We start from the raw sequence: 144,179 nt of genomic DNA on the forward strand, positions 1-144,179 counted from the left end.
AAAACTGTTTTGTCATTGACAACTATTTTTACTTGACTTTTTGGTTGTTTTAGATGAGAGAATAAATCCAGTCTCTGGGACTGCATTTCAGAAGCTTTGAACATTAATCCTCTGTCCTTTTCTTTACTTTTTTACTCTCCATAAAAGGGGGGGAGGGGGAGGAGACTGATTTTTGCAATCCAAAAGATAGAAATGTGCCTTAAGAATTAAATACTTGGCTTGAGGAATCCCTGTAAAATTTCTGTTATTAGTTTTCCATCATCCTGAAATTCTCTAGATAACTTGCCTTTTAATATTTTCACTTTTAGTTTTAAAATCCAGGATTTCACATTATTTCATTTGATACAACTTTAAAAAATTTTAATTCCAGCATAGTGAATACACACTGTTATGTTAGTTTCAAGTGGACAATACAGTGATTCAACAATTCTATACCCTACTTAGTGCACCCATTTGATACTTTCATATTTCTTTTTTTAAGTTTATTTATTTTGAGAGGGAGTGCGCACACACACACGAGTTGGGGAGGGGCAGAGAGAGAGAGAGGGAGAGAGGGAATCCAGAGCAGGCTCCATGCTGTCAGCACAGAGCCCGATGAGGAGCTTGAACTCACAAACCATGAGGTCATGACCCGAGCTGAAATCGAGAGTCAGACACTTAACCACCTGAGCCACCCAGGTGTCACCATAAAACTTTTAAGATGTAATTTTGGGCTGCCAGATCCTGTTCATAATGAATGTTATGTGCATTGTCTAACAGAAATTATTCTTTGTTAGAGCAACTAACACCAACTAAATAACACCACTTAGAAACTACTTAACTGATTCTTTCTGACCTTTTACTTGTTGGTTTTGAATCAAGAGCATTTGGAGTCCCTTGCAATATTCAGTTAAAGAGAAGCTTATTGCTGAGGAAATATACAATTTTTGTAAGGTTGTCTTTGGAGAGGTAACAGATCTTGAAGTATCTGAATGTTAAATACAAGAAAAAAATTATTTTCTTGTCCTTCCTCTTTTGACTCTTTTGCCAAATTATTGAAGTGTAGAAAACCTTAGAAATTTGGGATTGAGGGCATAGATAGGTGAGTACTTCCTGCTTTGCTAACACAATGTCAGCCATGCATAAAGTTTTCAACCATTAGAGAGAGAATGTGTACATTCCCTAAGTACTCTATATACATTTCATTATTTCACATGAAGCCTTTGAATGACATGGGCTGTAATTATTACTCCACTGTAGAGATGTAGAAATTTAGACCCGGAGAAGTTTAAACACTTTCCCAAGATGATATACCTTAGTTAGTGGTAGAGCCAGATCTTAAACCCAGGTCTGCTGACTCCTGACCTAATGCTAGATCTTTAAAGGATGCATTGTTAACTCCTGACTGGAATGCTAAATGCCTTAAAACCATGCCCTTTTGAAAAGAAAGTAAATCTCAGCAAAAAAGGTCTTAGAGTAAGTAAAACACGATTAGTAGCTATATTCTTAGAGGCAACACTCAATCATGAAAAATTATGGTAAAGTCTTCCATAGAAGTCTCTAAAAATAAGATATAAAATAAATCTATCTATTTTGTAATGAATATACTTTATAGTCACTAGAAGTCTAGAAAATAATTCTATAATAAGTCCCGCATGAAAGAATTTGATGCTTATACCTTATAAGCATAGACTAAAATGGTGAACAGAATGTCCCCAATAAATGGTAGAAATCAGATTTTTCTTTGAAAGTAAAAATGTATTATCAGTTGTTAAGTGAGTATCAAATGAAGGATCCTTTATTTTTATCACATTTTTGGTGAGTTAATCAGAACTAAACTCCGTGTACCTTTACTTTGCATTGGGATAAACAATGGTATAGAATTAACTTCTGATCACTTGTGCTAATATAAGGGATTAGGGGCACAAGTATTTTAAAAACATCATCATCCAAGAAATCTTTTTTTTTTTTTTTTGCCTTAAAAATATATGATGAGAGGCACCTGGGTGGCTCAGTTGGTTAAGCGTCTGACTTCAACTCAGGTCATGATCTTAGAGTTTGTGAGTTTTAGCCCTACGTTGGGCTCCATGATGACAGCTCAGAGCCTGGAGCCTGCTTCAGGTTCTGTGTCTCCCTCTCTCTTTGCCCCTCCTCCGCTTGTGCTCGCTCTCTCTCTCTCTCTCTCTTTCAAAAATAAATAAACATAAAAAAATTAAAAACTATATATGGTAAGACTGCAGACTGTGAGGTGTTTTACTCCCCCCTCCCCTTCCAAGGGGAATGAAATCATAGGAAGCTTGTGTTTTACCCAATTATATATTGTAAATCCTTTGTCATTTCTTAACTTATAGCAGCCAGTGCTGGAAGGGATTGGCAGCAGTTGGGTGCCAGGCAGCAGCAAAAAAAGAGTATGGAATGTTAATTTCTTACAGAAGATCCTGCAAAGTACAAATCTACATGCAGATTACACCCAAGTGTTATTTGTGAAATTAGGTCAAATTCCTTCTGAGGATTTGTAACTATTGAAGGTGAATGCCAGGGCTCAAGGATTTGACAGCAAAAAGAGGAAAGGTAGGCCTGTGTTTCGCTTTCTATTTCAAGTAAAATTTACTCTTTCCTCATCTGTTGTTCATTCCCACTTGAAATCCTGGCCTTAGCACTTCTTTGGGTCACACTTTCCTTTCTGGTTTCTTCAAATTAAAAAAGATATTTTTAATGTTTATTCATTTTTGAGAGAGAGAGGGAGAGAGAGAGAGAGAGAGAGAGCGAGAGCACACACATCTGGGGGAGGGGCAGAGAGAAAGGGAGACAGAATTCGAAGTAGGCTCCAGGCTCTGAGCTGTTAGCACGGAGCTCGACACAGGGCTCAAACCCACGAACCCAGATCATGACCTGAGCCAAAGTCAGACACTCAACCGACTGAGCCACCCAGGTGCCCCCTTTCTAGTTTCTTTGGACATGGTTCTTTAAAAATATTGTACAAACTTGTGAGTGTACGCCCTCAACTTTGTGAGCAAATAAAATAATTGTAGGATGCTTTTTGGGTTTAAATCTTGCAGTGCTTAAGAACTGGCTCCATGTATCTTCTGTTTCTCAGAGGCATGTGACAGTTTCTCTTAGGAAGTAGCTTCCTCCGTTCAAAACAGGGGTTCAGTAATTAGATAAAACAACTGCTTTGGTTTTGCTTCTGCATTTTTTGTGAAATAAATGTAAGTGACTATTCCGGTTTAACTTCATAATGGAGCTCAATGGATACTGAAACATATGATTAGTTTTACATGATAGAATTAACTCATTGATTCAATATTGTTTCCATGGTTCAAGTGACAAATAGTAGTTGAGATGACGTTTGAAGTCATGTACAATTGTTGACCTAATCAAACAGTTTTCTACGCTTAGACTTAATATGTCCTAAATTCATGTATCTTTCACGTGGTCCTATAATTACTATGTAAATATATAATATATAATAAAACCTATTTGTGCTTGTTAAAATCATAAGGATGAGCAAACACTGATTAATGTGAAGGTGGGCATGCCGTATGTTAGAAAAGTGGAATGGGATAGAGGAAATTGCTTGCACCAAGCAGATGTGTGTGAAGCCAAGCCTCACCACGTATAAGCTACATAATCTTGGTCAAGTTCTTTCATTTCTCTGGGCCTCGGTTTTCCCCTTTGATGAACAGGGAGTAGTAACTACCTTACAGGTGATCTTGAAGATTTGAGAAAACATTTGCAAAGTGTCTAGCTCAGTATCCAACCCGTGATAGGGATTCGCCCAAATGGAAGCTGCTATCCCTAATCTTGTGAATGAACACATACACTATGCTTCTAAACATACTTCACTTTCATTTATTACTATTAATTTTTAAAAAAAATTTTTTAACGTTTATTTATTTTTGAGACAGAGAGAGACAGAGCATGAACAGGGGAGGGTCAGAGAGAGGGAGACACAGAATCTGAAACAGGCTCCAGGCTCTGAGCTGTCAGCACAGAGCCCAACGCGGGGCTCGAACTCACTGACCGCGAGATCATGACCTGAGCCAAAGTCGGCCGCTTAACCGACTGAGCCACCCAGGCGCCCCTATTACTATTAATTTTTAATGTTTCTTTATTTTGAGAGAGCGAGAGAGTGCGAGAATGCATGCACACAAGTAGAGGGAGGGGCAGAGAGAGAAGAGAGAGAATCCCAAGCAGGCTCTGTACTGTCCGCACAGAGCCCAATGGAGGGGTCGATCCCACGAACATGAGATCATGACCTGAGCCAAAACTAACAGTCAGACACTTAACTGATTAAACCCCCAAGGCACCCTCAAACTCCACTTTTATAGAAGGTAGAAAATTTTGTTTTAAATCTTCAGGGTAGCTATGAATGCAAAGAAATATTAGTATTTTTGTTTTGTTTTGTTTTGTTTTGTTTTTATATATGAAATTTATTGTCAAATTGGTTTCCATACAACACCCAGTGCTCATCCCAAAAGGTGCCCTCCTCAATACCCATCACCCACCCTCTCCTCCCTCCCACCCCCATCAACCCTCAGTTTGTTCTCAGTTTTTGAGTCTCTTATGCTTTGGCTGTTTCCCACTCACACCTCTTTTTTTTTTTTTTTCCTTCCCCTCCCCCATGGGTTCCTGTTAAGTTTCTCAGGATCCACATAAGAGTGAAACCATATGGTTTATCTGTCTTTTTCTGTATGGCTTATTTCACTTAGCATCACACTCTCCAGTTCCATCCACGTTGCTACAAAAGGCCATATTTCATTTTTTCTCATTGCCACGTAGTACTCCATTGTGTATATAAACCACAATTTCTTTATCCATTCATCAATTGATGGACATTTAGGCTCTTTCCATAATTTGGCTATTGTTGAGAGTGCTGCTATGAACATTGGGGTACAAGTGCCCCTATGCATCAGTACTTTTGTATCCCTTGGATAAATTCCTAGCAGTGCTATTGCTGGGTCATAGGGTAGGTCTATTTTTAATTTTCTGAGGAACCTCCACACTGCTTTCCAGAGTGGCTGCACCAATTTGCATTCCCACCAACAGTACAAGAGGGTTCCCGTTTCTCCACATCCTCTCCAGCATCTATAGTCTCCTGATTTGTTCATTTTGGCCACTCTGACTGGCGTGAGGTGATACCTGAGTGTGGTTTTGATTTGTATTTCCCTGATAAGGAGCGACGCTGAACATCTTTTCATGTGCCTGTTGGCCTTCCGGATGTCTTCTTTAGAGAAGTGTCTTTTCATGTTTTCTGCCCATTTCTTCACTGGGTTATTTGTTTTTCGGGTGTGGAGTTTGGTGAGCTCTTTATAGATTTTGGATACTAGCCCTTTGTCCGATATGTCATTTGCAAATATCTTTTCCCATTCCGTTGGTTGCCTTTTAGTTTTGTTGGTTGTTTCCTTTGCTGTGCAGAAGCTTTTTATCTTCATAAGGTCCCAGTAATTCACTTTTGCTTTTAATTCCCTTGCCTTTGGGGATGTGTCGAGTAAGAGATTGCTACGGCTGAGGTCAGAGAGGTCTTTTCCTGCTTTCTCCTCTAAGGTTTTGATGGTTTCCTGTCTCACATTCAGGTCCTTTATCCATTTTGAGTTTATTTTTGTGAATGGTGTGAGGAAGTGGTCTAGTTTCAACCTTCTGCATGTTGCTGTCCAGTTCTCCCAGCACCATTTGTTAAAGAGACTGTCTTTTTTCCATTGGATGTTCTTTCCTGCTTTGTCAAAGATGAGTTGGCCATCCGTTTGTGGGTCTAGTTCTGGGGTTTCTATTCTATTCCATTGGTCTATGTGTCTGTTTTTGTGCCAATACCATGCTGTCTTGATGATGACAGCTTTGTAGTAGAGGCTAAAGTCTGGGATTGTGATGCCTCCTGCTTTGGTCTTCTTCTTCAAAATTACTTTGGCTATTCGGGGCCTTTTGTGGTTCCATATGAATTTTAGGATTGCTGGTTCTAGTTTCGAGAAGAATGCTGGTGCAATTTTGATTGGGATTGCATTGAATGTGTAGATAGCTTTGGGTAGTATTGACAAGAAATATTAGTATTGGGGGAAAGTCTGGTTATAAGCATAAAACTAGAGCCAGTATTAGCAGAATAGGGCAAGAATTTGAAAGGTGGCAGTATTAAGGTCGAGGCAGAAAATAGAACAAGGGTATTTTACTTTTTTTAATTTTTTAAAATTTTATTTTACTTATTTTAAGAGAGAGAGATCAAGTGCAAATGGGGGAGTGGCAGAGGGAGAGAGAGAATCCCAAGCAGGCTCCCTTCTGTCAGCACAGAGTCCAATGTGGGGTTTAATCTTATGAACCATGAGATCATGACTTGAGCAGAAATCCGGAGTCAGGCACTGAATTGACTAAGCCACCCAGGTGCCCCAAGAACCAAGGTATTTTAATAGAGAAAATTTAATGTGGGGAACAAGTCATGAAAGTGATGGGAGAGCTGAGAAGGCAATCAGAAGTCAGCGAGGCAACACATTGGAGTTTACCAATAGCAGGAACTGCTCTTGCTTCAACAGCCAGAGGGACAGAAGGAGAAGGAGGTGGAACCAGGGCTTAGGAATCCTGGAGAGAGATGGAACCATGGTGGGGATGGAGCCCTGCCTGAGATGTTACACAAAGCAAAGAGAGAAAGGAGAAATGCCTTGGTTTTCCCACTTCTCATCCTCCAAGCTCCAGTCACTGTCTTCTCAGTGGTCCATCTTAACTAGGAACCAGTTGTCAAAGAGCCTGGGAAATGCACTTGGCAGGTGTCAGGGTGCTGCAACACACAGTGGAATGGAGGAAGGACAGGGAATAAATCTGAAGACAAATAGACAAATGACCAGCACAGTGACAGTCATGGTTATTTTCTGAGGAACTGTTGGCATGGCCTGGGACAGAATTACAGGGCAGATAGTTTATTGCTTTTGCTCTTCTCCCTTCCTCACCAGCAGAGCCCTCACTCCCTAGATTTGGTGTACGGGAGGCCTAAATTAGTGGGTTCCAAAACTACGATTTGACTGGAAGGAGTCTCACAGGTACCACAAATCAGAGTATCAGTGGTCAGGTCCAGAGCAGAAAGCTATGGCATGAAAAAAACACAGGCAAGTGGAGCATATTAGCATATTGGTCCAAGTAAATAACATATAGATTCTTTGTTGGCGACAGAGCAGGAATAAATGTTAGTAGAGCGATCTGCCATAGACTAGAGATGGTGGTGGTTTGCAGCAGATGGTGAGAAGTGGCTATATTGTGAGGGCGGAGCCAAAGTGATTAACAGATGTAAATGTGAGGGAAAAGGGAAAAAAAGAGACAAGTGAACGATGATGCCCAAGTTTACTCTGAGCAACCAAGAGTATAAAGTCACCAGTTATCAAAATGGGAAAACTGTGAGAAGAGAAGATTCGGGAAGAATAGCCAGAATTTGGTTTTTAATGTGCTGAATTTTAGAACTTTTTGTTTTCAAAGGTCCTTTTAAAAAACCACTCTTTTTGTAACTTTTTACATAATTCAGGAGGCTCAGGACTGAAAACCAGGAAAATTACTAACTGAAAGTCTGCACAGCTAATAGCGAAACCCCATCTTTCTTCCCTTCTTTGATTCTGAGAAAGCTCTTAACTGAGATTTACCCACTTCCTTTCCCCCAACCTTCTCCCCAACCCCCCTAAATTAGTATGTTACTCTTTTTGATAGTTACTTTGTGTATGTTGCTCTTTGACTAGATGAAAAGAAAATCTTGGCAGATACAAATAATTAGAGATTTCCCACAGAAATATCTGAGTCCATAATTATTCCAAATTACTCATAAATTACTCCAAATTACTCATAAATCCAAAACTCTGATGTACATTTCCATCATATTTTTAATTTCACACATTACATATGTGCGAACAAAGATCACAGACTTCCCTAGGCACAGTGTGAGGCCCTGAGAGGGACTGGGGGTCAGGAGACCGTATCTGCTCTTCAGTCTAAGAATTTAGGCAAGAATTATTCTGGGATTGCCCCTGGCACTTGATAAGCATTCCTTCAAAACACTTGATGTTCACACACAAGCAGTATGAACATGTTCACAGCAGCAGTATTCACAATAGCCAAAACATGGAAGCAACCCTGTGTCCACTGATGGATGAATGGATAAGCAAAATGTGGTACATATATACAATGGAATATTATTCAACCATAAAAAGGAAGGAAATGTTGACATATACTACAATCTAGATGAAACTTGAGGACAATATGCCAAGTGAAATGAACCAGTCATAAGTAGACAGATACCGTATGATTCTATCTAAATGAAGTGCTCAGAATAGTTAAACTTGCAAAGACAGAAAGCATAATGTTGGTTGCCAGGGGCTGGGATATCCCTTAAACCTTAGCTCCTTCTGATCCTCTGAGATATGGAGTTTCAGTTTTACAAGATGAAAAGAATTCTGGTGATGGATGGTAGTGATGGGTTGCACAACAATGCGAATGTACTTAGTACCATTGAACTGAACACTTAGTTATGGTTATGATGGTAGAAAAAATATTGGGAAAAGTAAAATACTCTGCAGAAGAGGAAAGAGGAATTAATATAATGGCAGATATTCCCCAAATTGCCTTTGAGCAACAATTCATCAAGAAAAAGAAGTAGGGCCGTGTTTGGCGGCTCAGTCCTTATAGCATCAGACAATCTAGGGGTTGTAAGTTCCAGCCCTATGTTGGGTGTAGAGATTACCTACAAATAATTTTTTTTACATGTTTATTTTATTTTTGAAAGAGAGAGAGAGTGTGAAAGTGGGGGAGAGGCAGAGAAGAGGAAGACAGGATCAGAAGCAGACTCCTTGCTGGCAGCAGAGAACCTGGTGTGGGACTCAAACCCACGAACCATGAGATGACCTAAGCTGAAGTCAGACATTTAACCAGCTAAGCCACCCAGGTGTCCAAAAATAAAATCTTAAAGGAAAAAAAAAAAAAAAAACAACTAGGCACTAAAATTGGCACAAATGGATGAAATGTACAGAAAGAATATCAGAACAGATAAATTAGAGGCACCTTAAAGAGGATGTTTAAAATATTATTCTAATAACAGTGATCAAGTATAATTTTTATATTTTTTTATAAACATAGGTATATTTACTTCAGTGTGTCCAGTTTAAGCAATACTGTAATTGTAATGTTTCACTTACCCTTGTGATATGCATTTAATTAATTAATTAATGCATTAATTAATAATATGCATGTAGCATCTATGAATAGAATAACAAAGGAGGTCATTGGAAGTCACAGCTGCCAATGACTTATTGTAATAATGAAATCATCCTTTTGTTTTTTTTAGATTTGCTGGAGGCTTCTAAAGAAAGAAGCTTCCTCATTTTTTTTAATGTTTATTTATTTTTGAGAAAGAGAAAGTGTGCATGAATGAGCAGGGGAGGGGAAGAAGAGAGGGGGACAGAGGATCAGGAGCTGGCTCTGTGCTGACAGCAGAGAGCCGGATGTGAGGCTCGAACTCACAAACTGCAAGATCATGACCTGAGCTGAAGTCAGATGCTTAACTGACTGAGCCACCCAGGTGCCCCCTCATTAAAAAAAAAGTTTATTTATTTTTTTGGGGGGGAGGTGACCCCCCTAGGTATCCATTGGCTTAAACTTTTTTTAACTGTTCTTACTAAAAATGAAATATTGCTGTGGGTGAGAGAAAAGGGAATATATAGGAATGCTGTACTTTTTGCTATTTTTTTCTGTAAATCTAAAAACTGCTTTAAAATATAAAGTCTAATAGGGTGCCTGGATGGCTCAGTTGATTAAGTGTCTGACTTTAGCTCAGGTCATGATCTCACAATTCCTGACTTTGAGCCCCACATCAATCTCTACACTGACAGATCAGAGCCTGGAGCCTGCTTCAGATTCTGTGTCTCCCTCTCTCTCTCTGCCCCTCCCCAGGTCATGCTCTGCCTCTTTCTCTCTCTCAAGAATAAACATTAAAAAATAAAAATAATTTTTTTTTTAAATATAGAGTCTAAATGGGACACCTGGGTGGCTCAATTGGTTAAGCCTCCGAATCTTGATTTCATCTCAGGTCATGATCTCTCGATTTGTGAGTTTGAGCCCCACACTGGGCTCTCTGCTGTCAGCTCAGAGCCTACTTTGGATCCTCTGTCTCCCTCTCTCTCTGCTCCTCCCCCACTTATGTGTGTGCCCTCACTCTCTGTCTCAATAATATGAAGTAAAAAAACTTCATAAAAATAATTTTAAAAATCTAATATTAAGTTTAATTAAAGAAATTTTTGGGGCACCCAGGTGGCTCAGTTGGTTGAGCGTCCGACTTTGGCTCAGGTCATGATCTCGCAGTCTGTGAGTTCGAGCCCCGCATCGGGCTCTGTGCTGATGGCGCAGAGCCTGGAGCCTGCTTTGGATTCTGTATCTCCCTCTCTCTCTGACCCTCCCCTGCTCATGCTCTGTCTCTCTCTCTCTGTCAAAAATAAATAAAACATTAAAAAAAATTTTTTAAAGAAATTTTTAATGAAATAACCCTTTAATATTTTTAGCTTTATAACCCTATGAAAATTTTATGGCAATTTAAGCCTTGTTGCATTGCCTTTCCTAAGAAAAATATAAAACTGCATGGGAGAAGATTATAATTGAAGAGATCTTGCAATTTAATGAAAGCAGTTCATATTCGTTAGAGACTGTGTTCTTGCTAAATCTTCAATATGCAAAAGCATTCTAATTTACTTTATTCAATAGAATTCATGATGTGTAAATTAGTAATGCAAATCAAATCATGATTTAAATCTATTTGTTGATTATTTCAAAAAAGATTAAATTGAAATTTAGAATACATTTAAATATTTGTCACTGCAGTATTGAAATCCCAAGAAGATAATTCTAAATATTTTATTAAATTTCTTAAACCTTTAATCCTCACTCCAATATTTCTTATGTATTTACAATGACTCTCTGAAATGATCATTTTCCATTAACAATAGAAGAAAAGAAAATCTTTCCTTAACATATTTTATGTGGCTTATCCTAAGGGAGATCTGTCTATCTGTTATCTATCCATCTATCTATCTACCTACCTACCTATCTACCCATCCTATCTATCATCTACCTGTTTATACACAATAAAATGGAAATATAGAATCAATCATGAAAGAAGGTAAAAAGTGATCATAATAGTGATGGACTTAGTGTGATTGATCATTTGATTTGCCTTTTAACTTCCTGGAAGCCAGTAGCAAACCAAAACAGGACCAAACTAAGTCAGGTTTCATAACTTTTAGATAGGAAGAAGCATACCTGTTCCTTAAGACATACACATCGTTCTTTCAGGTTTTAAATTCTTATAGCAATTTCTGACAATAGACACAAAGATAAAACGAACTCACTGAGCAATGAAATGGTCTGGTTTTGCTTAATAACAAACAAGACCAAATTTTACATCACTATGTGTTATAATAATTTTGGTAAAAGCTGGGAATATAATATTAAAACTCAAATTAGCATTGGTGATTTTACAAGGGGCTAAGTAATTTAGTTCAAGTGTTGCTTCTCAGGATGTTATTTAATCCAAGGAAAAAACACTACCATAGATGATTTCTCAAGAACTATTCTCTCAACTAAGCTTTCGATATGAGTTCACCAGCAGAAAATTCAAATATAAAATCTGAGGAGCCCCCAGGAATGCAGGTATTCTGCAGCTGATGATGGGTTCTAATTGCAAGTGGGCATGGTAGAATAGAAGGCCTTCAAATCTGCATATAAGTAGGTCATATGACTAAGTATCAGAAGACAAAACCAGTGATTTTCCTTTTCCTTAAAAAGTACATTTGAACAGCTCTAACACTTGAATAGCTAGTCACCTGCTATCTCAATGTTCCACACCAGAACACCCACAACGATCATTTTGGTCTGAAAAAAACTTCAAAACAACTATAGACAACCTTCAATAACATCTCATGGAGGGGCTTCTGGGTGGCTCAGTTGGTTAAGCCTCTGACTTCAGCTCAGGTCATGATCTTGAAGTTCACAGGTTTGAGCCCTGTGCTGACACCCTGGTGCCTGGAGCCTGCTTTGGATTCTGTGTCTCCCTCTCTGTCTGCCCCTCCCCTGCTCATGCTCCGTCTCTGTCTTTTTCCTCTCTATCTCAAAAAGTGAATAAAACATTAAAAAAATTTAATAATGTCTCGTGGAGAACAAAACTATGAGAGGTAGAGCTCAAAAATATCTCAGTTTTATTAGGCATCTGTGTTACGTGGAATTCTTCTTGTAACTTTTGAGACACTCCTATGTAGATCAGTCATTTAATCTCTACAACAATCTTGTGTTATTGTTATCTTTATTTTATAAATAACTGAACTAAGGCACAGACCCATTATATAAACTAATACTTATCCCTAGAAGGGCTTAACATTGCTCTTTGTGTACATATAATTATGTATATGTTGCAAATATCTGTGTATATTTGTATATTTAAGGCATATCTTCATTCTCAATTATTTTTTGAAGTTTATTTATTTTTGAGAGAGAGAGAGAGGGAGAGTGCGAGCGAACATGAGTAGGGGAGGGGCAGAGAGAGAGAGGGAGAGAGAGAATCCCAAGTGGGGCTCAGACCATGAACCATGAGGTCATAATCCAAGCTGAAATGAAGAGTCAGACGCTTAACCAACTGAGCCACCTAGGTGACCCTCAATTATATTTCTAAATTCCCAATAAAGAGACATTTTCTTTCATTTCTCTTTTTAATCCTCAATAACATATAGAGAATGTTTCTGTGAAACAGCAGATATCTAATTATTTAAGTCAGTTGACAGTTTGAGGAATAAGAGATTAATCATTATGGTGATAAGCTAGTTATAATATTTCTCTTTTTTTTTTTTTAAACATTTATTTATTTTTGAGACAGAGAGAGACAGAGCATGAACGGGGGAGGGGCAGAGAGAGAGGGAGACACAGAATCGGAAACAGGCTCCAGGCTCCGAGCCATCAGCACAGAGCCCGACGCGGGGCTCGAACTCATGGACCGCGAGATCGTGACCTGGCTGAAGTCGGACGCTAAACCGACTGCGCCACCCAGGCGCCCCATATAATATTTTTCTCTTAATGTGACTATAGAGTTTATGGTTTACTAACAAGCTCATACATTTTTAAAAATTTCTGTGCATTCAGATGGATAATAAAGAAGCAGCTTTGGCTAATCAAAGACAAATTAGTCACTTACTTGCTCAGACATTGAAAGTAAAAGAGATACTGCAAAACAGAATAAAGGTCAAGCTATAAGCATAGTTTAGTGAATCCTCAACGCACAATGATAAGTGAAGCCTGCAGTGGATGAATTCATCTATGTGTAATGGCAGAGAACAGAAGAACTTAGAACTGGACTTAGGAGATCCATCATTTTGTGTTCTGGTCAAGGAGAAGTTCCACAAAGAAGACTTACAAGGAGCCTCTGGAAGAATGTTGTGTTGTGGAATCCAACGGAAGAGGTTTCAAAAAAGAGGAAGTGCCAGCTTTGCCCGATGCTGAGAAGCCAAGAAAGATGACAGAAAAACAGCTGACTAATTTAGTTTTATGGGTTAACTCTTGGCCTTAGCAAGAATAGTGGAGTAATTTGGGAGAATCCATTCTGAAGAAGGTTGAAGATAAACAAAGGAGGTGAGGAAGTGAGTCAGCAAGAACAGATATTCCTAAAGATGTGATGAGGAAAAGAAAGGGAGGGGTAGAGAGAAGATTTTGTATTTGACTTTGCAGGTGAAGATTAAACACTGACAACGTAATCCTCAATAGGGTGCTCCAGTATGACTGAAAAGTCAGCCTTTATTCTAGAGTTACAGTAATCATGCAGAGCTTGCTCAGATCCTTGCTGCTTGATAAAATATTATTGTGTTCTTGCAACAAGGGAGTTCTCAAAGGTACCATGGTTCAAACAGAGGGTAGCAGAAACTGCTATTTCCTCCCAATATCCATTCTTCCATTAGAATTTCCAGCTGGGCACAGGGCTCCCAAAATGAAGACAATTCCCCATTCTTCCTTGCAATTGTATGTGGCCAGGAGAGTAAGTTCTAATCAATGGATACAAATAACAGTATCCTGTAACAGCTTCAGAGACCCTTCCTTAAGAAATGTCTTATATGCCTTTTGACCCACTGTGTCTTTTTCCTTCTTCTTGCTGGAGCTAAAGAGCCATCTTGGACCATCAGGATAGAGGCCTCAGATGATAGAGTAAAAAACTAGAAGAATCCAAAGTCTGCACTCACTTCACAGAAGAGAGTTCCATGACATTCCTACACTACTTGTATCTGGATGTTAAAGCAAAAGAAAAATAAGCATCTAGTTCAAGCCTCTGATATTTTGAAGGCTACTAACATCCTTAGTCAAATCTAAATCTAACTATATATAGAAGGACAGCAAGAAAAGCCCAGACTGTAACAGAAATGACAAACCATCATTGAGATGAAAATAGGAGTCATTTAAGAAGATTCTATTTGGGAGAAATAATAGTGTTTATTTGAGACCAGGCATCCTGTCCAGGAGTTCTTGATGTTAAGAAGGAAATGGGCATGGAAATGACTGTAACAGAGAGAAATCCCACATGAGGAAATGTGGTCCTATATTATCCAGTCTCCTTGTATATCACTGGTCAATCACAGCAGACAATTTTGCAAAACCTTACTTCAAGAGGAAAAATGAGGCAGATGATGATTCCCTTTTCCTATTTAATGCATACTTTCATACTTTGTTAAAACCTATTTAACTGTGTATATATATATATTTTTTTTTTTTTTTTAAATTTTTTTTCAACGTTTATTTATTTTTGGGACAGAGAGAGACAGAGCATGAACGGGGGAGGGGCAGAGAGAGAGGGAGACACAGAATCGGAAACAGGCTCCAGGCTCTGAGCCATCAGCCCAGAGCCCGACGCGGGGCTCGAACCCACGGACCGCGAGATCGTGACCTGGCTGAAGTCGGACGCTTAACCGACTGCGCCACCCAGGCGCCCCCTGTGTATATATATTTTAACCTGTTTAACTGTACATATATATCTCTAATCTGCTTAACTATATATATATATACACACACATTATATGTATGTATGTATGTGTATATATATATATATATGCATAGAGTTTAATTTGTGTTGTAAGTCTGAGTCCATAATTCTACTGTTTACAAAAAACTTTTTTAATGTTTATTTATTTTTGAGAGAGAGAGGGCGAGAGAGACAGAGAGCAAGTGGGGGAGGGGCAGACAGAGAGGGAAACACAGAATCCAAAGTAGGCTCCAGGCTCTGAGCTGTCAGCACAGAGCCGGATGCAGGGCTCAAACCCACGAACTGCGAGATCATGACCTGAACCAAAGACGCAAGCCTAACTGACTGAGCTACCCAGGCACCCCAGCATTTTTTTTTTAAATAGTAAGACACATTGCAAAGTGTGCAGAAAAGATTCTTCTGGTTATTACTATTTCTTTTTCTTGATTTGAAGAAGTCAAAGAAATTTTATATAAAAAATTCACTTTTGAACTAACTACTCAATCTGTTACCAAAAAAAAAAAAAAAGCCTGACAGAAACATCGTTATCTCTCATCATAAAGGACAGGATTTCCGTTCCATTTATGTGCTTTTTTTTTTTATCAAGGAATCACTATTATAAAATTACATACAATGGGCATGAATTTTATTCTACAACGCCAGGATAAAAGAAATATCACATTCCCATATTTCTTAAAGAAAATGTAATCTGTTCTGAGGTTGGAGGGAAAATTCAACCAATCATTTTTGAAACTCCCTTTCCTGTTTTGGGGAGGTCCTGCACTAATCCTGGACTTCAGTATTGTCAAAACAGTGTGGTTGTGCTATTCTCGGTTCTCCATTGCTTAGCCCTCTTTGCCATTGCTCTCTTGCTTGCAAGATGCTGCTATACAGCCCTGGAGCCTGACTCTTGGGCATGAGATGTCAGGCAGGCTCAGAGATGCATCTCACAGGAAATTTCCCACTGACTTCAGGGTGTGCTTCTCATTGCCACATTCTGAGAGGGTCACTACAGGCCCTCAGGACGTGGTCTCTGCCACCACGTGGTGGGTTACTTGTCTTATTTCCCACTGAAGAAAGCTCGAGTTTTCCCAATGTTTGCAAATGTGATCTCTTTTCTCAAATGTACATAGAGAAGATGATAACCCTAGTTCAATTTTTCTCCTAATTATGGCACAGGATTAAACTTATGTAACTCAGAAAGCACATTAACATTTCTTTTGAGCTTATTCTCAAAAAAATATTATTCAAGCAACTGACAAGGAGAATAATTAATTTCACTTCTCTGATTTGAATTTCAGTTCTCTTTCTGTCTCCAGTTTACATGCTAAGTGGTAGTGGAATTGGATCATCAACAGTTGTTTCTTCTCTCTTTCGATTGCCTGAAATTGTTAATTCAATCTGAACACATTTTAGCTCTGGTGAGTTTCCTTATGCCAGCTTCTAAATATAAAATTAGTGTGTGTACTAATATGATATGCCTATGTCTTCAAAATTTTTGCAGATGAATTCAGATGTGACTATCCTTATTTATATAAAAGCAACTAATAGTTTTAAAAATCTTTTCTTATTGATTTGTTTTTTGACTTAATAGAAAAAAGTAGAAATCTAACATTAGAATTAAAAAAAATCCTAATCTGATTTAAATTTAATTATGATTCCTTTGACCATTTTAATATTTTTTTTGTATTATGATTAAGGCAATAAGTATGACATGTGTTCATTATAGCATTAAATATTGGGATGAACAATGGTGAAATGCTTAAGTTTGCTTACACAAAAAATCTAGAGAACTGGTGTAGTATCATACACACACATATACATACATATACATATATTTAACTTACATATATTAACCCCCCTCCCCCCACCATTAGTCTCCTTTAGAGGATACAAGGGAGGCAACTCATTTTTCTGAAAACAGTAAAGTAAAAGGTCAAATATTTAACTTTCCTTTCTATATGAACTATATCCTGGGAAAACTAAATAGCTGTTGAGGGAATTTTTATCTATTGGAATTTAGTTCCAATAATGAATAGAAAAGAAAAAATAGGCTGTCACCATTTTGCAAACCCAAATGAAAGAGTGAATCCAAGTGGTGACTATCAATGGTTGCTAACATCATGGAAAGAGGCCAATAAGATATTATGTATCTGTTGAAAGTATATAAAACCACTTATGGGACGGCATTGGGAAAAAATTAAACCTGTACCAAACCAAACTTCCAGATGTAGCTCTGAGCTTACAAGAAACACACAGGCAAGAGGAACATGTTAAAAGACACTGTGGGGAGGGCGCCTGGGTGGCGCAGTCGGTTAAGCGTCCGACTTCAACCAGGTCACGATCTCGTGGTCCGTGAGTTCGAGCCCCGCTTCAGGCTCTGGGCTGATGGCTCAGAGCCTGGAGCCTGTTTCTGATTCTGTGTCTCCCTCTCTCTCTGCCTCTCCCCCGTTCATGCTTTGTCTCTCTCTGTCCCAAAAATAAATAAACGTTGAAAAAAAAAATTAAAAGACACTGTGGGGAAAGACAAAGTCCAAATCCTGATAATTCCACAGGCCAAAAAACATGGTTTTTTCAAAAAATAAGGTGTAAGGAACAAACAAGAGAGAACATTATTAGAAATCAATGTCAAAATGTTGACTTTAATTGGATTTTGATTCACACAATTTAAAAATTATAAAATTTATGAAATAATTAGAAATATGAACACCAGTGCCTAAATATTTGGCATTATTAGAGAATTATTGTTAAATCCTCAGGTGTGAAAATAATATTATTATGTTTTTGCAAAGAGCAATTTTATTGTAGAAATACATATTGAAATATTTATGGATGAAATGATATGACATATTATATATGCTTCAAAATAATATGCATGGGTAAAGGTATACATGAAACAAGTTTGTCTACATTGAAGTTAGATGGTGGTATTGGATATGAGGGAATTCATTGCATTATTATTTCTACTTTGTAAAGTACTCATCTTTTAAATACACAGGCAGAAAAATTTAGAGATGAAAAGATATGATAAATGAGTTTGCCTCCAAATTATCCAGCTGTGGGGGGAAGGGTAGGGTGGGTGAATGTACATCTTACGAAATAAGATGTGACCATGAGTTGTTGATACTGAAGCTGAGAGGGTTATTGTACTATTCTACTTTTACATGTGATTGACATTTTCCAGAATAAAAAAAATTAAAAGCAAAAAAAAATTCACTGTTACTCTGAGAAGCAATAGAGGTAAGTATTCATTTACAATGAAATGTATTTACCTGGCATATCATAATAATTATGAGTACTGAGTAATTCAGGTGTGAAGGAAAAACACTTTAGGAAGCAATGCTGCCATAGATAGGCTCACTGAGGCACGCAGTATATCATTCAGAATAGCCACCTCCAAATGTGAGGCTTAAGCAAAGTTTATTTACCATGTCAGGCTAAGCTATGCTGCAGTAACAAATCACCCCCAAAATCTCAGTGGTGTATAATTACAAAGTCTATTTCTTATTCTAGAAGTGTTCTGTTCACTGGAATCTCTCAAGCACTCAGACTGATAGAGTAGCCACAGTATCAAGTCTTGCCTGTTGCTGTGCCTGAGGGACAGCAGGCTCTGGAATATCTTACATTGGTGAGTAAAAAAAATCCAGTGTGCAAAGACACGTGTTACTTCTCATAGTTCACTTGTCTGAACCAGTCACACGGCCCTATTCAACCACAAGGGGGCCCGGAAGTACAATGCCATCGTATGGCCAGAAGAGAGAATTGGAATTATTTGGCAAAGAATTCTGACTTCCTTGCTAAGAGCTCCTGGTCATTGTGTTGAAGCTGTATCATATGAGCCCTGCAAATAACTGTACCTTGTTGCCACCCCTAAGACAGTCTCCAGACAGAAGTGCTTATCCATCCTTTTGGGTTATTTCACTGTTAATGACCATAGTCATGGAATATATTGTATGCAGTATGCAATGTATTGATTACATAAGGACTATAAAGTAACTGGTTGACTCAATTATGAATTTAGCAATACTTCTTAAAAGTGTTCTATTTTCCTTTTGGATTATTAAAGCAATACATTCTCATTGTAAAACACAGAAAACATAAAAAACTAGAAAGAGGGAAATCACCCATAATTTCACCTTCCAAAGATAATCACAGTTAATATTTTAGTGGATTTCCTTCCAAACTTTTTCTGTGCATTTTAAAAATTAGTTCTCATGGTCACCAAAACTATAGCCATTTCTTCATTAGTGGCATTGCTTCAGGTAGCTGATCTAAGTGGCCCTAAAGTAGATAATTTAAAACAAAATTAGCTGTTTTCCTTGTAACATGGGTGTTCTAACATGGTTAGATAGCATTAAATACTAATGATTAACAGTTCCATGTCACTTTCTGTGTTTGGGAGCAATGAAATCCTAGTTCTAAAATTGCTTGTTAGTATAACACCAGCCATGAAACAAATGAATAATTGTAATTGTTATCTTCATTTGCTTCTGGTATTTTCTCCACCCAGACTACTAATGAAAAGGGAACAGCTTTGCAAGTTCATGTTACTGTGGAATTTAAGCCTCTTAAGATAATCAAGATTCTGACAACCTTCAAAATAATGAAAACTGTTTATGGTCCAAGTAAGAACTAGTTCAAGTCTAAAGAATAAGTTGGCCACATATGTTACAATTGGGACGATTTCCTCAAGTCATAACTATTTAGTAATAAATTGGGATCTTTAGAGGTTAAATAATACATGGGAGTTTTTCAATAATTATTACTCAAACTTTGCAAGGTCTCTTTTTCATTAATATTTTATTTGACATTGCATTCAATGTGCAGATTTCTTCTTCATTTCTATCAGCAAAGGAAATCATAGGAAATTTAATTGACAGGCTCCACAAACATCTTGTTATTTTATGATATTGCAGCAACCTCTCAACTATTAATGTTTGTAAGTAAAAGAATGACACAGTGGATTGTGAACTTCTTAGGGCAAATTTCATGAATTCCCCATCTTTGTAATCCTTACAACTCCAAACCAAGTATAACGAACCACACAGAGGAAATGCCCATAAACAAATAAATGTGATACAAAGTACAATTGCATTTGTATGAGAAAGGTATTCCAGTTTGGGGAGCTTTTTCACTTTCCTTATTGTTATTTCATATAAATGTTTGTATTCTGGAATATCTCCTTATAATTTCCAGAAAGGAGATTATTAATTTAGGTCATGCGAAAATTTCTTGTTATGATTTGACAAATAACTTTCCAAAATCTTTGTCCTAATTTAAATCCCCAACAGGATGAGTGTTCATTTCACTCTACCCTCACCAATGGAGTTAATTCGCATTTTAAACAAATTGGCTAATTAGATCCACTGGAAATAATATCTCATTTGTCTTCATTTCATTATTAATGAGTTTGAATATTAGTAAAACATGTACTAGGCACTTATGAATTTATTTTGTGAATTGACCATTCATGTATACAGTTTTCCTATTTATCTGTAAGGTCTTAGTGTTTCTATTTGTATTCTTTGTCCTCACACTATATAGATATAGATATAGAGATAGAGATATATAGATATGTTATACTATATGAATATTTCTATATAAATATTTCTATCTCAAACACTTGTATCCACGAGTCTCTGCTATTAGATGGTGGTTCCATAAGGGCAATGACCCTTTTATCTGTAAACATTTAACGCATAGTAGAGAAATATGCATACAGTACTTTGTAGAACTACTTAGGATTAAGTGAGATAATGTAAGCAAAGCATTTAATGCAACGTTTGTCACATGGTAGATGCTCAATAAATTATCAAAATTATCAAGTATCAAAAAAAGTTTTACTGTTGGACTAAAACAACACAATTTTATTTCAGGTTTAGTAAAATCAGAGAAAGAAAATAGAGATTCAGTACTTTTGAAAGAGCACAACCTATTGTTTGTTGCAAACTGCAGATTTAGAATTTGAACCGATTCTCAAATCTTTCACCATAAATCACATCTGATTGAAATACCCCTAACGTACTACATACAACTCTTGAAATTTTTGAAAGATCAGTATGAATTACCGGTAAAACTTTTTGGCAACAGATGGGATTCTTCTCCCCATACCCATGATCTCCTTTTCCCTCACTTAAATTTATAGGACACTTGTGGTAAAAATAGTAAAGCTCAACAAGCACAAACATACATCACATGAGGAGCATTTATTTCTCCAGTTGGTTAGCTTTTGTTCTTAGACGCGGGGAGGCAGCTGTTCTCGTGATCACTGTTAGAAAAGCAGAACTAAAGCAATGAGAGGGAAGGCCAGCAGCCTTGGGAGCAGGCAGTCAGCTGGAGGGCTTGAAGCTGGGGGATAGGTGGGAGCTTTTCTGTTGCCGCCGAGAGAAAAACGGGGTGGACAACACCAGCGTTAAGTAACAAGGCTTTCCGGGAGGAGAGCGGAGCGGGGAGCAGGACTGGTTAGCTGCCTGGCAGGCGGGCGTGTCCAGTACAGGCCGGTGCGCCGCGCCGGCTCCGCTGAGGCTGTAGGGTGGGGGCGGGGGAAGCTGCGTATAGGTCAACCAAGGGCAAAGGAAGCCGGACACTGACGCAGGTGGCCTCCCGATTCCGGCTCCCAGGCGTCTAGGGGGAAACTCAGTCCCCGTTTAATGCGGGTCTTCAAGCTGCCTCATCACCGCACAACCTTCTCAGGCACTTCCGGTAAGAATCCCGGCACCCTCGGCTGAGACCCCGCAGAGCCTCGCGCAGGCGCCTTGGGACCTGGCGGAGGCCGCGGACTCGGAGGGAGGGAGTGTGTGTGTGTGTGTGTGTTTGTGTGTGTGTGTGTGTGCGCGGACTCGGAGGAAGGGAGTGTGTGTGTGCGTGCGTGTGTGCGTACGTGTGTGTGCGTGTGTGTGTGTCGACGGAAAACCTCTTCTGCGCCTGCGCTGTCTGCTCCTCCCCGCCCACCCCCTCCCGCCCCCAAACAGGTCCGGGGGAAAACAAACCCTGAGCCGACGTAGCTCACCCCCGGGACTCCCGGCCGGGGTCGCTCTTCACTCCTCTGCGCCTCGTCGCATCGAGTCCTCAGAGAGCTCCTCAGGGTTGTGGGGGAGGTAAGAGCCCCCCAGTAACTGGCCTCTTGGCCCTCCCCTCACCCCTGCTGCACTCGCGGAGGGGGCGGGGTGGCCGCTGGATCGGCCGACCTGAGTGCCGGGTCTGGCCCTCCTTTTCCTCCAAGGGTCGCGTCTAGGCCCCCGGCTTGTTCTCTTTCCGAGCTCCTTGAGTTGGCCAGGGAATCACGACCCTCAAACCTCGTGTCCCTTCGGTAGAGCCTGGCCGGCTGGACCAGGCAGGGAGGGCAATCTCGGCGGCTTTTTGCCGGGTCCCACCCACCCGGGCCGTCCGGAGTGCTCGGGGCTGCGGTGGGAGCGGCCCGGGGGGCCGCGGCGGGGGCTGGGAGAAGTGCCCCCGGGGCTGCCTGGCCCACCATGGGAGGGGCTGTGCCTGCTAGAGGGGACTGTGGTTCCCGCGGAGAGGTAGCCTGTGCGCTAGGAGGACTCCAGCAGAAGAATCTGTCATCGCCGCCTGTGCTCTTTCGCAAACCCCATTCTCGCACCGATGCATTTTCTCATCATTTTAGATCTGAAGGATGCGGTAGTGTTCCTTTCCTCTACCTTTTCTTTGGTACCTCTGAAAACTCCTAAAAGATGGCCTAACTTTGAAACTATTAACTTACTTGTTCTACCGTGATTACAAATTATTCCAGACTGAGTGTTCTTACTAGCTTGACTCGTGTGGAAACCATCCCATATATTTGATAAATTCATCTTTTTCATTTAACAAAATAAGGCAATTTGTTGGTTGAATTAGGTTCCTGAATTTATTAGAACTTGTTCCTTCTGAATTGGCAAGAGTGCAATGGTTTGATCCAGTAAAACTGTAATTTTTCACCCACTTTCTCCCCTTTTTTTCTCCCATGGATGTTAAACTGCACACTAAGTGTCACAAAAAATCTTAACTATAATAAAGATAAGAAAAAATAAGCCATAATTCAGCCATTTAAAGTGAATCAACCGCAGTTAATATTTTGACTTTTAATCTCCCAGGGTTTTTTCTCATGGCAGTTTCTTAATTAAGATGATGAGATGTTATATACAGTTGGATTGCCTGCTTTTTTTTGCTTAAAAATTTTAAAGTATTTCCTCCAGTTTTTAAAAAGCTTCATGAGTATCTTTATGATGTTTGATTACACAAGTAATACATGAGTGAACTATCTTTTGGAATATTGCAGTTAAAGCTCAGTTCCCATTTAATTATCACCCAAATTGTAATATTGTTAGGTAATATGATGGTATCACAGTTTTTTTTAACCCAGTGGGTTTCAGGATCCCTTTACAAACTTAAAGGTGACTGAGGACTAAAAGATTTTTTGTTCTTTAATGCAGTATTTTGCTATTTTAGAAATTAAAATTCAGAAAATATTTAAAAATTGTGCATTAAAAACCCTTTATATATTGAATTAAAGAGTATTTTTGAAAAATATATTTTTCTTAAAAAATGTAGTGGGAAGGGTGGCATTGTTTTATATTTTTGTAGATCACTAATGTCTGGCTTTATAGAAGACAGCTGGATTTTCAGATTTGCTTGTCTCTTCACTCTTACGTGCTATCTTGTACACTAAAGCATATTAAGAAAGTCCAGACTTGCATACATAGGTGTTTGGAAAAGGAAGGATCTCACAGATCCCCTGAAAAGTTCTAGAGTTTTCCAGGGGTCCTTAGACCAGTTTGAGAAAGGTGATTTGACTATTCTTATGTTGATGAGCTGTTAGGTTCTTTGAAATTTTGCACTATTACAAACATTGCAGCATTCAAATTTCTTTGTGATGTGTTCCTGCACACAAGTGCTAATGTTTTTCTAGAAGTAGAATTACTTTTGATGCCTGCATAATTTTCTAATGTTGGTGTTTAGATGGTTTCAATTAATGATTTGGTAGAATATCTTCGCATATTTTCAGTTGCTTTGGATTATTTTAAATTTTTAAAAAGAATTGTTACATCAAATGTTAGGAAACTTTTTGAGGCTATTGATACATATTATCACATTGTTTTTCTGAGAGGGTATTCTGGTTTACTTCTTGTCATCGGTATTGGAGATGCTTGTTTTGTCACACCCTTACCAACACTTTTATCATTATTATTATTTTAATAAGTTTTTTAAGTTTATTTTTTTTAGAGAGAGAGAGAGGGTGTGAGCAAGCAAGGTGGAAGGGCAGAGAGAGAGAGAGAGAGAGAGAGAGAGGGAGAGGAAGAATCCCAAGCAAGCTCTGCACCATTAGCACAGAGCCTGACATAGAGCTGAGACTCACGAACTGCAAGAGCATGACCTAAGCTGAAATCAAGAGTGGGATGCTTAACCAACTGAACCACCCAGGCACCCCCGATCCATTATATTATTAAAAGAAATTATGAGGCTCTGGATCTTGGGGTCGTGAGTTGGAGCCTCATGTTGGGTGTAGAGATCACTAAGAAAAAATTGTGTTCTGATTTAGTAGGCAACAAATGATATATGTTATAATTTAGATTATTTTGATAGTACAGATTGTGCTTTGAATATTTTTTCATAATCTTACTAGGTCATATTATTTGCCCATTTATAATCCAGTGTCAATGTGTTGTTTTCTAAAGGGTTTTTTAAAAAGTTTATTTATTTATTTTGAGAGAGAGAGCTGGGGAGGAGCAGAAAGAGAGGGAGAGAGAATCCCAAGCAGGCTCTGCACTGCCAGTGTGACCCTGACCAGGGACTTGAACCCATGAACCTTGATATCATGATCTGAGCCAAAATCAAGAGTTGATGCTCAACTGATAGAGCCACCACATGCCCCCAAAAAGATTTTTGGAAATATATTTATTTATTTTTTCAGAGAGCGCAAGTGGGGGAGGGGCAGAGAGCGAAGGACAGAGGATCTGAAGCAGGCTCTGCGCTGACAAGCTGATAGCAACAAGCCCGATGTGGGGCTCCCAACTCACAAACTGTGTGTGAGATAATGACCTGAGCTGAAGTTGGACCCTCAACTGACTGAACCACCCAGGTGCCCCGCCCCCTACCAGATTTTTATTATCTTTTTCTTTTTTAATTTTTAAAAATGTTTATTTAGTTTTGAGAGAGAGAGCATGAACAGGGAAGGGGCAGAGAGAGAGGAAGGCACAGAAACCGAAGCAGGCTCCAGGGCACAGAGCCAGATGCAGGGCTTGACCTCACGAACTGCAAGATCATGACCTGAGCTAAAGTTGGATACTTAACTAACTGAACTACCCAGGCACCCCTTTATTATCTATTTTGTATTGTAAGGATATGCACTATAAGTTTCTAGGAAAGGAAGAAAATTATCTTTTTTGTTATTTACAAAAGTAGTACATTTTTGTAAACAAAAAGTAAAATACAGATATGTATTATGCATTATCTATAGAATTACATAATGTAGATGTGAAAGGCATGCATTATCACAGATACCATTATTACCAGTTTGGTATTTGCCTCTCTATATTTTTTTCCTGTGCCTTTGCTAATACTTTTTTTTTTTTTTTAACAACTTACTTGTAAAAATGAGTTTGTACTGTACATGACATTTTGCTATTTGATTTTTAGTCATTTAGTACTCTATACTGGATATTTTCCTATCAAAGTGCATATAACTCTGGGCAAAGTTTTATCCAGAGTGGCTTTAGAAACACTAATTGTGATCTGTAGTTATCTGATGTCAGGCTCCTGTCCTCTTCTATATTCTCTTCCTAGGTGATCTCATCCATTAACAGTTATGTGCTGCCAGTTTCCAAATCTTTTATCTATCTCAGACTTCTCTCCTGCATTCCAGATCCTTATATTCAACTGCCTATTGGACATCTCCCCAGGATGTTCTCAAGGTACTTCAAACAACAGTCCAAGCGTGAACTTATTTTTTCCCTTAGTCCTGCTCTTCTTTGTATTGCCTGTCATAGTCAGTGGTACCACTGTCTGCTCAGTCACCCATGATGGAAACCTGGCAGTGATCCTAGCTTTCTCCCTTGTTTCACTCTCCAGAATTTCCCGTTCTTTAGTCACTTTTCTATTGATCCCTTTTCCATCTGCTCCGCATTATGTCAGTTCAGGCCCTCATCATGTCTCATCTTAACCGTTTAGGAGTCTCCTTACTATTGGTTTTGTGGGTTTTCTGATTAATTTTCCATGTTGTTGCCAATTTTTTTTAAATCATGAAGACATTTTTAAAAACCATTTTTGTAAAGGAAATATTGTAAATATTTTATTGTAAATCTGAGACTATATAAATGGTCAGGTAAGTAAAGATATTACCTAAAACAGGGGCGCCTGGGTGGCTCAGTCGGTTAAGCGTCCGACTTCAGCTCAGGTCATGATGTCACGGTCCATGAGTTCGAGCCCCATGTCGGGCTCTATGCTGACAGCTCAGAGCCTGGAGCCTGCTTCTGATTCTGTGTTTGCCTCTCTCTCTGATCTGTCTCAAAAATAAATAAACATTAAAAAAATTTTTTTTAAAAAAGATACTACCTAAAACAGGTTGCTATATGTACACACAAATAAACTTCTTTAGAATAGGGAGTATATCTTATATTCCATTTGTGTCTTTTACTGTACATCATAGATTTTTGGCACAGTAAGTACATCTTAGTTGATTGAAATGGGAATTATGTGCAGCTTCAAATGTCATGTTAAAAGGTTTCATTTACGTGGGGCGCCTGGGTGGCTCAGTCGGTTAAGCGGACAACTTCGGCTCAGGTCATGATCTCGCGGTCTGTGAGCTCGAGCCCTGCGTCGGGCTCTGTGCTGACAGCTCAGAGCCTGGAGCCTGTTTAGGATTCTGTGTCTCCCTCTCTCTGACCCTCCCCCGTTCATGCTCTGTCTCTCTCTGTCTCAAAAATAAATAAACGTTAAAAAAAAAAAAAAGGTTTCATGTACAGTATTTGCATTATATCTTTTATAAATTATTGGATTCTATTATTATTTAATTATCTTTCCTTTTTTTCACGTTTGTAGGCACCTCAAATGACATAATGCTTAGTAGTACACTGGTATACATAGAGATACTCTGTAAACATTTAATGAATTCCATAATTTTTTAGAAAAATGCTGTTTTTTTTCCTAATGAGAGACTATTTCTAGGCCTTCTAGTTCCTGTGCTTTAGTTTTTTAATATTTCTATATTCAGAATTCCTTCACTACTTAAAAAAATTTTTTTTAATGTTTATTTACTTTTGAGAGAGAGAGAGAGAGAGAGAGAGAGACTGAGGTGTGAGTGGGGGAGGGGCAGAGAGAGGGAGACCCAGAATCTGAAGCAGACTTCAGGCCCTGAACTGTCAGCACAGAGCCCAGTGAGGGGTTTGAACTCATGGACTGAGATCATGACCTGAGCTGAAGTCGGATGTTCAACTGACTGAGCCAACCAGGCACCGCCCCTCCCCCCCGCCAAATTTTTTTTTTAATGTTTATTTTTGAGGGGGAGAGAGAGAGTGGGAGGCAGGGGCAGAGAGAGAGAGAGAGACAGAGAATCTGAAACAGACTCCAGGCTATGATCTCTCAGCACAGAGCCTGATGTAGGGCTCGAACTCAAACGGTGAGATCATGACCTGAGCTGAAGTCCGATGCTTAACCAACTGAGCCACCCAAGCGCTCCTTAAATTTTTTTTTTAATGTTTGTTTATTTTTGAGAGAGAGAGAGAGACAGAGCATGAGTGGGGAGGGGCAGAGAGAGGGAGACACAGAATCTGAAGCAGGCTCCAGGCTCTGAGCTGTCAGCACAGAGCCCGACATGGGGCTCGAACCCACGTACCATGAGATCATGACCTGAGCTGAAGTTAGACACTTAACTGACTGAGCCACCAAGGCACCCGATCACCTGACCTTCTAAATAATTTTAAAAAATTTGGAAATACTGAGGTTTATTCTTTGTGTCATAAAGTTCTGTAGATACTGACAAATGCTTAATGTCTTATATTCACCACTATAGTATCATATAAAATAGTTTCACCACCCTAAAAAATCCACAGTGCTTTACTTTCAAGTTCAACTGCCCCCCACCCAAACTACTAGCAATCACTGATGTGTTTATTCTCTTTGTAGTTTTACCTTTTCCAAAATGTCAATTAGAATCATACAGTATGTAGACTTTTTAAGACTGTCTTTCACATACAGTACATATTTAAGGTACATCCCATGTCTTTTTGTGGCTTGTTAGCTTATTTCTTTGTATCATTGAATACTATTCCATTGCATGGATGTATCACAGTTTATTTATCTGTTCATTTACTGAAGGTCATTTTGGATGTTTCCAAATTTTGTCAGTTGTAAAAGAAGCTGTTATAAATTTCACATCTAAATTCTTGTGTGGACATAAATCTTTAAGTCAATTGGGTAAAATACCTAATAGTATGATTGCTGGATCATACGGTAAGACTATGTTTAATTTTATAAGAGGCAAACTATTTTTCAGAGTGGCTGTACCATTTTGTATTCCCATCAGGAATAAATGAGAGTTCCTGCTGAATAGCATCCTTGCAGCATTTGGTATTGTCGGTTTTTTGGATTTTAGCCATTGTAATTGATGTAAAATGGTATCTCATTGTTTTAATCTGTAGTCCCTAAAAACAAATGACGTTGAGCATTTTATCATACATTTATTTGCTAACTGTGTGTCTTCTTTGGTGAGGTGTCTCTTTGTGGAACTTTTGCCCATTTAATTGGATTGTTTGTTTTCTAATTATTTAATTTTAGGAGTTTTTTGGAGATTTAGATGCAAGTCCTTTATCAGATATGTGTTTTGCAAATGTTATCTCCCAGGATATGGCTTGTCCTCTTATTCTCTTAAGTGTCTTTTTCAGAGCATATGTTTTTTTAATTTTAAAGTCTAACTTCATCAATTTTTTTAATGGATCATTCTGTTGTTATGATCATAATCAAACTCATAACCAAACCCAAGGTTATGTAGATTTTTCTGTAATGTTTTCTTCAAGAAATATTATAATATATTTTACATTTAGTTCTTTATCCTTTTTAAGTACGTTCCTGTGTAAGGTGTAAGGTCCATATCTAGGTTCGTATTTTTGGCATGGGATGTCCCATTTTTGGGATGTCCAGTTTTCTCAGCACCAGTTGTTGAAAAGACTAGCCTTTCTCCTTTGAATTGCCTTTGCGCCTTTGTCAAAGATAATTTGACTGTATTTATTTGTGTGGGTCTATTTCTAGGATCTCTATTCTTTTTATTTATTTTTTTATCATTGTTTTTAATGTTTATTTATTTTTGAGACAGATGGAAACAAAGCGTGAGCAGGGGAGGGGCAGAGAGAGAGGGAGACACAGAATCTGAAACAGGCTCCAGGCTCTGGGCTGTCAGCACAGAACCCGATGTGGGGCTCAAGCCCATGAACCATGAGATCATGACCTGAGCTGAAGTCAGATGCTCAACTGACTGAGCCACCCAGGAGCCCCGCAGGCTCTCTATTCTTTTGCACTGGTTTATGTGTCTTTTTTTTTTTTTTTTTTGCCAGTACTACATTGCTTTAATTATTATAGCTTTATGAGTCTTAAAATTAGAGTGAGTTGTCCAAATTTGTTCTTCTTTTTCAGCGTTATGTTGGCTATTCTAGGTCCTCTTCCTTTCTGTATACACTTTAGAATTCTGAGTTTCCTGAGTCCTACAAAAAAGCTTGCTGGGATCTTGATTGGGATTGCATTGAATCCAGAGATCAAGTTGAGAGGAACTGACATCTTATCAAGTTGAGAGGAACTGACATCTTAATATGGAGTGTACCTATCCTTGAACGTGGAATATATCTTCATTTAATTAGGTCTTCTTTGATTTTTTTCATTCGTATTTTGTAGTTTTCCACATATGGGTCCAGTATGTATTTTGTTAAATTTATACCTAAGTATTTACTCTTTTGATGTGCTATCGTAAATGGTATTTTTTAAAATTCCAAATTCCAGTTGTTCCTTGCTCATGTATAGGAATGCATTTGATTTTTGTATGTTAACCCTGTATCCAACATCCTTGCTATATTCACTACTCTATTTTGGGGGGCCCGTTTTTGGGGATTTTCTACATTGAAAATCATGTCATTACAAATAAAGACAGTTGTAGTTCTTCCTTTCCAAATGGTGTATCTTTTATTTCCTTTCTTACTGCAGTTTCAGTACTGTGTTGAATAGGAGTTGTGAAAGAAGATATCCTTTCCTTGATCCCAATCTTTGATTGGAAAGCATCCAGTTTCTCATCATAATGTATATAATATTAGCTGTAGGCATTTTGTAGCTATTCTTCATCAAATTGAAGAAGTTTCTCTCTGCTCATAACTTGCTGAGGGTTTTTATCATAGGTAAGTGTTGAGTTTTGTCAAATGCTTTTTTTTTTGCATCCATTGATATGATTATATGATAATTCTTTAATCTGTTAATGTGATATTTTCAGAGGTTGAACCAGCCTTGCATACCTGGATAGATTTCACTTGGTTGTTGTGTTAATTTTTTTTATACATTGTTGGATTCTACTTGCTAATATTTTGTTGAGGATTTTTATGTCTGTGTTCATGAGCAATATTGGTGTGTAGTTTTCTTCTTGTAATGTCTGTATTTGGTTTTGGTATTAGATTAATACTGGTCTAATACAGATGAATTAGGAAGGATTCCCTCTGCTTCCTTTTTTCTGAAAGAGATTGTGGAGAATTGGTATTATTTCTTCCTTAAATATTTGGTAAAATTCACCAATGAAGCCATCTGGATCTGGTGATTTGTGGAAGGTTACTAATTATTGATTCAGTTTCATTAATAGATACAGGGCTGTTTGGGTTATCTGTTTCTCTTTGTGTGAGGTTTGGTAGCTTGTGTCTTCCAAGGAAATGGTTTATTTCATCTAAATTATCAAGTTTGGAGGCATAGAGTTGTTCATATTTCCTCATTTTCCTTTAAGCTCATATTATCAGTAATTTTGTTCCCTCTTTCATTTCTGATATGGTAATTTGTGTTTCTCTCTCTTTTTTTTCTTTTTTCTTTTTTTAATTTGAGACACAGAGAGCATGTGTGAGCAGGGGAGAGGGGCAGAGGGAGAGAGAGAGAATTTTAAGCTGGCTCCATGCTCAGCATGAAGCGTGATGTAGGGCTCGATCCCATGACCCTGGGACCATGACCTGAGCCAAATCAAGAGTCGGATGCTCAAGCTACTGAGGTACCCAGGTGCTTTGCTCTTTTCTTGATTAGCCTAATTTATCAGTTTTACTGATTTTTTTTTCAAAGAAAGGAGTTGTTGGTTTCAGTGAGTTTTTTTTTCCTATTTCTCTGTTGCTTTCCTGCTTTTAATCTCATTGTTTTCTGTTCTAATCTTTGTTATCTTTGTTTCTACTTGTTTTGCTCTTCTTACTCTCCTTTTTCTAGTTTCCCAAGGTGGAAGCTTAGATGATTGATTTTTTAGATCTTTTTTTAAACATATGCACTTAAGTTATAAATGCCTCTCTATGCACTGCTTTAATTGCATCCAACAAGCTTCACTTGAATTTTTAAGATTTTTGCCATCAATTTTCATGATCGCTCCCTGCCCCCCCCAACATATGTTCCTTATTTATGGCTTCCTGTTCCTGTGTCATATATGCATTGCTGTTTTTTCTGAGAATATTAGTTTCTTTGAAGTTTTCTTCTGTTTCCTGCATTTTTCTCTTATTCCAAGTTCCTTTTGTTTGTTTTGGTGTGTATGTTTTTGTGTACTATTGTATATGTATGATATAACCACAATTTAAAAATGGAAAATGGGTTGACTGGGTGGCCCAGTTGGTTAAGCATCCGACTTTGGCCCAGGTGATGATCTCATGGCTCATGCATTTGAGCCCCGTGTCAGGCTCTCTGCTGACAACTTGGAGCCTGGAGTGTGTTTCGGATTCTGTCTGCTCATCCCTTGCTCCCTCCCTCTCTCTCTCTTTCTCTGAAAAGTAAAATAAAATATTAAAAAAATTTAAAAATGGAAATAAAAGAAGTAATGTGCTGTGTTAAATTAGGATGACATGCCATTATTATTGAAAATTGTTCTGAAGTTTACCTGTTTCCAGAATAATTATTGTTCTTTTAAAAAAAATTTTTTTTAATGTTTTTATTTATTTTTGAGACAGAGAGAGACAGAGCATGAGCAGGGGAGGGGCAGAGAGAGAGGGAGACACAGAATCCGAAGCAGGCTCCAGGCTCTGAGCTGTCAGCACAGAGCCTGATGCAGGGCTCAAACCCATGGACTATGAGATCATGACCTGAGCTGAAGTCGGATGCTTAACCGACTGAGCCACCCAGGCGCCCCTAATTATTGTTCTTTTTTTTTTTTTTTAACGTTTATTTATTTTTGAGACAGAGACAAAGCATGAACAGGGGAGGGGCAGAGAGAGAGGGAGACACAGAATCTGAAACAGGCTCCAGGCTCTGAGCTGTCAGTACAGAGCCCGACGTGGGACTCGAACTCACGGACCGTGAGATCATGACCTGAGCCGAAGTCGGACGCTTAACCGACCAAGCCACCCAGGCGCCCCTAATTATTGTTCTTTTAAGGTGACCTGTTCTGAAGGGTCCTCTACCTTTGGAGTATAAAAGTTTAACTATAGAGTGGCCACCTGTGCATTTCTCTTTATTGAAATTGCTTGGTATAGGGGTTACCTGTATCTGTTGAGTTGTATTTTTCATCAATTCTAGAAAAATTCCTACCATTATCTTTTTAACCATCCTTGTTTCATGCTGTCTATCTTCCTTAGAGGTCTCCATTCTTATGATAGATGACTTCTGCCATCCATGTCTCTTACCCTGTCATATGTCCCTCTTGTCTTTCTGGGCTGCCTTTTAGGTGGTTTTTCAGGTAGGTTTTCTAGTTCATTCATTTTTCTCTTAAGCTGTGTCTAAGCTTTTTAACTCTTTTTTAAAGTGTCCTTATTTTTTTCTGGACCTCAAGTGTTCATTTCATGGCACTATCATAAATGGTTCTTGTAAAAAACTGTCTCATTTTTGTCTTTTATCCCTCATTTCCCACTCTTATTCTTCACCCCAGGGAACTTTTCAGATGTGCTTAATAATGTATATCTTTTTGTTATGTATTATTGCAAAATTTATATTGTTGATTATGTTTTACAAAAGCAGTATGGAACAGATTGGAAGTTTTTTTTAGAAAAGGTCATTTACCAAAGACAGTGTGAGGAACGTTGCTGTAGAGTGTTCCACCTTCTGGATTTAGTTGATTGCTTTGTTTTGATATCATCTAACTTGTCTCTCTATGCTTGGATTTCCTGTAAATACGTGGTTAGTTCTAAAAGCTTGATTAGATTGAGGTTCAGTTTTTTTGGGTAAGAATACATTATATGGGATACTGTATCTTCCACATGAGGCACATAATTGGTTCTTCCACATTTATTTATTTTTTTAATGTTTATTTATTTTTGAGAAACAGAGACAGAGTGCGAGCAGGGGAGGGGCAGAGAGAGGGAGACACAGAATCTGAAACAGGCTCCAGGCTCTGAGCTGTCAGCATAGAGTCCAACACGGGGCTCGAACTCACGAACTGCGAGATCATGACCTGAGCTGAAGTCAGACGCTTAACCGACTGAGCCACCCAGGCACTCCCTTCCATATTTATTGATAGTGAAATTGATCACTGGAAGTCAGATGTGTTTGCCTGTTCCCACCATTATAAAGTTCTCCTCCAATCTTTCGTCTAACCCTTTAATTAACATCCATTGATAGCCATTGCCTAGTCTATTATTTGCATTAAGGATTGCCAAGAGATGATTTAAAAAATTTTAATATACATCTGCATTTATTACCTGAGATTCTTACCTAAAGAACTTTCCCTCAGCAACTACTTAAAGTACATTTTGTTAATAGAGGGAAGGATAAGTTATTGGCTCTTTTCCCTTAATGTATCACTTTCAGAGCAATGGATTTATGCCCTGGCAACCCTCTAATGAGTGGTGGTATTTGTTTTTGTTTTTAGTATCATTAAGATCTCTTTGTTTTTTATCTATTTGATTTGTGTTCAGTCCTTTGCAGGCTTAGTTAATTTGATGTTTGGTTGTCCTATTTAAGACAGTAGGAACCCCTTCAACTAGGTTCCTGTGTCGTTTTGATTTTATCCCATTAGCCACTGATAGATTTCTTTAAGGTGTCTCCAGACTTATAGGGAGAAGTTCTTGACATAGATCAGAGGTTTATCTGCTTTATTCATAGAGCTAACTTTTAGTTTTTTTATATTTCTCTTAATATGTTCATTTTCTATTTCTTTAACTCCTGTTCTTAGCTTACTAATCTTCAGTCTTTCTCTTATTCTAACATAAGGATCTAAAGCTGTATTTGAAGTACTGCTTTTGCTGAATCCCATAAGTTTTTATATGCAGTATTTTTATTCGTAAGTGGTATATTTTATATTACCATCTCATATATATTATTTGATATAAAGTTCTTATAACTATTTTTAGCATTTACTTATGAATTCTTTGATTATGTACCTTAAGTAACTCATGTCACTTAGATAAGTGTTTTAAAATTTACAATAGTATGTTATGTTGTTAGAGTTTTCTTGTCATTTTGTATATAGAGAGGCAATTGCTTCAACTAAATTGTAGATTCCTCAAAGGAATTTATTTGTGTCTATTTCTCGACTATGTTTCTTGGTATGCAGTAGATGGCATAATATTTATATGTTAGAGAATTAAATGAACTCTCATGACTTTTTATTTTCTAGGCATAGAGAATTAAATTCTGAATAAGTCTTTAAGTAGGATGGACAGTTATTTTAAAGCAGCAATCAGTGACTTGGACAGACTCCTAGATGATTTTGAACAGAATCCAGGTGTGTTGGTTTTTAATTTTTGTTACTAATGGAATTTCTAAATGTCTGTGCATCAGTTATCTAAGATATAGAGTACTGTTAGCAAATTTGGTTTTAGTTCTGGTCACAAGGTTATATTCTGTAAGGAGTTCATGTTTTATTATAACATGTTAGTTTATTCTTATACAGAATAGAACCAATAGCCAGAAATAGAAGTAAGGAAGCTAGTTTTCTCTACAGATACAAATTTAACTAAAAGACCTTTAAAATCAACATATGAGCCAGCTGAAAGCAACTTGAAAACTTTACATGAATTGGTATTTCATTACTATGAGAGATAGTGTTTTACTCACTTTATTATTTTTTTATAATGATATTTTATAAAGACCAACCCCATTTTTTTGAGTTTATTTGTTTGAGAGAGAGAGCACAAGTAGGGGAGGGACAGAGAGAGAGAGAAAGAAGGAACCCAGAGCAGGCTTTGCACTGTCAGTGTGGAGGCTGATGCAGGGCTTGAACACAAGAACCTTGAGATCATGACCTGAGCTGAGGTCAGACACTTAACTCACTGGGCCACTCAGGCACCCCTGTTTTACTCATTTTAGAATGAAGACTAGGGAACTGGAGAGAGAACCAGGAAGTTAAATTGTTTTTCAGCTCTTCCTCAGTCTGGTTTTTATAGTGCAGCTGAGTTATTTTGGGGTGTGTGTGTGTGTGTGTGTGTGTGTGTGTGTGTGTGTTTCTTTAAAGTTTACTTATTTCTTTTGAGAGAGAGCGTGCAAGTGTAGAGGGATGAGTGGGGGAGGGGCAGAGAGAAAGGAAGACACAGAATCCGAAGCAGGCTCCAGGTTCCGAGCCGTCAGCACAGAGCCTGATGTAGGGCTTGAACTCTTGAACTGTGAGATCATGACCTAAGCTGAAGTCCAATGCTTAACTGACAGAGCCACTTAGTCGCCCCTATTTCAAATGCAACTTTTATCACATTGTGACATTTACATTGAATAGTAAAAACTCCCAAGTAGTTTAAATAAAAATAATGGGGGGTGGAACGCCTGGCTGGCTCAATCAGAGCGTGTTACTCTTAATCTCAGGGTTTGAGCCCCACATTGGGTATAGAGACTACTCAAAAATAAAAAAATCTTAAAAAATTTTTTTGGAGGTTGTTACCGTTTGTAAGAAAGTAGTCTACCTCTGGTCTAAATAGAAGTTCAGTTTAGAAGTCTTAGAAAATGTAACATCTTTGTGATAATTTTAATTTGGCTCTCCTGAATAACATTGTATCTCTCTTTTAATTAGATGAACAAGATTACCTCCGAGATGTGCAAAATGTATATGATTCTAACCACTGTTCAGTTTCTTCAGCGTTGGCTTCCTCGTTACTACCAAAGGATCAACAATGCATTAATTGTTGTGCCTCATCAGAAACATGCTATGAAACAAATCAGATTTCTCTAAACAAAACACTTGAGGGACTAACTTCTATACAAAATGAAAAAAATGTAACAGGACTTGATCTGCTTTCTTCTGTGGATGGTGGCACTTCAGATGAAATCCAGCCTCTGTATATGGGACGATGTAGTAAACCTGTCTGTGACCTGATAAGTGACATGGGTAACTTAGTTCATGTAACAAATAGTGAAGAAGATATTAAACGATTATTGCCAGATGATTTTAAGTCTAGTGCAGATTCTTTGATTGGATTGGATTTATCTTCAGTGTCAGAAACTCTTCATGCCTCTTCAACAGACCATGATAATAATACTGTCAGAGAGGAACAGAATGATGTCCACTCTGAATTACAAAATAGAGAAATTAGTGGAGCTGAAGAGTTGGGTATGAAAGTAGATACAACACCTTCAGATTCATGTAATTACAGCGTAAAAGAGAATTTAAAGGATAAAAAGATCTCTAATCAGTTAGAACCAGTTGTTGATGGTTTTAACATGCCATCTGCTTTGACTCAACAAAGTTCTAAAATGTTTGATACCAAAGACAACCTACAACGCAAGAACCAGCCATGTGAATTACTAAAAGCTGATAGCTGTTTGGTGGAAGATGAAGTAGATGTGGCAGTCATAGCTGCCACAGAATGTTTAAAAGAAGGAGACTGCACAAGTGCTGTGCCCTGCAGTGTTCCAAAAAATGAAGATTTATACTTACATGACTCAAATTCAAAAGATGAAAATTTCAAATTACCTGACTTTTCCTTTCAGGAAGATAGGACTCCTGTATTTGTAAAACAATCTGCAAAAGAAGACTCAAGAAATATAGGTCTTAAAGATAATCAAGATACAATCCAAGATTCCTCTCCAGCTTTACAGGTTTCAGATGAAGAGATCTATTCCTCATTGACCTGTCTTCCAGTACCTGGGTCTTTGTGTGGATCATTAATTGAAAGTAAAGCACATGGTGATTGTTTATCACAGAATGAACATAAAGATAACATACAAGACACAGTGACAGTCCATGAAGAAATACAGAAGAGTGTTATTCTGGGTGGGGAACCGTTGAAGGAGACTGATCATTTGAAACAGGAAAAATGTGAAAACGTAATTGAAAAGGTGGGAGATAGAAAGGAAGAGTCCAACCAGATGGTAATCAGAGTTGAATCTTTGGATTACCCTGGTAACACAAATTCTTCTACAGCTACAGAATCTCAATTGGAGCTTTCTGGTGCTGATGCCCCAGAGTTTCCTGATGGTTGTGAAGGTCTCCCTTTTTTAAGCACTGATATCAATGGGCAAGACTTAGATTACTTTAATATTGATGAAGGTATGAAAAGTGGAACACTAATTAGTGATGCTGAACTTGATGCCTTTCTAACTGAACAGTATCTTCAGACTAGTAACATAAAAGCCTTTGAAGAAAATGTGAATGACTCAAAATCTGAAATGAATCAGATAGATGTAAAAGGCCTAGATGATGGAAATGTCAGTAATACATATTTCAATGCTGAAACAGGAGCTACTGGGGAAAGTCTTGGTATTAATATGATTTGTGAAACAGTTGATAAACAAAATACAACAGAAAATGGTGGCCTTTCTTTAGGGGAAAAAAGTACAATTGCAAATGAACAAGGGTTACCTAACAATAAATCTGAGATTATGAATGAATTATCAGTCTCTGATATTAATAGTCAATCTGTTCATGTTGGAGGGGCTAGACCTAAGCAATTGTTTAGCATTCCATCAAGACCAGGGAGTTCAAAGGAACCAGGTAAACCAGATGTTCCAAATATCCCTGAAAGCGAACCCAGCACAACAAATACCATTATTGTTCCAACCACTTGTACTACTGATTCTACAGCTGATCCTCAGCTTAGCTTCAACTCTAATTACATTGATATAGAAAGTAATTTTGAAGGTGGATCCACTTTTATAACTGTGAGTCAAGAATCTCTACCTGTAAACACTTGCAAAGAAGGCCTGGTTTTGGGCCTAAAACAACCTACTTGGGTTCCTGATTCAGAAGCTCCAAACTGTATGAACTGCCAGGTCAAATTTACTTTTACGAAAAGGCGACACCACTGCCGAGCATGTGGGAAAGTAAGTTATAAAAATCTTTGTTTTTTATTCTTTTGAAACATTTATTTTTTTTAACATTTATTTATCTTGAGAGAGAGTGTGTGCACATGTATGAGTGAGTGGGTGGAGGGGCAGAGAGAGAGGAGAGAGAGAAAATCCCAACCAGGCTCTGTGCTGACAGCACAGAGCCCGACTTGGGGCTCAATCCCACAAACTGGGAGATCATGACCTGAGCTAAAACCAAGAATCGGACACATAATGGACTGAGGTGTTCCTATTCTTTTGAGACATTTAAAATGAAATTTAATGTTATAAAACGGATTGATAGATGATTTAAAGTTTTAGTTTAAAATCACTATTTTTCACCTATGTGGAAATAAATAAAACACTTTCATTTTATAGATTGCTTGAGAATGAATAAATGTCACATTGTCATTAGTATTACATACTGGGAAATAAGGAATACTAATTACTAGTTTTTATGAAATCTAAAGAATATGTGTCTTTATCTCTCTAACATTTACACTTGAGATGTCCCAAATTCATTATATCCCCCTGGGTCCTTGAAGTCTTAATTTCAAGACCATTTTGCAGTTAGTGTTAGAGAGTCTATCTAGGGAAACACTGGGAGAAAGAAAAACAGATTGGTTGCCACAAGGTTCAGAATGCTGAAGCTGGCGTTGTTTGCATTCTGACTGCATTGACTATAAACTCTAAGGGTTTCCTATAAAAATAACATTTAATTCTTTCAATTTTTTAATTTATATTCATTTATTTTCATTTTATTTATTTTAAAGAGAAAGAGAGTGAGTAGGGGAGGGGGCAGAGGGAGAGAGAGAGAGAGAGAGAGAGAACCCCAAACAGCTCCATGCTCAGCACAGACCCCAATGTGACCTGAGCTGAAATCAAAAGTTGGATGCTCAACCGACTAAGCCACCCAGGCACCCCAACATTGCATTTTTTATTCAGCACTGATTTTCAGTATTGGGTTGGTCTCAGATCACTTTTCTTTTAGAAAAAAATGACATTCTACCTTTAAAAGTTGTAAATAAAGGACCACAGAAAACTTTAAATTGTAAAGTTACTCATTAAAGAAAAATTTTGTTCCTTTCCAATGAACAGAATTGACTTAAAGGAATTCCCCTTGTAAGAGATACAATTTTATTTTTATTTTTTTATTATTAAAAAAAATTTTTTTAAGTTTTATTTATTTTTGAGAGAGAGTGAGAGAGCAAGAGCCAGGGAGGAGCAGAGAGAGAGAGAGAGAGAGAGAGAGAGAGAGAGAGAGAATCCAAAGCAGACTCTAGGCTTTGAGCTGTCAGCCCAGAGCCTGATGTGGGGCTCAAACTCATGAACCACAAGATCGTGACATGAGCTGAATTCAATGCTTAACCAACTGAGCCACCTAGCCACTCCAGAGATATGATTTTAAGTTGCAGAAACCTCATTGAAGTAAAACAAAAAATAATTATTTTAATAACTATGATTATGGTGATTAGAAAAATTATTTATGTCATCAAAAAAATGGTGTTTGGTTAATTAGATTTTGGGCCTCCTCTCTCCCTGCCTCCTGTAGGTATAAACATGCTTGACACAAAACCAAATTCGATATTTTATTCTTTATAGGTCTTTTGTGGTGTCTGTTGTAATAGGAAGTGTAAACTGCAATATCTAGAAAAGGAAGCAAGAGTATGTGTAGTCTGCTTTGAGTCTATAAGTAAAGGTGAGTATTAACTTGACATATTTTCTTCCAGTAATTGAATATATCTTAAAAACAATTGGATTGTGACAAAGAAAAACTTCTTTATTTTCTTAAGGCGAGGACCTAGTGTTGACTTATCTGGCTTAGGTGGGCCATCCCACGGCTTGGTTTCTCTTCTTTTTGTTCTACTCTCACAATTAATACTACCAATCCGGAAAGGAAGCAGTTTCTGGAGTGGCAGTTCATTAACTTTTAACAGGTACCAAGTCCCTAAATGCTGCATTTCATCTGCCTATTTGTTTTGTCAACATCATTGTCATCCTTATCATCTTAATATAAACTTTTATAGAATAGTTACTGTTGAATAGTATTTAGTGTTACACACTAATAGCATAAGGCAAGATAATTGTTCCCACCCTTTGGAAAATTATAATCTAAGATGGGAATAAAAAGGTAGTAATATTTATGATTTTATATATAAATTCATAGAACTGTCACAGTATTAGCACATTTTTGCCTCATATTTTTTTCCCTTCTCAATTTTAGAATTTTGTTTGTATGAATTTCCCATTGTTTCTGGCTCCCTAGCTTAGCTACCATTATCAGCAAGTCTTGGCAGTCTTATTTGTGTTCTCACAGTGTGTGTGTGTGTGTGTGTTTGTGTGTGTGTGTGTGTGTGTGTGTGTGTGTGTTGTATTGTGCTTTTCCCCTCAAATACACATTTGCTCTTTTGAGTACTTCATGGCATTTTGAAAGATTTGTTGACAGTTTAATTCCCAGCAAATATGACTTGGGACTTTTCAATACCAGGCCTGTGCTTTTAGCTCAGGTACTGCTTCCCCTGTTAGCCAGGAGAATAAATACCTGATAATAATTTGTTTTTCTCTTTTGAATGAAGATAAAATTTTTCATCAGTTTTCCAAAAAGCTCTGATGGGAGTCTATTAGCCTGAGGTAAGCTACTTTACTCCCTGTTGTTGCCCCTTGCTCTGGAAGATAACAGAGTGTGAACTTTTTATATTTCCATATTACCAACATTGTTTATGAAGAGGTTAGTTTAAGACTTTATAGTTGTTTTGGTTTTTTTCCCATGCTGTTTCAGTAGCCCCAGAAGACTGCTGGTGCTGGTGGCCAGACAGCCTGCTAGAATTCAGGAATAGAATTCAGGCTCCCACATAATTCTCTCTCCCTACTTGAAAAAAAATAAAATAGTCACTAATATTTGAAACATTATTTGAGTTGACACGTCAGAGTTTTAAGTGAACATTCAAACATTTTGACTGTAAGGTACCAGGAGAAAAGACGCAGTCATTAAAGAGACTCAGTAGGATTTTGGGATCATGCTTTGGTTTCTCAAAGAAAATATCTTGGAATGAATTTGGTTATTTAGTTATCTGTTTTATTTATTCTGTATGATACCTTCTAGAATATATTCTCACAGTTCTATTTAACATTAATTTATACACCACAAGAAAACAAACACAAGTTATTTTAATAATCAACTTTAGGGTTGAAGATGGTAGAAGTGACCATTTAAAATAATGTTATTAAATAAGATGAGAAAGATGGCTCAAGAAGGGTTGTTAGATTCCATAAAGGATTAAGAAGAAAAGATAGTTTAAATAGAGATTATGGATAATGAGGAAGCTGTGCTGAGACTGTGTAAGTTTCAAGGAAGCCCACATGTGAGTGCCATTAGGTAGATTTGGGGCAAGTTGGACATTACTCAAAACTCAGAGTAAGATGTTTGGATTTTATTTGGTGAGGGGAAGCTGATTCATGAGAGTGCTGTCATTCAGTGGCCTTTGAGGAAGATGACTGTAGCAGTGGCAACATATCTAGCAGATTGGTTTGGAGAAATGCTGAAGGGAGAGCTCTCAGTGCCTGTTCTATGTTATTTGGATAAAAAATCATTCACCAACATTCAAGCAACATTTTGCATTTTGGAGCTCTAGCTGTGAAAGAATATATTTCCTGTTCTCATGGAACTTATGACCTCATGGAGCTTAGGAATGTGGGGAGAGATGGATAGTTAGGAAAGAGAATATCAGATGGCGATAATATCCTAAATGAAAATAAAAGATTATGAGAGGGAAGGATAGTACCGGATTGGTAACAATGAAAATAAAAGATTATAAGAGGGATGGATAGTACCGGATTGGTAACAAAAAGTAGTGTTTTTTAATGTTGGGCAGAATAAGGCTTTATGATATGACATGAGAGCAGAGACTTAAAGTGGGAGAATAAAGCTGAGAATAAAGTGAGTATTTGTGGAAGAACATTCCAGGCAGAGACAATAAGAGCCAAGACTCTAAGCTAGGAGAGTGCTTATTTGACTTGTTGAAGAACAAGGAGGCCTGGTGGCTGGATCCTAATGAGCAAGTGGGATCGTAGTGAGAGATGAGGTCAGAGAGCTAAGTGGGAAGACAGAGGAGGTAGGGATGTAGACTGTGTAGGGTCTTGTGAGCCACTGTAACAACTGGGATTTTCACTCCAGTTGGGAACCAATTAAAGTATTTTAAACAGGAATGATGTGATAGGATTTATGTCTTAAAAGAATCACACTGAACTGTGTCAAAAACAGACTGTAGGGGTAACAAGGACAAAAACCAAGACAGTCATATTAAATAGCAGTTATTTCCTTTAGTAGATATCAAACATATGCTAAATAGAATATTGAGACAATTGGTAACTTATAGTGAAGTAGGGTGCTGCCAGCTGGAGTAAGGTCATTGTCTTTGCCAAGTGCCACTTCTTTTTCTTGCTTAGCCATTGAGTTCTTTCTCCTCACAACTTGAAAAAATAGATAATTTATCATAATTTACTTTGAAGTTCAAAAATATTTTAATATTTTAATATTTTTCCCCTTTATAGCTCAGGCATTCGAAAGGATGATGAGTCCAACTGGTTCTAATCTTAAATCTAATCATTCTGATGAATGTGCCAACATCCAGCCTCTTCAGGAGAGTCAAACATCCAGTATACCTTCACCTACAACTTTACCGATCTCAGCCCTTAAACAACCAAGTGTTGAAGGTAATTAGAAGAAAATGCTGTGTCTTAGACTAAAGATAATTTTTAATGGAATTTTTCTAGTTTGATAGAGTCTAGCGAGGACTAGACTAGATATCAGAAGAAATTTAGTACAGGGAACTGGTAGGTATATGTGTTAGAAGGCTGGAAGAGCAAAAATGGCATGCTCAAGTGACTCAGAGATTGTTAACTGCAGGAAACAACCACTACCCATAGGGTTGGGGTAATGAACGGTGAAAGGCAGTATTCTAGAACTCAGTGCAGGAGTACCAGGAGGTGTTTGGTTCTCAGAACTGGGATTCAGGGCTTGGGGTACTATGTGGCTGGTATTGTGATTTCTGGGGGAGCACCACGTGGCAAATCCTGGAACCATCAAGGGCTCTCATACAATTGGTGTTCAGTTGAGCAAAGGAGTGATCCAGGCTTGATATTAGGAGTACTGAAAATTGCATGGCATGCACGTGTATCTGGTGGTACTGCTGCTGTAAGGATCCTGGAAGGAATTGGAAACAGAATTCCTTCTCTTCCCACCTTCCAGTCTCCCACCAACACTATTGGCAGAACATGGTCAGAGCCAACCAGCAAGGGGGTCTGGGAGTTGCACTTTCCAGACTTTAGCCTGGCATCAAAGAGCACCTTATATAGAAGGGTGGGCTTAGGTTTGAGAGACAAGTAACATCTCCCTTTCTTCAAAAATCTGTTTTTAAATGTATATTTTACTACAATAAAAATGTTTTTAAAACCTATTTAAAAATCTTTGGGTTCTCTGGTCTTTTTTTTACAGCTGTTGTAGTTTAGGGTCTTCAGTAAAGCCTGTGTACATTTTTAAAAAATGTTTATGAGAGAGAGAGAGAGAATGAGAGAGAATGAGTGGGGTAGGGGCAGAAAGAGAGGGAGACACAGAATCCGAAGCACCTCCAGGCTCTGAGCTGTCAGCACAGAGCCCAAAGCGGGGCTCAGACTCATGAACTGTGAGATCATGACCTGAGCCGAAGTTGGACGCTCAACGACTGAGCCACCCAGGTGACCCAGTCTGTGTACATTTTTAAACGTAAACTGTTAGCCTCTAACTTGCTAGAAGATAAGTGTAAATGTCAGTTAAAGGCAGATTCAGATACTTCTGATAATTATTTTGGATTTCAGTTTATCTTTTTAATTTTAAGTATACTTTTTAAAAAAATTTTTTTAAATGTCTTTACTTTGGAGAGAGAGAGAGAGAGGGACAGAGCGTGAGGAGGGGAGGGACAGAGAGAGAGAGGGAGGTACAGAATCTGAAGCAGGCGCCAGGCTCTGAGCTGTCAGCACAGAGCCCAATGCAGGGCTTGAACTCACTATGAGATCATGACCTGAGCCGTTGGATGCTTAGTTGGAGGTTTGGATGCTTAACCGACTGAGCCATCCAGGCGCCCCTCAGTTTATCTCTTAATACAGCTGTTTTCCATTTGTCATTATAATTTAAATAAGATTCAGAATATATGTTTGTATGTTATAGCTCTAAAATGAATAAATATACTTTATTTTTTTTTTCAACGTTTATTTATTTTTGGGACAGAGAGAGACAGAGCATGAACGGGGGAGGGGCAGAGAGAGAGGGAGACACAGAATCGGAAACAGGCTCCAGGCTCTGAGCCATCAGCCCAGAGCCCGACGCGGGGCTCGAACTCGCGGACCACGAGATCGTGACCTGGCTGAAGTCGGACGCTTAACCGACTGCGCCACCCAGGCGCCCCAGAATAAATATACTTTAAAAATATTTACATATTCTAGGGGCGCCTGGGTGGCTCAGTCGGTTAAGTGTCTGACTTTGGCTCAGGTCATGATCCCATGGTTCATGAGTTCGAGCCCCGCATCGGGCTCTGTGCTGACAGAGCCTGGAGCCTGCTTCAGATTCTGTGTCTCCCTCTCTCTCTGCCCCTCCCCCGCTCACACTCTCTCTCTCTCTCTCTCTCTCTCTCTCTCTCTCACAAATAAACATTAAAAAATTTTTTTTTAAAATATTTACATATTGTCTTATCTTGACATCCTAAATTATTAAATTATAAAAGTATTGCAGATACATGAAAGATACCGTATTTAAATTTTTTTAAACATTTATTTATTTCTGAGACAGAGACAGAGTGCAAGTGGGGAAAGGGCAAAGAGAGAGGGAGACAGAATCTGAAGCAGGCTTCAGGTTTTGAGCTGTCAGCACAGAGCCTGGTGTGAGGCTCAAACTCACAAATCCTGAGATCATGACCTGAGCCGAAGTCAGATGCTTAACTGACTGAGCCCCCAGGCGCCCCCGAAAGATACCTTATTTAGAATGTCTATCCATAATGCAAAAGTTATGTGTGATGCCAGTTTTCTCAGTGTTATCTGTATTATGTTCTAGAAGGTAGATGTCAATCTTTTGATTTTTATATTCTAAAACCATCTGGCAGCTTTTTTCATAACCTCCATCTGTGGATGCTTTGTAATCAAAGAGAACATATATTTATGCTGATAGCTAATTATTTTCTCCAAATTTGGGAGGGAAATATTAATAAAATCCAATATCCACATTGTAAGAACAAAAATTATTATGCTTTTGTTAAGTAAATTAAAAATAAGAAATGACCTCTGATGCACAAGTGATCTTGTTGCCCTTTTTAGACTTTTTATACTTCTTTCTGTTTTTCCATGTTTTTCTTTGCTTATCTACCATCCTCCAGTCTACTCCGTTTTTCCACCTTGTGCCGTGGTCTTTAAATTTTATTCAGTTTTCGCTCACTCCTCAGAAACGTATGCTTAGTAATACAGGCTTTAAATCTGCCCCCAGTGTCCTAAAGATATAACCTCTCCTGTCCACTTATTCTGAGTATGTAATTCCCAGTGTTACTCCTTCCTTTTTTATGAATTAGGAAAAGACTTCCATTCTGGGTAGATGAATCATAAAAGGTCATTTCTCTAGGCCTTTGCAATCCTGAGAAGGCAGGTCTTGCCAATGGGTAGCAAGAAGCTTTTGAAATCACTTCCCAACCGATTTAGTATTAAATCATTGTAATATTACCAAATTCAAGTACTTTACTTTATAAACTGATCCTAGGATTATGCTCCAAAGAACAGAAGAGAGTATGGTTCGCAGATGGTATACTGCCCAATGGTGAGGTTGCAGATACAACAAAATTATCATCTGGAAGTAAAAGATGTCCTGAAGACGTTAGTCCTCTCTTGCCTGATACGCCCTTGGTAAGGAATCTAAAGAATGACTTGTTGATTTAATAAGATTTTATTTTAAGTATATTCTGTAGCATGATTATTATAGTACTTATTTTTTTAATACTGTGAGCTTCCTAAAGTGAGAAATATGTGATGTAGTGAATATATTTTAGATTTTACCTTTTTTAAAAACATTTATTTTGAGAGAGAGAAAGAGAACATGCATGTGAGAGGGAAGGGCAGAGAGAGAGGGAGAGAGAGAACCCTCAGCAAGTTCCACCCTGTCAGGGCAGAGCCCAACATGGGGCTCAGTCTCACAAGCTGTGAGATCATGACCTGAGCAGAAATCAAGAGCCAGGTGCTTAACTGACTCAGCCACCCAGCCACCCCAGATTTTACCTTTTTTAATGTCAGTTTAAGGTAATGATTCTCAGACTTTTTGCTCTCAGGATGCCTTTATGCTCTTAAAACTTACTTAGACCTTCAAAGAGCTACTATAGGTTATGTGGGTTATACCTAGTGATAATTCCTGTATTAAAATTGTGAAAAATATAAAAGTTAATTTAAAAATAAATTTGTCATATTAATAGAAGTAGTATTTTTATAGACATTTCAAAATAAAAGTTGAGTGAGAGGAATGACACTTTCATATTTTTGCAAAATTCTTTGATGTCTGTCTTAATACAAGATTCTCACATCTGCTTCCATATTCAGTCTGTTGTGTTATGTTGCTTTTGGTTAAATTATATGAAGAAAATCCTAGGACCTCACTGACTCCCTGAAAGGATCTTGAGGATCTCAGAGATCTCTGACTCACATTAAAAAAAATTTTTTTCCTAATCTTTATTTATTTTTGAGAGCTAGAGAGACAGAGTGCAAGCAGGGGAGGAACAGAGAGAGGGTGGGGGACACAGAATCCAAAGCAGGCTCCAGGCTCTGAGCTGTCAGCAAAGAGCCTGACGCGGGGCTCGAACCCACAAACCATGAGATCATGACCTGAGCTGATGTCGGACGCTTAACCGACTGAGCCACCCAGGCGCCCCCCTGACTTACGTTTTAAGAACCACTAGTGTAGCAAAATAGAACTGAGATTTAGTAATTCAGTAATAAAACTGAGATTTAATTTAGACTAATATGTGTTTAGTGATTTTCATACATTCAATAAAGTATCTGATAGTGGTATTTATGTTTGCATTTAAACAAATATGCTAGGTGTTAAATAAAAGATAAGTAAGACGGAATCCCAGCCTACTAAGAACTCCTATTGTAAAGTAGCAAAATATTAATAGAAGTGAGTATTAATACGTGAAATTGGAATGCTTTTACTCAGTAAACAAATTTATTGAGCATCTACTCTGTGCCAGTTACCTGATTTATCCTGGGTATAGACAAGATTGTCATGTATCCTACTCTGTTTAAATTCACATAGCATATAAACCTATGCTTTTTTGTCGGGGTTCATGAGCTAGAATTTACAAATAGCCATAATTACCCAAAGTATGTTTCTTAGCTAACACCTACCCTCAATTGATATTTTAACAAAATAAAAGTTCTAAACAGGCTAGTAAGTTTTACTTGAGTTCAAACTGGTTCTCATTTAATAATGACTCAGCTTTGGCCAGTTCAAAAAGAAAGGGGCTTTACTGAAGCCAGCTTGAAATGTTGTTTATTGGTGGTTACTATTGAGGAATATACCTACCACTCTGCTTCCTAACCACTCCCCTCCCTGCTTTACCTGCTGATCTCTCCCTTGGTCCCCTCCCCACACCCAAGGCTTTTTGGCTATTGTCAGGAGAGTTTAGTTGAACTAAAATTTGCTTAGTGTGTGATATGGTACAGGATCCTGAAGTTCTTCTTGCCTCCTTTTTCTAGTCTATAAAATTAAAGTCATTAACACCTACTGAGTATATGATATAGTAAAGTTAAGTCTTACTCTTCAGAATTTAAAGAAGCAAAATGGTACTGTTTCTTGGCAAATTTGGCTTCTGAAGAATTTCCGAGCCCATTTTCGTTTTATTTATTCTTGTTAAAAAGGTATCTTTGGTTATAGTGATTAACATTTCACAGTTGAACAGAGAATATGAACTGATGTGTTTTGTTTTTTTTTCAATTCCATATTTTACAGACAGTAAACACAGTGGATCATGCCCATTCTACTGCAGTGGAGAAAGCAAACAATGAGATAGCAGAGATTACAAGTGACATAATTCGGAGTCCTATTTCTCAGGTTCCATCTGTGGAAAAACTGCCTATAAACACAGGAACTGAGGGGTTACCTACTTCTTGTTCTTTTACACTAAATGATGATGTTTTTGCAGAAATTGAGGGACCACCTACTCCTACTGATGTCTTAGTTCACAGCAATTTACCTGTTGCTAGTACTTCGGATTATAGGTTACTGTGTGATATTGACAAGAATGTTTGCAATAAGATTAGTCTTCTACCTAATGATGAGGACAGTTTGCCCCCTCTTATGGTTGCATCTGGAGAAAAGGGATCAGGTAGGATAGCAGTTATTTAAATTTTAAAAGAGGGTTTTTTTGAAAGAATGTACTGGTGAATTTTGTGATGTATGAAATGTACTTTTTAGGCTTAGACAATTTGGTTGAAATATGTACTGAAATATGGCTTGGTATCTTAAGTTTACAAAAAGTCTTGTTATGTGAAAACAAATTCTAAAAAGATCTGAACTTTTGAGTTGAATGGATATGATTCATTTATGACATCTTGAGTCCCTAATTTAGAATGAGGCAAAAGTTTAGTTCAGCAGGGAAACTCATTGATTTTTAGTCCTGAAAATATTTCCATTGTGTTAAGGTTTTGTTATTTTTTCCCCTGCCCCCCTCCCCCCATATCATTTTTCTTTAAAGGAGCATAGCACCCAAAGAAGAGAGTATTGGATTGGACAACAAACTAGGAACTTTAGTTCCTCATTTGCTACTTAATACATCTATGACTTGAAGCATGTTATTTAATCTCTATGGGCTTCAGTTTCCTGTGTAAAAGAAGAGAACCTGTACGATCTCTAAGGTCTTTTTCAAGCTGGAGTTTCTGTGGCTAGCTCCCAACTCAGAGTAGTTCCCTAGGATACATCCTTGTCACTCCAGGCATTATGCTGCATCCTGCAACATGAAATGATTATGTTCTGTGCATCATAATATAGGGGAATAAAGCTTAGGATCTCTGTTCTGTCAGTAGGAGCTATTTCATGAATCTGCCTGTAGTGGCAGAAATACCTTAAGTCCTATACTTTGCTTGTTTTCCTGTTGATGGTATCAAGATGTTTTTTGACACTTGGTCACTGACATAGGGCATATGGCAGCAAGCAGTATGTACAATTTGAGAGTTATAAAGTTGTACTTTCAAGAGTTGTAAATTTCAGAATTTATAAATAGAGTGGCTGGCAGTCCGGAATCCACTTTACAAAAATGTGTGTTTTAAAATTTCATATGCTGTGTAATCAATGTATTTGCATATATACTACATATATAATATACTGTGTCAGGGCTTATATGTATTATAGCATTAATATCTTTATGTAAATAGAAAAGAATGAGTACATAATAGTTGTCCAGGGCATTGACTGATTTTTATGAAATGGGTTTGCTTTTGTTACTAAGTTTGATCAAGCTATTGAAGGATTTCTAAATGTGTTTTTTTGTTTTTATTGCAAGCATATTTAACAGGAAGTTATATTCTAACGAATATGTTACTTTCACGATTTAGTGCCTGTAATAGAAGAACACCCGTCTCATGAGCAAATCATTTTGCTTCTTGAAAGCAAAAGTTTTCGTCCTGTTACATTTGTCTTAAATGCTAATCTACTCGTGAATGTCAAGTTAGTATTTTGTAAGTAATGATTAATCTTTCTTTGCCTAATTGGTATGCAGAATTTCTGAAGTTAATTAATTGAATTTTGACTGGCAACTATAGAAAGTAAGCATTGGGTATTGAATTTTTAGCCACAAAGGAATATAGATTTTTTAGATTTATATTCAGTGGAACTTGAAATGAAAGCTTAAAGATTTCTACTAGTGTCTTTCAGTCAGTCCTAGGTTAAGCTTATGGGCTCCTAGCTGAGCTATATTTTGATATTAATGATATAATTGACTGTGTTTCATATAGCTTTTAGATGAATTGAAATTTGGTAATTAAATAAGAATCTTGATTTAGTAGCAATAAAGACAGTTTTAAAGTAAGTGACATGTGACCTAATTAAAAGTAAGGAAGTAAATAATCCTCAGTACTTAATGCATCTCTCAGCTTTTCATTCTCTGAAACAAACTTGCTTGATTCTTACCCACTATATTTCAGCATATTAGTACATCTTTTATTTTATTTTTTATTTTAGTGTTATTTATTAATTGACTCTATAAGATAATCTTTCATCCTTTCTTTTACATTAATCTTATATAATTTAAAGTGTTTTTTTGTGAGGAGAACTTTGGGAAAATAAGGAATTTGAAAAGTTGTGCTTCATGCAAAGGACAACTACATTAGTTTCTGTGGTTAAAAGAAGTTGACATTTATAGTTGTATGCTTTTGTCACTTAAGATTCCTCAGACAAATATTGGTACTTCTCAACCAATGGATTGCATGGCTTGGGACAGGCAGAAATAATTATTCTATTATTATGTTTGCCAAATGAAGATGCTATTCCGACCGACATCTTCAAACTATTTATCACCATCTATAAGGATGCTCTAAAAGGTATAGCATTTTATTTTGAACTGTTCAGACCAGGGGATGGATAAATTAATTAAAGGCATTTATGCTTTTGGCTATGCTAACGGTGCTAAAGATTTATTTTGTGAAGAGATTGCTTTCAGTCATTTTCAGTCATTTTCAATTTTCATCATTTTCAGTCACCTTAAATCTAGCATTTTATGTAATTAGTGTCTTTAAACAGTTTTTTAAAATTTTAAAAATGGAAATATACTTGCCTTCTTCATTTTTTTATATATGTCTATATTGTTTTCTTACTATCTGTGTAGGATTGGGGGAGATAAGAATTTTCACTTGGTCATGCAGTGCAGAGAAAAATTTTAAACCACCTGTGGTTAGAAACATTTTCAAAATTTTGTTCACAATTCTCAGTCTCCAGGAATAACTGAGCTTTGTACACATAAGTTACTCAATTGATGATGCTTCAAGAGTGGAAATAAGAAAAAAAAACTACATTGCTTTTATTTAAGAAAGTTTATACTGCAACATTCAAACTTAGAATGCCTCTCAGAACAATTTAAAAATCTTCTTATTAATGATTTTATTTCTAGGAAAATACATAGAAAACTTGGACAGTATTACTTTTACTGAGAGTTTTCTCAGTAGCAAGGATCATGGAGGATTTCTGTTTATTACACCTACTTTTCAGAAACTTGATGATCTCCTATTACCAAGTAATCCTTTTCTTTGTGGAATTCTTATCCAGAAGCTAGAGATTCCCTGGGCAAAGGTTTTTCCTATGCGTTTAATGTTGAGACTGGGTGCAGAATATAAAGGTAAGTTTTAGAATAATAAGTTAAATCACATAGGTTCATATGTACTAAATGTAAAATAAGAATTTCAGTGATATCATTAAAATCAATTTTTTAATGGATTTAAGGGGACTACTTTTGTTTTGATATATTTTTAAAATTCCAAAACAGCCTTTCTCTACTACCAAATGAACTGTCTAGACAACCTTGGTATATCATGAAGTTTTAGATGTTGAAAGCTATATTAACTTACCTTAAAAAAATTTGTTTTTAAATTTTAGAACAAAACATAGAAAACATTGAAAAGTTTTCTTAAAAGCATATACCGTAGGGAGTACATTTTGTTACGTTTCCTACATTTTAAGAAGGTAAATGATTTCCCCTCTAAATTTGTGTACATCATAAAACCAAACATGAAAGATTATGAAATAATGGTCTGGGTTTATGTATATGGTTATTTCTAAGTTGAAATAATTTCTGGTGTTAAACTTTTTGAATTCCCACCCTTCATCCCTGACTTTTTTCAAGAAATTATTTATTGCATGTAAAGTGTATCTAATGAAATTTTAGGTATTTGATTCTAATTTAATTAAAATAGGTATTTTCTTGGAGGAAAATTAAATGTAGGGGTTTATAAAATTTATAAAATATTTCAATATGGGCAAATTCAGTGAGATATAAATCTCCCTCTTTGGCAAATTTATTATGCTGTTTGATTTTAGGGGGAGGTCTTTACCATTTAGGATTTAAACATGTGATGCTATTATGTAAAAAGTAACTACATTTTATTTCAGGTTTTTTATTGTATAAACTACAGAGCTTAAGAAATTTAATTCTGTGTCAGTTATTTCATACATTCAGCCTGATATTTTGTCTCTGATATAAATATTTGAATGCTATTTTTATGAGAAGTTAGGTCAATATATAACCTTAAGTCGTTATGGAACATATAATATATAACTTTGGCCAGTGTTTTGGTTAGTATCACTTATAGATACTAAATCTGTTTTTCTCATGCTCAAAGAAGCAAAATCATGGAGCACCTTTGGGACTTATCAAAAGATCACAGGGGTTGGAGCCCTAAAGCTATGATAGCTGTTTAGTGATGATGAGGATAAAAATCATGAGTTATACAGGTTTTTCCTGCTACCTGAAAGTAGAACATTCCTATAAAACCTTTCTAAAGCCAAAATGGCATAAAGGAAAGAAGCTATCACCATTTCATAAGCACAAAAATCTGTTTCATAGTGAAAACAGGAAGTCACATAGGTCTTTTGTAAAAGCAAAGTGGTATTAAAGCAAACTTGGATGAGGGAGAAACCTGTACATACATAGAAGTTAATTAGTTTTAGTTGTTTTCTGAGTTCTTTATGTATTGCTGGATTTTAGATATAAAGAGGCATGGTATCCATGGACACCATGCCTCTTTAGGCATGAACTTGGAAGTACTGTGTGTGTGTGTGTGTTAGAGAAAATGGATGTATGGAAAATTTAATGACAAAAGTAAGAGTTCCAAGATTAAAGGATAGAAATAATGGTCTGAAAGCAGTAATTATTAGAAATAGTAGTAGAAAGTGGGGATTATCTACACATTTGCATTGAGACCGTTTGTTTGGATTACCATTCAGTGTTGGATTAGATGATTTATGAGATCCCTTTGTAACTCTGACAGAACGTTGTCTTTCTAAATAAACCATAACCTTTGAAAATACTGTTTCAAATAAAAATACTTCAAGTTGTAGGGGTGCCTGGGTGGCTCAGTCGGTTGAGCGTCCGACTTCAGCTCAGGTCATGATCTCACAGTTCATGGGTTCGAGCCCTGCATCAGGGTCTGTGCTGACCGCTTGCTCAGAGCCTGGAGCCTGCTTCAGATTCTGTGTCTCCTACTGTCTCTGCCTCTCCCCCGTTCACGCTTTGTCTCACTCTGTTTCTCAAAAATAAATAAATGTAAAAAAAAATTTTTTTTAATTACTTCAAGTTGTAAAGGATGCTCCCTCATTCATAAAAGATGGAATGAAAAGTCATCATTTATCTTAATCAGATCACTTATCATTTTAATGTCTTTTACCACTAACGTCTGTGTCTTTTTCCATTCTGCACCCTCTGCCCTCTAAATAACATAGTTGTCCTTTTAAAAACTAAAAAATATGTTTGTAATAGCAAAGATGTGAGTTGCTCTGACTTAAATTTTAAAAATAGATAATGTCAGGTAACATGTGTTTTCTTAGAATATTAAGAAAGAATATTTGTATGACAGGTATGAGAGAGGTTTGTTTAAGAACTAGGCTGAGAACTGAAAGTTAAAATGTTTTCTGCTTTTTATTATTATAGAAATGTCTTGCCTTCCTTTTCTTCCAGAAGCGTGCTGCACTGCTAACCAAATACCTTTTCCTTTTGGTGAATAATATTTATAGTGCCTTAAAGAAAGAGGAAAGTAGTTAGGTGATAGACTCCACCTTTCTTCTGTTTCTCTGCATTGATTTTTTTGACTCTGTGTACCCCTTTTATCATGCTGACCCAAGAACTATAAAAGTTTACTACCATCTGTAAATTAGCACAATTGAATATTAATTTTAAATGTCTTAAAAATCCTGAATTATTCATTTCTGTTTAAATTGTCAGAACTTTATAGGGGTATATCAGATCACTAATTTTCCAGCCATTATCGTTTTGTGAAATCAACATGTATAATGAAAAGATTAAATACTTTGGAATGAAGCAAGCCTAATTTCAAATCTGTTTCACTGGTGATTAACTTAGTCACCACAAACAATTTTATTAATTTCTGTGTCTCTCCTCTCCCATTTGTAAAGTATGGGTAGACATATTTGCCCACTGGGTTGTTTTTAGGGCTTAAATAAGATAATGTATATAAAGTTTGCAGTTCAGTGTAGCCTCCAGTAAATACACACTATGGGTTAATGTATCTCTCACTTTCCCCAGAGAACTGATTGGGTGGTATCTATCCATAATCTTTGAAAAATGAGAATTAGAAGTAATAAATTCAAGACTTTTTTGGGGTTTTATTGATGGTAACCAGTTTTCCTTTCTTATGTATAGTATATCCTGCTCCTCTAACAAGTATCAGAGGCCGAAAACCTCTTTTTGGAGAAATAGGACATACTATTATGAACTTACTTGTTGTGAGTAATCAAACAATTAAGTGTTCTTACATTGTTAACTTTAATATTTTATTTAGCATATTTTATATGTTTGTATTTTCCTCTATTAATTTGGCATATTTGGTATAATGAGAGTTTGTTTATAATATATCTTTATTTAGATAAATGGGCTCTGTTTCTAATGGATTGCTTTTTAGAATACATCTCTTAATTTATGTGTACCTGATTCTGATTGCCTTTTGATTCATTCTGCTGCATTGCTAACACATTTCGGTAATGTGAGATCTACACAGTTATTGAAGTGTTAGTAAAAGTAATTAGTAACAATGTTAGTAAAGTCAGTCAGTTTGGTGATTTTGAGCAAATTGTGACCTGAGTTTCCTCATTTGTAATAGGAAGGATTGGATTAGATAATCTCAGGTTCCCTTCTACCTTTACTTTAAATAATTGTTTTATTTGTAACCATAAAAAAGTATTTGAGTGGACTTATTTTTAATTTATACATGTTTACTTTGAAGACTTATTTTGGAAGATTTGTAATTAGAAAGAGGACATCACCCCTAAATACTACAGAATTTTTCCTGAGAATGATATTCTTTATTACTATTGTGGAGTAGCTGGGAGAATTAGTTGGTTTTTCAAGTTGGTACTACTTTCTGTATGGCATTTTGATAGTTACATATCACAAGTCTTAAAATGATGGACATTCTTAAAAAAGTACTTAATGAATGGGTAAAATGCTCATGGATAGTTTAAGGTTTATGGAAATGTCATTATTTTATATGTAGGACCTTCGAAATTACCAGTATACCTTGCATAACATAGACCAGCTATTGATTCATATGGAAATGGGGAAGAGCTGCATAAAAATACCTCGGAAAAAATACAATGATGTAAGTTTAATTTCTTCATGCAGATTTTGAAGATAATTATTGAACATTAGATTTCTTTAAAGGTGTGTTAAATTTGTTTTGAATCAGACTGTCTAATACATAATGGCAAAAAATAATATTTTTGAAATTAAAAAAAAATTTTTTAACATTTATTTATTTTTGAGAAACAGAGAGAGGCAGAGTATGAGCAGGGGAGGGGCAGAGAGGGAGACAGAGAATTCGAAGCAGGCTGCAGGCTCCAAGCTGTCAGCACACAGCCTGCAGCGGGGGCCGAACTCACAAATTGCGAGATCATGACCTGAGCCGAAGTCGGACGCTCAACCAACTGAGCACCCAGGCACCCCAGTATTTTTGAAATTTTAGATTTGTTTCCTAATAAGGGATTTGTTTTTCCTTTACTGTTTTTTTTTAATGTTTATTTTGAGACAGAGAAAGAGAGTGCACACAAGCAGGGGAGGGGTACAGAGAGAGGGAGAGAGAGAATCCCAAGCAGGGTGCATGCTTTCAGGGCAGAGCCCAATTTGGGGCTCAGTCTCACAGACAGTAGGATCATGACCTGAGCCAAAATCAAGAGTCAGAGGCTTAACTGACTAAGCCACCCAGGTGCCGCTTTACTGTTTTATCTGTGAATTGAGGTGATTTTATGTTAAAACATTGGTTTCTATCACATTCTCAGGGAGTTGTCTAGACCAAAGCTTGATAATAAAGAAGAAGCTTAGAAGCTGGTCGGAAATGTGGCCCTTTGAATGATTGTAACTAATAAGAACATAGCATGTTAATAGTGTTTCTAAATGGTGGTGTTTTTTTTTCCCCAGGTGATGAAAGTTATAAATTCTTCTAATGAGCATGTCATTAGCATTGGAGCTAGTTTTAGTACTGAAGCAGATTCTCACCTAGTCTGTATACAGAATGATGGCATTTATCAAACACAGGCCAACAGTGCCACTGGCCATCCTAGAAAAGGTAAGTGTTGGTTCCTAGTATTGATCTATAAAAGGACCTCAATAAATGGAATTCCATCCAAAGGGGAAATATATATATTTTACTTATTTGCTGAATTGATGGTGATAATACAGTCTGCTTTAAAATTTTAGCTACACAGGGGCATCTGGGTGGCTCAGTCGGTTGAGTGTCTCAGTTCGGCTCAGGTCATGATCTAGCGGTTGACGAGTTCGAGCCCCACCTTGGGTTCTGTGCTGACAGCTCAGAGTCTGGAGCCTGCTTCGGAATCTGTCTCCCTCTGTCCCTCCCCTGCTCACACTCTCTCTCTGTCTCAAAAATTAAAAAAACATAAAATAAAATAAAAAATAAAATTTTAGCTACACAGATTAAAAATTGCTTCTAATTTGTGTTTTTTTCTTGGGCTGCATTAGGTTTAAAGACTTAAACATTATATTTATTTTGATATCTTCAGGTTTAATTTATCCCATGTGGTATGAATCTTATTTTCAGTAATTTCTCTCTGGAATGAGGTGTTTGTCACCTTTGTTTGCTCTTTGCTTCCACTCTTCTTAGGGGAGTACAGGGTGGATAAAGAATGAAGAATGATTTATAATTTTTTTTAATGTTTATTTATTTTTGAGAGAGAGACACACAGAGCGTGAGTTGGGGAGGGGCAGAGAGAGAGGGAGACACAGAATCCAAAGCAGGCACCAGGCTCTGAACTGTCAGCACAGAGCCTGATGCAGGGCTTGAACCCACGAACCATGAGGTCATAACCTGAACTGAAGTCGGAAGGTTAACTGACCACACCACCCAGGCGCCCCAAGAATGATTTATAAAACTATAAGTGGCTGGGGATATAAAAATGGTAAAGGTGGTAGAGTAGCTTATGTGAGTGTCATTACTCTCACTTCTGGCTGAATGGCCTCAATGACTAGTGATTGCCAAATCCTTGCAGTAGAGGGCCTAATAAATTGAAAGTTAAGTGAAAGTATTTCATAAAAGTAATACATTTTTATAAAATACATATTTTTTAAAAAGTACTTTTAAAAAAGGGGGCACCAGGTGGCTCATCAGGTAACTGTCTGACTCTTGATTTTGGCTCAGGTCATGATCTCACAGTTTGTAAGGTAGAGCCCCGTGTTGGACTCTACACTGACACTGCAGAACCTGCTTTGGATTCTCTCTCACCCTCTCTCTCTGCCCCTCCCTTGCTCTCTTGCTGTCTCTCAAAATAAGTAAATAAACTTAAAAAAATTTTTAAGTATTTTAAATAAAAAATAAACAGTTTTTAAAAGTCTGATATTCTAGCTGCTAATAAAATTTTTGCCTCTGATTATAAAGGTAATATATATTTACAGTAAGTTTAGAGAATATGTTTTAAAAAATAGTAAAAGAAAAAATAGTGCCAAGGTATGGCCATTGTTGACATTAACATATTTCCTTCTTATATTAGTAGATATCTATTAAGTAGAAGATTTTACTGGATATTTATATTTTTAATTTAACATGTCATTAACACTTTTGTTATTGAAACTCAACAACTATTTAATATTTGTTTGAATAGGTATATATTTTATAAAATTTTAAAGGTATAAATATCTACAGTGTAAAACCTCCTTTCTTCCCTTGACCGTGAAGCTCATCTCTTTTCCTCCCCACAGGCAACCAAACCAATGTTATCAATTTTTTGTACATCCTTTCAGAAAAATTTTTGCTTGCATGTATATTTAAGCAAATACACACACATCATCCTTACACTTAAAAATTTTTCTTTAATTTTTTATTTAGTTTTGAGAGACAGAGCGCAAGTGGGGAAGGGGCAGAGAGAGGGAGACAAAGAATCTGAAGCAGGCTCCAGGCTCTGAGCTGTCAGCACAGAGCCCGACGCAGGGCTCAAACTCACAAACTGTGAGATCGTGACCTGAGCTGAAGTCGGACGCTTAACCAACTGAGCCACCCAGGCTCCCCACTCCACTTTTTTAAACAAGTCATAAAATGTATTCCATTCTACACCTTGCTTTGTCTTTTAGCACATCTTGGAGATGATTCTGTGTTAGTATAAAAAGAACTTTTGTATTCTACGTAACTTTACACTTTTTATGTGTTCATCATTCATTTATTTGTTCCTTATTAATGTACATAGTGAGTACCAATTCTTGGTTATTTATAAAAATGTACTATGAATAACCTTGTATACGTATATATTCCTGGTAGTGGAATTGCAATTTTAATAGGTAATTATCAAGTTGTCTTCCATAGAGGTTGCTCTGATTTATGGTCTTACCATTAGTGGATGTTTGATTTCCCATTCTCTGACATAGACACAAACATTTTAAGTAGTACAGTAGCCGTCAATTATTAGATACAAACATTACCTAACTTTTATGCAGTATTTTTTATCTTAATTTGGTCTAGTTTTTTTTTTTATTAGCTTTCTAATATAAGTGGTATGGTATGGGCATGGCATTTATCGAGTACTTAAATATGCCATGCTCCACATTATACATTTAACAAATATATAGTATTTCAAAAAAAGGTAACATTAGGGGCACCTACCTATTTGGCTTAGTTGGTTGAGTGTCAGACTCTTGATTTCGCTCAGGTCATGAACTCAGGGTTGTGGGATCGAGCCCTTTGGTGGGCTCTGTGTTGAATGTGGAGCCTGCTTGGGATTCTGTCTCTCTCTCCATCTGTCTCACTGTGTTCCTGGCCCCGCTCACACTCCTGCTCTCTCTCTAAAAAAAAAAAAAAAAAAAAAAAAAAAAAAAAAAGGCAATATGAAGACTTTTTTTTTTTTTATCAGTGACAGGTGCAAGTTTTGTGGTATTCAATGGAGCTCTCAAAACATCTTCAGGATTTCTTGCTAAGTCCAGCATAGTTGAAGGTATGAATTTCATTTTTAAGATTGTTTTAACGTAAAGATGTTTTCCATTTCCTTTTAAAATGTATTTGACACAAAAGAACATATTAGTTAGAACTGCCTGTACTCTGTACTGCCTGTACAGAGCCTAACGGTCAGTCTGAGATGAGAACTTAGGGTGTTTCCTTAGCATGCACACACCCTGATCATGCACATAGTATTGTACATGTGTGTGGCCTTCTAAATTCCCAGAAATATGTTAGAGCTTTTCAAAACCTTACGGCCATCGTGTTCTCCAGCTTTTCCTTTTAAGTGTTTGGTTGGCCTATTGTTTGCCTCTTCTGTTCATCTGCTGCATAGGTGGCTCCACTGTTAATCATTGGCCTCTAATTGTTTTTGACAAATGCTCCCTGAGAAAGGCCTTTTTGTACTGGGCAAAATACCCAAGTCAAAATTATCAGTTCTCTGGTAATGAGACTTTGAAGGAGCTCTGATCTCCTTTTGCCCTTTCCTGTGGCTACCAGGCTTTTGGTTTTTACCATGATTGTAGGCTATTGGTTTTTAAGGCTTCCACTCAGCTAGAGAGGAGAGGATGGGAATAGGAAAGTTAAAATGACAGAAAGCCCAAAGCTTGCTGTTTTTATGAAGATCCAGCCATTTTTCTTGAATAAATATCCCCCAGATTGCTGCAAGACTTTAGTTAATTTCCAGAGTTCTGAAAAAGTTTCTTGTGACATTTTATTAGTTCCCTTGTTCTTTTTATGGAGGAGAGTATTTTGGGAGATTCTTAAGTCTGCTTTTTCACTAATGTCCTCCCTCCGATCTCAAACATAGGTTTATAGGAAATTCTCCTATCTTTGGTGCCATGCACATACTTTATTCTTTTTTTTAGTAGTGCCTTGGCCACTTTAAGCCTTTCAGTTTTCCACATTAAATTTAGGACCAACTTGTCAGGTCCTAATGGTCCATTGGAATTTTTATTGGAATTGCATTAAATCAATTAGTTTAATTTTGAGAAAAACTGACTTATTTCCATTCTCAGTGTTCCTATCCATAAAAATGGGCTATCCTTAATTTAGGTAATGTTCAATGTCTTTTAGTGAAATTTTATAGGGGCACCTGGGTGGCTCAGTCAGAAGACCATGCAACTCTTGATCTCAGGGTTGGGGGTTTGAGCCCCATATTGGGTGTAGAGATTATTTAAAAATAAAATCTTTTAAAAAATTAAAAACTTAAATTTTATAGTTTTTGTATAGGTCTTGCATGTCTTCTTTTGATTTATTTCTGTAACAGATTTTATTGCTGATGTAAATGTATCTTTTTAAAGTTTTTGTTTTGATGTATAGAAATTCATTTATTTCTGTATTTTTATCTTATAACCAGTAACACTGCTGAATTCTCATTGTTTACAATAATTTACCTATAGATCTTTTTAGAGTTTTCTGTATAGCTCAGTATATCATATTTTAATAATGGTAATTTTGCTTATTTCTTTACAGTCCATCTGGCTTTTATTTTTCTTGATTATTGGCTAGGTCTACCAGTTGAAGCAGTGAATGTAAATACTCTTGTCTAGATCCATGTTTGTCAAATAATACCTTTTAAAAATAAGTGAGCTTTTATGATTCAATTTTGTGTGCCATCTCTGTCATTCTGATAATGGATGTGAGGTATCCAATTATATTTTTTCTTATTTCTTATCACATATCTTTAGGCTTTTTAAATGTTTTGGGGTTTTTTGTTTGTTTCATCATGATAAGTGTACTGCTTAATCCCTGTCACCTATTACACCCATCCACCTCCTCTGTGGTAACTATCAGTTTGTTCTCTACACTTAAGAGTCTGTTTCTTGGTTTGTCTCTTTTTTTTCTTTATTTGTTTTGTTTCTTTAATTCCACATATGAGTGAAATCATGTCATATTTGTCTTTCTCTGATTGACTTACTTTGCGTAGCATTATACTCTCTACCTCTATCCACATTGTTGCAGAGGGCAAGATTTCATTTTTTTATGGCTGAGTAATATTCTGTGTGTGTGTGTTTGTGTGTGTGTGTGTGTGTGTGTATCACATCTTTATCTGTTTATCTGTCAGTGGACCCTTGAGCTGCTTCCATAGTTTGGCTATTGTAAATAATGCTGCCTTAAACAAAGGGGTGCATGTATCCCTTGAATTAGTGTTTTTTATTTATTTTTTGGGTAAATATCCATTAGTGAGATTATTAGATTATAGGGTAGTTCTATTTTTAATTTTTTGAGGAACCACCCTGCTACCTTCCACAGTGGCTGCACCACTTTGCCTTACTACCAGCAGTACACAGGGATTCCTTTTTCTCCACATCTTCACCAACCCCTCTTGTTACTTGTGTTATGGATTTTAGCCATTCTCACAGGTATGAGGTGATATCTCATTGTGGTTTTCATTTGCATTTGCCTGATGATGAGTGATGTTGAGCATCTTTTCATGTGTCTGTTGGCCATCTGGATGTCTTCTTCAGAGAAATGTCTGCCCATGTCTTCTGCCCATTTTTAAATTGGAATATTTGTTTTTTGGGGTGTTGAGCTGTATATGTTCTTTATATATTTTGGATACTAACCCTTTATCAGATATATCATTTGCAAATACATTCGGCCATTCAGGATGTTGCCTTTTAATTTCATTGTGTTTACTGTGCAGAAACTTTTTGTTTTGATGCAGTCTCAATAGTTTATTTTTACTTAGATTTCTCTTGACTCAGGAGACATATCTAGAAAAATGTTGCTGTTGCCTGTGTCAGAGAAATTACTGTCTGTGCTCTCTTCAAGGATTTTTATGGTTTCAGGTCTCACATTTAGGTCTTTAATCTGTTTTGAGTTTATTTTTGTGTATGGTATAAGAAAGTGGTCCAGTTTCATTCCTTTTTTTTTTTTTTTAAAGACAGAGCATGTGCATGCATGAGCAGGGAAGGGGGAGAGGGAGAGGGAGGGAGAGAATCATAAAGCAGGCTCCATACCTAGCATGAAGCCCAAAGTGGGGCTTGATTATGCAACCGTAGATCATGACCTGAGCCAAAATCAAGAGTTGGATGCTTAACCAGCTGAGTCACCCGGGCACCGCCCCAGTTTCATTCTTTTGCATGTCGCTGTCCAGTTTCCCCAGTATCATTTATTGAAGAGACTGTCATTTTCGTTATTTATTCATCCCTCCTTTGTCAAGGATTAATTGACCATATAATTGTGGGCTTATTTCTGGGTTTTCTCTTCTAGTCCACTGATCTATGTGTATATTTTTATGCTAGTACCATTCTGTTTTAATTACTACTGCTTTGTAATATAATTTGAAGTCTGAAATTGTGATACCTCCAGTTTTGTTTGTCTTCTTCAAGATTGCTTTGGCTACTCAGGGTCATTTCTGGTTCCATACAAATTATAGAATTGTTTGTTCTAGTTATGTGAAAAATGCTGTAGGTATCTTGATAGGGATTACATGAAATCTGTAGATTGCTTTGGGTAGTATAGACCTTTAAACAATGTTTGTTCTTCCACCCCATGGGCATGGAATGTCTTTCCATTTCTTTGTACCATCTTGAATTTCTTTTGTCAGTGTTTTATAGTTTTGAGAGTACAGATCTTTCACTTCTTTGGTTAAGTTTATTCCTAGATATTTTATTGTTCTTGGTGCAATTGCCTTGTTTTCCTTTTTTTTAAAATTTTTTTTGTTTATTTTTGAGAGAGAGCGAGCGAGCAGTAGCGGGGGAGGGGCAGAGAGGGAGACAGAATCCAAAAGCAGGCTTCAGTCCCTGAGCGGTCAGCACAGAGCCTGACACAGGGATTGAACTCACAAGCCGTGAGATCATGACCTGAGCTGAAGTCAGACACTTAATTGACTGAGCCACCCAGGTGCCCCTGTTTTTTGGTGCAGTTGTAAATGGGATTGTTTCCTTAATTTTACTCTGTGTTTATTAGTGTATAGGAACACGACCAATTTCTGTACATTGGTTTTGTATCCTGAGACTTCACTGAAGTTACTTATCAGTTCTAGTTAAGTTTTTGGTGGAGTCTTTTAAGATTTAAAAAAAATTTTTTAATGTGTATTTATTTTTGAGAGAGGGAGAGAGACAGAGCATGAGTAGGGGAGGGGCAGCAGGAGAGGGAGACACAGAATCTGAAGCAGGCTCCAGGCTCTGAGTTGTCAGCACAGAGTCTGACATGGGACTTGAATTCAGGAACGAGATCATGACCTGAGGCAAAGTTGGACACTTAACCGACTGAGCCACCCAGGCACCCCTAAGATTTTTAATATATAGTATTATGTCATCTGCAAATAGAGTTTTACTTCTTCCTTACCAGTTTGGATGCCTTTAATTTCTTCATGTTCTTTAATTGCTGTGGCTAGGACTTCCATTACTATGTTGAATAAAAGTGGGGAGAATGAACATCCTTGTCTTATTCCTGACCTTAGGGGTAAAGCTCTCAGTTTTTCACCATGGAGTATGATACTGGCCTTTATTTCATATAAGGCCTTTATTAAGTTGAGGGATGTTCCCTCTAGACTTCCTTTAGAGAAGGTTTTTTATCATAAATAGATGTTGTACTTTGCTGAGTGCTTTTTCTGAATCTATTGAAATTGTAGGCTTTTTCATGTTTTACTTTTTTGTGGTGGGTTTTGATTTTGCTCCATTTTTCAGGGCAGCATTTTGTCCTATGACCTCAGTCCTCTGACCTAAGAGTTGTTCATTTTCAGTTTGTTCAGTATTTTTCTTCTTGTAAGAATGGGAGTGACAACTTCAAGCTCTTTATATGTTGGAGTAGACACTAGATGTCAGTATCATTTTTTGTAATACCAGTTGGCTGGCTTTTGTTGATCTGAAGCTGTATTTATTTCTTATTTTTGAAGGATATTTTTGTTAGATTTAGAATTCTTTGAAAGTTTTAATCTTCATTAAAGATGTCATCTTGTCTATTGGCCTCCATTGCTTCTAATGAAAAGTCAGCATAATTTTTTACATTTGTTTCCCCATATTTAATGTGCCCTTTTCTCCAGATGTTTTCAAGATATCCTTTTTATCTTTGGTTTTCACCAGTTTTACTGTGATGTGCCTTTATGTGGTTTTCTTTATATTTTTCCTGCTTGGCATTTATGGAGCTTCTTGAATATGGGTCAATGTTTGTCATCAAATCTTGGGAATTTCCTACCATTTTTTTTTTAATATTCCTATCTTTTCCTCCTGGGAGATATCTATATATTTTTATCTGTATATATGTATATGTATATTTATATCTATATCTCTTTTATACCATCCCTTGGGTCCTTGATGTTCTGTTTGTTTTTCTTTAATCATTTTTCTCTGGGTTCTTTGGATTGGATAATTTTCATTGACCTTTCTTCATGTTCTCTGAGTCTTTTTTTTTTTTTCTTTTTTTTTGCCATCTTCAATCTACTATTCAGCTTATCCATTGAGGTTTCAGTTTCAAGTTACACTTTTCAGTTCTAGAATTTCCCTTTGGTTTTTTTTAGTCTCTATTTCTGTTAATATTTTTTTTAATGTTTATTCATTTAGCCCATATTTGCTTTTCATTCTTTGAAAGTTTTGCTTTAGGTCTTTAAATATATTTTAGAATAGATGTTTTCAAGTGTGTGTTTAATACAGCATCTTGGCTATCTATCTCATGGTTGGTTTCAGTTGTTTAGAGGCTCACATTTTCTTGTAGTTCTCTCTGGTAATTTTTGATTATATACTTGTCACTGTTAATATGCTTAGAGACTTTAGATTCTATAAACTTTTTCTGAAGAAGGTTTATATTTAAGCAGGCATTTTCCTGGCAAATCATGTTGAGTTTGTGTAGTCTGTATTTTTCACTTTGTTAACAGATGGATCTGTGGAACTCCTAAGGTGTTTACAATCTGCCAGGACTCTTCTCCAAATCTGTTTTGCCTACACATTTTGTAAGGGCTTTGGTTTTTGTTTGTTTGTTTTTGTTTTGCCACAGTGCAAGTTAATGAGATGTTAATAAGGTCTCTCTACTTTGGTTGGTCCAGAGTGTCAGTATCTCCCAGCATTGCTTGGTTTCTAGTATCTCTGTTATGTTCCAAACCTAATAGCTATTCTCTGTTAGGCTTCATCTAATCTAACTCAAATACTGTGTCCGCAGTTCTTGTCCAAGGACTCAAAGGGATCCTTACACACAGTCATCTGGTGTCTCCCCCTTCAGTGCTTGACCCCAGATTCCAGGCTTCCCCAAACTTATCTCTGACTTCTCAGCCCAGTAATGGCCATTGTAGGTTTAATGGGTTACCATGCAGAAATTGTCTTGAAGCCTAGAACCTGGGCAATTGTGGGTGTACCTGTTGAGTTTTCCTCTAGGAATCACAGTATTGCACTTCATGTTGTTCACTACCTGAAAACAATTACCTCATATATTTTGTCTAGTTTTATGACTGGTTGTTATGATAGGGCAGTTTGGCATCAGTAATTTCATCATAGTAATGAAAATTCTTTCCATTGTTTTTTTTTTTTTTAAAAGAGGGGGGCACTTGTGTGGCTCAGTTGGTTAAGCTTTGACTCTTAATTTTGGCTCAGGTCATGATCTCTTGGTTCATGAGACTGAGCCCCACGTCAAGGTATGTGCTAATAGCACGGAGCCTGCTTGGGATTCTCTCATTCTCCCTTTCTCTCTGCTCTTCCCCCACTTACACTCACTCTTTTTCTCTCTCAAAATAAATAAACATTACAAAAAGTTTAAAAAAGAATCCTTAACTTTGAAATACTTTTATTTCTAGGTAGAGAATCATTAAAATCATTTAACAGATGATATAAAACTTGTATCTTGTGCAGAACATATTTTGATAGCAAATTTTATGGATTAGATATATAAATTGATATTTAATAAAAGGAATGAAACAACTCATGAGTGAAACAACTCATTTTTAGATGGCTTAATGGTACAAATAACACCAGAGACCATGGATGGCTTGCGACTAGCTCTACGAGAACAGAAAGACTTTAAAATTACGTGTGGGAAAGTTGATGCTGTAGACCTCAGAGAATATGTGGATATCTGCTGGGTAGATTCTGAAGAGAAAGGAAACAAAGGGTAGGAATTTTTTGTTACTAAAATATAATTGATTTGATGGAAGGGGAAGGATAAAAATGCCCTGCTAACAAAATTAAGCATTTTATGAGTCGATATAGAATTATACCATTAATTTAAATGCCTATACTCTAATGAGTGGTCTTTTTTTTCAAACATGTGCTTAACCGGCCTCATGTATATTTTCTTGACTAGGATGCTATAAATTATTAAAGAGTGGTCACTTTGGGAGAGGGATAGTAATAAAATGTGCACTTTGTAGCAATGTGACCTTGATACCAAGGTTGAAAAAGGCAACATATTTTTTCTGTTGTTTGGTACCTATTTTTGTGAAGTAAGTAAAGGATACCCTTTGAGTGTTTATTTTTTATGTTGATTCACCATAAATACAATAACTGAATTTAATAATATATACATTAGAGGCCATATAGAATATTACTGCCACTCCTTCCTTTCAGTTATCCATTTTCTTGCTATTTTGGAGATTGGCTAAAGGGTCTATAGTAAAGAAGGAAAAAGAGGGCTAATGCTGAAGGATTCCAAAACCAAGTTATTGAAATTCCTCAGACAGCTTTTCTTTTAGGAGACTAAGGCATTTTAAACCTCAGGTCTGTATTGGGCATATGAAAGAGTAGATATAATTTGGTACACAATCAAGAAATCTTGGTAAATGTTTTAATTATTTGTAAATATTATTTAAATATTTGTATGTAATGAGCTATCTTACTGCTATAAATTTATAGTTTTCATATATTTTCTCCTTATTCAAATCTAATGACTCATTTCATAGAAAGCATTTTGGTCCTAATAATACTACCATATTATGTTTTATTCTGTTAGTGTTATTAGTTCGGTGGATGGAATATCATTACAAGGATTTCCAAGTGAAAAAATAAAGCTGGAAGCAGATTTTGAAACTGATGAGAAGACTGTAAAGTGTACTGAGGTAACTGAGAAAGAAGATTCCTTCCCTTTATATGTTGTGTTTGGATATGTTGTTTTTTTTTTTTTTAACTTGGGAGATTTCTCATTGCAGCTTACTAACACTTTTTATATTACATGTTGAAACACACACATATTTTCATCCCAGACTGCCTTCAATATACCAGATTTGGATTTCCATAAGATTATTTCAGGCTTTGTATGGTACTGCCTGTACTCCCTGCCGGCTCATAGTTAAGTTTTGGCAGCATTGCCATCTTTGTATAGTAATATGTTATTTGACTGTATTATTTTCATTCTTCTCTTATTTTATAAAAAATAAAATATTTTATAAATATCAGTTTATAATCAGCATTCACAATGGAAAATTATTTTTGCATGTTCCAACTTTAAACTAAGAGGATATGGAATTACAGATTCTCAACCCCTTAGTCTATGTCCATATTCTCCCTCACTCTACCTCCTGGGTCAGGCAATCAGTGTTACTCGTTTCTTAGGTATTCTCTGTGATTTTACAGAGAAACTATAGAGGACATAGAAACTATAGAATATTATTTCTTTGTATGATTTTTAACTTCATTAAGATCCTTACAGGAAGGTGATCTTATAGGGTGGACTCATTGGTACCCTTCTCTAAACTGAATTAACAGGGTTTTTGTTGCCACAGGTTAATTTTAGGTTAAAATAGCTAAGTCTTGCCATCTTCCAGAATCTTTGGTTTTAAGCTCTTACTACTTACTACTTACTAATGTGTGTATATATAGATAATGCTTTTAACTTGTGAATTCCATGGCACTAACACTGGAATTTTATTAATAAAGTTGAATTGAAAGTAGCAGTTGTATTTTTCAAGCTACTTTTAATCTTAATCATGGCTTGTTTCCTAATTAAATACATTTCAGGTGTTCTACTTTCTAAAGGACCAGGATTTATCTATTTCAGCAACTCGTTATCAGTTTGCAAAAGAAATAGCCATGGCTTGTAGTGCTGCACTGTGTCCTCACCTGAAAACTCTGAAGAGTAATGGGATGAATAAAATTGGTCTCAGAGTTTCCACTGATACTGATATGGTGAGGCATTTTTTGGTAATGTATTTTTGAAATGAATGTATCATATATTAAATAATCAAAAGTTTTTTCTTTAACCTTTTATTTGGGACAAATGAAGAGAACTAAAATTTGTTGAACATCAATGTGTACTACACATTGCATGTACATTATCATCTTTAACTCTCTACAACAGTGGTCAGCAAACTTTTATGTAAAAGGTGAGACAGTAAATATCTTAGGCATTGTGGGCTGACGGCTTTTACAACTAACTCTTCAGTCCTGCCATTATAGTGCAAAACAGCCATAGACCGTATATAAACTAATGAGTTCACTGTGTTCCAATGAAAGTTTGTTTACAAAATAACTGGTGGGCCAGGTTGGCCCATGGGCCATAGTTTGCTGACCTCTGCACCATAGCAGTCCTACTTGATAAGTAGGTTTTTAATTTTTTAAATTCTGACTTTGTTCACATGATTTAAAATTACAGAAGTCTAAAAATGTTAAAAAAAAGGAAAACCTTAGTCTTTTCTTTCCTATGTTTTTCTCTAATGTGTCTTTCCTTCCTGTGAGTCTCCTTTACTACTCACACAAAATTCTTCATTTCTGACACTTCTGGTCACCAGATATGTAGAGAAACTACACCCACCAGCAAGTGGTTCTCAGACTCCAGCAGGATATCCAGAAATTCAACTCAATTTTGACACTATATACCCAGAGAGAGAGCATCAGATCCCATAGGTTAAGGGTTCATTCCTACAAGACTGTTCCCCCACACCCCTTCAGATGCTAATCATAAGCCCAGGTTGTCCGCTCTGTTTCTGAACAACCAGCTATAGATCAGAAATTCTAACAACCTCCTCCTTGGTTTTAATTAATTTCCTAGAGTGGCTCACAGAATTCAGGGAAACACTTACGTTTACCAGTTTATTAAAGGATATACACAGATGAAGACATAGGGTGAGGTCTGAGAGGTTCTCAAGCATAGGCACGTCTGTCCCAGTGAAGTTGGGGTATGTCACCCTCCTAGTGTGGCTGTATTAGCAGCCTAAAGCTCTCTAAACTCCCCACTAGTGGGAATTTATGGAGGCTTTCTTATGTTGGTAGGATCAAATAGTAATGCCATTTTTAGCCCCTCTCCCCTCTCTGGACAGTTAAGGGTAGAGCTGAAAAATCTAAAGCTTCTAATTATGGCTTGGTCTTTCTGGTGACCAGTCCCCATTCAGGAACCCACCCAGAGTCACTTCATTAGAGTAAAAGATACTCCTAGTGCTCTTATCACTTAGGAATGTATAAGGGTTTTAGGAGCCCTGTGTCACGGACAGTGTGAAATACAAATATGAGAACAAGAGACACTTAACAGTGTTCTTATCAATTAAGAAATTACAAGGGTAGAGGTGCCTGAGTGGCTCAGTCGGTTAAGTGTCCAACTCTTGATCTTGGAGCAGGTCATGATTTCATGGTGGGATGGAGTCCCGCCTTGGGCTCTGCATTGACAGCATGGAGCCTTCTTGGGATTCTCTCTCACCCTCTCTCTCTGCCCCTCCCCAGCTTGAGCTCTATCTCTCAAAACAAACAAATTAAAAAAAAATGTGTGAATATATATATACACATACATATATGTGTGTGTATATATATATACACACACATATATACATATATATATATATATATATATATATATATATATATATATATAATTACTAGGGTGTCCGGAGCCCTATACCAGAAACCAGGGGCAGAGAATGATATATATATTCTGTTGTCTCACAAGCGTGTATAATAGGACCATCTTTTCAAACATTTCCAGAGAGCAATATTCATGTTGTAGTCCATGTAATGGGTAGCCCCTAGAGATATTAACTCCAGGTTATAATGTAAATGGTTCCCAGTAGAGTTGTATAAGATAATAGCCCTGGAAAGATCTCCTTCCCACTCTTGACTCCCAACCCCTATAGTCTATCTCCATACTCTTCTTCATCCTCCATTCCTGGTCATGCAATCAATGTTAACCATTTCTATGTAGTCTTTATGAATTTTTGCATGTACAAGCAAATAAGTATATAAATGCTTTTTATTCCTCCTTTTACTCTTATTTTTTAACCTTGCTCTTTCAATCTATGTTTTAGAGATATTTCATATGACTACATATTCTTTTTAACAGTTGCATAGTAGTCATTTCTTATATAAATGTACCATAATTTATTTAACTAGTTTTTATGTACTGATTGACATTTAGGTTATCCACAATATTTTGCTTCTGCGTAAGTGTGAGTATATAACATTCTTAGAGTAGAATTGCCAGGTGTAAGTTTGTACTCAATAGATATTACCATATTGTCTCAAACAGAGGTTACTACCACAATTTGTGTGAGAGAGTTCTTCCCCCAAATCTTTATCAAAGCAGTATGTAATCAAATTTTTGAATTTTACCAATTTTATAGGTAAAAAATGATACTCCAGTATTATTTTAATGTGCATTTCTGTTTCCAACATCCAGTATAATCAATTTTAAAGCAAGTTCTTCTAGAATGGTTAATCTAAACATGAATGAGTTCATATACTGAGGGTTTGCTTTTCTTCAGTCAGGATGTGTTATACTCATAGTTCTTTTGGAAAGAACTTCTACTTTGATCTTACTATTAAAAATTCCTTTTTCAAGTAAGCATCTGGTAATTATTTGTTTCAGTAGCCCAATTATTTTTTTTAGTCAAATGTATTAAAATGTAATTTTCACCAGCAACATTAAATTCAAATATTAAATATTTTTGCAACAACAAATTCAAAATAATTTTAAGTAGATTTTTTTTAATACCATAGGTTTTTATTTATAAGTCATGTTGGTAATTATTTAAAACCTTAGTTCTCTAGTGTGTTTACATGTGCATTGAGAAGAAACCTAAAGTATGAAGTAGTGGTATTTAAACAATTTTCATGATGTCTATGGGAAAGACACTTACAACTTATGTAGCAGATAGAAGAATATATAGGAGATGTGAAACATTAGTTTATGAAGTATTTATCAAGTATTTTCTTAACATGCTTAAACTGATATTTTATAATAGTTTATATTCATCTGCTGAGTTAAGCAAGATTGCTTACTTTCTAGGGTTGACTTATCAAGATTTTTTTTTTTTCCAGGTTGAATTTCAGGCAGGATCTGATGGCCGACTTCTTCCTCAGCATTATTTAAATGATCTTGATAGTGCTTTAATCCCTGTACTCCATGGTGGGACCTCCAGCTCTACTAGTTTACCATTAGAAATAGAATTAGTATTTTTCATTATAGAAAATCTTTTTTAGTGAAAGATATGAGTAATATTATATATTGCAAACTAATTTGTTAAAACTAAATCCACTAAAACTGAAATGCCACAGACACTAAAAGTAAAGATTTGCTGTTTGAAACATGTAAGTTTTGCTTTTTAGGTAGGAAATGATCTTTTTAAATCATTAGCACAATATTTAAATCTCTAAAAATTTAAGAGACCCACAGTTTTTGAAGCTCTGACTTAATACAAGTTCTATAAAGACAAAGATTTTTTTCTGTCTTTAATAAATTCGTAGCATTTACTGTGTTATTTAAATGCAAAGCCAAAGTATCTGCACTTACGTATACCTCTTTATGCCAAGAATGATTTTAATGAAGGCTCTTTTCAGATGTAACCTTATGAGGGAAATAGCTGTTACATATGCCAGTTACATTGCTGGCTTCTAGAGTCTGTTAAAAATGAATTTCAATGGCACAGTTTCCAGATCTTAGTCTTATAATTCTTTGAATAAGGCAGATAACGTATTTGTATAATTGGAGTGGAGACCTACCTCCATGATTAGATAAACTCTGATTATTTGGATCAAAATCAGAATTTTGCCTTTTTTCTTCTCAAATTATTATTATATATATATATATGGTTTTCTTTATTAAATGGGTATTCTTAAAATAATTGTGGGTGCTTCAGAATTTTGTGCTTATATATTTAAATACATTGTTTTTATAGCAAAAACGTGATTCAGTATATGTTTTATAAGTCTTTAATAATTTATAAATAGGTAATATTTTTATATTGCAGTGCATTATGTTTTCTCCTTTCCTTCCAAAATATACCCCACTGTATTTACCACTTCTAAGAGTGATGGACAACAGGCCATATGACCCTTGAAGTAGTCATTATGTAGCAATAAATGAAGCCTGAAACAGGTTTTTTTTAACTTCTCCTTTAAACCTTAGAACTTTCTTGGCAAGTCTGCATATTTTCAGTGACACCAATGTACTAAATATACATTTTAATGAACTAATTACTTTTGCATATTTTATATTCTCTATATGGTAGTTATTTTTTATAACAGGATATTAACCTAAGTTAAATTCTGTGTGTTTGAAACTGTTACAGAACTTTCCTCTTCCAACAGCAAAATTGTAAGAAGTACTTTGTGTTAAAAAAAAAAAAGTAAAGGGGATATTTTAGTTAGTCCTATAATTTACATTATATAGAATATAATCATTATTTTCATGTTTCTTTTTTATTCTTATGTGATATATGTTTTTGTATCAAAACACTCATTGTATATTTCAAGAAAAAAGAAAACTACACTAAATAACCCTGATGTAAGAAAAAAGACTTATGAAGCATCTCAACACTAAATAACCCTGATGTAAGAAAAATACTTATGAAGACCAAGTCAGGGTTATAACTCAGGATCTGAGTCTCAGGCTAGGAGAGACTGAGAATTTTACTCCATTGGTCATATGGTTCCTACTGAATCACATCTGTAGTACTAGCCAAAGACATCCTATGAAGGAGATTATCAGTCTCCTGGAAGTAGCTACTTCATAAGCAATGTAAAATGTTGCAGCTATTAAATAAAAAGGCAACACAAAGTAACCTGTGAAATTTATTGAAATGGTATAGGATAAAAACAATTGCATATCAAACTCAGTTTATGTTTTCTGTGTATACTGTGTGTTTATTTTGCAGTATAAGTAGTTGCACAGTCTATGAATACTGAAATTACTTTAAAATAACAGTTTGGTGCAGGGTGCTTCCCATGATATAGGATAGGATAGGATTTGGGTTTGTTTTCATAAAGTCTCTACATTTAATAAAAATTGGAATAATGTGCCTTTGGAGGCACATTTTGAAGTGTTCTTTGTAGCTGTACAATATGTTTCTGAATGCCATTGTTACTTATTTGGTCATGTTCTTCACATCGGTACTTAATTTTGAAATTTTAATTTTTTTAAAGGTGAAGAAATAGAATGGTTCTTTGTATTCAGTCTGCACTGATCTGTTTTTGGTCTTACGCCTTTTAGTATTGCTCTTTTTCTCTGAATGTTGAAATATGAAGTAAAATCTAGCCCACTTGTTCTATGCAGCCACCAAACAAACTTTGTGTCTATATACTTGCTATGTGCAGAGCACTTTATTAGGCTTCACTGGTTGACAGATGAATAAAATATTTCTGTCCCTAATGGAACTGAATATGTGAAGCAGATAATTAACAAAGTAAAAGTAATTGCTATAATAGAGATATGAATCTTGACCACATGGTTGGAAAACAACCCAGGAGGATGGCTATACCAATAAGGAGAAGGTTACCTGAGAACTTGTTAGATAGTGGGCATTAAACTCGGCCAGGTAAGAGATAAAAATCTGAAAAGTAGGTAATATATAGAAAGACTGGATCTTCTCTTGTATGAATATCTCACCTTCTGATTTAATCATAAAAGCAGTAGCCTGACTATGGTATCTCAACTGCCTAAATTTATAATAGCCTAGATTCAAATATTGTTTTATAAGAACAGAACTTTTCTTTTTTTAGTAGCAAGTATAACTTTGATAACTTGACTCCTATTTTAAAAGAAAATATCCTGAAATAAACCAGAAACCTACAAAACCATCTTAGGTTTTAATTTTTTTCTTTGTGATTAAAAAAATATATTTCAGGGGTGCCTGGGTGGCTCAGTTGGTTGAATGTCCAACTTCTGATTTTGGCTCAGGTCATGATCTCATGGATTGTGAGTTCAAGCCTTACATCAGGCAGTGCAGAGCCTGCTTGGGATTCTCTCTCTCTTTCCCCTTTGCTGCCCCTCCCCTACTCATTCTTCCCCCCCCCCCCCCAAATAAACATTAAAAAATTTAAAAAGTTTCATAGATATTTATATATTATATATATATTTACACAGACACACATACATGATTCAAAAATCAGAATAATATACAAAACTTATCATTGTAGGGTCATCTGGGTGGTTCAGTCAGTTAAGCGTTCAATTTCAGCTCATGTCATGATCTTGCAATTCATGGGTTTGAGCCCCATGCTGGGCTGTGTGCTGACAACTCAGAGCCTGCACCCTGCTTCGGATCCTGTGTCTCCCTCTCTCTCTGCCCCCCCCCCCCCCCCCCCCCCGCCTTGCTCTCTGTCTCTGTGTCTCTCTCTCTCCGTCAAAAAGAAAAATAAACATTAAAAAGAAACTTATCAATGTAAAATTTACCTTCCACGTGTCTACCTTGTTCTTCTTACCCTCCAATCTCAACAAGTAATCATTTTTATTAGTTTCTTTTTCTTTAATTTTTTTAATGTTTTATTTATTTTTGAGAGAGAGCATGAGTGGGGGAGGGGCAGAAAGAGGGGGAGACACAGAATCCGAAGTAGGCTCCAGGCTCCAGGCTCCGAGCTGTCAGCACAGAGCCTGACGCAGAGCTTGAACCCATGAACTGTGAGATCATGACCTGAGCCGAAGTCAGCCGCTTAACCAACTGAGCCACCCAGGAGTCCCATTTCATATGTATCTTCCCACAGTTTAGGTGTAGTAGCAGCAAATACAAATAGATACATGTATTTTTTTCCTCTTTTCATTTTTTATACAAAAAAAAAAAATGTACCATGGTGTTTATCCTGAAGAACACATTCACTTCCTCAATTACTTTGAGTTATGAGGTTCATATTTAGAATTTTAAAGGTTTTGTTCCTTCTCAAACCACTATTGATAAAAGCTTATTAATTGCAGAAAGACAAAATCCTGTTACTGGAATTATGACCATATGTTTCAGTGGGAGGACTATTTTTCTCATAACAATTTTTTTATTACTAAAACACTTGCAAGGTTATTTTTTATTTGAGCTATATTTAAAATTTTTATTTTTTTTAAGACACCAAGCCTTGCCATCTAAATTTATCTTTTGCTATATAATTGACATTTTCTTTTCACATCAGATTTTTGTAGTTTCAAATCTTTTATTCTTTCTTTTGTATTAAGCTTGGAACAATTTAATATTTAACACTTTGTAGGAAATACTTTGTGCATCTGCACTGATAAAAAAATTACAACCATATTTTTCATGCTTTATACAAATGAAGAAGTAGGTCTAACTCAAGTGCTTTATTATGAACCTCTGAATATAATAAAGGTTTTCTTTTTCTTTTGGTAAAATACAGTGGTTCCCAGCCTCCAATATAACCCCCAGTGAGCCCTACCTCCTGATATTCGTACCCTTGTGTAGTCCCTCCCACATAACATTGTTGGTCTTTGCAACCAATAGAATATGACAGAAGGGTTGGGATGTTATTTCTAAGACTGTTGTGAAAAACTATCCCTTCTATCTTTGGTGCATTTCTTCCCACTCTTCCTTTCCTCCTTTTTTTTTTCTATCCTTTCTTCTTTGCTCTGTGCCTCCCTTCCTGTCTGTTAGATCACTCATTCTTGGGGAAGCCAGGTGCCAGGCATGGGCAGCACCATGGGGAGGCCCATTTGACAAAGAACTGAAGCCAACAGCCAAATGAGTGGAAGTGGATCCTACAACCCCAGTCAAGCCTTCAAATTGCAGTCACAGCCAAAAGGTTGTGACCTCACGATAACCACCAAAATAAGCCATTCTCTGATTCCTGAACCTCAGAAACTGTAAGATTATAAATTTTTCTGGTGCTAAATTTTCTGGTGATTTGTTATATGCAGTAAGTACTACTAGATAACTAATATATTTTTGAGCAGCTATACACAAAAATTGCTAAAAGTGATTAACTGTTGATAGAATAAAGCATATTTCCTAGCAACATTTATGGATTACATGCCACAAGTAGGATGTGCTATGTGCAGAGAATACCAACAGAATAGGGTTTGGCCATATAGGAACAAAGATGGAGTTGTGGGAAACTTCCTGTTTCTGGGAATTGCATGCTGGGATACTTAGATCCATTCTTCTGATGAAAACCTAGGGTGATTAAAATACAAAACTCTTCTTAAAGCATCAAGAGATTAGACAGGAATGTTCAAGAGGAAAGAGAAAAAGAGAAGTTGGCATGTGGTCCTATTTGAGACAAACTTACGGGGTGAGGGGGGGTAAATATCAAAGTTCAAGAGCCACACAAGGTTATGCATCTAATCAGAATCATGAACCTAATGGGAATTTCCCCACAAGGCTGAGACACACCAACCCCAAAGAGTTTTAGCCTTGGGATAAGGATGAACCAGAAGTACAAAGTATTATAAAACTGTAGCCAAATTTAGAATTGCCTACATCATCCAAACTCTTAAGCATTTAACTTGCTTTAAGGTGTTCCACTCTGCAGAAGGAATAAAAATGTAAATCTTCTCCATAGCAAAGTAACTTCATTGCAGGCCTCAAATTACTTTTCAAGTATAATATTTACTAACACACAGTTAAATAAGTAGTCATGTAAGGAAATGACTCCAGAGCCAAGAACTAGTAGAAATAATGAAAAACTCCTTTAGGTATTAGATTCCTGATTTCTGTGTTTAAAAAATAGGTGTGAGGTACCTGTAGGGAATGGGACACCATAAAAAGTGATGGAGCTAATTTGGGAAAACACTGAATACACATGTTGCAAGAATATATAAAAACTCTAAAGCTCTAATTAAGTAGGTTTAATGGTAGGATAGAATACAGCCACTGGGGAAAATTTATAAATAAGGATATAAATCAGGAAAAATTCTCCAGAGGTGCAGCCTGGAAAGACAACAAGTTGGAAAGATGGAAAGAAACATATACAGCAGGTAGTGAGAAGTCATAATAAATGCTTAACTAGCTTCAGGGGACAGGAGAATAGGACACAACAAATACTTAAAAACATTTTTTTTTAGGGGCACCTGGGTAGCTAAGTGGGTTAAGTGGCCGACTTCAGCTCAGGTCATGATCTCGCGGTCTGTGAGTTAGAGCCCTCCATCAGGCTCAGTGCTGACCACTTGGAGCCTGGAGCCTGCTTCAGATTCTGTGTCTCCCTCTCTCTCTAGCCCTCCCCCGTTTGCCTTCTGTGTCTCTCTTTCAAAAATGAATAAATGTTAAAAAAAGTTTTTAATGTTTAATTTTGAGAGAGAACACAAGCAGGGGAGGGGCAGAGAGATGGAGACACAGAATCTGAAGCTGTTAGCACAGAGCCCAATGGCTGAGCTCAAACCCATTAGCTGTAAGATCATGACTTGAGCCAAAGTTGGACGCTTAACTGATTGAGCCACCCAGGCACCCCTCAACAAATATTTTTAAATATAAACTTTTGAAAACCGATGAAAGACATTACTTCACAGATTTAGGAAGCTAGACAACTCCCAAACAAAAAGGAATCATTATAGACACAGGAAAACAGGAACTGCCAGCTGGCACAGAGTCCAAGTAAGTTTTGCTCTCTCTAGTCAAAAAAAAACAGGAAAAAAGGAGTTGGGGCCATGAGACAGACCTTTTGAATTTACTTGCCTTATTCCTGGAGAGCTACAGAAAAGCAGCATGCGCGCACATGCGCGCGCGCGCACACACACTCTCACACACATACACACACACACCCTCCTCACCATGTGTAAACCCTGTGAGGGAACCTTGCTCTACACCAAGCTAGAGACAGCAAAACAGCATCACCCCTCTCTACCCACTGGTGCAGTGGTGGCAGACAATCAGACTGCTGGGTGGAATACTGGGAATGGTTAAGGGAGGCCGAAAGCCCTGACCTTCTACCAGAAGACCAAGGAGGAGGATCTTGGAACCAGAGAATGTGGGTAAAGATCATAGGAAGTGAACCTCCAAATTTGTGTATAAAATCCTGGGACCAGTCCCAAGCTGTGCATGTGTGAAACTGACCAGAAGCAGCTGAGCAAGGGTTTTAAACACTGAACTACAATGCATATCACTATAGCCATTAACTCAGAGATAATGTGGCATAAAGCAAATATCACAACAAAGCAAGTCAAATTTGAATTTTTTGACTTCCCAGTGCACATAAAAGTTATGTTCATACTATACTGTTTTCTATTAAGCTGTGATAGCATTATGTCTAAAAAATAACTTACATACCTTAATTTTAAAATTCTTTATTGCTAAAAAATGTTAACCATCATTTGAGCTTTCAGCACATCATAATCTTTTTGCTGGTGGAGGGTCTTTATCAACTAAGTTTATGTAATATTCTAAATCTTTGGTGTCATTTCAGTAATCTTCACAGCATCTTCAACGGGAGTAGATATCATCTCAAGGAACCACTTTCTTTGCTCATCCATAAGAAGCAAGTGCTCATCTGTTCAAGTTTTATCATGAGATGATAGCAATTCAGTTACATCTCCAGCTCCACTTCTAATTCTAGTTATCTTGCTATCTGCATCACATCTGTAGTTATGTCCTGCACTGAAGCCCTGAACCCCTCAAAATTATCCATGAGGGCTGGAATTAACTTCTCCCAAACTGGGTAATGTTGATACTTTGACCTCTTCCCATGAGTCACAAATGTTCATAACAGCATCTACACTGGTGAATCCTTTCGAGAAGGTTTTCAGATGACTGCCCAGATCCATCACAGGAATCAATACACAGCTCTAGCCTTACAAAATATTTTTTTCTTTTTCTTTGAAAAAGAATGTGGGGGGGGGGTGGGGAGCAGGGAGAGACAGAATCTTAAGCAGGATCCACGTTCAGCACAGAGTCCAATGCAGGGGTCAATCCCACGACCTTGGGATCATGACCTGAGCCAAAATCAAGAGTCACATGCTCAACTGACTCAGCCACCCAGGTGCCCCACAAAATGTATTTCTTAAATAAGGCCTGAAAATAGAAATGACTCCTTAATCAATGGGCTGCAGAATGGATACAGTGCTAGCAGGCATGAAAGTAACATTAATCTCATTGTACATCTCCATTAGAGCTCTTGGGTGGCCAGGGGAATTGTCAATGAGCTGTCATATTTTGAAAGAAATCTTTTTTTGAGCAGCAGGTCTCAACAGTGGGCTTAAAATATTCAGTAAACCGGGGCGCCTGGGTGGCTTAGTCGGTTAAGCGTCCGACTTTGGCTCAAGTCATGATCTCACAGTCCGTGAGTTCGAGCCCTGCATCGGGTGCTGTACTGACAGCTCAGAGCCTGGAGCCTGCTTCGGATTCTGTGTCTTCCTGTCTCTCTGACCCTCCCCCATTCATGCTCTGTCTCTCTCTCTCTCAAAAATAAATAATACGGGGCGCCTGGGTGGCGCAGTCGGTTAAGCGTCCGACTTCAGCCAGGTCATGATCTCACGGTCCGTGAGTTCGAGCCCCGTGTCAGGCTCTGGGCTGATGGCTCGGAGCCTGGAGCCTGTTTCCGACTCTGTGCCTCCCTCTCTCTCTGCCCCTCCCCCGTTCATGCTCTGTCTCTCTCTGTCCCAAAAATAAATAAAAAACGTTGAAAAAAAAAATAAAAATAAATAATAAAAAAATTAAAGAAATTAAAAAGAATATTCAGTAAACCATAGTGAGCAAATGCTGTTGGAAAAATGGCACTGATAGACTTGTTTGACACAGGGTTGCCACAAACCTTCAATTTGTGAAAAACACAATTATCTGTGAAGTGCAATATAATGAGGTATGCCTGGATGCAGGTTTCAGACTGGCCACTGGGTGGAGCACGATCAGGGCGGATTAGAATCGCACCATAATGGTATTGAAAACTAAATTATCATTGGAACCACAACCCACATACAGCTGTCCAGGATATGTGGCCTGAACTAACAGGATGGGCTACAAGCTAAAACAAACCAAACAAAAACAAAAACATTCTTCTGAAGACTTGAACAGGACTGAGAGTTTCATAATATTCAATATATGTAGAAAATAATCCAAATAACATGTAAAACATTAGGGAGATCTAAACAACTCTAAAGGGAAAAGACAATAAACAATAGCCAATTCTGGGGTTAGTCAAATTTTGGAATTATCAGAAAAAGACAACATGTTATTTTAATCATGTTCCACAAAGCAAGGGCAAACACTACTGAAATGAATGGAAAGGTAGAAGTCTTCACCAAAGAAAGAGAAGCTATAAAAAGAACCAAATTGAAATTTTATAAGTGAAAAATACAAATAACAAAAAATTTACTACAGGGTTTGTTTTTTTTTTTTTAATTTTTTTTCTCAACGTTTATTTATTTTTGGGACAGAGAGAGACAGAGCACGAACGGGGGAGGGGCAGAGAGAGAGGGAGACACAGAATCAGAAACAGGCTCCAGGCTCCGAGCCATCAGCCCAGAGCCCGACGCGGGGCTCGAACTCACGGACCGCGAGATCGTGACCTGGCTGAAGTCGGACGCTTAACCGACTGCGCCACCCAGGCGCCCCAAGAGGGTTTTAATAGAATAGAGACAACCAAGGGAAGCATCAGCAAATTTAAAGATACATCAGTAGAAATTATCCAGCCTAAATGACAAAGGGAAAAAAAGGCTTTGAGACTTATGAGAAAATATCAAAAGGCCTAATATTCATGTTATAGGAGTTGCAAAAGAAGAGGAGAAAAGACTGGAAGAAAAAACATTTGAAGAAATAATGGCTAGGGTGCCTGGGTGGCTCAGTCAGTTAAGCGTCTGACTCTTGGTTTCAGCTCAGGTCATGATCTCATGGTTCATGAGTTTGAGTCCAGCATCAGGCTCTGTGCTGAAAGTGTGGAGCCTGCTTGGAATTCTCTCTCCCTCTCTCTCTGCCCCTCCCCACCTCTCAAAAATAAACAAACATTAAAAAAAAAAAAAAAAGGATGACTGAAAATTTCCAAAATGTGGTGAAAGACATAAATTTATATACATTTACCTAAAATTATATTTACAGCAGTTCTACTGGCATAGAAAATGCTAAAAAGTTAAAAACCATACCCAGGCACATCATAACCAAACTGATGAAGTAAACATAAAGATCTTGGAAAGAGCCAGAGGAAAAGGACACTGCACATTTTTTGGAGAACAAAGATTTGAATTATGTTGTATTTCTTTTTTTTTTTTTTTTAATTTTTTTTTTCAACGTTTTTTATTTATTTTTGGGACAGAGAGAGACAGAGCATGAACGGGGGAGGGGCAGAGAGAGAGGGAGACACAGAATTGGAAACAGGCTCCAGGCTCCGAGCCATCAGCCCAGAGCCTGACGCGGGGCTCGAACTCACAGACTGCGAGATCGTGACCTGGCTGATGTCGGACGCTTAACCGACTGCGCCACCCAGGCGCCCCATGAATTATGTTGTATTTCTTACCAGAAACCAGAGAAAGTGGAACATCACTTGTAGAGTGCTTTAAAAAAACAAAGCAAAAACAATTATCAACCCAGAATCCTTTAACTAGTAAATATATCCTTCAGGAATCAGAGTGAAATAAAGACATTTTCAGAAAGAGAAAAATGTAAGATAATTCACTACCAGAACTTCTGTAAAAGAAATGGTAATGAAAATTTATAGGGAAGGGAAATGATAGAAAAGGGAACCCTGGAATGCTATGAAAGAAGGAAAAACAACAGAAATGGTAATATTTAATAAATAGGACTATTTCTTCACCTTTTAAGTTTGCTAAAATATGTATAACTGCTGAAATAAAAAATATATAACACTGTCTGACAGGATGTTCACCATATATAGATCTAATACATAAGAGAACTACATCCTAATGGGAGGATTGGGAGGATAGTAAAGGGATCTATATGGTAGTAAGGTTTCTATATTTTACTTGAAGTGACAAAAATTCAAAGTAGATTGCAAAAAGTTTGGGATGCAATAATCTCTAGACTAATCACTAAACAATATATGCATGGAGATTTACTTTTTAAAAGTCAATATATAAATTAAAATGAAATTGTGTAAAATAAAAAATTCAAAAGTGGGACACTTGGATGGCTCAGTCGGTTAAGCATCTGACTCTTGACTTCGACTCAGGTCATGATCTCATGGTTCGTGAGTAGGAGCCCCACGCTGGGATCCATGCTGACAATGTGGAGCCTGCTTGGGATCCTCTCTCTCTGAGCATCTCCCACTCATGCTTGTGTGAGCACTGTCTCTTTCTCAAAATATCAAAATATGGGGACAAAGAGAAACTGAACACTTTCTGTCAAAATAAGTGTGGTTCCAGAAGCTCTCACTGGGGCTATAGCAGTCAGTCATAGAGAAAGAGAGACACTGAAGCTTTTGCATTCCCAAATCACTGGGAATAAAAGGTAATGTTCTGAATTGCAAGTGGTTTTAAAAGCTTAGTTCCCATCCTTTGCAATTTAAGTTGAAAACAACCGTAACTATAAAGTAAAAGGAGGACTTTGTGGACAAGTCAAACTAAGAACCTGATATTCAGGATAAATTCTAGAAACAAAGTAGAAGTACTCAAAGTTTAGTCTCACAATAGTTGACTTAAAGACTAAGAGTCACAGTTAAAATAAATCTGGATATATCCTATCATTATGAATCCACTTTTCTAAAAGTTTCAGTTTTATATTCCCCGATTAATATGCTCACTGTTCTTCTATTATTAAATGATGGCAACTGTGTAAAAATTAAAACAGATTATTCCGTCTGGAAAGTTCTGTACCACATTGACCTTAACCTTCTCTATAATAGTAAAATTTGGTAGATTCTTATTCAGAATCTCTGTACTGTAAGTATATAGTATTTTTCTAATTGTTTTAGGTCATGAAGAAACTAAACACCCTCCCCAAGGAAAAAACACATTTAAACATAAAATTCTGCATAGAATTTAAGGAGATACCATATTTATTAAAAAAAAAACAAAAAACAAAAAAAAAAAAACAAAAAAAACCAACCCTGACTTCTAAGAGAAATCTGGAAAACAAACTAAAATTAAAGTCTTACCAAAAATAAGATACTACTCTAAGCCACAATTCCTGCCTCATCTCACACTTTAAAACAAATCTCCTCAGGATATTCACATACCCCATCAAAAGCTATTTTCTTTAAAAACAACAACACTTTGGCAGCCTTCAGACTCAAAATTATTAATGTTGCCAGGAGGGTGAGCTTGGGTAAAAAAAGTAAAAATTTGTAAGTTATTGAAGTATCTGTCTTATAAGTTTTTTTTAAACATTTATTTATTTTTGAGACAGAGAGAGACAGAGTATGAACAGAGGAGGATCCGAGAGAGAGGGAGACACAGAATCCGAAACAGGCTCCAGGCTCTGAGCGGTCAGCACAGAGCCTGTCTCGGGGCTAGAACTCACGGATCGTGAGATCATGACCTGAGCCAAACAAAGTCAGACACCCAACCGACTGAGCCACCCAGGTGCCCTGAAGTATCTGTCTTATAAAAGAAGTCCTTCTCACAGGCAGAAGAGCTTTTGGAGACCACTGCCAGGGTGATCATGAGAATCTTTAACACTCCTCTGTGACAATCTGCAGTTGTCCGTGTCAATTTGACTTGCAAATGATGCCAATCATTTGTATATTTATGTGTATATATATATATATATGTATATTTGTGTATATATATATGTATATATACACACAAACACACACATTTACACACACACACACACACACACACAAGTGCTGAGTGGGAAATAACCAAATTCTAAGGCCAGCTACACTCTTACCCAAGAGTGAGTTATGTATACTCAATCAAAGGTCATGCTCCCCTGATGGCCTCATCTTATTCCGCTCCTCTACTATGTACAACGTCACCACTTCTACCCAGACTGGGTTACTCAGAACTAACAATACACTATTTATTCCTATTTATTTTTATCATCAAAAGCATCTCTAAACTCTCAGATCAATGCCCATTTGTTACTTTCTAATCTCATAAGTTTCTATGTATCTGCTATCCTTTCCTCAATGTATCATATACCCTTAACTCGTGAAACCTTTCCTTTGTGCCAAAAAAAGCAATTAGATACATATTTGGTATAAAAATTCCCATTCAAAAGTAGAGAAAATAGTATGATGATGCTCCAGGTACCGGTCCTATAACTCAGATTCAACAATTTTCAAGATTTTCCACTTTTGCTTCATCTATCCCTTTATTTCCTTGTGGGAGTGTCTTCAACCAAATCTCAGACATCATCATTTCATGCTAAATACTTCAATATGCAGCTCTAAAAAATGGACAGTGAAGAGTAATTTTGAGTCAGTAATTATAAAATATATGAAAATATTGACCTAATACCGTGACCAATAGGTGATAAAAACTTTTGAACTGCAACTGATACCATCAAGAAAGTGAAAAAAGCACCTACAAAATGGGAGAAAATATTTGCAAATCATACATGTTAAGGGGCTTGTAGTCAGACTTTATAAGAAATTTTTATAATTCAACAAAAAAACCCACAAACAACCCTATTAAAAATGAGCAAATGAGGGGCGCCTGGGTGGCGCAGTCGGTTAAGCGTCGGACTTCAGCCAGGTCACGATCTCGCGGTCCGTGAGTTCGAGCCCCGCGTCAGGCTCTGGGCTGATGGCTCGGAGCCTGGAGCCTGTTTCCGATTCTGTGTCTCCCTCTCTCTCTGCCCCTCCCCCGTTCATGCCCTGTCTCTCTCTGTCCCAAAAATAAATAAACGTTGAAAAAAAAAATTAAAAAAAAAATGAGCAAATGATTTGAATAAACCTTTCTCCAAAGAAAATATATAGTCAATAAGCACTTGAAAATATGGTCAACATTATTAATCACTAGGGAAATGCAAGTCAAGACTAAAATGAGACAATACTTCATTTTCCACTTGGATGGCTGCCATTAAAAAAAAATCAACAGATAGCAAATATTGTTGAGAATGTAGATAAATTGGAACCCTCATACATTGCTGGAGGGAATGTAAAATGGAGTAGCTGCTTTGAAAAACCGGCAGTTCCTCAAAAAGTTAAACATAGAGTTACCGTATAAACCAGTAATTCTACTCCAAGAGAAATACCTTCCACATACTTCCACACAGAATCTATACATGAATGCTTACAGCAGCTTAGTCATTAGTAGCCAGAAAGCAGAAACAACACAAATGTCCATTAACTGATGAATGGACAAGTGTGAAATATACAAACAGTGCAATTTTTCTAGGTCATGAAGAATAAAGTACTGATGCATGCTCCAATGTGGACGAAGCTTGCAAACATATGCTAAATGAAAGAAGCCAGTCCCAAAGACCATTACCCTTGTAGGATTCCATTTATATGAAGTGGCCAGCATAGGCAAATCCATAGAAACAAAAATAAGATTTATGGTTGCAAAGTGTTGGGGAGGAAATGGAAAGCAGCTGCTTTGGGGTGATCAAAATGTTGATTGTGGTGTAGTTGCAAAATGCTATGAATACGCTGACTTGAACACTTTAAATGTGTAACTTTTTTTTATCATTAGGGAAATGCAAATCAAATACGAGTCAACCAATTATATATCTCAAAGATCTTTTTTTTTAAAGACCACTGAAATCATTGAAATTTACTGTTTTCTGAAACTCTCGAAATCTTTTTGATTCAGCTAGAGAACATCCAGAGAATACTCAAAGCCTGACTGAAGACAAATTGAAATAATTACAACCCAAGTGTGAAAAGACTAAAAAGATATAAAAATCTGCAGTGCTGCCATTCGTGTTATGCGTAGGTGATGTGTTGTTATCTTAATTTGACAACTGACTGAGTTGTATTAGGGTCACAGGACCCGAAAATGGCAGTGCTATGCTGCTAACTCAGATCAGTCTGACTCTGCCTGAGGTCTTTTTCTAGCTTCAGCGTCGCTGGCGCAAAGTAGGGAGTTGAGGGCAAAGAAGGCAGTGGGTAAGAGAATACAGTTGTTAGTGTTTCCTGAGTGAACACTAGTACAGAAGAGGGAGACAAAACTTGCAAGTTCTCACTTCTAAAATCCTTGTGAAGCAACGCTCATTTTTATGGAGAAATGATTCCATGTCATTTTAGGATGGCACTAAAATAAGAAAATATATATTTCCAACTTTGAAAAATCGTACCCCATGCAAGTGACTTCTTTCAATCTCGGCGTTTCATCCTCTGCCTTCGTGACGTAAAGTTCTTCAGAAGAACAACTCGTTTTCCCACTACCTTTCAAAAGAGCAATTCGCGCGACACTTGGACCGCGGACACCGGAGCGGAGACTGCGCGCTCGCGCAGCTCGAGCCTCAGTCTCTGCGCGTGCGCACCGCTTCCCGGTCTCCTTCCGCCTCCGACTGGGGAACCTCGGCTCCGGCGCTCTGTGGGCCGTAGGTGGCGGCTCTGTTGTTTATAGTGTGTTGTTTGTTGAGTCGCGTTTCCACGCCACCTGTGACGGTCAGCGGCGGTTGCCCACGGCTCAGCGCCTCCGCGGACTGCGGCCGGTCGTTGCCATGACAGCGACCGCTGGGGGCCCTGGTAAGCGCGGATCCGGCGTTTGTGGGTCCCTGAAGGGCTTCCCTCGATTGGCTCGCCGTCCTGCACTTGGGCGTGGCGCCTATGGTTGGAGCGTTTTGAGAGACTCCTTTGGTAGCACCACTCCCTTTTCCTGATGGAGGTCCACTTCCTAAGTGCGCCCACAACGGACTGGCCTAGAACTTTGGTTCCTACTGTGGGCCTTGAAAGAAAAGCCGATGGGATGGCCAAGAATAGCAAGAATATTGCACCCTTTCTAAAAAGGAATGCTTAGGGCAATTTTGGGTTCATAGGAAAATTGAGCTGGAAGACACAAAGGGTCTCCACATAGCCCCTAGTGGGACACTGCAGAGCCTCCCCATTATCAGCACTTTGTGTTCTTGTGAACCAACATTGACACATCATAATCACCTAAAGTCCATAGTTTACCTTTGGGTTCACTGTTAGTGGTGTACATTCTTGGGGCTTAGACAACTGTATAATGCTTTGTATCCTTCATTGTGGTATCATACAAAATAGTTCCATTGCCCCCCAGATCCTCTGAGCCCACTTATTCACACCCACCTCCAACAACCATTGATCTTATTACCTCCATAGTTTTGTCTTTTCCAGAATGTCGTGTAGTTGGAATCATACAGTATGTAGCTGTTGAAATCATAAAGTATGTCATCAATGAAGGATTGACTTCTTTCACTTAAGAGTATGCATTTAAAGTTCTTCATGGCTTAAGAGCTCATTTCTTTTTAGCACTGAATAATATTCCTTGTCAGTTGTCTGGATGTATCAGAGTTTACACACTTGGTGAAAGACATCTTGGTTGCTTGCAATTTTTGGCAGTTAGGTATAAAGCCGCTGTAAACATCCATGTGAAGGTTTTTGCATGGACTTAAGTTTTCAGCCCCTTTGGGTAGAAATCAAGGAGCACGATTTCTGGATTGTAATGGTAAGAGTATGTTTAGTTTTGTAAGACACTGCCTAACTATCTTTTAAAGTGGTTGTACCATTTTGCAGTCCCATCAACAGTGAATGGGAATTCCTATTGCTCCACATTCTCACCAGTATTTGGTGTTGTCAGTGTTCCAGATTTTGGCTATTCTAATAGGTGTGTAGTTGTACCTTATTGTTGTTTTGTGTTTCTCTCTCTTTTTTTTTTTTAATGTTTATTTATTTTGAGAAACAGAGAGCATGAGTGGGGGAGGGCAGAGAGAGAGAGGGAGAGAATGCCAAGCAGGTTCCCAGATGTCAAGTGCCAAGCCCAACGTGGGGCTTGATCTCACGAACCATGAGATCATGACCTGAGCCAAAATCAAGAGTCAGGCACTTAACCAACTGAGCCATCCAGGTGCCCCAGAAGTTTTTTCATCTTAATAAAACCCAGCTTACTCATTATTTGTTTCATGGATGGTGCCTTTGGTGCTGTATGTAGAAAGTCATCACCATACCTAAGGTCATCTAGGCTTTCTTATATATTATCTTCTAGGAGTTTTATAGTTTTGTAAATACAAAAATACAAAATCAAATAATTTTTGTGAAGGATGCAAGGTCTGTTTCCAGATTCATGGTTTTCCGTGTGGATTTGTCAGTTGTTCCAGCATCATTGTTGAAAAAATTATTTTTACTCCGTTGTATTGCCTTTGTTTCTTTGTCAAAGATCAGTTGACTCTATTTGTGGGTGTTTACTTTAGGGTTATCTGTTCTATTCTATTGATCTGTTTGTCTGTTTTTCACCTGTGCCACCCTGTCTTGATTACTGTAGCTTTATAGTAAGTCTTGTTGGGTGGTGTCATCTCTTTGTTCTTCTCTTTTAGGATTGTGTTGGCTATTTTCGTTTTTATGCCCTCCATATAAACTTTAGAATCAGTTTGTCCTTATCTATAAAATAACTTTGTGGGATTTTGATTGGGATTGCTTGAATCTGTAGGTCAAGTTGGAAGAACTGACATCTTGACAATATTGAGGCTTTCTATCCACGAGCATGGGATATCTCTAATTAGTTCTTTGACTTCATTTATCAGAGTGTTGTGGTTTTCCTTTTATACCTCTTGCACATATTTTGTTAGATTTATACCTAAGTATTTTGGGCGCTAATGTAAATGGTGGTATTGTGTTTTTCATTTCAAAATCCACTTGTTTTTTTGCTGGTAAGTAGGAAAGCAATTGACTTTTATATATTAACCTTGTATCTTTCAGCCTTGCAATAATCACCTATTAATTCTGGGAGTTTTTGTGTTGATTCTTTCAGTTTTTTGCATATACAGTCATGTCATCTGTGAACACTGTTTTGTTTTTTCTTCCCCAATCTTTATAGTTTTATTTCTTTTTGTTATCTTAGTGTATTAGCTAGTACTTCCAGTATGATGTTGAAAAGTAGTGGTGAGGGGGTAGGAATACTGCTTCTTGAGGTCGTGGTTGAAAGTGACATTTACCTGATCCATAATTTCAGTAGATCAAATGCAGAGTAGTTTTGGTCAGTCTGATTCCTCTTGGAATTGGGTGAGAATGAGAAATGCAGACAAATGGGTGTGGTCAAGCATAATTCTAGCTTTTTGTATCCAACCTTTGGAAGCTGGCAATTTGTGTGTCCCTGTTGTTTGACCCCAGAGTTAGAGGTGTTTTAAACCAGGCAGTTCTACTCCACACGTTCACGGTATCTTTTACGTAAACATAATTAGTCACATTAGACATCTTTGGTGACATATTTTTTTCAGTGTTAGTTTTTTCCTTATTGTAAACATAATTCATGCTCATTATAGAAAATTTATAAAATATATTGAAGCAGGGGAAAAAAATCCACACAATGCCAATAGAAACTTTTTGGTATACTTTCTAATGTGAATAATAAAATAAAATGGAGCCACTGTGTCAAGAAGTTTTAAAATGGAGCCAGAAGGCCATTAAGGGGGTAGGCCTTAGGTACATTCTTATCAGGTAGACCCGTGAACTTTTGAACTAGGCCAAACTTCAAATATTCCAAGGACTCTGCATAAACACTTGCAACTTATTACAGTAATGGATTTTTTCTTAGTGATAGCCTTAGCAAGCAATTATGTTTAGCTAAGATTAGTTGTTGTTGTTGTTGTTGTTGTTGTTGTTGTTGTTGTTTTTTGCCGCCAACACTGATTACATTTTTTGGTAAACAACACATAGAAGCATTCCCTTTTGTCTTTAAAAACTCCTGACTTTGGTTCCTAGTGGGACACAATTTGGGTTGCTATCCAAACCTGTGCTCCCCAAATTGCAATTCTCAGATTGCAAATAAATGCTTTTATTTCAGTTCTGCCTCTTCTCTTGGTTGACACTAACAATCCTGACTTTTAAGAACACAGTATACATGTCGCCATATGCTGTATGTCTCTTTTTTTGGCTTTCTTCCACTTTTTAAAAATATACAAAGTAGTTTTTTTAGAGCATTAAATTTTAGTGAGTAGAACAACAAACATTTATTATCTTATAGTTCTGTAGGTCAGAAGTCTGAAATGGTCTCAGTGATCTAAAATCAAAGTGGCAGTATGGCCGTATTCCTTCTGGGGCCTCTAGGAGAGAATCAGTGTTCTTGCCTTGCCATCCTCTACAGACTGCTTGAGTTCCGTGGCTCATGGTTTCTTCCTCCATTTTCAGAGCCAGCAATGGCTGGTCCAGTCTTTGTCACATTGCATCACTCTCACACTGACTCTCTTGCCTCCCTCTTTGACTTATAAAGATCTTGTGATTCACTGGACCCACCTGGATAATCCAAGCTCATCTCCACACCTTAAAGTCAGCTAATTAGCAAACTTAATTCCATTTGTCATCTTAATTCCCTCTTGCTGTGTTATATAACATATTCACACTACACAGGGATTAGGATGGGGACATCTTTGCAGGGGGGTGGTCATTATTCTTCCTACCACAGTACCCATACATATTGTTCTCCACTGGGCTTTTTTTTCCCACTTAACATATCTTTGGGATTATATCAGTACATCTAGATTTGCCTCATTCTTTTTAATGGCTGTATAATTTTCCAATTGCATGGATATCACATTTAATGAATCCACTGTTGATGGGTATTTAGATTATTTTCACTTTTGCTATTACAAACAATGTTATATCAAATATCCTTGTACCAAATGTGTCACTTACCACATATAGGCATATTTATCTATGGCATAAGTTTATGAAAGTGGAATTTCTGGGTAAACGTATTTTTCTTTTTTTTAAATTTTTCTTTTTTAAAAGTCTTTATTGAGATATAATTTCCAAACAATACGATTCGTTTACTTAAAGCATAGCATTCAGTGGTTTTTAATATATCAGAGTTGTGTAACCATCACCACAATCAATTTGTGGTGAGCTGAAATCAAGAGTCGGACGCTTAATGGAGCCACCCAGGCACCCCTAATTCAAATATTTTTAAAATTGCTACATATTTTCTTCTGAGTCTAAAGAGTGAGTGACTGTTGCATATACTAAATAGAACCACATGTTTGGGGCCATAGTGGATGCTATAGCTAACTCTCACCTTTATTCTATAGCCTGATATACAGAGTGGTTGCTAAGTTCCATGCATGTTAGTTAGAACTTCTCTTTATATGTTCCTCCATTCTCTAATCAAAATTTACTTTTTCTCAATGTCTTATTGGAAGTTTCTGCTGGGTATTTTCAGGTTTTTAACTATTGTTAGGCAGAGTTAAGAAACAAATAATTAACAGAAGATATAATCTCATGCAGAAGGAATTTGCAGGCAATTGATAGGCACTAAAATGTTTAAATTAATATACAAGAATTATGTGGGTAACTATTTTTCTCATTGTTATATTGGAATATTACACAGTATGGAGTAGATATGGATTCAAGTATTACAGTCTTGGTTAACTCACATATTTTAATGCTTAATAGAAAATCTGGATATCCAAAAAGTAGTTGATGGATATGGGAATTATGTATATTTGTACATGGTAAACAAATCTATAAATAATAGCTCAGGAATTTAGTCACTGATATAAATTTTGCCCACATTCATAATCCCAAGGTGCATATGCTTAGATGTATAGCTTAAGATTCTAAATTGTTAATATAAATATAGAATGGGGCCTCTGGTGGAGAAAACAATTAAGCTGTACACAGTTTAAAAGGTTTTAATACAGCTTTTTAAAAAGTTTATGTAATTATTTTGAGAGAGAGAGAGACAGACAGAACCCAAATGTCCATTGATGGATTAATGGATAAAGAAGATGTGGTATATATATATATATATATATATATATATATATATATATATACATACACACACACACACAATGGAGTATTACTCAGCAAGCAAAAAGAATGAGATCTTGCCATTTGCAACTACATGGATGGAACTAAAGGGTATTATGCTAAGTGAAATTAGTCAGTTGGAGAAAGACAAATATCATATGACTTCATTCATATGAGGACTTTAAGATACAGAACAGATGAACATAAGGGAAGGGAAGCAAAAATAATATAAAAACAGGGAGGGAGACAAAATGTAAGAGACTCTTAAATATAGAGAACAAACAGGTTTGCTGGAAGGTTTGTGAGAGGGGGAATGGGCTAAATGGGTAAGGGGCATTAAGGAATCTACTCCTGAAATCATTGTTGTGCCATATGCTAACTAACTTGGCTGTAAATTTAAAAAAATAATAAATTATTAATAAAAAACCCAATACACAAGATCCTAAAAGAAATGTTTAATTCATTAAAAAAAATCCTTTTTTTTTTTTTAATATAAATGTCATTTTAGGATCTTGGAGTGAAAATATACTAGAATATTTTCTGAGAAATAACCACATCACAACAGAAGATGGCGCTGAGATCATCTGGTATCATGCTGCTAACCACAAGGCACAGGTGAATGAGGCACTGAAAAGTAAGTCAATACAGTTTCTTGTATTCACATTGCATAATAGATTAATTCCACTCTTTTTTTGGTATCTGGGCATATTTTCAGGTTTCAAAGACTTAGAAGATCAAAGTGTAAATTCTAGGCCGACATAAACGTTTTTATAAAATATCTCATTTTGTTTACAAAATGAACAAATTTCCGTAATGGAAGGATTTTCTTATTTTCCAGAAGTGGACTTGCCTTTTCTGTGTCTGTTTGAAACTTTAAATGTATTTACATTTCCCTATATACTGTAGTGATTGGAGTAAAATTTTTGAGGTCACTGTTGTATGTCTTACATATTTTTGTGTCTTTTATAGTGTATTAAGGAAAGGGTCAATAAATATTTGTTGAATGGACGGATGAAGCCTTTGTATACTAATTTATAATTAATTTCCTTGGTCAATATTTATGCTTAGGCTAGAAACTAAGACTTTGGTTTACTAACTCAATCTATAATCATCTGTATCTATATATCTATATCTATAACTATAGATATCTGTATCTATCACTAGTCTATATCTATATATTGTCTATCTAGTCTATATCTAATACCTAGACCTAGACCTACACCTACACCTACACCTACATCTTCATATCCATCTATATCTATATCTTCCTTCTTTATAGATGAACATGATAACAGTTTTTTCAGCCTTTTCCTAAGAAGTACTCCTCTTGGCTGCAGCAGCACAGGAGACTGAAAGCATATAACCAGAGAGGACTGGGGCATAACTCGAAGTGACCCAGTACAACAAGGAAAATTCCTCAGTCCCAAGTTTTGCTATAAAAATCTATGCATCTTTTGCATCCTACTCAATTGTGTATCTGGATAATGTGTCTGAATATATATTTATTTTATTGTAAAGATACTGTTTTAAATTGTTATTCTTTGCTCCTCAAAGGGAGGAGCTTTGATTTAATATTGAATCCTTGATACCTAAAACAATACCTAATACATAATAACCACACAGTGATTCTTTAATAAGTGAATTTTAGCAAAAGCAATGCTTCAGGAAAAAAGCTGATTAGTGGTTTCCAGGAACTGGCCAGAGCAGAAAATAGGGAGTGAATGCTAATGGATACAGGGTTTCTTTATGGAATAATGAAATTTTTGTGGAATTAGATAGTGGTAGTGGTTGTACAGCATTCTGAATATTCTAAAAATCACTGAATGATATGCTTTAAAGGGTGAATTTTATGGTATGTGAATTATATATCAATTTTTTTAATGGAAAAAAAAGGTGAAACTTCTATTTACAGACAATTGGTTGTATATGTAGAAAATCAAAGTTTCTTCAGATAAATGATTCTAAGTCATGAGTAAATTTAGAAAGTCTCAGGATACAAAGTCAAAACAAAATAAATTTTAGTTCTATGTAATAACTAAAAATTTAGAAAAATCTTTAAAATTTTCAATTCATAACAGTCTATGTGGAAATCTTTTACTAGAAATAATCAAATTAAATATGGATACTTTACTTTTAAGTGTGTTTTAAAAATGCTGATGGAAAGTCATTTCCAATTGCTGGCAGTCTGATGTTGACCTGGGAAGTTTTCATAGGCTACTTAGTGTTCAGATAATGTCCTTTTTACATTCGGTTTGGTAAAACCAGAGAGCTAAGTTTTATATTTTGGGAATGCTCTTCACAAATGCCTTTTTTAAGCCATGGCTAGTTTCATAAATTCTTGTTAGTCCAAAGGAGAGGAGACAGACAGCCTCCTGCAGACATGCATGCTGTATTTAACTGGTTTTCTCATTTCTCCCAGAATATTTAAATGTAGTATAACTATTATTAATAGAGCTGTTTAAGTTTGATTAACCTGTAAAACTGGGTTTTTAACAATATCTATGACTTAAAAAAAACAAAGTACAGGAGGAGAAATGTAAAAGTACCACCTGGTATTACACTGTCAAAACATCCAGATCACAGACTAATGATCACAGACTAATGTTGTAACATTTCAGCATGTAGATTTTAAATACATTCATTTAAAAATTTTTTTTTTCAACGTTTATTTTTTGGGACAGAGAGAGACAGAGCATGAACGGGGGAGGGGCAGAGAGAAAGGGAGACACAGAATTGGAAACAGGCTCCAGGCTCCGAGCCATCAGCCCAGAGACTGACGCGGGGCTCGAACTCACGGACCGCGAGATCGCGACCTGGCTGAAGTCGGACGCTTAACCGACTGCGCCACCCAGGCGCCCCTAAATACATTCATTTTAAAAGATATGTTGGAAAAAAATGGAAAACATTTAAATCTTTTTGAGAAAAAAAAATGTGTTTTTTTTAAGCCTTGAAAAAAGCCTTTGTAACACCTTTAGGAAAAGTTTGACTATAATAAATATCTGTAGTTTCTAATTTGAGGAATGAGAAGATAAAAATATTATTTTTATTCTCAGAAACGTCAACAAACACTTATTAATCCTTGTTTTATATGCTCATTTTGCTATGTCCTGGGAAGAAATTAAATACTGTAACAACAGTGTAAGGGCTCTATGACATAGGGAAAGGCATTTAATTCTTCACCACCTGTTTGCTCATCTGTGAAATAAACATGTAAAGGCTAGCACTTAGTACCTGGCACTTAGTAGTTACCCAGTAAATGTTAGTTTTTATTCTCCTCAACAGGCTCCTGAACATGACATCTTCTGCAGTCCTTATTTTATCAGCATTAACTTAAGTTCTTTTATTTGGACAGGTCCTGCTCACATGATAGAGGCTGATGTCCTTCTTCCAAGTGATGGATCAGAATATAGCCAACCAATCATGGCCCATCCTCCTGAAACAAATAGTGATAATACTTTACAGGAATGGCTGACTGAAGTTATAAAAAGCAATAAAGGCATCAAACTGGATTTTAAGAGGTATTTGTATAAACATTTTCAGTTTTTTAGTTGTTATAAAATAACAATGAAGAAAAGGATTAACAGCATCACATATCTGTGCTTGACTAACTAACTTTAAATTGAAAATAGAATTGTAAACTAATATGTTTCAAGAATGGACCTAAGGCCCATTGAGTTGTTTGCTAAGATTGTTTCTTGGGAACTCTTTGAAGATAAAATTAATTTTTACAAAGGAATTTATCATAAATTACCATTGTGATAATAGAATGGTAAATTTAAAATGCTACTTTCATTAAAAAGTGGTCTGAGACAGAGTTGGCAGTAGTTTGAGTAGTTAGTGCATATCCTACTTGATTTATATTATATTTGTATATGGGGAATTATCTAGAAGTCTTCAATAACCCAAGAGTTCTTTAAAAATAATATTTGAAAGTATTGATAATGAAGGGCAAGATTAAGTGTCATTTCCTTTCCTGTGGCTCTCATGGGAAATTTTACTTTTGTGCCATTTTGGCTATATAAAAATTATAAGTAAAGCCAGGAATATATTGTGATACCACAAAAGCTCACCATAAGCCCCATGAAGGCGACTGCTAATGAAAATCTAGGGTTTGTGGTAAATATACCTTATCTCTGAACAATATTTTTAAATGGAATTTTCTTAGGAAATTAATGATTTGGAAATCTTACTAATAGAATTATCAGTATGACTCTAATCATTTGTTGTAGGGCTAAATGTACCAGTAAACTTCATTATACTGGTGGTGAATGAAAGAGCTATGTTAAGATCTTAAAGTTTTTAGAGTGGTGAATGGCCCAAACTCTATTTTATTGACAAAGAAACTTAGTCCCAGAGAAGTTAAATGATTGACCCAGGGACAATAGCTAAACTTGACAGCTGAGCTAGGATGAGATCCAAGGTATAGTGTTCTCTGTACCATGAAATAAAGCATTTGATCTTTAATGTTTGGTGATTCAGAGTTTTAGCACTCTTTGCTATTTCATATGTATGTTTACTATTGCCCACTGAATTGTTCTCTCTAATATATTCCTCGGTTCTTCACCAGTCAGATCAACCGATTCATTCCTAGCAGCTATCCAAAAGGGCTGAGGCACTAAAAAAAAAGATTTTTCAAATTTTTTGGTCATAACATATTTGAAGGGGAATGAATTTATGGACATTTATAGTGTGTCAGACGTTGTTCTAAGAGCATTAAATGTGTTCATTTATTTAGTCCTTATAACAATCCTAGGAGGTAGCTTATTGCTATCATCCTCATTTTCTTGATGAGGGAACAAAGGCAGAGAAGAGTAAGTAGCCTGCTTGTTGTCACATAGTAGGAAAGCTACCAGCCTGGCTGAAGAGTTCACACTGTGAACCGAAACTCTGTACTACCTCTGTAAAAGTAGCTGAATAACCTATTAGTTAAATTTTACTAGTTCTTATTATATGCTTTTAAGTTATTCTGTTTGGTATACAAATAATAATTAAATATTAAAATTTTATGTGTAAGTTTCCTATAGAATGTAATTTTAAATGGTTTATTGTGATTTTTGTGATTGATGATTTTTATTTTCTCATCCCCAATTTCTAAACAAAGTTAATAGGTAAATAGGTATGATACTCAGAAGTTTGACTTACAAATAACTTTTTAGGAAAAAAATCTATCCTGTAAAAACAAAGTTCATATTCTTCCCAGGAATTTAAATAAGTACCACCAAAGGGAAATTTTAGGTGGTATACTGATCAGAACTTCCCTCTTCAAGTGATCATCTTGGCCAGCCTTTGTCAGGTTTTGTTTTTTAAATATATGAAATTTATTGTCAAATTGGTTTCCATACAACACCCAGTGCTCATCCCAAAAGATGCCCTCTTCAATACCCATCACCCACCCTCCCCTCCCTCCCACCCCCCATCAGCCCTCATTTTGTTCTCAAGTAGCCTTTGTCAGTTTTTTATGAGACACTTAATACATGTTAGAATTGAGAATGTTAGCCACTGTTATTTCTAATTAGAATTACATGGTATTGCCAGCATTACCTTGATTTCAAAAGCAAAGACCCCACTAAAAAGGAGAACTAAAGACCAATTTCCCTGATGAACATGGATGCAAAAATTCTCAACAGGATACTAGAAAACAGAATCCAACAATACATTGAAAGAATTATTCACCATGATCAAGTGGGACTTATTCCTGGGCTGCAGGGCTGGTTCAATATCTGCAAATCTATCAATGTGATACATCAAATTAATAAAAGAAAAGATAAGAACCAGATGATCTTCTTAATAGATGCAGCAAAACCATTTGACAAAATACAGCATTTCTTGGTAACCCTCAAAAAAGTAGGGATGAAGGAGCATACCTCAAGATCATAAAGTCTCTATATGAAAGACCCATAGCTAATATCATCTTCAATGGGGAAAAACTGAGAACTTTTCCCCTAACAGGAACACGACACTACTGTTATTCAACATAGTGTTGGAAGTCCTAGCCTCAGCAATCAGACAACAAAAAGAAATAAAAGGCATCTAAATTGGCAAGGAAGAAGTCAAACTTCCACTCTTTGCAGATGACAGGATACTCTTACATGATACTCTACTCTCCTTTTGGGAAAACCCAAAAGACTCTACCAAAAAAACTTCTGGAACTGATACATGAATTCAGAAAAGTCACAGGATATAAAATCAGCATTCAGAAATCAGATGCATTTCTATACACCAATAATAAAGCAGCAGAAAGAGAAATCAAGGAATCTATCTTATTTACAATTGCATTGAAAACCATAAAATACCTAGGAATAAACCTAAACAAAGAGGTAAAAGATCTGTATGTTGAAAACTATAGGCAGCTTATGAAAGAAATTGAAGAAGACACAAAAAAAATGGAAAAATATTCCATGCTCATGGATTGGAAGAACAAATACTGTTAAAATGTCGATATTACCCAAAGCAATCTACGTATTTAATGCAATCCCTATCAAAATAACACCAGCATTCTTCACAGAGCTAGAACAAACAATTTTAAAATTTGTATGGAACCATAAAAGACCCCAAATAGGCAAAGTAATGTTGAAATAAAAAACCAGGGGCTCCTGGGTGGCCCGGTTCATTACTCATACAACTTCAGCTCAGGTCATGATCTTGTGGTTCATGGGTTCAAGCCCCGCATCGGGCTCTGTGCTGACAGCTCAGAACCTGGAACCTGCTTCAGATTCTGTGTCTCCCTCTTTTTTTGCCCCTCCCCTGCTTGTACTCTGTCTCTGTCTCTCAAAAATAAATAAATGTTTAAAAAAAAGAAAAAAAGAAAACCAACCTAGAGGCATCACAATTTCAGACTTCAAGCCATATTATAAAGCTGTAATTATAAAGACCGTATGGTACTGGCACAAAAACAGACACATAGATCAATGGAACAGAATAGAGAACCCAGGAATGGACCCACAAATGTATGGCCAGCTCATCTTTGACAAAGCAGGAAAGAATATCCAATGGAAAAAAGAGGGTCTTTTCAGCAAATGGTGTTGGGAAAACTGGACAGTGACATGCAGAAGAATGAACCTGGGCCACTTTCTTACACCATACACAAAAGTAAACTCAAAATGGATGAAAGACTTAAATGTAAAGACAGTAAACTATCAAAATCTTAGAGGAGAAAACAGTCAACACCTCTTTGACCTCAGCCACGGCAATTTCTTACTACACACGTCTCCTGAGGCAAAGGAAACAAAAGCAAAAATGAAGTATTGAGACCTCATCAAGATAAAAAGCTTCTGCACAGTGAAGCAAACAATCAAGAAAACAGTCATTGCAAATGACATACCAGATAAAGGGTTAGTATCTAAAACCTATAAAGAACTTACCAAATTCAGCATCCAAAAAACAAAGAATTTGGTGAAGAAATAGGCAAAAGACATAAATAGACTGTTTTCCAAAGAAGACATCCAGATGGCTAACAGACACATGAAAAGATGCTCAACATCATTCATCATTAGGGAAATACAAATCAAAACTACAATGAGATACCACCTCATACCTGTTAGAATGGCTAGAATTAACAATTCAGGAAGCAACAGATATTGCAAGAATGCAGAGAAAGGGGAACACTTTTGCACTGCTGGTGCAAATGCAAACTAGTGCAGCCATTCTGGAAAACAGTATGGAGGTTCCTCAAAAAATTGAAAACAGAGCTACCCTATCACCCAGCTATTGCACTAGTAGGTATTCATCCAAAGGATACAAAACTGCTCATTCAAAGGGGCACATGCATCCCAATGTTTATAGCAGCACTATCAACAATAGCCAAAGTATGGAAAGAGCCCAAATGTGCATCAACTGACGAATGGATAAAGAAGATGTGGTACATATATACAATGGAATACTACTCGGCAGTGAAAAAGAATGAAATCTTGCCATGTGCAATAACATGGATGGAGCTGGAGTGTTTTATGCTAAATTAAGTCAGTAGTAAGTCTGTCAGAGAAAGGCAAATATCATATGATTTCACTCCTCTGTGGAATTTAAGAAACAGATGAACATAGAGGAAGGGAAGGAAAAATAAGATAAAAACAGAGAAGGAGGCAAATCATAAGAGATTCTTAAATACAGAGAACAAACTGAGGGTTGCTGGAGGGGTGTTGGGTGGGGGAGGGCTAAATGGGTGACGGGCATTAAGGACGGCACTTGTTGGAATGAGCACTGGATATTATATGTAAGTGATGAATCACTAAATTCTAGTACTAAAACCCTTATTACACTGTATGTTAACTAACTTTAAAAACATACAAAAAACAAATTTACTATATGGATGTACTTTAGAGATACCACCTAGAATTAGAATCATTAAAGACTGAATTTGAATATACTAAAATAAATTATTACATGGTATTAGTAGATTAACTGGGAGAGATGTATAATTTTGTAATATTTACAAATTTGTTACATGTTCCAGGCTAGGAACATGGTATGTTATTCTTTCAGGTATACATTATATATTGCTGTTGGACCAAGTTCATCCTCAGTCTTTTTTTTCTTTTTTTTTCCAAAAATGTTATGACTTTTCCTTGATATTTACTCTTCCAGAAGAATCTTATATTTATTTTATTCTATTTTAGAGAGAGAGAGAGAGATTGTGGGTGGGGGAGAGGGGCAGAGGGAGAGAGAGAGAATCTCAAGCAGGCTCCGTGTGGTGCTTGCTACGGGGTTCTATCCCACAACCCTGGCATAGCTACTGGAGCCGAAACAAAGAGTTAGATGCTCTACTGACTGAGCCACCCAGGCGACCCCAGAAGAATTTGATAATTGTTTCGTCAAATTCCAGAAAATAAAAAACTACAACAGCAAAAACTTTTATTTTCCTTAGTAAGATTTTATGTTTTTTTAAATATAGGTTTTGTTTTTCTTATTTAAATTTCTGATAAGGGAAAGTGGCATTACAATAATCTATATTAGCAATAATTAAAATATTTACATATAAAAAAGAATACATGTATTAAATTCTTGTTTCATTATGTTCTGTGTCATAGCTCCTTATGGTTAACTGCACAGTGCTTTGCACATAGTAGACACTTAATATATGTTGGTGGATTCAATCTTGGGGAGAATATGCTGAGATTGGATATTATCTGATGGGAAACCATTATTCAACAACCCTATATTATTTTAATAAATTGAGAAAGCCTAAGACTCTCCCTCCTGAATATAAACTAGAAATTAGTGTTTAACCCAACCTCCACAGACACCAGATTTCTAAGAAACCAGAATTCTTTCTGGAAAAAGAGATGTTGCCAGAGGTACATAGATTAGTTTAGGTTTTCCTCCAGATCCACCCATGAAGAGCAGAACCCCACAGTAACTTGGCTTCTCCTGTAGGTCTTGAAAAACAAGCTTTGGAGGCACAGCTGCAAGTTGCTTGCTACCAAAAATAGGGGTGCCAGATCTCAGAATTGTGGTTTTAACATGGCCCTGATACTGTTTAAGGCAGAAAGCATTTAGGACAGAGAAATGACAGTCTCTAAATTAAAGTCTGCTAGGTCCAGCGTTAGAGTTTATTAATCCACTAAAATCTAGGGCCTCCATTTCAGGGCAAGAAGAATAAGCAAAAAGAAGCTCACAACATGGGGGCAGAGTAAAGAAAGACTGGGGGCTGGTTTTCTCTGGTTTTAATGAACAGTATCCTTGCTCACTAATTAATTGGACCTAATAAATAATGAAGTTATCAGTTTCTCCTGTTACAGTAAGAGGCCTGAAAGGAGTGAGGTGAAGAATGGTAGAAGTGTAGGCAGGAGGAGTCCAGTCCATTAAGAAAGTTGTAATGTGAGGAGAGGGTACTGAATGTTCTTCCCTCTGACAGGCATTTCCCAGAATCTTAGCCTCCCATTGTAGTATTCACTAAAAGCTAATTTTCTTTTTAAATTTTTATTTAAATTCTAGTTAGTTAACATACCTTGCAAAAATGGTTTCGGGAGTAGAATTCAGTGATTCATCAGTTACATGCAACACTCAGTGCTCATCATAACAAGTGATTTCCTTAATGCCCATCACCCATCTATCCCATCCTTCACTCACCTCCTTCCATCAACCCTCAATTTGTTCCGTCATTAAGAGTCTCTTGTGGTTTGTTTTCCTCTCTTCTCTTTTTCCCCCCTCCCCTATGTTCATCTGTTTTATTTAAATGGCACAGGTGAGTGAAATCATATGGTATTTGTCTTTCTCTGTTTGACTCTTTCATTTAGCATAATATACTCTAGCTCCATCCACGTTGTTGCAAATGAGAAGTTTTCATTCTTTTGGATAGCTGAGTAATATTCCATGGTATGTATACCACATCTTGCTTATCTATTTATCTGTCAATGAACTTTTGGGCTCTCTCCATAGTTTGACTATTGTTGATAATGCTGCTGTAAACATTGGGGTGCATGTACATCTTCGAACCTGTATTTTTGTATCCTTTGGTAAATACCTAGTAGTGCAATTGCTGGATCATAGGGTAGTTCTATTTTTAATGTTTTGAGGAACCTCCATACTGTTCTCCAGAGTGGCTGCACCAGTTTGCATTCCCCCAAACAGTGCATAAGGGTAAAACTAATTTTCTTCGAAGCAAACTTAAAGGTTCAGAAGAGATTCAGAAGTATAAGTAGTGTTGTAGTTCAGTAAAGTTATATATATATATATTCTTAAAAAGTAAAATTTATGTAGGCTGATTGAAACCTTACTGTTTTAAAACCTATAGATGTCAGAATGGATGTAGAGAAGAAAAGAGTGAAGCTGCTTTTTTATTTAAAAGTAACTAAAATATAGTTGTCTCTAGTTTTAAGAAAAGATGCTTGTTTTTAATTTATTTTTAAATGTTTATTTATTTATTTTGAAAGAGAGATGGGGAGAGGGCAGAGAGAGAGGGAGAGAGAGAATCCCAAGCAGGCTCTAGGTTGTCAGCACAGGGCATGATGTGGGGCTTGATCTTACGAACCATGAGATCATGACCTGAGCTGAAATCCAGTCACATGGTTAACAGACTGAGCCACCCAGGCACCCCCAAAAAAGATGTTTATGAAATGAAAATGAAATCTGTAAAAGTTTTAAGAAAATATTATAGTTTTACACTTTGCAATCAGTTTTAGAAACATGTTTATGCATCCAAATTTATAAGAATACGTGAAGGAAAAGAGGCTCTTTTCTCTGAGGTCATGAGCCAGTATTAAAGACACAGTGCTTGGGTACACATTAGGTATTTTAATAAATGTGAATTTTCAGATTATAAATGTATCTAATTTTAAATCTTATTTATACATTCTCTTATGAGTGAATATTTGTGTATCTTCTGAAATTATTTTATACTGAGTGATCCTAATACAGAGATTTGAAACCTCAGTCTGTCTACAAATAGTGACATTATTCGTACATTTATAGTACCTTTCAGGTACCTTCATGAATAATAAGTATAAATCAACATTTTCAGATGTGGAATATGTTAACTTTCCCCTCTGGTTCTATGTGATCTTTGAATTTATTTAATTTAGGCATTATTGTATTATACTTTTATTAGGAAGTTGAGAACATTGAAAACAGTAGTCTCAAAGAACTTCTTTTTATTTTTACTTTAGGAATGTATCTTATTGACAGAAAACTATATTTTTAGTCTAGCAGCTGTGGAACCATCCATGATGCTTCTGGAAAATGTGAAGAGGCATCTGCAGCGTCCTGTGTGGATTAATGCTGATATTCTTCCTGGTCCAAATGGAAATAGCAGAGTAGTGGATGCAAAACCTTTTATAGACACAGTGACATCCTTCTTTCCAGATGTGACATTTTCCCTGGGTTGGACAACAGGATGGCATCCTGAGAAAGTCAATGAAGGTAATAATTTTTAAAATGTATTTCTTTTTGATCAAATTAAAATCTACTTGAAATATAAAAATAACACTTCTCAGTATAAAATCAAAAACTTATTCCACAATCTAAGAGCCTAATGGAGAGAAAGGTCTGGTCCTAAAAGCATCTGTATGACTCTTCTTTCTTTTATTTCATATAGACACTGCATTCATTGGTGATATTCTGTTACCAAACTTCAATGGGAAATATTTATTTACAAGGTCTAGATTAACAAAAGCTGCCTCTTTATAAATTTTAAACACACCCTGAGTTGTCTATTTGAACTTGGAAAACATAATATACTCTTTACCTTGGAGCAAACTTCCTATGTCAGATGAAAGATAAAGAAGTAGTAACAAAAACTTAGCCAGTGATGTGAGGCCAGAAGCAAGGGGAGTGTGGTTGAAGAGCACAAGTTCTGTTCTGTAGACAGTGGGAGGCCCTTAAAAGTAGTTTGCTAGAACTTTGGCACCCTCATGTTCTCTTTGGTTGGACAGGGGAGTGAGAGGCCATGAGACTCTCCTCTAGTCCAATCCCTTCTTTCCTTTCACCTTTTCCCTTCAGGATGGACCTGACATTCAGATTATTTTCCCTGGTTGAAACTGACTATGCTATTTGGGTTCATCTTTCTATTTCTTCATATATACCTAGGTAGTGATTTCCAGATAAACAGTTCTCAAGAACCATGAGATCAGGACCTGACGGGAGATCAAGAGTCAGATGCTCAAGCAACCGAACCACCCAGGCGCCCAGAGATATTAGTCTTTATCCTGTGTTCAGGGCATTCATTTTTTTACTTATTTGCATTTATTGTTTTCAGATGTTAACTTTTTAGCCCAACGTAAGATTAGAGTAACTGCTATCAAGTGAGTAGTGACATTTAGGTTTAACCCCCTGGTCCAACAGTTAATAAGATTGAGAGAAAAAGCAATATGCTTTAACTTAATTCTAATTCTTTAATTCATTTTAAGTTTATTTCATTAAAGAATATTGCTTATAATTCAAAGTGTTTAAGGTAAACTATAAACAGTTTAGTAACTTCCTTACTGATTCCAATTCCTTTTATCACTGTTTAGTATCATTCTGGCTTAACCTGATCCTTGAACTGAATAATACCATATCTGGGTTTGAAGTCATTGTGGTGTTGAATGTCTCCAGGCTACTTTTCTTTCACTGTCCTCTTGTCATTACCAACATGCACTTTATGCTCCCTTACTTGTTATTTCACAGATTTAGAAAAGAGAGTTAAAAGTTTATAGTCATGTAAATATAGCTTTTGTTAGCAGTCCCTTTTTCTAATTAAAAAGATATAGGGGCACCTGGGTGGTGCAGTTGGTTAAGTGTCTAACTGTTGATCTCAGCTCAGGTCATGATCTCACAGTTTGTGAATTCGAGCCCCACATCGGCCTCTATGCTGATGGTCCATAGCCTGCTTCAGATTCTGTCTCTCTTTCTCTCTGCCCCTTCCCCACTTGTGCTCTTTATCTGTCTCTGAAAATACATAAATAAATAAACAAAAAAAATTTTAAAAACGATAGTTTTTCATATTTTTCAGGAAAGTAGAACTTTCCCCTTTTTTCATAAGGAGTTTAGCTGCTAAACTAACATATTTAGTTAGGCTTTCTGTAAAATGTTCCTGTATTGACCAATACTTTTTACAGCCTGCTTTTGATAGAGTTTAGTGTTATTTAAAAAATAGAAAATTTTTTTCTGAAGCTTTTATAAATAGGCAAGTGTGTTTTCCACAATGTCTTAATAAGATTTAAAATGCATGTATAAAAGTCATTTTTACCACTATTTCTACTTTAGGTAAAATGTGTAAATAATTTGGACTAGCCAAAAAACAACCATGAAGATAATTATTACTTAAAAATTTTTAAATGTTTTATTTATTTACTTTGAGAGAGAGAGAGAGAGAGAGAGAGAGCACACACAAGTGGGGAAGGGGCAGAGAGAGAGGGAGGAAGAGACAATCCCAATCAGGCTCCACACCACCAGTGCAGAACCCAGTGTGGGGCTTGAACCCATGAACTGTGAGATCATGACCTGAGGTGAAGTCAGACTCTTAGTCAACTGAGCCACCCAGGTGCCCCGATAATTATTAATTAAACGTCTAGTACCTAGCAGCCATCTTTCTCTTGGAAAAGAATACTTAATTACACAATGGAAAATATAAGTTTATAGAGACTATTAATGATGCAGATATACCTACGGGAAGAGCTTTAGAATCTTTAAGGTATAGTGTCAAAATTTGCTTTTTTTGTGCTTGAGAGATTAGTAAAACCTTTTTTTTTTTTTTAATGTTTATTTATTTATTTTTTTAGAGAGAGACAGAGTATGAGCAGGGGAGGGGCAGAGAGAGAAGGAGACAGACTCTGAAGCAGGCTTCAGGCTCTGAGCTGTCAGCACAGAGCCTGACGTGGGGCTTGAACTCATGAATTGTGAGATCATGACCTGAGCCGAAGCTGGACGCTTAACCGATGGAGCCACCCAGGTGCTCCATAAAACCTTTTTAATATTTTAATGTTTTGTTAAATTTTCTCTTGGTCACTTGTGGCATGATTTTAGAATTAATTTTTTGTCTGCCTTTTCCACTGAAAATTTTTTCATGTATTAAGTGTTTTTTTAAGTCACTCTGTATCCAAACGGAAATTTTTATGAATTATCTGTGAATTTACCTATTTATAAGTAATTTAACTTAGTTTCTTTTTTTTTAACAAGTTTTATGTATTTATGTATTTTGAGAGAGAGACAGAGTGAGTGGGGGAGGGGCAGAGAGAGAGGGAGACAGAGAATCCCAATCAAGCTCCTCACTGTCAGCAGGGAGCCGGATGTAGGGCTCAAACTCACAAAACCTGGAGATCATGACTTGAGCTGAAACCAAGACCTATAACCAACTGAGCCACCCAGGCTCCCCTAGTTTCTTATTTAATGACTTTCAGTATTCCAGTTAGAAAAATGGAATTTCTTTCTTTAATTTCAGGTTACAGTTGGACAATGGTGAAAGAAATGGAATATATATGTAAGGACCTAAATCTGCCTGTAACATTTCCTGTCAGAGCAGCATTAGTTAGGCAGTCTTGTTCTCAGTTACTCTGGCTGTTAAAGAAATCAAACAGGTATGTATAAGTGTAACAATGTAGGATGTGCATGTGAGTGCATGTGTAAGAGAGACAGAAAGAGGATGAAAACTGATTATGTAGACAGTGTGTATGAGAAAAAGATTGAGAGAGAGAATGAGCCCCGATTGTGAAGCAAGCAGATTCCCTCACTAGAATGAAACTCTCAGTTAACCTTAACTTATATAACATCATGTCTTTCACCTCTGTTCCTTACCAAAGTTTTTGAACACAGTAGGTGCCCAGTAAATGTCCTTTTTTAATGATGTTATACATTCTCAAAAAGTTGTAAGAGGATAAAATATTTTCTCTTTGAATTCCATCCTAATTTCACAAGTTTTTTCTGTATCAAAATTTTATCTTTTTTTTTTTTTAATTCTTTTTTTTTTAATTTTTTTTTTTTAATTTTTTTTTTCCAACGTTTATTTATTTTTGGGACAGAGAGAGACAGAGCATGAACGGGGGAGGGGCAGAGAGAGAGGGAGACACAGAATCGGAAACAGGCTCCAGGCTCTGAGCCATCAGCCCAGGGCCTGAACGTGGGGCTCGAACTCACGGACTGCGAGATCGTGACCTGGCTGAAGTCGGACGCTTAACCGACTGCGCCACCCAGGCGCCCCAAAATTTTATCTTTTTAATATGTAATAAAAGTTAGTTGGACCACTATTAAATATTAAAGTATACTATAAAGATACAAATATTGAAACAACTTTGATACTATCTTTTTAATATACTTGTCAGTAGAACAGCAGGGAAAACCCAGAAATAAACCCAAATCTATCATGGAACTTAGTTTAGGAGAAGCTGGCATTTCAAATCATTGGAGTAAAAGTTTAGTGTAGTGTTGGGAAAATAGGCCAACTCTGCAGAAAAGACAAAACTGGCACTGCTCCTTAATCTTTTTTCCACAGTAAATTCCAGGTGAATTAAATACTTGAAAATCAAACATTAAATACATAAAGAAAAAGCGTGATGTTTTATATAGTTTCAGAAAGGAGAAGACCTTTCTTAGTAAGGCAAAAATCTAAATGCTATTGCTGACACAAAGTTACCAGAGAGAGAACTCTAATCCATATATATTTTAAAAAATAGAGTTTTATTTGAGCCCAAATTAGGACAGCTGCCTGGGAAATAACAATATTCACAGGGAGGAAAGTGCTCCAGAGAATGAACATGTTTACAGGGTTATATACTTTTTAACATCTTGTAAAAGCTCAAAAGATTATAGATTAGCGTATAGGCAGGAATCATGTGTTTTAAACATCATCAAATGCAGGGAGTAGAGGCATTGATCAATATCTCAAGGACAAGATGGTTTTCCTTTAGGCTGCTCATTTACAAAGCAGATGTATAATGCATGCCTGGCAGGCCATAAATCAGGCTTTTGGTTTGAACAAAGTTTATGTACAGTCATGCTGACTTAGAAGGAAATTTAAAATGGTTGCCCTTCAGAGGCCTTTAGAGAGTTTTTCCCTTCATAACTATAAAAGGAGAGTTTGATACATTTGAATACATAAAAATGGAAAGATTCTGGTAAAACTATCCTTGATGCATACGTTAGACTGATGTAAAGAATTCTAATAAAGAATTTTCCCAACTCATCCAGAAAAAACTCAGTTTGGTAATTTACTATATTAGAGTAAGGGAATCAGATACTCATACATTAAAGAAGTATTCACATTCCTGTGGATAGTGAATTTTTACTAAATACCTTTTCAGTTTCTGTGAAAATGATCTTGTTTTTTTCCCCAATATCTATTAATAAAATAAATTATGGCACTATTTCATAATATTGAATTATCTTCACATTTCCAGAATAAACCCCATTTGATCATGATATATTCTTTTAATATGCTGCTGAATTTTATTGATAAATTTTAGTTAGGAGGTTTGCATTTGAAAGTGAGACTGGTCTGTAGCTTTTTTTCTTTCTCAGTTTTAGGTATAAATGTCATGTGCATTTCAATAAAAAAGCTAGGAACCATTCCTTTTTCTGTGTTCTGGGATATTAAAAAAAACAACATTGAGGGGCACGTGGATGGTTCAATCGGTTAAGACAACTTCTTTTTTTTTTTTTTTTTTTTTTTTTTAAATTTTTTTTTTTCAACGTTTATTTATTTTTGGGACAGAGAGAGACAGAGCATGAACGGGGGAGGGGCAGAGAGAGAGGGAGACACAGAATCGGAAACAGGCTCCAGGCTCTGAGCCATCAGCCCAGAGCCCGATGCGGGGCTCGAACTCCCGGACCGCGAGATCGCGACCTGGCTGAAGTCGGACGCTTAACCGACTGCGCCACCCAGGCGCCCCAAGACAACTTCTTGATCTCGGCTCAGGTCATGATCTCATGGTTCCTGAGGTCCAGCCCCGAGTTGGACTCTGCGCTGACAGTGCAGAGCCTGCTTGGGATTGTTTTTCCCTCCCTTTCCCCCTCCCCCACTCACTCTGTCTCCCAAAATAAATAAATAAACTTAAAAAAAAATAAAACAAAACATTGAAATGCCCTGTACCTGACTTGGTAAACAATCCAAACCTAGTGTTTTGAGAAAAGATTAACTTGTACAACCTTTTTATTATATGGTAAGTGGTCCCTTGATTTTCTGTCTTCTGGGGGGCCAATTTTGATATACTGTATTTTTCTAGAAAATTATTAATTTCACCCAGGTTTTGAAGTTTATTTATTCACAGATGGCTCAAATAGCTTCTCATTCTTTTAATTTCTTCTGTTGGAGAGGAAGTATTCCTCTTTCCTTTAAGGTCCTTCTAGCTGGACTAAATAAATTGATGTGACAGAGAACCACCGGAGAAAATCAAATTTAATAGCATACTTATGGGGAATCTACACAGACATTGAAAATCTAAAGACTGTGAGGCAACAGGAGGCTTATAGGAGCTGAGGAGGAGGGTAGGGATCTGAGGATACAAAGGGTCTTGAGAAAGACCATTAGTAGGAAGGTAGATGTTTGAAAAATAAATGTTACCCTATTATGTACATAAGTTTCCCAACTTGTGCTCCGTTTTTCTCTCTCTCAAAAATAAACATTAAAAAATTAAAATATTCATGATATATTATTTGGTACATATTCACATCTCTTTTATCTTAATGAAAAATTAATTATTAAAGGGGGGTCATACACTGTCCAGGGCCTGGCCCTTCAGGAGGTGTTTTTTGGAGAGTGTGACTTGCTCTCTGTTGTTGTGACTTTGGTTATTTTATTTCCCTAGTCGTAGTGATGTTTTGGACCATCCACCAGGTGTGCTTTGATTTGTTCCTTGAAGTAGCCCTGTAAAGGAAAACAAACAGACAAACAGGAAACAAAAACACACATATCAAACAAACAAAAACAAAAAACCTAAAAACTAAAAACAATCCAAAAGCAAAAAACCAGAGACACCAGCTACAAGTAAAGAACAGGGTGGAGGCGATGCTGATGGAAAAGCACATAGAGAGAGAGAAATGACACGGGCGGGGGAAAAAGAAAAAATAAACATTGACCAGGCAGAGGGACTAAAAGCCTTAATCCAGAGAGAGAGAAAAGGAAAATCAGAAAGGAGGCAGGGAAAAAGAAACGAAGATAAAGTGACCCAGACAGAGAAACTATACGGCTTGATTATTCCAGAGAGAGAGAAAGGAGTGTAAAGAAGGAGGTATAGAACATGTATCAAGAGAATGGATTAAATATGTCTGTTTAAACAAACCAATAACTAAAGTACCCAGCCTACAGGAGGTAAGAGATAAGAGGGGGAAATGGGTCAGGGGGAGAATATATCTAAATGACAAGAATTGTTCTAGAATTAATCCAGGCTACGCAATAGCACTGGTCTGGAGGATGGAGCCGTCTGGTTCCACAGCGTCAATCCCACTCCAAAAGATACGCAGTTACCCAGCATTGGAGGGGCATGGTTTTGTGTAGGCTGATCCCACCTCCACTGTGGGCCCCGCGGACGAATACCTGAGGCCCCACCTTGGCGGTGGTGGGAACAAAAATGGCGGCTCCCAGTCTCTTCTCCATGACCCCGTGTGTCAAATCACTCCTTTGGAGCCATCCTCACTGTGCCGTGGGTGCAGACGAGACTGTCTGTCTCACTCCGCTGACTCCTCTGCCCCGGGGGGCTTGGTTGGGAGTTAAACTCCCGCTCAGTGCGCCCCAGTACTGGGTAAGCACCTCCCCATACGAGGTCCCGGCTGGTTTTGTCCTGTGCCAGAGTCCTTCAGGGGAGGGAACCGGTTTCTCCTGCTACAGACTGCACCCCGATCTACCGCTGAACCCGGGTGGCTACCCTCTTCCCCAGGTGTGCGAGCGGGGCAGCGGGCCCCAGTCCAAAGATGGGACCTGCAGTTAGAGATGGGACCCATCTCCATCCCAGTCCAAGGGTTTTTTTCCCTTGTCCAGATACAGCCCTACGCTTCCCCAGCTGCTCTTTCTCTTCCCTTTGTCTGTGGGTGGAAGGGGATCCCTCCCCTCCATGCCTACACGGCCTGTTTTATCTCCCCCAGTTCGCAATCACCCACCTATGGTCTCTCAAGTTGTCCTGATTTCTCCCCGGTAGACTCAGTCTCTTTTCCTCCCAGACTCTTCAATGAAGAGTTAATTATAAGTTTATTATTAAAAGGTCTTGGTCTGTTGATTGATATTTTACCTGAACTCACATTGTCTTTGGCCTGAATACTTGGCTATATATTTTTTTGAAAAATAAATTTATAGTTTTATTTTTCATTCATTTTTTGAAGAGTGATTTATTGTCATTAAAAAAATAGTTTTTAACCTATAGAAAAGTTGCAAAAACACTTTCTACATCTCTGTTACCCAGATTCCCCAATTGTTAACTTTTTCCTGCATTTATTTATTATTTCTCTGGGTTTTTTTCTATTTATATTTTTTCCTGGCATGATGCCTTGTTATCCTTAAGTACTCCCGAGTGTACTTCCTCAAGCAAAGGCAGGCTTCTATATTACTACTATGCAGCCTCCCAATCAGAAAACCAGCATTAATACAACAGTACCATGCAGTCCTCAGACCCATTCAGATTTTATCAACCATTCAAAAAAATGCTTCTTTTTTCCTTGGGGTCCAAGAAACCTTCTGAGAACATGTCTTATATTTAGTTGTCATGTCTCATCAGTCTCCTTCAGTCTGGAATAGTTCCTCAGTCTTTCCCAATCTCATATACTTGACAGTCTTAAAAAATGACAGGGCTTTTATTATGAAAGATGTTCTCAACTTGGATCAGTTTGATATTTTCCTCATTTTTCTCATGCTTGTGTTCTTAGGAGACTTAGGTACTTTCCCTGTCCCAGTGCTCAAATTGACCACTTCTTCAAGGATAACTGCTTGACTACAGTGGCGGATAGTATTTAGAAAGTGAAATCTGGGAGTTTGGTATGATCATTGCTACTCGAGTGTCATTGCTTCTAGGACATCTCAGTGGACAGAGCTAGTAAATACTTGTCTGTGTATATGTGTGATTACAGTGTGTGTATGTGTGTGTGTGTATTTGTGTGTACAAACACACACCATGCATACACACACATATACACACACAACAATATATACATCTAAAACCATTTTTTTTTTGAGTTTATTTATTTTAATAGAGAGTGGGGATTGAGAGAGAGAGAGAATCCCAAGCAAGGTGCAGAGCCCAAGTGCAGAGCCCAATGCGGGGCTCGATCCCATGAACTGTAAGATCATGACCTGAGCCAAAATCAAGAGTCAGACACTTAACCAAGTGAGCCACCCAGGCACCCCTACATCTATAGCCATTTCTATGTGTATATGTACATATATAAAATCCATGAGTTCATAATGAAATTCAAATTTCAACCCCAACCCCTTAGGGTTCTTTCTAGCAGTCTTTTCTTTGTTATAAATTTCTTATCAGACACTTAGATACCTGACTCCCACTAATTTAATCTAGTAGCCGTTTAAAAGAAGAGTTTAACTTATTTACATTATTTATAAAAAGACAGATATGTTGGTCTTGTTTGGTCTTGTTTCTGTCATTTTTTTTGAAGTAGCATACTTGTTACTTTGTATAGCATTGAAAACATTTCTTTTTTTGAGAGAGAGAGAATGGGGGAGGGGCAGAGAAAGAAGGAGAGAGAGAATCTTAAGCAGGTTCCACACTTAGTGTGGAGCCCCACTCAGGGTTCAATCTCACGACCATGAGATCATGATCATGAGATCATGGCCTGGACCGAAGTCAAGAGTCTGACACTTAACTGAGCTACCCAGTCACCCCTGAAAATACTTCACTGTAGCTGTTTCCTTTGCTTTGTATTTTAATTTTAATAATTTGTGAGGTTCATTTTTCCCTTTTGATTATTCATGACTGTAATTTCCATAAAGTATGCTTAAGCTGCTTCTTTAAAGATACCTGTTAATTTCTTCCTGTGAACAATAATAAAATTAGTGTACTTCTTTACCCCTTTCACCTAATTTTGACTGTACTTTTCTTTTATTGTCAACTTTGGACTTTATAGTCAATGGTAAATTGGCTGTCTATAAAATTCTTGGCTCACAGTGCCTTTCCTTGAGGATTTTGAAAATATTGCTTCTCTGGTTTCTACTGAGTGTTGATGTGGAAAAGGGTGAAGCCAGTCTGATTTTTTTTTCCTCTTTTAAGTGTCTTGATTTGGCAGTAGTTATTGGGGGACAACTGAATGTAGAAAGTGTTGTTTTTAGTATATAGATTAAAATGTCTTTTCTGGAATACGTCTGTGAATTATATTTTGAAACACTTGTTTTATTTTATTTGTAAACTAAGTTTTCTCTTTCAGGGATTCTAGTTATGAATATTTAGATCTCTGTTGCCTATCTTTGGCATCTATTATTTTCTCTTTAGTCTTTCTTTGCTTTTTATTTGTTTGGATTTTATTTTTCTTGATTTTATAATTTGTCTTCTATATCTCTTACAGTATTTTCCACAATGCCTGTTTTTCCTCGTATATCTTCAGACTTCACTTTATTTCTATAATAGTATTAATTCTTTATTTCTTTCCTATAATCTGCCAATTAGTGTTTCATTATGTCTTCGGTACCATCTTGCAACCTCTTCCATAGCTCATATCTCTGCTTTGTGCTCTTCAAAGAAGCAGTTGCATCATTTAAAAAATGTTGGTTATGGCTTTCATCTGCCTTGATGGTTTTCTTTAAATTTTACATATATTTCAGCTCTCTGATAGTTTTTTATTTTGTTACTTTTTAATTTTTTTAAAGTTTATTTTGAGAGAGAGGGTGCCCATGAACAGGGGAGGGGCAGAGAGAGAGGGAGAGAGAGAATCCCAAGCAGGCTCTGTACTGTCAGTGCTGAGCCCGACATGGGACTCAAGCCAGTTAACTGAGCTGAAATTAAGAGTCAGACATTTAACTGACTGAGCCACCCAGGTGCCCATATCTGACAGTTTTTTTAAAGATGATGTTTTTATTTCTCCATCTGCCATTTATTTATCCTTATTATTTTCTTATACTCTTGTACTTCTCCTTATTTTATTTTGATTACTGCAGTTTATTTTTTTACTTTTTAAAGTTTATTTATTTATTTGGGGTGGAGAGGGGCAGAGATAGAGGGAGAGAGAGAGAATCCCAAGTGGGCTCCGTGCTGTCAATGCAGAGTCCAATGTGGGGATTGAACCCAAGAATCGTGAGATCATGACCTCAGCTGAAGTTGAATGCTTAACTGACTGAGCCACCCAGGTGCCCCAATTACTGCATTTTAGAAAAAGTCGTTTTTGTTTTTTTTTTTCTGGACAGGCTACTTGCCCAAAGTGCATATTGCAGAGGAATTAGAACTATGCTTCTTATGACCAGAGAGTTTTATGTGTGAGTGTGTTTAGCCTTTAACGTTTCCCAGTGAATAGAGGTAGGCAGTTGTGGTATCTCTAAGTAGAATCTTTTATCTATTGCTTACATTTAAAATTTTGAGTTTACACAGGACTAAATAGTCTGATGTGCACAACTGTGACTTTTCTGTGTTAACTCTTTCCTTGTTTCTATAACTTCTTGGGACCAAACCTACCCCAAGAAAGCCTCCATTTGTAGCTCAGGGATGCCATTCCCACTGTTGCAAAGTGTTTAGGTAGAGTCTGCCCCTCATCTAGAAGTGTCTTTGGTAGGCTTTCTCTGTAATCTACAGACATGGGCAAATTCTCTTCACTTCCTTATATACTCATCTGGCTTTAATCTCTGTTACTGTTGGAAACTTTTCACCTGTTTTATAATTTTTAGTTTCAGTTCTTTCTTAATTTCATTGAAGATGGGGTTTCTATTTTCATTCTTTTGTTCTTTTTGCTGCCCCTGGGTAATTCCTAGGAGGAAAAAGAGGCAGTGCTGACTTTAGGCTGCTATGTTCAAATAAGAAGTTTCTACCTCCTATTTCTTTCATTACTACTACCTCAGTTTTCTCACGTTCTATGAAGTCATTTTCTTTCCTAAAATTTCTCATTTGAATATTGCACTCTGTTCAAGTCAAATTCTTATTTTTTAAGATTACTTTATTTATTTTGAGAGAAAGAGTGACCAGGAGAGGGGCAGAGAGAGAGGGAGAGAGAATTCCAAGCTCTGTGCGGTCAGCACAGAGCCTGACTTAGGGCTGGACCTCACAAAGTGTGAGGTCATGACCTGAGCCAAATATCAAGAGTCAAACGCTCAACCCAACCATATACAAGTCAAATTCCTAAACTCTACAATTAAGTACTCATATTTACCCCCTTCAGTTTGAAACTCCCTTGTGTTTGGCTCCATGGCATTGCACCAAATGGATTTATCTACTTCTCCGTCTAGTTCTCTTTTGTTTTGTTTATTTTTGTTGAATTGTTTTTGCCTCTTTCTAATTTTGGAATTCTCTTAACGACATTTTTTTTTTTTTTGAGAGACAGAGAGAGACAGAGCATGAACAGGGGAGGGGCACAGAGAGAGAGAGAGAGGGATACACAGAATCCAAAGCAGGCTCCAGGAAGCCTGATGTGGGGCTTAAACCCATGAATACAAGATCATGACCTGAGCTGAAGTCAGACGCTCAACCGACTCAGCCACGCAGGTACCCCTCTTAGCAACATTTCTTTCACAGTCTTTTTTAAATATGAAAGGTAAAATAGCAAAGCTTTAATGGAATATATCACTAGAGAATATCTTCATAACATTGGGGATGGGAAGGGATTCTTTTTTTTTTGTTTAATTTTTTTATAACATTTATTTATTATTGAGAGACAGACACAGACCATGAGCAGGGGAGAGGCAGAGAGAGGGGGAGACACAGAATTGGAAGCAGGCTACAGGCTCCGAGCTGTCAGCACAGAGCCCGACGCGGGGCTCGAACTCACAAACTACGAGATCATGGCCTGAGCCGAAGTCGGTCACCCAACCAACTGAGCCACCCAGACCCCAAGAAGGGATTCTTAAGATATAAAAATCACTAGCCATAAAGAATATGTTTGAGTAATTTGAATACATTAAAATTCAGAAATTGTTCCTGTCAAAAGATACCGTGAAGAGCATGAACAGATTAAGCACAGAGTTGGGAAATATTTTTGTATGTCAAAAGGGCTCTAATAGAGACTATACAAAGAAGTATATATTCTATTATTTGTATGTCACAATTTATTTGTTTTATTATTGAATGACATTTGGATTGTTTCATGGTTTTGACTGTTACAGGGATTGCTGCTGTGAACATACACACACACGCATGCACACACACACACATCCTGGTGTACATATGCCTACATTTATAAAGGTTGTATAGGGAGGGAATATCTAGGAATAGAATTTCTAGGTCATAGAGTATTCATAGTTTCTACTTTAGTAGATAATGCTAAACCGTATTCTAAAGAAAATGGATTAACTGCAGCTACATGTTTCAACTTGGAGAAATTTCACAAACTATATTCAGTAAAAGAACTAAGACCAAAAAATATTATATACCATATGATTCCATTTACATAAAAATAACTAAGAGGCAAAAATTGAACTGTACTTTTTACAGATGGATATATAGGCAGTAAATAAAGAAAAACAAGAAAATGGCTACCACCAAGGTCAAGGTTGTGAGGTCTCCAGGGGAGAGGAGAGGTTGTGATAGCACAGTGACATACAGGTACCTCCCAAGGTAGTGATGGTGATGGTGTGCTCTCTTTCTTGATTTGTGTTTTGGGTACACTGGAGTTCATTTTATAATAATTTGTTAAAATTCATATTTATGGTTTTATGGGTTTTTCCTATATATTTCATAATGAAAAGGGCTTAAAAAATAAAACCTGAGAACTGATTTGAATGGACATAATTTAAGGTACCCTTAGGCAATTTGTCTTCCTATTTCACTTTAAATATAATAGAGAGAGGATTAAAAGAGGTACAGTAACTTTGTAGAGCTCTTTTTTTAATCTAAATCCGTATCTGTGTCACCACGGTGTTCAAATAAAGTAATAGATGCCATTTTAGCAAAAATATAGGGTTTTTAAAGTACTTTTCCAGTTTTATTAGAAATAATTGAAATACATCAATATATACACCATGATAGTTAGATTTACATTTATTGTGAAATGATTATCATAATAGGTTCAGCAAACCTTTATCTTTTCATATAAATACAGTAAAAAGAAAAAAAAGGAAAAGGGAAAAAATTCCCCTTGTGATGAGGACTCTTAGGATTTACTCCCAGGGCACCTGGGTGGCTCAGTTGATTCAGCATCCTACTCTTGATTTCAGCTCAGGTCATGATCTCCCAGTTCATGGGATCAAGCCCTGCGTTGGGATCTGTGTGACACTGTGAGCCTGCTTGGGATTCTCTCTCTACTCCTCCCCCTGTTTGTGCTCTCTCTTTCTCTCTCTCTCTCAAAATAAAGAAATAACCTTTTTTTTTGTAAAAAAAGGATTCACTCTCTAAACACTTTTCCTATGTAATCATACAGTAGTGTTAACTCTACTCATCATTTTGTACATTACATCCTTAGTATTTATTTATCTTATAACTGGAAGTTTATACCTTTGACCACCTTCCTCTATTACCCCTTCCCCACCCTCGACCTCTGGTAACCACAAGACTGATCTCTTTTTCTGTGAAGGTTTTGTTTTTCTTTTAGTTTCTACATATAAGTTAGATTGTACAGTACTTCTTTTCCTGTCTAACTTGCTTTACTTAGCATAATGCCTTCAAAGTCCATCCATCGTGTTGCAAATGGTAGGATTTCCCCATTTTTTTATTGCTGAATAATACTACATTGTATATATGTATATACTACAACTTTTTTATCCCTTCATCTATTGATGGACATGATTGTTTCAATGTCTTTGTTATTGTAAATAATGCTGATATGAACATGAGGGTGCAGATATTTTTTTGAATTGATGTTTTTGAATTGATGTTTTTGTTTCCTTTGGATATGTTCCCAGAAGTGGAATTGCTGGATCATATGGTAGTTCTATTTTTATTTTTTTGAGGGTCCTCCATACTATTTTTCATAGTGGCTGCACCAATTTATAATCCTACCAATAGTGCACAAGGGTTCCCTTTTCTTAACATCCATGCCAGCATTTGTTATCTTGCGCCTTGTTGATGATGGCCATACTAACATGTATGAGGTGATATCTCATTGTGGTTTAGATTAACATTTCCATAATGACTAGTGATGTTGAGTATCTTTTCATTACCTGTTGGCCTTTCATATATCTTCTTTGGAAAAATGTCTTTCCCCATTTTTAAATTGGGCTATTTGATGGTTTTTTTGCTATAATTTATCGCTGTTAGGTTTTTTTGCTGTTAGTTCTTTATGTATTTTGGATATTAACTCCTTACCTAATATACGGTTTGCAAATATTTTTTCCCATTCCCTAAGTTGTTTTCTCAATTTGTTGCTGTGGGGAAACCTTTTTAGTTTGATTTAATCCCACCTGTTTATTTTTTATTTTGTTGCTTGTACTTTAGGTGTCATATCCAAACAATCATTACCAAGACCTATGTCAGGGAGCTTTTTTCCTATGTTTTCTTGTAGGGGTTTTATGGTTTCAGGTCTTATTTTTAAGTCTTTAACCCATTTCAAGTTAATTTTCGTGACTGGTTTAAGATATAGGTTCAATTTCATTCTTTTCCGTGTGATTATCCAATTATCCTAGTACCATATATTGAAGAGACTTTTTTTCTCCTTTGAATATCCTTGGCTTCCTTGTCAAATACTAGTTGGCAGTTTACACTTGGGTTTATTTTTTGGCTCTTGATTCTGTTCTCTTTGTCTATTTGTTTTTATGCCAATACCACACTGTTTTGATGACTATTGCTATATAGTAGCAGGAAGTATAATGCCTCCTGCTTTATTCTTCTTTTTCAAGATTTCTTTGGCTATTCAGGGTCTTTCATGGTTCCATATAAATTTTAGGAGATTTTTTTTCTACTTCTGTAAAAAATGCCATTGGAATCTTGATAGGGATTGCATTGAATCTTTTGGTGGGATTAACATCTTAATAATATTAATTCTTCCACTATGTGAAGACAGGATACCTTTCCTTTTCTTTGTGTCTTCTTTGATTTCTTTCATCCATGTCTTACAGTTTTCAGCATAAAAATTTTTCATTTCCTGGTTAAATCTATTCCTATGTCTTTTGTTTTTGATGCTGTTGTAAATGACATCAATTTCTTTATTTATTTTTCAGAAATTTCACTGTTATAGAAATGCTACTGATTTTTTTTGTATGTTAATTTTGTATCCTGCAACTTTACTGAAATCATTGATTACATCTAACAGATTTCTGGTTGAGTCTTTATACCAAATCTATGTATAAAAGTATGTCATCTGCAAACAGAGACAATTGTACTTCTTTCTTTCTAATTCTTATAGCTTTTACTTCTTTTTCTTGCCTGATTGCTGTAGCTAGGACTTCCAGTACTGTGTTGAATAGGAGTGGTGAGAGTGAGCATCCTAGTCTTTTTCCTGATCTTAGAGGAAAAGTTTTCATCCTGCCACCATTGAGTATGGTGTTAGCTGTGGACTTGTCATATATGGCCTTTATTATGTTGAGATATGTTCCTTCTGAGCCTAATTTACTGAGTTTTTATCATGAGTGGGTGGTGAATGTTGTCAAATGCTTTTTTGTACTTACTGAAATGATCATATGATTCTTTTCTTTCATTCTATTAAATGTGACATGTAACATTGATTGATTTGTGTGTGTTGAACTATCTTTGCATCACAGAGATAAATCCCACTTGATCATGGTGTATGATCTTTTATTGTGCTGCAGAATTCAATTTGGTAGTATTTTACTGGGAATTTTTACATCTGTATTCGTCAGGGATATTGGTTTATAGATTTCCTTTTTAGTAGTCTTCTTTTCTAGTTTTGGTGTCAGGATAATGCTGATCTTGTCAAATAAATTTAGAATTGTTTCCTTCTCTTCAGTTATTTGGAAAAGTTGGAGAAGAATTGGTTTTAATTCTTTAAATGTTTAGAAAATTCACCAGTGAAGCCACCTGGTCCTGGGCTTTTCTTCATTAGGAAGTTTTTAATTACTGATTCAATTTCTTTACTAGTAATTGATCTATCCATATTTTTAATTTCTTTCTGATTCAGTCTTGGTAAGTCATAAGAAATATAGTTTGTAAAGTGATTCCTATTTGTGTGTGTGTGTGTGTGTGTGTGTGTGTGTGTGTGTGTGTATCCTCGCTTGTAGTTTAAAATTTCTTTTTGGTTTGCCACATAATGCTGCTATGGAATGAAATTCAAAATACTTTTCTCTGTTGCATTTCCAGAATGATGTCACCATCCTTAAGGACAGGAATATGTCAACATAGCAAGAACATATACCTTGGTTAGATTATTTCTTATTAATAGTAGAAGAGGTGCTTTGGAGATTTCTTCCTGGATTCTGACATGTTTATGGGGAAAACAAATGTGAAGCTACTTACCAGCTTTGCATTTTCTCAGTCTCTGATGCATTAGGAGTATTGTGGATTTTTTAAGAGTTTTTTTTTAAGTTTATTTATTTTGAGAGAGAAAGAGAGTGAGAGAGAGCCTGTGCAAGGGAGGTGCAGAGAGAGAGAGACAGAGAGAGAGAGAGAGAGAGAGAGAAAATCCCAAGCAGGCTCCATGCTGCTAGCACAGAGCCTGATGTGGGGCTTGATTCCATCAACTGTGAGATCATGACCTGAGCCAAAATCAAGAGTTGGATGCCTAACCAACTCAGCCACTCAGGTGCACTGTGACAAGAGTACTTTAATAGAAGTAATGTTTACTGAAAGAATATACAATTTAAGTAACATTAAAATTCTGAATATATTCTTCACATTCATAATAAATCTGCGTATGTTATTATTGTTTTTTTAACTCCAGAAATGGATCTGAATTTATTCTGTTTGGCATCCTTAGTGACATCTCTTGGCATTCTTATATCTCATGTAACCCACCCCCCCACCACCCGCCACCGACCAGAAGGGAGAGCAGGGCCATTTATAAGTGAATATGAATGTTGGTAATATCAGTGACATTTACATCTCTTCATAATCTCTTGCAGTCATGCTTTTGACTCTACCCAGCCTGCTGGAAAAAAAAAAAAACAAGTTAGATGTGTAGCTTTTGTGTAGGGAACAGATTCCTTGATCAGCAATACAGTCTCTTTAGTTTTTTTGTCCAAAATTTGGCCCATTTTCAGTGTTACCAGTCTGGGTTTCCAAAGCCATTTAACATTCCTGTAACTCAGATATAGCAGTTACCTAATTTAGCTGACAGCAATGTGAATTTTTTTTTCTCTCTAGTCCTTTTGATGTTGATGAAACAGAAACTATATGTTCTAGCACTGCTAATTAATTTTTTTGTCTGTGTGAATTTGGGTTAAAGATAAATGAGAGTAACTATTTTTAGGCTTATTGGAATTCCTCATCACTGTTTCTTATCTTTTACTTTTCACTGTATAATTCTGTTTTATTTTAATGCAGGTACAGCCTGACTATTTGGACTGGGAAAAATGATAACTATTCCATTGAAGATTTACTTTGCATTAGAGACCATTTTGACAAAAAACAAGTTTTCTATGACATCTTGGAACCACAAAACCATGAATTTAAACAAGCCATTGGAGTCAAAGTTAATCTCTAAGAAGATTCTTCTAAGTTATTTCATGTTTTGGTTTCATAATCCCCTGCTTTGGTCTGAACTAATTACCACATAAATTATGATGATTGATTTATTCTCCACATCATCTAATCAAAGAACATTTAGTGCTTACTTTATTAGGCATATATCCTTATGATACTGTACTTACTTAAAAGATTTGGAAAGAAGAGGGGTACCTGGGTGGCTCAGTCAGTTAAGTGTCCAACTTTGGCTTGGGTCATGATCTCACAGCTCATGGACTCAAGCCCCATGTCCAGCTCATGGGTTCAAGCCCCATGTCAGGCTCTATGCTGACAGCTCAGAGCCTGGAGCCTGCTTCTGTCGCTCTCTGCCTCTACCCCACTCATGCTGTGTCTTTCTCTCAAATATAAATAAACATTAAAATTTTTTTAAAAAGATTTGGAAATAAGATATTTCAGTGGGCCTGTTCTAATAATAATTTAGGAATATTATGCTTTAAAAACCTTTATAAAAATATGATTTTGATATACCGAAGGTAATTGAAAGAATTTACATGTTATAGTTTGGATATAAATCACATTTTGTTGCCACTTGTATTACAGAGATTCAACAAAACTCTGGCACCCTCTTTCTTTTTTCCTGGAGAACTGGTTATTTCAGAAATTACAGAAGAGTAAGAGGGCTTTAAAAATGTTCTTTCACACAGGTGAGCACCTTTCTCATGACAGAATAAAATCCACTTACTGAAAACAATATAGATTAAATTAGATGGATCTAGGGGCGCCTGGGTGGCGCAGTCGGTTAAGCGTCCGACTTCGGCCAGGTCACGATCTCGCGGTCCGTGAGTTCGAGCCCCGCGTCAGGCTCTGGGCTGATGGCTCGGAGCCTGGAGCCTGTTTCTGATTCTGTGTCTCCCTCTCTCTCTGCCCCTCCCCCGTTCATGCTCTGTCTCTCTCTGTCCCAAGAATAAATAGACGTTGAAAAAAAAAATTTAAAAAAAAAAAAAAAAAAAAAAAAAAAATTAGATGGATCTAACATTTCCATATTGTTGGGAGCATGCTGGCAACTGTGTATGTATTTTGTATTCTTTATTTCCATCATAATATTTTATCTATAGTGAGTACGATACTACTGGAGAGCATAATTTTTTTTTCTATTTAGCCACATGGTTTCTTTTTTTTTATGATGCAATTTATTGTCAAATTGGCTTACATACAACACCCAGTGTTCATCCCAACAAGTGCCCTCCTCAATGCCCATCACCCATTTTCCAATCTCCCCCACCCCCATCCACCCTCAGTTTGGTCTCTGTATTTAAGAGTCTCTTATGGTTTGCCTTCCTCCATCTCTGTTTGTAACTATTTTTTCCCCTTTCCCTCCTCCATGGTCTTCTGTTAAGCTTCTCAAGATCCACATATGAGTGAAAACATATGGTATCTGTCTTTCTCTGCCTGGCTTATTTCACTTAACATAATACCCTCCAGTTCCATCCACATTGCTGCAAATGACCAGATTTCATTCTTCCTCATTGCCAAGTAGTATTCCATTGTATATATAAACCACATATTCTTTATCCATTCATCAGTTGATGGCCATTTAGGCTCTTTCCATAATTTGGCTAGTGGTGAGTGTGCCTCTATAAACATTGGGGTACAAGTACCCCTATGCATCAGCACTCCTGTATCCCTTGGGTAAATCCCTAGCACTGCTATTGCTGGGTCATAGGGTAGTTCTATTTTTAATTTTTTGAGGAACCTTCACACTATCTTCCAGAGAAGCTTGAAGAGTAGAATTTTAATCCTAGTGACACATCATTTGATTTTCATTTCTCACCAGCACCACCTTAGTTCACCTTATTTTACTACTAGAACTTCAGAAACTTGTTCTTCATGTCTTCATTGTTCACACTCTACTCAGAGATGCTCTGAGTATTTCTGCTGAAGAAAGCTTTTATAAGTGCCTCTTGCAAATTAGAAACCTCCAGGGTCCTCTTACATGCAACTTTATTGAATTTTACTCTTAAAGACCATCCACAATGTAGCCCACTCTAAAAGTCAATTCAGTGACCTTCAGTGCTTCATTTCAAAAATGCCTGCAACATCAATGGTCTCCAGACCTTCCTTTAACAGTTAATTTTAACTATTTAATATTGTTCACTAATTATGTCATACATGTTATTTATATTTCTTCAGCTAGGTTATAAAGCCCTTCATGGTAAGGGTGCATTCTTTTTTTTTTTTAATTTTTTTTTCAATGTTTATTTATTTTTGGGACAGAGAGAGACAGAGCATGAACAGGGGAGGGGCAGAGAGAGAGGGAGACACAGAATCGGAAACAGGCTCCAGGCTCTGAGCCGTCAGCCCAGAGCCCGACGTGGGGCTCGAACTCACGGACCACGAGATCGTGACCTGGCTGAAGTCGGACGCTTAACCGACTGCGCCACCCAGGTGCCCCAAGGGTGCATTCTTAACTGTCCTTTATAGTATGTGGCTTAGTCTTGAGCAAGGTATTCAGAAAAATATGTACTTCTTTCATTTATTAAAAAGAAACTTACTAATGAATGTCCTAAGATATGTAATTTGCCTTGGTTTATCAGCCATTTTCTCCCAGAAGATAAAGTGGTATATAGTGAAAATATAATTTTGAATTCAGATAGACTTCCCTTACAGCCCCACCTCTGTCCCTTACTAGCTATAGATTTTTGGAAATATTTAACCTCATTGAATCTTGATTTCCTTATCTATAAAATGGAGGGGAAATGAGGATTTTCTTGTAGTTGTTATGAAGATTGAGATTCATGTAATAGAGGATCTAGCTCAATGCTCAACGCATAGTAAGTACTCAACAGACAAGGTTAGTTCCCTTCTTCTAGACTTGTCATATGATCATATCCATTGTAGACAAATACAGTGAGGAGTATAACATGAAACATTGTAGACATAGAAGTATTTAAAGAAGACAATTATATTTCCACTTTAAATTTTAGCTCCAACTAAATACAGTCCTATTTGTCAAATAATATCTAAAACTTCACTTTCTATGGTTGTTTGCCAAAAACAAAAGATAAAATTTTATAATTACAAAATTTTAACAATTGGAACAAAGAATAATTTAAAATTATAATAAAAAGTAAAGCTTAGTTTACAAATTTTCCAAATGAACTGTATTTCAGTGAGGTTTTAAATAAAATTTAATTTGTCCAGAAGATTATTTTTGCTACTTGATTATTTGACCCTTGATAATAGTTTTAAAAATATTAATCTTAAGGCAAAATTCTTTTATTTTGAGAACTTTATCAGCTGAGTATCACTTAGATTAAGATTTAAAGCTGTATTTACTATCAACAATAGCCAAAGTATGGAAAGAGCCCAAATATCCATTGATGGATGAATGGATAAAGAAGATGTGGTTTATATACACAAGGGAGTATTATTTGGCAATCAAAAAGAATGAAATCTTGCCATTTGCAAATACGTGGATGGAACTGGAGGGTATTATGCTAAGTAAAATTAGTCAGTCAGAGAAAGACAAAAATCATATGACTTCACTCAGATGAGGACTCTGAGAGACAAAACAGATGAATATAAGGGAAGGGAAACAAAAATAATATAAAAACAGGGAGGGGGACAAAACAGAAGAGACCCATAAATATGGAGAACAAACTGAGGGTTACTGGAGGGGTTGTGGGAGGGGGGATGGGTTAAATGGGTAAGGGCACTAAGGAATCTACTCCTGAAATCATTGTTGCACTATATGCTAGTTTGGATGTAAATTAAAAATAAAATAAAATAAAATAAAAGAAGTTTTGAAAAGACAAACAAAATAAAACAAATAAAGAATTCATCAGTTGCCTTATAGAGTCAAGGTACAAATTCTAATTCATCTTTATATCCTAATTTTAAAAAATGGAAATTTTATGAATGATACTTTTAATGATATAATAAAAAATGTTGAAAGACTAAAAAAAAGATTTAGAGCTGTATTTTAAATTGTTTTTGGGAACAAAAATATGTAAGGGAATTATAAAATGTATGCTGTTGAAAATAAATTATTAGTGGATATTCACATGGAAAAAAAATAACTTTAATCCCTACTTCATACCATACACCAATAATAATTTGACTTGAATCTTAGGTCCAAATATGAAAACTAAAATTAAGGATTTAGAAGAGAATGAAGGAGAATGTTTTCGTGACTTTGGAGTAGGCAACAATTTCTTTTTTTAATTACAGCTTTGTAGAGGTATAATTGACATATAAAATTGTCAGATGTTCCCAATTTTTTTCCTATTTCCTCCACATCCAAGGCAATGATGTCTCATAACACAACACTAATCATAAAAGAAAAAATTGATTAGGGTGCCTGGGTGACTTATTTTGTTGAGTGTCTGACTTCGGCTCAAGTTGTGATCTCAGGGTTCCTGAGTTAGAGCCCTGAATGGGCCTCGTTACCATCAGCACAGGGCCTGCTGCGGGTCCTCTGTCTCCTTCTTTCTTCTCCCCTCCCCTGCTCAAGGTCTCTCTCAAAAATAAATAAAACATTAAAAAAAAGAAAAAAATGGGTTAATAGGCTTTATCAAAATTTAACACTTCTCATTAAAAGACTCCATTAATACCTATCTGACAAAGGTCTCATACTCAGAATCTTTGGAGAACTCCTATAAACTAATTCTTAAAAAGAAGCTAAACAACTCAATTAAAAATGGGCAAAAGAACAGACACTTCATAACTTAGTTAATAAACAATAATTATAGGGGCACCTGGGTGGCTCAGTGGGTAAGCGGCCGACTTCAGCTCAGGTGATGATCTCGCAGTCCGTGAGTTCTAGCACCGCGTCGTGCTCTGTGCTGACAGCTCAGAGCCTGGAGCCTGCTTCAGATTCTGTGTCTCCCTCTCTCTGACCCTGCCCTGTTCATGCTCTGTCTCTCCCTGTCTCAAAAATAAGTAAACATTAAAAATAAATAAATAAATAAATAAACAAACAAACAAATAAATAAATAATTATAAAAAGGCCTTAATGTAGGAGAATGCAATACAATACTATATGAACAGTGAGACTCTACATTTATCAATATGGAAAGATGTTATCTTGCAGGCTGCAAAACAGATGTTTGGTATCCTATTTATGTAAAGTTATATGACATTATATGCATTTGTATACATAGGAAAATATTTGGGAAGAAGTTCCCAGACACAAAATATGTATAACTTATTTTTCCCCTCCAGGTTCTCAACTCTAATGTTTGGTGTTGAGAACTCATGGCATCCAAGGGCTATTTCCCAAGTTTGGCAGAGCAATCCTGGTCCTAGAAGAGACTTTGGTACGAGATCCAATTGTTCAAAAAAAAATCAGAGCTTTGAAAAGTACGGTTGAGGGGCGCTTGGGTGGCTTAGTCAGTTAAGCATCCAACTTTGGTTCAGGTCATGATCTCATGGTTCGTGAGTTGAAGCCCCACATTGGGCTCCATGCTGACAGCTAAGAGCCTGGAGCCTGCTTTGGATTCTGTGTTTCCCTCTCTCTCTGCCTACCCCTGCTCACATTCTGTCTTTCTCTCTCTCAAAAATAAACACTAAAAAAAAAAAAAAAAAAAAAGTATGGTTGATATGGCCCTGTAAAAGTGATGTCATTACTAATTAGTCAGATATATACTCATTTACGAAGTGGGAAATTGTTAAAGATTATTCACAACAGATTGCTTACTTGCTTGTTTGTTGGAGTTAAAATCTTGGGGTTTTTCCTTGTAATTATGAAAATTAAGTACCTAGTGAATATATAGAAAAATGCCCTATCTCTCATCTTGAAATTTAAGGTATGAGCCTGCCTAGTAAGAGCCTACAATCTGCTTATAATAATAAATCCATGAATCAATGCAAGGAAAAGTTCACTGATAGAAAGATGAAGATAGTAGCACTGAAGAACTTTTTATCTAGAAAATGGGAGTATAATGAATAAATGAAACGAAGACCACCTGATAACCAGGTCTTGGAAGAAGCCGGGCAGGATCTAGGAGTTCTTGGGACCTCAGCAGCAGGAGCTCAGGGTCTTTGTTCTAGTGTCCAGTGTACCACACCAGTGTCATTCTTTTACTTGTGACTGTGATTGCTTCTCTCCCTTCTTTGTATCTAACATCCTTTGGGCAAGGACCTCGATTTGTCCAGTCACTTGTGTCTTCAGGGCTTAGTAGGAATACTGAGAGGAAGGAAGAGGCAGGCATTTAATTGATGTCTGATGGACTGAAGCTGTGCAAATAATTCAGAAATGATTTCTGCCTCAAGGATCTTAAAATCTAGGAAGAGAGATCTGTAGACAATAAGTTGGATATTTGCTGTAACTCCTCTGATGGAACTATACACCAGGTTGTGGCAACAGCATTTTGTTCTCATTGAGAGAAAACACTTAAAGGTGTGTCTTGAATGAGTAAGATTCACTAGGTAGAGTAAGAGAGGGAAGGGTCTTTCAGACAAAGGCACACGCGCAGAGGAACTCTGAGGGAAGAGACTTATCTGACCTGTTCAAAAAGTTTATAAAGACACCATACTATGAGGCTGGGCACTGAGGCAGGGGCCAGATTCATTTTCTGAGCCAAGGAGCTGGCTCCTTTTCTCTTAGGCCATAGGAATCATTCATTGCACCATTTTTTTTTAAATTTTTTTTTTCAACGTTTTTTTATTTTTTATTTTTGGGACAGAGAGAGACAGAGCATGACCGGGCAAGGGGCAGAGAGAGAGGGAGACACAGAACTGGAAACAGGCTCCAGGCTCTGAGCCATCAGCCCAGAGCCCGACGCGGGGCTCGAACTCACGGACCGCGAGATCGTGACCTGGCTGAAGTCGGACACTTAACCGACTGCGCCACCCAGGCGCCCCTCATTGCACCATTTTTTTTAAATTTTTTTTTTTCAACATTTATTTATTTATTTTTGGGACAGAGAGAGACAGAGCATGAACGGGGGAGGGGCAGAGAGAGAGGGAGACACAGAATCAGAAACAGGCTCCAGGCTCTGAGCCATCAGCCCAGAGCCCGACGCGGGGCTCGAACTCACGGACCGCGAGATCGTGACCTGGCTGAAGTCGGACGCTTAACCGACTGCGCCACCCAGGCGCCCCTCATTGCACCATTTTAAGTAGGGGAGTTTTAATACCGGTTTTGAGTGTTAGAAAGGTGTTTATAATGGCATGAGAAGAAGATTTGGAATTCTTTTTTTTTTTTTTTTAATTTTTTTTTCCACGTTTTTATTTATTTTTGGGACAGAGAGAGACAGAGCATGAACGGGGGAGGGGCAGAGAGAGAGGGAGACACAGAATCGGAAACAGGCTCCAGGCTCCGAGCCATCAGCCCAGAGCCTGACGCGGGGCTCGAACTCCCGGTCCGCGAGATCGTGACCTGGCTGAAGTCGGACGCTTAACCGACTGCGCCACCCAGGCGCCCCTGGAATTCTTGAAGTTAAGGGAGATGAAGCCCTGAATTAAGGTGGTAGCAAAAGCAGATGGAAATGCTCAAGAAACAGAGGAAAGAGGTTACAAAGGGAGAACTTGTAAGAGTTTTTAAGCTCGTTGAATGGAGAGTATGGGAGAGAGGGAAGAATCTAGCGAATCTATATTTTAATTAAAAAATTTGTTTAATGTTTATTTTTGAGAGAGAGAGAGAGACAGAGTGTGAGCAGGGGAGGGGCATAGAGAGAGAGGGAGACACAGAACCCGAAGCAGGCTCCACGCTCTGAGCTGTCAGCTCAGAACCCCACTCAGGGCTTGAATCCGTGAATCATGAGATCATGACCTGAGCCGAAGTTGTATGCTTAACTGACTGAGCCACTCAGGCACAGTGTGAATATATTGTTTGCTAGGTAACAGAAGGTCAAGTGGTGCTACTAACCCAAACAAGATAGGACAGAGGCCACGTGTAACTATACTTTTCAGTTATTTGTTGATATTGCTCTTTTATACCAACTTGGAAAGAACGCTTGAAAACCCCATCTGCCTGTCCCTTAACTCACTCACCTCCTACTCTAACTTTAGAAAGGATGCTCTTTTTTTTTTTTTTAACTGGACCAGTTTCTTAAAGACTCTCTAAGTAATTGCTAATTTACTACATATTTTAATTATTCCATAATTTTCAATAATATAACTATTTCCACAGTCCCACCATAAGTGAAGAGAGAAAACAGGGCCCACTCAGCCCCCTGCCCTGTAGGGAGGTTCTTGTTTCTATTCTTCTGCCTAAGAAAGGAATCAGTCTGACTAAATCTGGTGGCTGAACTCTTCTGGGCTTGCTTGCCACTACAGAATGTTCATTAAGGCTGGTCATTGCCTTTTTCTTTATGTTTTCCTTGGGATGAAAGAATGTAATAAGAGTTTGAAAATCTTAACCGAAATATTGACTGTGAGAGTCTTTTGCTACTTTGTGAATTCAAGAGATGATCAAAAACTCTGGATTAAAGTAGAGAGCCATGACCTCATCACAGAGCCTGTTGAGCTCAGCCCCTAAACCAAGGCTTTTTAAGGAGTCTTTCATGACTTCCCCAGGCAGACCTGTGGGCTTTCTCCTGAGGTACCTTCTCTGCTGGATTATAATTATTTTACAGGTTTGTGTTTTGTTCTCAGCTGTGTTGTTTTAGAGGAAGAAACTATTCATTTTTATATGATGTCTGGTCAGAATAGGCCCCTAACAAATGGGATGGATGGATGGATGGACGGGTAACACAAAACCTCAGTAATTTTCTTAGACCGGTTATTCTTACAGTGTGGCGCACAAACCCCTCAGTGCCCCTGAGACCCTTTCAGGAGATTCATGAGGTCAAAACCATTTGTGAAATTGTTATTATTCCACACACAAAAAACAGGATTTGCCTGTTTCGTGTAAATACGATGATGTTGGAAAAACAATGGTGGGTGAAACTGTTGATGTCTTAGTATAAATCAAGCTCATGGCATCAGTTAGCAATCATATTCTCCACTGCCACACACTCACATTAGAAAGGAAAAAAAAAAGACTTAGAAGTATCATCAATGATTCAGCAAAAATTATTATTGAACGTTTATTAACATCTTGCCTCTTTAATGTAGTCTGTGTGACAAAATGGGAGGTAAACACAGAATAGTTCTGGTGTATACTGAAATTCAGTGGTTGTCCTAAAGAAAAGCACATGTTGCAAACAGAGCTAGTCATTTTTTTTCATGGGAAAAATATTTCCTGGAAAGAACAACTGACAGACTAATTATTCAGTCTTGGGTATTTGGCAAATATTTTCTCAAAAATGAACAAAGCAAGTTTGTCACTTCGAGGAAAACAACTGACAGTATCTGTTGCCAGTTACAAAACCTGAGCTTTTACATGAAAAATTAGAATTTGAATAAACTTGAATCCATCATTGTGAACTTGACAATTCCCAATGCTTAAAGACTTTTTTTCTGATATCAGTGGCAATATTAATAAATGTTATTTTTAATGTAATTTAATATAACATAATGTATTATAATAAAATGTGTCAATATTTGGAAGATCTGAATAACTCAAAGATTCATTATTTTCCAAATGACTAGTCCATGATATTATAAAACCTTGCATGAGTAAGGTATCCATTCAAATTGCAAGATAGTACAGTGAATATAATGTAATAGAATATGAAAATTCATTGATGTAGTTTCAGATTCCACATTATAGCTAAACTTTTAAGAAACTGCCACTTACCCAAGTTTAAGTATAGTATCAAAGAAGACTATCCGCAATTATCTGAAAAGCCCATTATTTCTTCCTTTTACAATTATACATTTGTGTGAAGCCATATTTTCTTCATATGTTTCAACTAAAACAGCATAACAGATTGAATGCAGAAACAGGACAATCCAGCTGTTTTCTATTAAGCCAAGGATTAAAGGGATTTGTGAAACCATAAAACAATACCACTCTTTTCACTAAGTATATTTTGGAAAATATAGTTATTTATTCTAACATGAATGGGTTTGTTGTTATTTTAAAAGAATTAGCATTTTTAAAGTTTTCCAGGTTTTTTGTTTTTTTAATTTTTTTTTTTTTCCAACGTTTATTTTTTGGGACAGAGAGAGACAGAGCATGAATGGGGGAGGGGCAGAGAGAGAGGGAGACACAGAATCGGAAACAGGCTCCAGGCTCCGAGCCATCAGCCCAGAGCCTGACGCGGGGCTCGAACTCCCGGTCCGCGAGATCGTGACCTGGCTGAAGTCGGACGCTTAACCGACTGCGCCACCCAGGCGCCCCTCCAGGTTTTTAAAAAATGTTTATTTTATTTTGAGAGAGAGAGAGAGAATGCATGAGCTGGGGAGGGGCAGAGAGAGAGAGGAGAGAGAGAGACTCCTAAGCAGGCTCTGTTTTGTGATCACAGAGCCCAACGTGGGACTCAGTCTCAGAAACCGCCAGATCATGACCTGAGCCAAAATCAAGAGTTGGATGCTCAACTGACCGAGCCACCCAGGCGTCCCAAATTCTCCATATTAATAGGACTCAAAGTTGCAGGTACAGAATAGCAATTTTTTGTTTTGAAATTGGTAAGAAGAACCTTTGGAAAGTTTTTGCCTGACAATCAAAATTTAAATTTCTGCCACTATAACCAATACTTATTGAATATGAAAATAAAACTAAGAAGTCATGTATGTGATTGAAGTCCAAAAATGTAACTAAGTTCAATCATTAATTTCAACTTTTCCCACTGAATCTAGAATTGTTAATACATAGACTGTCTCAATCTTTAAAAAGAGTTTAAAGATTTTTCATTAAAATGAATCTCATTAAATCTCTGATCAACATCCATCCTCTGCCTGTTTCCAAAAAAATGTGGTTCATATCTTCCTTGGACAGAGTTTTCTGTAGATAAACTGCTCTAGGAACTAAAGCGTTAATATATTTCTGCGACTTGAATTTTCTGGTGCCAGTTTATCTTAATTTGGAGGATTCTGGACTAAGTCAGTGTTTCAGTTCCTTCCGTATTTAAGATCAGCTATTTAATCTCAATTGAGTCTTTTATCTTCTGGCTAAGTGATATCAATTCTTTCACCTCTTTTAACGTTTTTTTTCCTAGATTTTTTATTATCTTTATCTTCTTACATATATATTGTACGATGTGCTATCTAGAATTAAAAAAACTATTTCAGATTTGCTCTACCAGTAGTAAGATTCACTAGTAGAAACTGGTTAATCTTTTAACAATATAGTCTTAGCTCTGTTAGGAGTCCTGACAAACTTGTTAGCTTAGTATCTAACTAAAACTGTTAGAGTTTTTCCATGTAAATTATTGATTTTCTAATCTTAAGCAATTGATTTTCAAAACCCAAATGTAGCCTACTCATGATCCTTATACTTTGATCCAATGTTTCAGCTAATTGAAATTCTTTTAAATTGTTTTTGTTGTGATTTGTTGTGTTAGCTACTCTTGCCAGATTTTCCTCTCCTGGCCTTCCCTTTAAGAAGTGTAGACATTCAGGGGGGCCTGGCTGGCTTAGTCAGGGGTTGGGGGGATAGTGTGTGTCTCTTGATCTTGGGGTCATGAGTTTGAGCCCCACAATGGGTGTAGAGATTACTTAAATAAATAAATAAACTTTAAAAAAAAAGAATTGTAGACATTCAAAGAAGGTATACAAGGAGTTAGGATGTCACCATGGGAAGGCCAATGGGCAGCTCCAGTAAATTTAGTGGATTTACTATCGTTCAGATCTGGTCCTCTTCTCTTGGAGACTTAGAAATGACTTAGAAATGTGACTTAGAGCTAAGGAATATTGGCACTAAACAAGGCTATATAAACTTAACTATTATTTTATTTAGAATCGTGACTTCCAAGGAGACTGTGCCTTCTTGTTTTAAAATGTAGGTTTTATTGCTATTCACATATGTTGAAGCCAACAGATCAGGAGACAGTTATATTGAAAAATGTAGTTTGTTACTTAAAATTCCCAAGAGGAGGCAAGCATTCTACATCACATAGGGCCAATGTGGGAAAGTACCAGGGTCTGCCTGGAGGCAGAGTAGTAAGGGGAAAACTTGGGAAAGACCCTTCATTATGGTTTCTGTAAGAATGAATGAGGCAGGGTAAGCAGGTTTAGGATTGGCTAGTTTGAATAATTTTGGTGGTTTCTGAGGTGTAGGAGCTGTCTCTGGTTGTTTGGTACCTGATCCTGGCTTGATTAGGGCAGGCGGGTAGTTGCCTTGAATGAGAGAGCCCTGTGAGAGCCTCATAAAGGAGATATTTGGAGTATATGGATTCTGGATTGGTTGGTTTGCATACATAATTGCATTGTGTATGCATTGCATACATAATGCATACATTGGTTGGTTTGCCACATTCTGTGGCAAGTTATTTTCTATCTCTAGGAATTAGCTAACCTTGGGAGGGGCAGTCCATCCACTGTCAACAAGGCCCTAAGATATCAAAGCATCAGAAAATAAACAAAATTAAAAAACATGATTAATACAATTGTCATCCTGACAGGTTAATTTCTTCCTTTATTTAATTTTTTTTTCAACGTTTTTAATTTATTTTTGGGACAGAGAGAGACAGAGCATGAACGGGGGAGGGGCAGAGAGAGAGGGAGACACAGAATCGGAAACAGGCTCCAGGCTCTGAGCCATCAGCCCAGAGCCCGATGCGGGGCTCGAACTCACGGACCGCGAGATCGTGACCTGGCTGAAGTCGGACGCTTAACCGACTGCGCCACCCAGGCGCCCCATTTCTTCCTTTATTTAAACAAAATGTAGATTTATTTATTTTGAGAGAGAGAGTGAGTGCATGTATGCAAGCAGGGAAGGGGCAGAGAGGGAGAGAGAGAGTCCCAACCAGGCTCTATACTGTCAGCATAGTGCCCTACTTGGGGCTCGATCTCACAAACCATAAGATCATGACTTGAGCCAAAATCAAGAGTCAGACGTTTATTTTTTTTTTTTTCAAAAAAAAAATTTTTTTTTAACGTTTATTTATTTTGGAGACAGAGAGAGACAGAGCATGAACGGGGGAGGGTCAGAGAGAGGGGGAGACACAGAATCCGAAACAGGCTCCAGGCTCTGAGCTGTCAGCCCAGAGCCCGATGTGGGGCTCGAACTCATGGACCGCGAGATCATGACCTGAGCCGAAGTCAGCCGCTTAACCGACTGAGCCACCCAGGTGCCCCAAGAGTCAGACGTTTAACTGAGCCATCCAGGTGCCCCATTTTTTTTGCCATTCTTCCCTTTAAACAAGCTACATGGGAATCAAATTATTAGAAGGTTACATAGTGAATATTTAAGCGGAACAAGAGTAGTTTTATCATTTGAGATTTTAAATGGTTCAGGTACTGGATAACTGATGCGTACATCTCCACCAAAGATTATGCAAGGTGTTCACCACCTTGCCTGGACACTGCTTGGATAGGACACCGTCCCCACTTGTCTCTGTAACTAGGACTGCCCTATGTTCTCCCCAAAATTATCTTTGCTGTGAATAAGTATTAGCTGTACTCTTTGGAAATCCTAGCCACAAGTAACTAAGAATGGTACCTGTAAAACTAATGAATGAAGTGTCATCATACCTTGAAATTAAAGTTAAATTATACTTCTACGTTAAGTTAAAATATAGCACATGTATACATATCTGATTCCTGTTGAAAACATCTGTGACTTACCATTGGGATCCCAGTGATATAGTCCACTTAATAGAGTGAAAAGTCCCATAGGATGGTTTTGCATACTAACTCAAGCAACCTTAGCCCCTAACATGTTTTTAGGATTGATGGAAGACTAAGAGCTCTTCTAAATATGGCCTTCAACGGGGGCACCTGGGTGGCTCAATCAGTTAAGTGTCTGACTTTGGCTGAGATCATGATCTCGCCATTCATGGGTTCCACCCAGCTTGGGGCTCTGTGCTGACAGCTCAGAACCTGGAGCCTGCTTTGGACTCGTGTCTCCCTCTCTCCCTGTCCCTCTCCTGCTCATGCTCTGTCTGTCTCTCTCTCAAAAACAAATAAACATTAAAAAAGTAAAATAAATATGACTTTCAATGAACTTTAATCCTATTAAATATTTTTTGCACATTGGGATGTGAATTGCATCAGAAGTTATTGTTTCTTAGTTTTCTATTTACTCAAAGTAACATGTGACACAGTTTCTCCTGAGATTATGTTGAAATATTTATCATTAGTATTTGAAATAAATAAAAAGCAATGATAATCAAAATAACATTTAAAATCTTTATTGATACCATTTTATGAACTACTCTATTTACATATTTTTCCAGACTGTATCCTTACAACTCAAAGCCAAGCACTTTTCTCAATATTAAAACTTGCAAAAAGGGTTTAGCTACCTATAAACATCAGGTACAATTCTAAGTTCTGAATCAAAAAATATTTCTAATGTAATTTACATTATTGTTCTTCAAAACATTAAATGGAAAACCTCCAATTATTTTTTTCAAATAAAAGCCACAAGAAATTAAATAATTACCATGTACATTACAACTTGCTTATATCAAATTACCAAGCATCATGCCAATTGTTAGGATCTCCTCTACTAATAGGCAAAGAAATAAAGTTGTATATGACAGTCATCAAATTAATATACTCAGGTTTTATATAATTTGACTTATTCTTTGTTGTAAAACTGCTAGATTGAAATGAGGATTTTTTGTATAAACACCACATTTTGAAATCAGACAGATAATATAGTCATTTTGTAACATTTTATGATAGTAGCATGATATTCATTTATTTAATTAGAAGTTATTCATAGGTCCTAAATACTAGGTGATTGGAATGTCACGCTAAGGAAATTACCCTTATTATTCTTATTATATAAATGTCTAATGATTATATATTAGAAATTAAAGATACTGTTTAATTTTGGCCAAATATTTAGTATATTTTGTAATTAAGTTTCTACTGGCTTTCTTAATTTTAGCTAATCTAAGATAATCTAATAATCAGCTTTTCTTTTCTAAAACGAAGCAAGCATATAGTTTCTATTTGTGATAAATCCCCATTTTTTGGTTGTCCTTAGAACGACAAGAGTAATTTGATATAAGTAAAGAGGAACGCTTTTAAACCTTTTGCTTTATCTTGTTGTTGAGAACCTATATATAGGCTTTAAAAAATAATAGCAGGAATTAAAAGATATGGAGAAACAATTCCATGAAATTACATTAAAATCAAAATAAAACAAAGCAAAAAACAGCACACCAGCACTTCACATAGATTATTACTAGCTTGTAAAACTGATCTGTCACTTGGAGTTGATTAAACTGACCATACGAATATTGGCTGCCTAATCTACTATAATAGGTTGGTCTTTTTAAAATTTGAATTAGGAAAAATTTTTAATTTTAATTAGATTTCACCTACCTGCAGTCAATATTTTTTAAGAATTAGTTCATTCTTTCTTTATGCCTTTGGCTTTGTACCTTTGGCTTATTGTTCATAGAACATTTTAATAGCTGTCCCTTTTTGTTTATGCTTTGACATCATGGAAAATTACAATCTTATTTGTTGACTTTTAATGTTAAAAATATTTATTGATTTGAATGCAGTGTTTCCTAATAAAATATCTGAAAAATCTGAAAAAAATTTTAAAGTCATCTCCACCACATGTGACTTTTTTTTTTTTTTTTGCTGACTTTTGCTTAAATTAAAAACTTGGACCATATGAAGATTGTTAAATATTAGAGGTTTTGAGAAGTATAGCTTTAATTTTGTTTGAGAGAATTTCCTTTGCAGAAACTATGTATTATTTGTGTGTCCACGGTACCTAATATGATACACAGTATATTTTGATACCTCTAACAATTATTGACTAACCAATTATAAGATTTTAAAAGATGAACATTTGAGGTTTATTTTCTGGTTCTATATTTCTCTGATGTAGACATTTGGACAAAATGTGCTTTCTAGGCATCTCTTAAAAATTTACTAATTGCTTAATTTGTTCTGTTTGCAATGATTGTCTCCTTAACAACATTTTTTTACTTTTGAATTCTTTGGGGAACATAGGAACTGTTGGCATTAGCACTTTTTGACCACAAGAAAGGAGGCTGGAAATCTTATTATTGACATTGATATCAGAGATGGGGGGATGAGGATTCACATTTAAGGGTGGCAGAAATCCTGGTCTGGCTTGCGTGATACCGTGATCTAAAGGGAAAGCTCCTGAACCACGCCTTTCTAAAATTGCATGATTTCTCCTGCTCAAGGGACCTGGTGAGATATTCTCCAACAATTCTTTGGGCCCTGACAACAGGGAAGGAGACGGTGAGAGGATCTTTTTCTTTCCTATAAGTGCTTTGCCATCTTCTAAAGTTGCAGGGGTAAGACCAGCCGAGAGCTGGGAATCAGAGCTGTAGTGATTTGCCCCTGAGTTTCTTTTTTGGACTATACTTCTTAAGGTGGAAGCAAATACCGTCTGGTTAGAGTCTGGATCTGGCTCAGCAGGGATTTCAATGCATTGCTGATTTCCTTCTGAAAAAAATGATTGATAATTTATTTCATCATATGACATCTTTCTTGAGCTGGCCTGATCTAAGGCTCTCAGCAAATGTGCAGTGTCTTTTACATCAATACTTTGGTGCCTAGTGATGAATCGCTTGGAAAGTGCCAGCCCATTGGTTTTGTAGGACAATTCTTCCTCTGGAGTAATATCCTGGAGCTCCTCTTGCAAGGAGGCCACTCTGTTTTGGTGCATGAATAAGGGAGGACTCTTGATCCAGGTTGGAGCCTGGGGTAGCTTGGGCCCATTAGAGGCCATAGAAGGCTTCCTCACAGGGGAGCCTGGGTCCTGTGTGTCATCACTATTTCCTGAGGGCTCCAGACCTTTAAAGCCAAAAAGTGTCATTTCAGTTTCAGAAGAATGTGTAAGTGGCAACGAAGCTGTTTTTATGTCTATTTCTGAAGGAGTGGCACAGGAGGCTGGGGAATGACACCCATCCATATCTACAGGAGGCATATTTAAGTACTGTTTGGTAGTGTGCCTACCGGAGGGTGATTTTGCTGTCGTTATAATAATGACCTCTTTCCCTTTTGCCTTGCAAGCACTAAGTAGAACTTTCAGGGTCTCTCTATCCTCTGAATTAATAGCATAAACAAGGGCTGAGTAACTAGAATGATCTTGCAAGCTGAGATCAGCCCCACTGTTTAGGAGCAGGGAAACAACTTCAGGACCGGCTTTTTCTAAGCAAGCATGCATCAAAGCAGTTTTCCCAGATTTGTCCTGTATGTTGGGGTCAGCATTGTTTTCTAACAGGTATTTAACCATTTTGGCTTTACTGACACTCTGGTGATCAACATGTTTGGTCTTACAAGCGATCATTAAAGGTGTTTCCCCACGGTCATTGCTCTCATTAATGTATGCACCACCTTCTAGCAAGAGTCTTGTGAGGCGAAGCCGGCTCTGATGGACTGCTTTGATCAGGGAATTTCCATCACTTGAAATTTCTATACCTTCATCCATCTTCAAAAGTCAGAATCAAAACCTGGTTATCAAAGAACATGAAGTACAAAAGATTAGCCGGAATCCCAATTTATATTCATGTTGTTATTGATAATTTCTGAAATATATATGTATAGAGCAACAGTACATAAAGGAGATTATGTTATTAATAGAGAACAAAAAAGTGAACTGCAAAATAAAATAAATTTTAGAATAGTAACAGCCTTTAGGTAACTATAAACTAAAATTTACTTTCAAAATCTTGATCTAGTGCCAATGGAGTACTTCCCTAAATTCCACAATAATTAAACAATAATGCACTTATTTTCCACTTGTGAAAAATATTTTAAAAACAATACTAAAATGTAAATTGAAGCAAAAATTCCAAAAGTGTGTGTAATTGCAACTGAATCAATTAAAATATGGCATATTTATGGCAGATTAATCTAAAAACTTCTCAGGGTTAAATTACTTAAATGTGCTCTTAATTAAATAATGCAACTATTACTTAGATTTTCAATTAGAGGGCATTTCTTTGTTTCTTTTAAAGGATGAAAAATCATTTGAACTACAAGACATTAAGTAACTGACATAATGTCTGGAACTCACACTGAGATGGGAATGGTGGGCATGTGATTATGCATTTTCCTTGATTTCATTATTCAAATCAAACACTAGATTATGAAGCCAGCCACATTCACTTGGTTTACTTTTTTTTTTTTTTTTTTTTTTTGAGAGGGAGAGAGAGTGCACATGAGCAGGGGAAGAGAGAAGCTCAGCAGGCTCCCTGCTGTCAGGGCAGAGCCTGAGGCAGGGTTCCTGGGTGGGTGGCTCAATCTCCCGAATCATGACATCATGACCTGAGCCAAAATCAAGAGTTGGACACTTAACCAACCCACTGAGCCACCCAGGAGCCCCTGTTAGGTTACATTTTTTTTTTTTAATTTTTTTTTCAACGTTTATTTATTTTTGGGATAGAGAGAGACAGAGCATGAAGGGGTGAGGGGCAGAGAGAGAGGGAGACACAGAATCGGAAACAGGCTCCAGGCTCCGAGCCATCAGCCCAGAGCCTGACGCGGGGCTCGAACTCCTGGTCCGCGAGATCGTGACCTGGCTGAAGTCGGACGCTTAACCGACTGCGCCACCCAGGCGCCCCTGTTGGGTTACATTTTGACAACAGTACATTTGCTCTGAAAAAGTTCTAGGCTAGAAATGTGAGTGAGGTCATGTAGTCTTTATAAGCATTTTATTTTTTATCTTTAAAACTAAAAATTACTTTTATTTAAATAATTTAGATTCAAACTCCTTCAACAGATAATTCCATCAGTTGATAAGAATTATGTCTTTAGGGGCTCCTGGCTGGCTCAGTCAGTAGAGCATGCAACTCTTGATCTCGGGGATGTGAGTTCAAGCCCCACACTGGGCGTATAGCTTACTGAAAGAGAAAGGAAGAAAGGAAGGAAGGAAGGAAGGAAGGAAGGAAGGAAGGAAGGAAGAAAGAAAGAAAAGATTGTGTATTATGTCTTCACCTAGAACTGAAGAAATGTTTGTTTTTGAATAGTGCTTAGAGCTGGGGAGAAAAATCAAATGGAGTTTATATTATATTTATTTATTTAAAACTTATTTACTTGTATTTTTGACAGAGAGAGAGGGCACAATGATCGAGGGGCACAGTCAGAGGGAGAGCGAAAGAATCCCACACAAGCTCCGCACTGTCAGCACCCACCCTTGAAGCTGGGCTCCAGCTCACCCTACGCAAAGCTCAAACTGACGAACCATGAGATCATGACTTGAGCTAAAATCGGATGCCCAACCAACTGTACCACTCAGGTGCCCCAAGTTTATATAATATTTAAATCTCTTTTATTTAATGAAGTAGGTATTAGAAATTGAGAAGTATTATTTATTCTACTCATTTACTTTTATTTGTTTAATGTTTATTTCTGAGAGAGAGAGCATGCATGTGTGCAAGCAGGGGAGGGACAGTGAGAGGGGGACAGAGAATCCACAGCAGGCTCTGTGCTGACAGCAGACAGCCTGGTGTGGGGCTTGAACCCACAAACCATGAGATCATGACCTGAGCTGAAGTTGGACGCTTAACCTACTGAGTTAGGGCGCCCCTATTTTACTCATTTACTTTTAAATTAACAATACAGGACATGAGTTTTTATTGGATAATAGAATGGATAATAAGTATAATGACCTCTTAACAGAAAAAGAGGCGAAGAGAACAGAAAGAAAATGAAGGGGGAAAGAAGGCATGCACACAGAACTTAATCTAATAGCTGTAAGCTCCTATTATATCTTGGGCACGGAGCTACAAAGGTACATGCCCTGGCCCTAAAGAGCTTACTCAGTTGTTTGGAAGAGACACCATATAAGCAGCTGGTTATGAGTTAAAGTCAGGAGAATATACAGACTTTGGTGGCTTGGGGACTGAGGGGCTCACAGAGGCCACCCAACTGACCTGGGTTTGGACTGCTAAGAGTTTGGTAGGCAGACAAAGTAGGATGAGAGAAGTAGAGAATGTTCCTTGTGCAAAAAACTAGAGGTTTAAAATAGCAGTTATTTATCATAAATCAGGCTCTATTTATGCTGATGTAGCCAAACTTCAGAAAAATATTTTAGCAGATGGTAATAGTTAGGGTGAATGTGGCAGAACACACATCTCTACTTTGTTCCTTCCTGAACAATCCCCTGAAACTAAAGAATTTTTTTTTTAATTTTTAAAAAAGATTTTATTTTTAAATAATCTCTACACCCAACATGGGAACTGAACTCACAACCCTGAGATTAAGAGTTACACATTCCACTGCCTGAGCCAGTCAGGTGCCTGAAGAATTGTTAAAAAGACATAAATTCACAAGGATAGCACGAAAAGGAGAGAAGACAACAACAACATTTGGAAGCCAGAAAGCAGGTGGACCAGTGGTGACCAAACTAGCCAACCTGAAAAGGCTGTGCCTCAGGTCATTCGTGATAAAGCTGACAACTAAGCCCACAGCCACTGCGGAATCCTCTAGCGAGGTAGTAAGCAGGAAGCTCTAGAACTGGGTGGGTGGTGGACTGAATGGCTAAAATAATGAGGACTAGGTGAAAAGTTGTCGGAGAAGCAGTTAGATTCCTAAGTCCTTGCTATTCACAATGGGACCCTACCTTGGACCAGCAGCACACCATTCCCTCAAGCTTAATCTTAGGCTCCATCCCAGACCTACCGAACCAGAGCCTACATTTTAACTAGATCCTCAGGTGATTTAGATGTTCATTAAAATTTGAGAAGCACTGCCTCAGGTCATTCCTTCAGTCCAAGCCACTAGGAGATAGGATACTACCCGTCTCATCTGAGATGTCCAGAGCTTTATTCTCCAGAAATGGTGAAACAGAAGGGCCTCTGGACTGGAAGACATCCAACATATTTGAGGACAAGAAAATAGGAAATAAGTGACTGGATGCTTACTGACCACCGAGTGAAGGCACTCACAGCCTTCTCCCCAATGCAACTCCAAGAAGCCTGGTAGCTGTACCCTTATTTTTCAGTATAATATCATTATACTCTCCTCTCAAGAATCTGACCTGTCTTAAAAAAAAAATACCTAAGAGTACTAGCCACAGGGATTCCTTAACATGCCACCCAGATCATCCTACAGTGAGGTTTAAAGATTATAAGCCTTGGGGCACCTGGGTGGCTCAGTTGGTTAAGCAGCCAGCTCTTGATTTAGGCTCAGGCCATGATCTCACAGTTGTGAGATAGAGCTCTGTGTCTGGTTCTGAGCTGGGCATATTCTCTTTCTGCCCCTCCCTTGCTTGCTCTCTCTCACTTTCTCTCTCTCAAGAAAGAAAGGAAGGAAGGAAGGAAGGAAGGAAGGAAGAAAGAAAATTAAGAAAGAAAAGAAAGATTACAAGCCTCACCCATGTGCTCAAGGCTTCTCATCAGCTTTTTATTTTTTTAATTTTTTTTAAAATTTACTTTTGAGACAGAGACAGAGCATGAGTGGGGGAGGGGCAGAGAGACAGGGAGACACAGAATCTGAAGCAGGCTCCAGGCTTTGAGCTGTCAGCACACAGCCCTATTTTTATTTTTTCTAATATTTATTTATTTGAGAGAGAGAGAAAGAGTGCATGCATGGGAGCAGGGGTGGGGCACAGAGAGAGAGAGAGAGACAGAGAGAGAGAGAGAGAGAGAATCCCAAGCAGGATCTGAGCTTTCATCACAGAGCCCAATGTGGGGCTTGATCTCACGAAACATGAGATCATGACGTGAGCTGAAATCAAGAGCAGAAGCTTAACCGACTGACCCTTCATCAGCTTTTTAAATCAAGCCTTTTAATTATGAACAGATA

General features: G+C 37.0%; 3 protein-coding genes across 9 annotated transcripts; 2 read left to right on the plus strand and 1 right to left on the minus strand.

Moving 5' to 3' along the window:
• Positions 1-21,526: 21,526 nt before the first annotated feature.
• On the plus strand, positions 21,527-74,490 carry ZFYVE16 (zinc finger FYVE-type containing 16). Of its 3 annotated transcripts, XM_043592987.1 has the most exons (19): positions 21,931-22,071; positions 25,754-25,881; positions 34,719-34,826; positions 36,102-38,350; positions 39,956-40,052; positions 42,905-43,066; positions 46,128-46,270; positions 48,366-48,741; positions 49,967-50,089; positions 50,795-50,950; positions 51,517-51,741; positions 54,778-54,860; positions 55,628-55,732; positions 56,548-56,695; positions 59,481-59,561; positions 66,445-66,607; positions 67,445-67,550; positions 68,449-68,616; positions 71,734-74,490. In XM_043592987.1, exons 3-19 carry the CDS (start codon positions 34,757-34,759, stop codon positions 71,893-71,895), a joined length of 4,617 nt encoding a protein of 1,538 aa, XP_043448922.1. In that variant the 5' UTR covers positions 21,931-22,071; positions 25,754-25,881; positions 34,719-34,756; the 3' UTR covers positions 71,896-74,490. The 3 variants fall into 3 exon arrangements, with proteins under 3 accessions (XP_043448913.1, XP_043448905.1, XP_043448922.1); XM_043592978.1 differs by lacking the exons at positions 21,931-22,071; positions 25,754-25,881 and adding an exon at positions 21,527-21,676; XM_043592970.1 differs by lacking the exon at positions 25,754-25,881 and having other exon boundaries at positions 21,787-22,071.
• Positions 74,491-86,918: 12,428 nt separating this feature from the next.
• Positions 86,919-134,906, plus strand: FAM151B (family with sequence similarity 151 member B). 5 transcript variants are annotated; one of them, XR_006299140.1, is made up of 8 exons: positions 86,919-87,150; positions 92,894-93,019; positions 95,738-95,903; positions 104,021-104,238; positions 107,237-107,372; positions 123,033-123,136; positions 127,656-127,750; positions 132,788-134,906. XR_006299140.1 is itself a non-coding variant. In XM_043593018.1 (7 exons), exons 1-7 carry the CDS (start codon positions 87,126-87,128, stop codon positions 127,667-127,669), a joined length of 789 nt encoding a protein of 262 aa, XP_043448953.1. In that variant the 5' UTR covers positions 86,919-87,125; the 3' UTR covers positions 127,670-127,840. The 5 variants fall into 5 exon arrangements, 4 of the variants coding, with proteins under 4 accessions (XP_043448953.1, XP_043448945.1, XP_043448968.1 ...); XM_043593018.1 differs by lacking the exon at positions 132,788-134,906 and having other exon boundaries at positions 127,656-127,840; XM_043593010.1 differs by lacking the exons at positions 127,656-127,750; positions 132,788-134,906 and adding an exon at positions 123,456-123,487 and having other exon boundaries at positions 123,033-123,198.
• Positions 134,907-136,599: 1,693 nt separating this feature from the next.
• Positions 136,600-139,860, minus strand: ANKRD34B (ankyrin repeat domain 34B). Its single transcript, XM_043593045.1, has one exon. The coding sequence runs from the start codon at positions 139,858-139,860 to the stop codon at positions 138,316-138,318; it is 1,545 nt and encodes a 514-aa protein (XP_043448980.1). The 3' UTR covers positions 136,600-138,315.
• Between the last annotated feature and the right edge of the window lie 4,319 nt (positions 139,861-144,179).

Source organism: Prionailurus bengalensis, chromosome A1, assembly GCF_016509475.1.
Source record: "Prionailurus bengalensis isolate Pbe53 chromosome A1, Fcat_Pben_1.1_paternal_pri, whole genome shotgun sequence".
NCBI lineage: Eukaryota > Metazoa > Chordata > Mammalia > Carnivora > Felidae > Prionailurus > Prionailurus bengalensis.

What these genes read in the sequence shown, in the direction of transcription:
- ANKRD34B (XM_043593045.1), bottom strand. Translation starts at nt 139,860, where the DNA reads ATGGATGAAGGTATAGAAATTTCAAGTGATGGAAATTCCCTGATCAAA.
- ZFYVE16 (XM_043592978.1), top strand. Translation starts at nt 34,757, where the DNA reads ATGGACAGTTATTTTAAAGCAGCAATCAGTGACTTGGACAGACTCCTA. An exon ending in TGATTTTGAACAGAATCCAG is followed by an intron (nt 34,827 to 36,101) that starts GTGTGTTGGTTT and finishes TCTTTTAATTAG; the next exon opens with ATGAACAAGATTACCTCCGA. An exon ending in ACTGCCGAGCATGTGGGAAA is followed by an intron (nt 38,351 to 39,955) that starts GTAAGTTATAAA and finishes TATTCTTTATAG; the next exon opens with GTCTTTTGTGGTGTCTGTTG.
- FAM151B (XM_043593000.1), top strand. Translation starts at nt 87,126, where the DNA reads ATGACAGCGACCGCTGGGGGCCCTG. An exon ending in GGTGAATGAGGCACTGAAAA is followed by an intron (nt 93,020 to 95,737) that starts GTAAGTCAATAC and finishes TTATTTGGACAG; the next exon opens with GTCCTGCTCACATGATAGAG. An exon ending in TCCTGAGAAAGTCAATGAAG is followed by an intron (nt 104,239 to 107,236) that starts GTAATAATTTTT and finishes CTTTAATTTCAG; the next exon opens with GTTACAGTTGGACAATGGTG.